Genomic DNA, 144179 nt, shown 5'->3' with positions numbered 1-144179 from the left:
TTTTTTTTTTTAATAAGAAAAAATGGTGTGTGTGGTTTGAAGAGGTTGTGGGATCAGGCACTCAGCAGCAATGAATTTTTTCTCCCTTCCAAGAGTGGAGTCCTACAGCCTCACCGAGCAGAGCAGGATCTGCTGTTCTAAGTGCACCATGGCCCCAATGTAGCACAGTGGCACTGAGTTCCTTGGGATGCACAGCTTGCCCTCCTGCTCAGTACCAGGCCTCCTGGGACACAGGCTGGGCAACCCATCTCCTGCCCAAACCAGGCCTTCCAGGGCACAGGCTGGACCACCCGCTGACCGCCTGGCACCCGGCCTTCCTGGGCGCGGGCTGGGCCACCCGCCCCACTCCCAGCACCGGGTCTTCTGGGATGCAGGCTGGGCCACCCACCACCCACCCGGACCGGGCCTTCCTGGGCTCAGGGTGGGCCAACCGCCGCCCGCCTAGAACGGGCCTTCCTGGGCGTGGGCTGGGCCGCCCGACGCCCCACACATCATGTGTTTTAAAGAGATTCCACCTTCCCCCATCCCATCCCCTCTGATTGGTCACCGAAATTGCTCCTCCATAGGGCCCATTCTTCAACCAGATTTCCTATTACCCATTTCTTCCTAGTTTTTGCATATTAGGGAAAGCATCTGATTTTTTATTTTCTGTGATATTTCCCTGTGTATGCCACATTGCAAGTTCTGATCCCACTCTTGAAGGCCCTGGCACTGGCCTGTACACCCACAGACTTTGATCCTGGCCTTGCTGGCTCCAGCACTGGCCTTGCTTCACGGCAGGCTCCGACCCCTGCCTCTTTGGCCCCGGCACCGGCCTCTCACCTTGGCAGACCCCAATCTTGACCTCTGAGGCCCCAGCACAGGCCTTGCCTCACAGCAGGCCCTGATCCCAGCCTTGCTGGCCCCGGCACTGACCTCACCCCTCGGCAGGCTCCGACCCCGGCCTCACTGGCCCTGGCACCAGCCTCACCCCTCAGCAGGCCCTGATCCTGGCATCACTGGCCCCAGCACCGGCCTCACCCCTCGCCAGGCTCCAATCCTGGCCTCGGAGCCCCAAGCACTGACCTTGCCTCATGGCAGGCTTTGATCCCAGCCCCGCTGCCCCCGACACTGGCCTCACCCCTTGGCAGGCTCCAAACCCGGCCTTGGAGGCCCCAGCACCAGCCTTGCCTCATGGCAGGCTCTGATCCTGGCCTTGCTGGCCCCGGCACCTGCCTAGCTTACTGGCAGGCTCCTTTCCTGGTCTCAGAAGGCCCGACACCGACCTTGCTGTGCATTAGGCTCTGGTCTCTGTCACTATGAGCAGGTCTTCTACAGATCTTTCTTTCTTTCTTTCTTTCTTTCTTTCTTGCTTTCTTGCTTTCTTGCTTTCTTGCTTTCTTGCTTTCTTGCTTTCTTCTTTCTTTCTTTCTTTTGGTGGTACTGGGATTCCTGGAATCCCTTCTACCTCCGTGCTATACTCCTGGAAACCTATTTTTTTATATTTTTATTTTGAAACAGGGTCTCATAAGCCAGTGAGGCTGGCCTCGAACCTGCATGATCCTCCTGTCTCTGCCTCCCTAGTGCGGGAATTACAGGTGTGCGCCACCACTCCCAGCATTCTTTGATTTTTTTTTTTTAATATGAGAGAGCAGTACGTGTCTTTTGCGAAAGCCGGGACCCCAAATACCTAGTTGCAATGAATTTTGTCTTCTCTACAAAGGCAGAGGTCCACAGCTTCACTTCGGAGAGCAGGCTCTGCTGCTCCACATGCACCCTGGCCTCCCGCTCTTTGTAGAGGAGCGCGGTGGCCATGAGGGCTGATGACTCCCAAAACATGCAGCGTGGCAGCACATCCTGGCTATGTGGGGCTCCCTCTGAAACCCCCCAAACCGTTTTACCACTTAACATGTTGTCCAGAATTCCCGAGCATGTGTGGTAGGAACAGTCTACTTTTGGGGAAACTACCTGAAAAGTTCAAGGTGGACTGGACTGGATCTGTCTGCCCTCCAAATTCTGTTCACCATCACTGCCTCTGCCTCTGCTACCACTGCCATCTCAGTTCTCTCCTGAACACTTTTCCCACACAGTTTGTTTTCCGGAATTCCTGAGCATGTGGAACAGTAGCAGTAAACCTTTGAGGACATTTCTTTAAAATTATGATGTGGATTGGATTGATTCTCTGCCTCTACCAAATACTGACCACCACTGCTGCTGCCATAGTTCTCTTCCAAGCACCTTATTCACACAGCATGTTGTCCCAAATTCCTGAGCATGTGCGGTGGTAGCATCTACCTTTGGGGTGATTTCTTCAAAAGATCAAGGTGGATTGAATCAGATTTCTGCCTCTTCTGAATACTGGCTGCTGCCATTGCCACTGCCTCCACCATCTCAATTCTCTCCCAAACACTTATCCCACACAGCATGTTGTCCAGAATTCCTGAGCATGTGTGGTGGTAGCATTAGATCTCTGCCTTTCCCAAATACTAGCCTCCACAGTGCTGCTGCCACCGCCACCATGGCCGCTGCCACCGCCTTCCTCCTGGTTCTCTGCTGAGCTCCTTCCTTACATGATGGCCAGAATTCTAAAGCATGTGTGGCAGGAGCAATCCCCCTTTGTGGGGATTTCTTTCCAAAAGTTCCAGGTGAATTGGATAGGATTTATCTGCATCTCCTGAATCCTGGCTGCCGCCACCGCCATCTTTGCCCCTCTCCAATATATATATTTTTTAAAATAATAGAAGATAGTATGTGTGTTTTGAAGAGGTTGTGGGATCGAGCACTCAGCAGCAATGAATTGTATCTCCCCTACAAGAGCAGAGGCCCACAGCCTCACCCTGTAGAGCAGGATGTGCTGTTCTGAGCACAAGAACCCCAGCGTAGCACAGAGGAGTGTGGCGTCCAGGTGCGCTGAATTCCCTGGGACACGTGGTTCGGCTTCCCACGTGGCGCTTCTGGCCTCCCTCCAACACGCCCGGATCGTTTTTCTTACAAGGTATGTTGATAAGAGTCCCCAGCATGCATGGCTGAAGCGGTCTTTTCTCTAATCTCTTCTGGGATGTTCTTCCAAAAATCACTTTTCTTGCATGGCGTGCACCTTCTTGTCATCTTGCTTCTAATTCCACCGATTTCCACTCTCTCTCTCCTGTATTCTAGATAGGAAGTCACAGCTGGAAATCTCTCCTTAAGTTGTCCCAATCTGATATCAAACCAAAATCTGGTGTCCAGGGCTTCTCCGAGGAATGCATGTCCTTTCCGGCGGCCGCTGTCTTGCCCTCGTGAATGAATTTCTTTGATCTAAAATTCTATAGAAAAGAAAAAAGCAGTGCCTTGTTGGGATATGACCTATCTTCACTGCTACCATATTGAACATATAACGATACGATTGAATTTGTGTTTCCTATCTTGGATGGGCAGACATTTCCACTTGTGGAAGGTAACCAGAGCAGAGCTACTACCTTAGAAATGTTGGTTTGGGGAATGAAGATGTAAACAGAATCACACTCTCCTGAAATGAGTCTTTTCCCCAGTGTCCTTCCCACAGTAGGCATTTGCCTGTGTTTTCTACCAAGATGAGCACACAGAGAATAAAATGGCATACCATCCGGAGGACCTAGGAGGATGGAGGCTGGTTGAGAAACAGACCTTCTGCACCAGGGAATGAAGCATCTTGTGTCACTACCAATTAATTAGTGATGAGTTTGTCGTGTTGCCTGTTGCCCAGGATGATTAATCTGAGCCTGAATCCAACTCAACCATTAAGGAAAGTTCATAGCGAGATAAGCTGTAAGTGACAATGTTACCCTTTAGAAGAAGGGGAGCTGACAGAATGAAATGCAACCCCCTCCCTCCCCCTTGCCACCAGCTCCCAGGCTGCCACAGTAAAATCCCTGAGTTCCTGCTGTGATAAAGAGCTGGGAAGGCATGCATTAGATTCACGCAATCAAGAGGTCTCAGAACTTAGAGAGGGCTGGAGGATCTACTTCTCCAACTTGTTCATTATGCAGATGAAGGGTTGAGGCTCATAAAGGCCACTTCATTTGCTCATGGGTACACAGCAAAAAATTTTGGCTGGGCCAAAATTAGAGGTCCATCTTTTAATACTTATTGTGATCTCTTCCTTACTGCATCAAAGGGTTCTGATCTCATACCGGCTGTCTTCTCCCATAGATGGAGTCCTGAACACACTCTGAGATTAGAGACCTGGAGAACTAAGTCTAGCCTCAAGAATTAACTAGGTTTGTGAACTGCCGCAGGCTGGCAGCTGACTAGAGTGCCCCGGTTATGCACCCTAGTTATTTCTGTGTTACTTCTCACTCTTCACTTTCCTTACATGATAGTCTCAGAGAAGGGTTCCAAAAGATAGAAGTTGAATACTGCAAGATATTTTGAAACTTAGACTCCCAAGTTCCCACAATATCATTTATACCAATGTCTATTTATCAGAACAAGTTCCTGGGCCAGTCCAGACTTAAGGTGTTTGGAAGTGGACTGATCATAGAAGTGGTAAAATTGCATGACCAAAGGCCCAAGGGGATAGAACTTTGCAAACTGCCTCCTCCATCTCTAGTTGTCCAGAAATGCAACGCCCTCAGAGGAACAGCATACTAGCCCCATGAACTCCAACACACCATATGATTGGTTTTATCTTTAGCTTTCTTATAAAGTGCTTTCAATTTTGTTTGTAATATGAACCGATCTTATGAGAGAAGCTAAGAATGTGCTTATAGTTTCCTGATTATTTTATTTAGACTATGGATCTAGCCCTCACTTGTACTAAATCAAGCAGCAGATTTTCTTAGTGTTGTTCATCTTTTCAATTATTTCTCAATTCTCCACTCTACACCCATATCTTTCTTTTCCTAGTAGCCTCCTTCATGGTGACCAAGCCTGAATCCCAGCAATAATCCCCTCCCCTGTATTTAAAACTTGTCCTTTTGATTCCTACCAGATAGCATCAGCCTCTCAAATAAGAGGGACTAATAAAAATAATCTTAATTTTAAGACAAGAACAGAGCATGGATGAAGGAAGCTGTCTTGTACAAAGAGATTGCTAAGTGACCTTTTTAAAAACACATTAAAAATTTTCATTGGTGTATTATATTCATACATCATATTGGGTTAAAAAAAACTTGTGTGGACATACATGTACACATCACCCATTTAGCCCCTACCCAGTTCCTACCCTATTCCCTCCCCGTCCCTCCCTCCCTTGCTTGGCTTAGTGGTTGACTTCGATATGTTTAAAGTACATTTTGTGTTTTAGAGAATTACCTTCTTCCCCCCTCCCATCTCATTTAGGTTGTCTTGTTTGCTCCTCTATAGGATTTCCTTTTTCATCTAGAAGGAGGAACTCTAGATTAAAACACATTTTTTAAAAAGTTGGTAAGGAGAAAAAGTTCTAGACTATCCAATTGAATAGAAGCCCTTTTCCTTTTCACTCCCAGAACCCATCTTTTGAAAGTAAAAAATTATATATATACTTGCTTTCGTTAGCAGAAAAGCCAGTATTGATCTCTGCCCCAGAGAGAAGGATTGCTGCTCCCCATCAAATGGAGATCTGTTTTCAAGAAAAAGACAGAACCAAGAATACCCAGAATTTTCCATCTCCAAACTGCCGTTTCTCTTGTCAAGTCATGACTACTGTGTTTACTAAAAAAAAATCAGAGTCAAACAGATTCTAAATAGCCTCTGCATATTTTCTTGATTGGAACGAGTGACTGGCTGTGATAGAAAAATTCAGAACGAGGTTTTTCAAGCAATGGTTCTGTGATCGTTTTGAAATAATTTATTTATTTATCTGACACACATATACACCCACACTCACAACCACACAGAGGTCTGGATTCTCCTATTCATTATCTCTGTCAAATGATTTGGAGCCCTGGCTTAGAATGCTGCACTGACAGGCATCGCTGTGCCTCCAAAGAAGAGTTTTCTGTTTATGCAAAGTACTGATCACTTAAAGTCTTACATTAAAACCAAATCCATCTCTCAGAGATTTCTACCTCTGCGTCCCAATTGCAATCCCTTGATCCCCAGAGAGTCAGTAAGAATCGACTTCCATACAAAAGTCCTTCAAATATTTAGTGACAGTCATCACTCTCCTGTGATTCATCTCTTATTTAATCAAAATCTGACTCCATGGGAGAAAAACAATGGCACTGAGTTCCTCTTTTTGTCGTTATTTGCCACCGTAAGTGGGCACCTATGCAAGCATACACATGAAAGTACACACATACACGCACACACACACACACACACACACACACACACACACACTTTTCATGAGAACAAATGAGAAGACCGTTGTGTTGGCATTGTTTAGAATTCCTTGTTCCTCACCTCCTGCAGCTAACCGACCACCAAGTCACGTCTAAAGTCATGTTTACTGTACTACCTCCAAAGCTCTTAAATAATGCAGCAGCAAAGTTGTGCAACAGTCAGGAGCCTGGACTCATAGTGGAGACTTCCTGGGTTTGAAACTATTACTTACGAGCTGACCTGCTTTGGGCAAGTGGCTTTGCCTGAAATCATCATCTGTGATAGGAAGAAAATAATAGAACTAAATTTATAAGAAGGTCAAGGATGAGAATGAGCCTCTTTTGAAGGATGGAGGCTCCTGCTCTGTGGCTGTCTAATCAAGGACTCGAAACTTGGACATTTCCAACAACATCCTAATAAACACTCCTATCTCTGCCTCCATTTTTCCATTCAACCTATTCTCCCAACATGTAGCCATAATGAACACTTAACACAAAAATGCCAGTGATCTCGGATGTATATAAGAGCAGGAATCAGGTAAGAGCATGATCACAAGAATCATGAGAGAGTAACTCAGGGGAGCTGATAAAGTCCATGAAAGGCCTTGGGTTTCATCAGGCTGTGTACTGGTATTTTGTCCGAGATCCTCTGCAGAGCTGGGCTTCCATGCTGAGAGCTGGCTTACCTAACTCTTCAACATTTGAATATTTGACCCCATCATGTGAGTGAGAGAACAGCCCAGTTCTAACTGAGCTTCTGCTCATATCTAAAACAGATGGCACAATTACCGTACCCTGGAAAAACTTGCAACATCCTATTTGATTACTAGATGATGCTATAAGGTTTTATTGGACAGTTTATTACTAGATTTTATGGTATAAAAATTCACCTCACCACACAGTGGCCTAAAACAACATCTACATATTATCTCATATAGCTAGGGGTTCACTGACCTGTGTTGATTTCCGAAGATCTCTGCTTGGTTTGTTAATATTTCTGCAGGTCAGCTGGAGACGTATTTTATGCTGGATGGGTCATCTTAGCTTGGGAAGGTCATCTTGGCTAGGATAGCCTTCTTTAAATATTGTTATTCTTCCTCCTGGGACACCCGTCTGGCCTAATATTTCCCTTCTCAAGGCTCAGCAGGAACATGTGAAGCCTCCAACTCAACATCATCAATCCTGCTTAATTCAGTTGATCAGACCAAGCCACATGGTCAAATCAGGGGAAGCAAATAAAGTTCCAGTCATAGGCTCCCCAGAGCCAGCAGATTAGTAGCTGTGGGGACACTGAGCTATTACTCTCATGGATTTACAAAAGTTCCATATTGGCAAATATTGTGCATCTACATTCAAGAATGGGGATCTCAACCTCATGTAGAGAGGTCAGGCAGCTAATATACTGAGTGAACTGAGTAGAGGGGAGCATATATAGAGAAGTCCTGCTCTATTGGGAGAGACAGGGGTTGCCACTGTGGGTGTAGGGCTGGGGTTTACAGCCCACATAGTACAGTGATGCTTTTAACACGCAGGTGTGGCGGGCACTCTTGATGTTAATGCATTCAGCTCTTACAACACACACTGGATATTATCACAGATTATAAAACTGAAGTAGAAAAAGGTTCAATACCTTGCCTCCAATCCTGAGATTCTAAACCAGGGTTTCAGAGTTCATGCTTTTAGCTGTGACACTAATACCATATACATACATATATACATACATATGTGTGGGATATATATTTATAATTATATATATATATATATATATATGTTTTTAAAAAGTCAGAAAAATTAGCTAGGCATGATGGTTCATGGCTTGCTTTGGAAGACAGAGACAGAAAGATCACAGGTTCAAGAACAGCTTTGAAACTTAGTGAGCCACTCCGCAACTCAGAAAGACCCTATTTCAATAATAAAAAAAAATTAAAAATGCTGGGAGTGTAACTTGGAGATAGAATTCCCCTGGGTTTAATTTCCAGTAACAACAAAAAAATGTCCAACATGAAGACTTTTACATGGAATCATTAAAGTTTTATATTTCAACAACTAATTTGAATAAAAGCAATCACTACACTAGCCAATGAAAAAATAAACACATCTCTGGGCTTCATTTGACTGAAGATGTCTAGTTTAAGGCCATTATCTAACCTAGAAGGAAATTGATCTGAACTGGAGAATTTCATCAGTCTGAACTCAGAGAAGTTGTCTGGCCAATCCAGGACTCCTGCCCTTCTGGAAAACTACTGAACTGCACCAAAGCTTCTAAAGTCAACCCTCAAAACCCTGCTGGTGCCCTCACAAAACCTTGGCCAACACTCTTGCCCTGGCAGTGGTCCAGGGTATCAGGTAGGCACTGCCTGACATTAACCGGTCCTTGAAGGACATTAGAAATGAAAATGGGGCATGGGCTGAGACTGGCCTCGGTGTGCATAGCAGTCTCGGAGCCACGCATGAGACTTTCAACCTTGGATGGTTCCCCTTCCTGCAAAGGGCTGAGCAGGTGAGCCATGTCTCAGGGGCCAAGCAGGCGTGCTTTAACTTTGCTGAACAGACTTTGGGAGGTCAGAGGAAAGGGAAGGTCAGAGGAGGAAGGCAAGAGGATGTACATGTTGGTGATAAAAGTACTGCACAGAAAGAGGTGCAATACATACAAGAGGCCAAGAGGGTCCGAAAGCTCAGAGAAAGGAGCTTTCAGGATGGTTCAGGGAGGATATTTATTTATTTTTTCTTGTTCTTCTAGCGCTTCACTTAAAATGACCCCAGTCAATTTAAGTATCTCCTGAGCCTGTTTCAAAGTCAGGGTATGTCAGAGACGAGGAAGAATGTTTTTCCCCCACACCTTCGTTGCAAATCTGCAGTGCCCCGTAATCCCCAGTCCTTCTGAGAGTCTCCACTGTCACACTTGTGCCGCAGAATCCAGCCTGCTATTGTTGGACTCTGAGTAGTGATTACAGACAAAGCTTTTATTTCATTGAAAGCCTCATTTCCCTCCATTATCCATCTATCTCTTCCTCTGTGAATGTGAAAGAAAAGACTTAACGATTTTTTTTCTTTCTCTGCAAAATTCCCCACCCTCCATCTTTTTTATTTTTATTTTTTTCACACAGACGCTGGGATTTCTAAAGGTGGGGAAATAAGTGATTATATTCTCGAGTTATTTTATTTTACTTTTTAGCATTTTATGTAACAAATCCTGGCAATATTTACCCATTTGTATAATCTAGGGGGTTGTTATCTGCTGAACCTGCTGTTTGGGGAAAATGCTATAATACAAGAAGCAGACCCCACCCCAATGTGTCCCAGAACCCGGGGAATAATGGTGGGCAACACTGGCTGTGGAAAGGCCACATTCTGCCGGTAGGAGACCCAGTGATTTTTATTCATGGCAATGAGGTACATGAGGAGGATTGCAAAAAAAAAAAAAAATCCTTTATGTGCATGACAATAGTATTTTCTTATTAAAAGCACAATACACGTTCCTAGCAGAAACAGCTCAGAAAATACAAAAGAAATAGAGAGAATGACATCTGTATTTCTTTTTCTGCTGGTGTTAACCTTAACAGTTTGATGCCGAGTCTCCCTTGCACCCATTCAGAATTATACTGTAAATAAATATTAACATCCAGATTTATGTTTCCCTCTAATGGCATCCCCACAGTATTAAAGACTTGCAGGGTCTGCAGGATGTTCTAACACGTAGATGTTCAATCATGCTTTAATCCATTCCCTACGGTTAGGCATTTAGGCTGTTTCCAACTCTCCACACGTGTGAGGGCTAACTTGATACGTGTTCTCCTCACCATTCTTTCTAATGTATAGTGTGAGGGCTAACTTGATACGTGTTCTCCTCACCATTCTTTCTAATGTATACTATCACCTTCCTATTTCTATGAGTTCAATTGTCAAGCCATGAAAAAAAAAGATATTTTCTAAGGCTTTTAGTCATTTTATTAGCCACATATTATTTTTCCTTATTGTTGTGGTACTAGGTTTGAACACAGAGACATTCTACCTCTGAGCTACACCATCAGCCCTATTTAAAAAAACAAAACAAAACAGGATTGCACTAAGTTACAGAAAGCCTCGCTAAGTTGCTGAGGCTGAGGCTGGCCAGGAACCTGAGGTCCTCCTGTCTCAGCCTCTCAAGTCCTGGGATTACAGGTATTACCATTACAATTACCTGAAGCCACATAAATTTTTAGGAAATTGAAAAAGTTTACTTTTTGGAGCCTTTTAAGTTGACATAAACCCATAGTTTGTCCCTGGGAAAAATATAGAATAGATGAGGGAACAGGAAGGTGAAAAAGGTCTGAATGAAGTATAAAAGAGTCATGCATGTATTAAGGGAATGCGACAGATATAAAGTGCCTCGGGCAGAGAAACATTTGTCTTAGCAAAGAATAACCAGTAAGATGGATGAATTGAGTATTGGCTTGGAGCTTCCCAGCAGTCAGAGAAAGAAGGGTAACTTGAACTTCAAGTGTTCCCTCACTTGCTGTCTGTACTTTCAAGGAAATCCACTTAGGGCACCAATTCAACGCACTGGCTCTGCTCTGCTGCTCTCCATTTGAACACAGAAATGGCTTCCTTCCTTATAAACTCTCAGCAGGCTTCCTGGCTCTGACTCCATCCTTTGAATCTCAGAGTTTTGTTTTGTGTTTTGTTTTGTTTTTGGTACAGGAGATATTCTATCTCTGAGCTATGACCCCAGCCCTATTTTTTTTTTATTTTGAAACAGGGACCTTATAAGTGCCTGGGGGGTTTGCTAAGCTGCTAAGGCTGGCCTCAAACCTGTGATACTCTTGTTTCAGCCTCCCAAGTGCTGGGATTATAGAATGTGTGTCACCACACTGGGTGGTAACTTCGTCCTTCAGATAGCATAGGAGCTCAAGGGTGATGTAAACTCCAATGAAGACAACTAAACTGGAAGAGAATTGATCAAAGTCCATTAGGAATTACCCCCCCCTCTAGAAAGTGACGCTCTATTATAGATAATAAAATAACTCACAAATACTATGAGGATATGTCCCAGGCATGATGCTAAAGGCTTTATGTGGGTTATCTCATTTAAAACCAGTCATCAAGGGGGCCAGGTCATGATACTCATTTTTCAGAGGGCATCAGAATTTAGAGTGCATAAATAACTTCCCCTAGGACCACAGTGCCGCTGAGCAGGGGAGCTGGGATTTGAACTCACTTCCGTCCCATCCTAGGGCTTGAGCTCTCAATCTCTGTGCTGGGCCTCTCAGGTCACAGTGAGCACTATCAGAGCCATACTTTATCTGGCGAAATGCTGAGATTCAGCCCTTTGCGAGAGTTTTTCAGCCAACTAGGCCCTGGGAAAAGAGGGCCCGCAACTTCACTCTATCACATCAGGCTCCCACGCTGAGATCTGGACTCATTGTAACTTCTAGAGTGATCGGAAGTTTGTCAGAAGGCCCCGGGCAGCTTCCTTCCATGCACCACTGGGTTCTGGTCACAGGCAGAGGAGGGAGATCCTTGCATGGGGTCCCTGCCAGATTGTTCCCGGATCCACTGAGCCTAAAGAAACAGTGGTGTTGGCTCCCCTTGGAACTTTAAGAAGCAGGCAAGACTGTCATGGGAAAGGCCAGCAGGAGGATGCCCACAGCTACAGTCCTGCAACTGCCTGCCCAGCTGTGATGTTCCTCTTCCCTTATCTGAGCAGACCCTCCAATGGACCAACATCACTCTAACATTACCTTTGTGGCTAGAGGTCTAAACATTCATTGGTCAAAAAACCCGTCGGCATTAATTTCCTGGTCTATGCAACTCCTGCTCTGAGAGAGGATATAGCTATCGAGATTTAGCTACCCGCTCGCTCTTCACAACCCCATGAAGTGGGTGTGATTCTTCGCTGCCTTTTATAGGTAGAGATGCTGATGCCCAGAGATGTTATGTAATTTGCCTGAAGTCACACAGGTGGTGGGCAGGAGCATTTGGATTCAAATACAGGCAGGCTGACTCTAGACTTTGTACTCTTAATCATCCCATGGAAATAAAAACGCACAACCTAGGTTCAAATCCCAGCCTCTGTGGCATCCCTGCCAAGTGTACGGGGACTCGACCCTCACCTCAATTATCTCTGAATTATAGGTGTTAGCTGTACCCACTTGTAGTGGCGCTACTGTGATGACTTAATGTGATAGTGCATGGGAGGCTCCAGATAGAAGTATGGTTTTTCAAAGCGACCTCATCCTCCTGTTCTACCTCTGCTTCTACCCAATGCCCCCTATTCTAAAGCAGCTCAGTTGTTTTCCTCCTTCAGATATAAAATTACACCTTGATCCAAGCACAGGGAAGGATGCCAGGTGACCATGGACGAGGAAGAGCAGTCTGGAAACAGCAGCTTCTTGCTCACTTTTCTCCCCTGGTACTCCTGCCCTCCGAGATGTGCTGACTTCCCAGACCTGTTCCGCCCCCAGATTCCGTCTGAGTGGGATACTATGATGTAACAAGCCGCAGAGAGGAGCTAGCGCTTCTGGAACTGGATCCATTTTTGGAGCTTCCCTGCAAGTGTAACTGTGCTCCCCCCGCGCCCACCTCAAATCTAGTGCATCCAGGCAGGTCCTCCAGGAGAAAGATCAGACATCAGATGGGTGCAAGTCCCTGCCTCCTTCCTGCCCTGCTCTGCCATCTGGTCTACCCCACCAGCAGAAGCTGGAGTCAGATTCCCCAAGTCTCATTTGTTAATTGGGAACTGGAGCCCCTTTAGGACACAACTGGGCAATTGTCACGGAGCAGAGCTGCAGTGACAGAATTTAATTTGAGGAAGGAGTCAATTCAATTGAATCCTGAAAGTCTTTCTGATGTTCTCCCAGGGGAGTCTATTTGGAATCAATAAATGTGCCTGTGTCACTGTCTTCTGTCTCAGCTTTCTCTCCTGATGCCTCTCAGCCAGGAGGAATTGTTCAAAGGACCAGGTTTCATTTTGGGGAATGTGGGTTCTGTGCCAAATGCACAAAATGGGGCACTTCTCAGTCCCCATTAAGATTCATTCATATTCTCTCGCTCCCCTCCCTCCACCTCCTTCTTTCCCTCCCTCTTCCCTCCCTCCCTCCCTCCTCCCCTTTCTCCTTTCTCTCTCCCTCCCTCCCTCCCTCCCTCTCCATCTCTCCCTTCTTCCCTCTCTCCCTCCCTACTCTCTTCTCTCCTCTCCCCCCTCCCTCATCTCTCCCTCTCTTCTCTCTTCATCTCGCTTCTCCTCTTTCTTTCTCTCTCTTCCCACTGCCTCCTCCTTCCTTTCCTTCTCAACATTTACTCTCTGATTCCCCCCTCTTCTTTTCTTTTATCACCAATTCTTCCTTCTTTTCCTAAAAATAACGCCTACTAACACTTTCTTGGAAAATATACATTCTACATGCAGGAGTCTGCACAGGTAGTTATAAGCCAGAGCTCATTGTGGAAAGGCTCTATAAAATTTGTGCTGTCAACAATCTCAGAAGAGCCTAGATTGCTTTGAGGTTATGTCTGCTGAAACCAGACAGGCACAAAGGTCTCCAGGGGAAAGAAAGTCAGAAAGGGAGACCGGACACCCATTGGGACGACATATCCTATAGGCCAACACTTCTCAAAGAACCACTTGGGGACTCCTGCTAAAAGGCAGTATCAGATTCACGGTGTCCTCTATGGGGTAAACATTCTGCATTTCGAACAGACTCCCAGGTAACGTGGCTGCTGCTGGCCTGAACACCCCACTTTGGATATGGTAAAATGGTACATACCATTACACCCAAAATAAGTCAGGTGTCACTGTTATTGTACAAATTAATTTTTAGCACTGCGTGGGTGAAGGATTTAAACAACTCCTCCTTCTTTGTCTTCTTTGTGGTGCTGGGGATGGAATCCATGGTCTCATTCACATGAGATAAAATTGCTTGAGATAGGTTTGAAAAGGTATTTACGAGCCAAGCGTGGTGGTGCACACTTGTAATCCCAGCCTTTGGGAGGCTGAGACAGAAGGATCACAGTTTTCAGACGGCCTCAGCTACTTAGTGAGGCCCTTTGCAACTGAGTGAGACCCTGCTTCACAATAAAGAATAAAAAATAGGGCTTAGGGTATAGCTCGGAGGTGGTCTGTCCCTGGGTTTAATCCCCAGTACCGCCAAAAAAGGAGGGTATTTAATTTCCTAAAGGAGCTGATGGCATAGGTATTTGTGGGTGGCATGATCCTGTGATTTAAATGAGTGAATGAAGGGTGGGCACATTGCTACAGAAGGACCACGGGCTTTGGACGGAGGCCGAGACTGACTTCTGCCAGATCTACTCTCTTGGAACCTGTCATTCCTGGTTGTGAAATAGGACGAGTGGGTAATGCCATCCACCTTGCAGGGTTATCGTGAGGGCAAGAAAGGTAGTTTCTTTGCATCAGAAACATGCCTGAGGCTGGGGAGGGGGCTGAGATAAAGGTAATAAGGTGGCGATCTCACTATTGCAGAGAGGGTGGTAGGCCCAGAGCAAAGAGTACACACTGACTTTAAAGGATCCCGGGCAGACACAGAAGGTGTCTGGATGCAGGTGGCATTAATTCCTTCCTTCTCTGCTCAGTTCCTAGAGTCTTCTCTTAATCTAGCTGAGTCATGGTGTTAGTGGAGATCCTGGAAGGCCAGTAATCTGTCCATGTAATCATTCATTGGTGCCCTATAGAACTGAATTATACAGGCAGAAAAGTGACCTCTTTTATTTAAAGAAAAACATAAGAAGCCCAGATCTTGTGCGTGTATGCAGTTGTAGGAGCCTACATTAGAAAACTAGACAGAGGCCGGGCGTGGTGGTGCACGCTTGTAATTCCCGCGCTTGGGAGGCAGAGACAGGAGGATCGCGCAGGTTCAAAGCCAGCCTTGCTGGCTTAAGGGACCCTGTTTCCAAATAAAAATATCAAATAGGTCTGGGAGTATATCCCAAAGGTAGAAGGGTTCCATCCCCAGTACCACCAAAAAAAAAAGAAAAAAAAAAGAAAAAAAGAAAACTGCACAGAGCCCCCAAACCCCTCCTGAAATACCAAGTTCTTCCCAAAACAAAGCCCGATACAGATAGCCGTCCTGACTATGAAAGAAAAATAAGGCCAGCAGCTAATTGTTCAGGAGAAATGGCTAAAACTCCTCCACCTCAGATCTTTCCAGCAAGACCTGGGCTGTAACTAGTGAGTTACCACCCTCTCCACTCCACTCACAATAGAAAGGAAGATTGGCCTCCATGAAGCTACACCTGGAGCTTCCGGAAAGGAGACCCAACATGTGGCCTGTAAATGGCGGGTCTTCTTCCCCTTGGCATCTTGTATTGAGCTATACCATCTCCCGTGAGTGGTCCACTTCTCCTGAGGTCATTTGGCTTCCTACAGGTATCCCTCCCCCAGGGGACCCCAACCTAGTAAAATGGCAAGGGCTTCTCTGCCCAAGAGACCTAGATTTAAAGCAATCTCATTATTTTCTCCATCTGTCAAAAGAGAATAGGAGGCAGTTTCTCCAGAAATTAAATATAGAAATGTAGGAACAATTCCACTTCTAAGTATACACTCGGTAGAATTGAAAACCAAAGCTCCGACGGATATACACATGCATAATCACGATGGCGTATTCCCAGTAGCTGAAGGTGGTCACAGCCCACGTGGATGGACGAATGGGCACACCTATCTCACTGTGTTTTATCATTCACATGAAGGAGTATCACTCAAGTATTACTCAGCCAAGAATGGGAAAGTAATAATGATAATGATTTTTTTTGGTGGTACTGGGGTTCCTGGTAGCCCTTCTACCTCCGGGCTACACTCCCAGACCTATTATATATATATAATTTTTTTTTTAATTTGGAAACAGGGTCTCTTAGGCCAGCGAGACTGGCTCCGAACCAGCGCGATCCTCCTGTCTCCGCCTCCCAAGTGCGGGGATTACAAGCGGCGATAATGATTTTTTTAAAGAGGGATTCAAGAGGTTCATTAGACCATTACAGGATACAAAACAGTGAATGACAGTAACAACCATATTCTATTAGCCAAGCGCTACTTGCAGTATGAAAGTACCCTACATTGGCAAATATGTTCCTAATGGGCTGCCTGAAGGAAGGAAGGACCTCAAGTCAAGACCCTAACAAAAAGGGATCCCAGAGTGTGACTTAGAAAGTCCTACCCCATTACCATGGGGATGGGGGGTATAGGCGAGGGGCGAACCTCTGCAGGACAACTTGGATAGCCAAGCTAAGCAAGAGAGAAAGGGACATGCAAACGGTGTCTGGGGCCCCAGACAGGAGGCCAAGCCACAAGGACTTGACACCTGGGTGTTTACTACTTCTTCCTCCCACTGTTCTCCTTGAGGACCAGGTGGATGACAGCGCCACTGGCCATGTTGTAGTAAGACAGGAGTTAGAATCCTTGGTGAAGATGCCCTCATGCTGTAGTTTCTGTTTCCCTGCAGGCATGCCCATGGCTTTGTGGATCTTCACTTGATGACAGAGACCTGATCTGTGAGCAGAAGGGTGAAGTTCAGCACCTGCCCATTCAGCTTCCATTCCGATTCATCCAGCATGTTGGGTACCTGCACTTTGATGGACACTGGACCCTTGTTCCTGTCCAGGAACTCCTCCTCAGAGGCAAGGGGCTGAGGTTGTCCTCTGTCTTCAGTTTCTTGGAGGCAGGCTCATCCTCCATGGGAAGTGAGGGGTGTACAAGGGACATGAGGGCTGGAGCTGGGACAGGAGCCACAGGTGGGGCAGGCACAAAGGCTTTGGGCACTATCGTGATGGGTGGGCAGGGTGCGTGATAGGTGGTACCGAGGGAGGCAGGGATACCATGTTGATCCTGGGGGCATGATGATGGGCAACATGGGGGTGATTACTGAACCTGGAAACAGCCAGACCCCAGATGTCATTAGGGGCCGGGGCATGACAGGTACCACAGACACAAGAGTAGTATAGATGGGAGGCAGCATCACAGGTGGCCGTGGCTCTGAGCTAATGGGTGGGGCTGAGCTGGGGATGTTGGTGGCTGAAGACAGAGGTGGGGGCTGCTGGAGGATTTAGTTGAGCTTGCTGGGACCTATCTTCTTAGTATCATCTTCTGTCACCAGGACCTTGGTCTTGTGTATGGTCTCAATCTGCTCCAGGAGAGTGATATTGGCCTCTGGGCAGCCTGCTGGGTCCAGGACATACTGCCTGAGTGGCCATCCCAGGTCACCTTTTCCTCTGGCTTCTGGATCTCCTCCTTGCCAATTTTCTTATCGATGGCTGTTTCGTCTACACCGAAGATATCAGTATGGTGCTCAGCCAACTGCTTCAAGCTACATTGCAGATGATCCTCAAAAATAAAAAAAAATAAAGAGAAAGAAGCTAAAGATAAAATATTTCATTGCTTGATTTCATTTATTTGATAACTCTAGCAAAGGCAAACCCACAGAAGCAGAGTATATAGACTGGTGCTATCTAGAGTCTGGGAGGGAGAAGAAAATGGACCACCACTGCCTACTGGGTTTGGGATCTCCTTCTAAGATGCTCAAAGTGTTTTGAAACTGTGTGGAGATAGTGACCACTCAGCATTGTAAAGGTATGCAAAGCTACTGGTTTGTTCATTTTAAAAAGGTTAATTCTAGAGTCAAGCATGATAGTCGATGACTTTAATCCCAGTATGTGGGAGGCTGAGGCAGAAGGATTGCAGGTTCAAGGTCAGCCTCAGCAACATAACAAGGCTCTCTGCAACCTAGGGAGACCCTGTTTCAAAACAAAACAAAACAAAAATTTAAAGGGTTGACGTGTAGCTCAGGGGTGGATTGCCCCTGGGTTCAATCCCCAATACCAAGTCAAATGATTCAACTAGAGTCAAGTAATTCAATTTGACCATTATGAATATGGGACACTCAGCATGTGTTGTTTTAAGCCACAAAGTTTCAGGATAATTTGTCCCACAGCAGTAGATCATCAGCACATTAATGCCTTTGCCAGATTCTTGTTAGAGACAGGAGAAACCAAGAGGAACGAGGCACAGTCCCTACCCTCCAGGAGCTTGAGGGCTTGTAGGATGGAAGGACAATGGCTTCAAGTAAAAGCTAGATGTGTGTGTAAGGTACAGAGGTAGAGGAAAGGGGTCCTCATTAATGAAGAGTTCCAGGGTGTTGACTAATGAGTAGGTGTTCACTAAGAAGATGCTGCAAATAATATATTTTTGAACCTATAAATCAACTTGTAAGAGTGGCAAGAGATGGTGAACAAGACCAATTGGGATACAGAAGGTGGGATTATTACTGATGACTGATCCCCAGAAAGGAAGGAATGAAGACAGGGAGGAGTCAAAGGTGAGCTGGGATTTGTCTGTCTGGTTGGTTGAACAAATGGTTCAACTGTGCCACCAACTAATATGGAGATGGCAAGAAAGTGTTGCAAAGAGCCTTCGCAACTGATCTTGTGATGCTCCACACTTGGTGTGAGTGTGTGTGTGTGTGTGTGATATGTGTGTGCCCACATGTGCGTGTGTATTATAGGCAATCGAACCCAAGAATGTTCTACCTCTGGGCTACTCCCCCAGATCTATTTTATTTTATTTTTATTTTGAAACAGGGTCTCACTAAGTTGCTAAGGGCCTCACTAAATTGCTGAGGCTAACCTCAAGCCAGCAATCTTCCTGTTCCAACCTTCCAAACAAGAGGTACCACCACACTCAGCTTTTTAGCATTTTTTATTGCTATTTGATCACACAGACACAGTTTTGGTTACAGCTGTGCAACAAATTACCCAAAGACAGTGATTCCAAGTAACAAAGAAAGGTTGTTTCTGCCAATCAGGATTTTGAGGGTGGCTTCACAGCTCAGGGTGTCTTAATCAGTCAAGATGTTGGCTGGAACTAAAGTCATCTGAATACTTGGGCAGAACTAGAGAATCAGCTTCTGAGATAGCCCTTCCACATGGCTCGGACCTCCATGAGTTTCTCCAGAGAGATTTTCTACATGGTAGAAAACTTCTTCCAGAGAAAAGCAATCCAGGAGTCAGAGAGTGATTAAGGCCCTTCATAGGTGCTTATAACCTAGACATGTAGACCATACACTGTCACTTCTGCTCATTAGGATTGAGAAGTGTCAAATATTTCATAGGTGTATCTTAAAACTGATACACACATGCATGCATATGTGTGTACAAAGGCATGTAAAGACATGTGTATATAGATGTGTGTAAGCCAGTGCCCAGCTCATGGAAAATACTCAATAAGTATTCATGAATAAAATGATTATAGAGTATATAGAAGTTTTAATAATGCACATGATGTATTTTAACAAGCATATAAATGTCAATCACTAAGCCAAATATGAGAAAGAGGGAGGGGGAAGGAATGAGTGGGAATTGGGGAAAGACTTATTGGGTGATGTGTGCATGTATGCCTCTACCATCCTGTACCCCATTAAGATGTATAACTACAATGCACCAATAAAAATTTTTAAAAAAATATCCTAGTATACTTAATATGTTGCCAACATGGTTCTACAATATGAAGACATCTATATTCCGTAAACTTCACAGTGAGGCTGGCTTGAGTTTGAATCTTAGATTCATCTGTGAGGCTTGAACAAGTTGTTCATTGACTACAAAGCTCAGCTTCATCCACTTTAAAATGAGAATCAGAGCACCTGCATCCTGGCATTGCGATGAGAATTAAGTACCCTAACATAGGCACAGGCTTAGCACACTGCCTGGCGCGAGATACATTCCTTAAGATGTTCATCCTCACCCTTATGCATTCCTGAATGGAAAGCTCAACCACATGGTGGCCCTCTGTTCTATGATGCTGATTCTCTTCCTCCACTTGTCCTTGAGATTTCAGGATTCCGCCATCCAGGGATGAGCACAGTGTGAAAGCACAGACCTAGTAAAAGCACAGGGTGGCTGGCTATTTTGCATTTACTGCATAAAAATCCAGAAAGCCTAGAGCCTGATGCTAGCCCTCACGCAGACAGTAGACATGATTAATTGGTTGTCTATTCCAAGAATTAACACTTATTCCCATAGATACCTGATTACAATGACTAATTAGATAAAAGTTCCTCACAAGGCATGTTTGAATTACAGCCCTAATGTAATAAGCCTCTAAGTACTTATTAAATGTGCACATGGTTTTTTTTCATTCTTTTTCTTTACAAGAATCAATAAATTGCTTAGATGCCTTTAATATAGAGGAAATGAATGAAAAGAAGAGTTTTATCCTCTAGGAAAGTAATTTTTTAAAAAATTTAACCTTTAAAAAAGACTATCCCTTTCTTCTACCCAATGGGCTGAGATTTTCAGGAAAATTTCAATTGACTCACTTCCTTGATGAGGTGAGGACTGATGATCTTCATAGCTGGATTTCACTATAAGTAAAATGAATTCGCATCCAAGAAGCTCATGTGCTAACTCTGAGTCTATTCTGGGTGCCATATATCACAGAACGGGCAATTTGCTTGCTGGGATGGCCTCATTCCACCCCTAAAGCTCATGTTTTCTTCATTCTTTTATAACATTCATACTGTACCTGAAATGCTAAAGATCTCAGAAAATAATTATTTTGTGTCACAACATACATAAATGAACAATGAGAAAAAGGAACACAATGTTCTGGGTCTCCTTTGATCCCCCAAACTTCTGTATTCATCAAAGTAATCTTTATTCCAGCCCATCCTCTTGGAGCAAGAAGCTCATTCTAATGCTTATGTGCATAGCAATGCGGTATAAAGCACCATATAAATTTCAGGTGACACTGTTAGCTGAAGCAGAATGGCAAGACAGGAGACTGGCATCCACCCAAATGGGCCCTGGTCCTTCTCCATCCTTCGTAACCATGGCACCGAGGATCCTGAGGCCATGTTATCCCAGGTGGGCCTAAGTTTAGGCAGCAACACTGGTGGAGACACTATTGGTCATGTAATGCCCCCTGAATCTCTGGGAAATGGCCTAGGCCAAAGATATACTTAGTATTCCAATAACAATAAGCCCATCAAATTCCCTCCTGCCAATCCTGTCCCACTCCCAACATAAACTCTGGTTTAACCAGCATAAAATCATTCATTGAGTCCACACACAGTTCACACGCTCTAGTGGCTACTGTCGCCTTCGTGTGAGAAAGTTATGCCTCCACAGGGGTCATGACCCCTCTCCTGGGAACCCAAGGCCAAATCTAAAAGAAATCCTAAATTCTGTATTTCAAATGCCAAGTAGAGCAGGAATAATCTTTAAAGCTTTCTGCCCAACTGGTGGTATAGTATAATAATTGAGTGTAATGATTTGAGGTAGGCTTTTTAAAGTTGTTAGTTTCTACTTTGAAGTGTTTAAGACATAAAAAGTACAAAGAGCAATTTAGTGAAGACCCAGGTATTTATCACATAGCTTAGGAACTAAAGCACTATAAATTCAATCAAAGCCTTTTGTGCATCGCTCCCCTTTCATTCCACTCTCCCAGCCCACAAGATTATTATCTTTTCCTTAGACCATCATTCCTGGAAGTATGTTTGTTTAACAGGGGTAATATAACTCAATAAGGAGGGTATAAAGAAGTTATTTGTAGATTTACAGTTCCCTATAAACCAGCCTATCTTGAAGATATTTAGTAAAGGATTAGGAGGCTGGAATGTGTGGGTCTAAATTACCTATAGCATTACAAATAATACCATTGATTTTATACTTTAGCATTCATGTTTTGTACATGAGAGCTGTCTTAAAGATGGTTTTGGGGTTGTAAGTGGTGGGAGCCCATGTGGAACCCAAGGGTGAAAATGTAAAAAGGGATTGGGGCAAGATTAAGAAGGTATTTTTCTCTCCCATGCCTTTAGCTTGCCTCTCTATGTTTGGCTTGATTCTTTTTTGCTTGCATGTGGGCTTTCTCCAAAACAAAGGTATTCATAGGAATACCATATTTAGCATGCATATGTATGTATTTATGTGTGTGTTACATTATATGTGTACATGTGACATGTAGTTAAATTTGAATTTCAGATAAACAATAAAGTTTCTTCTCTTGTGTGTGTCCTATATATTTGAATATACTTACTCTAAAATATTCACTGTTTATCAGCCATTTAAATTTAAGTGGGAATCCTATGTTTTATCTGGCAATCCTAAAGAGCTACTATAAATACATGTTTCAAGCCCAGTCCCATGAAGAGCTTGGCTTTCTCTTCTTCTCAGTCCCCGGGAAGGAAAGGAAGGACTCTGCTAGCTTCCACCAGACACTCTGGTGAGTTTCAATCAGCTTGGGCTGGGCCACGTTGAAGCTGAGGTGACACAGCTGCTATAAGACAATCACTGTGGATTAGGACAGCAAGCACAGAAGGGAATTGTGAGTTGGGAAGACACAAGGTGTGCATTCCACAACACTGGTGCCTACTTGTCTTCACAGTGAGTGGAATGTGTCCTCTCCGCTCGGTTCTCCTCTTGTGTCTCTACAAGATGGTGGAATGTGGCAGGTGAGAAGAGAGGCTCCAGAGCCCCACATCCAGGTGTAATTCTTTCACTACTTATCAGAATGTGATTTTGTGCAAGTGACTTAATGCCAGTTCCCTCTTCTATAAAAATGAGATTGATGGTCGTAGTAACTTCTTCATAAGATTGCTGTGCAAATTAAGTGAGTTAATAGGTAAAGTGCTTAGAACCCCGTTTGTTGCATCTTCAAATTCTATGACTGTTCATCATTCTTCTCTAGGGATAGTTGTCGTCTCAGGGGCCTTCAGGAGAGGAGACGAACAAAACTACTCCAATGCCTTCACTCAATTTCTGAAACCAGGAAATAACCTTAGGCTTGTCTTTTGAGATCTCCTATCCCAGAATGATACTTATATTTCTGTTAAAGATCAGAGATAAATATTTTAGACATCACAAGTCCTTGGTCTTTGTCGAAATGACCCAACTCTTACGCCATAACCCCAAAGTAGTTTCAGGAAATTTATAGACCAATGAATGGGTGTGTCAGTGTTACAAATCAAACTGTATGACATGGTTTGAACATGAAATGTCTCCCAAAAGCTCATGAGTTGGAGGCTTGGTCCCAGGTACCAGTGTGCAGAGGTGGACCTTAGGGAGGTGACTGGATCACGAGGGCCTTGGCCTCACCAGTGGGTTAATTCATTGATGGATTCATAATTTAATGGTCTCAAAGAAGCAGTGGGAACTCAGAATGTGAAGCCTAGTAGGAGGGAGCACATCTTTGGGGACATATGTTGTCTCTTTCTTTTTTTCTCCTCCTCTTCTTCATCCCCCATCTTCTCCTGTTTTTCCTCCTTCTGTCCTCCTCCTCCTGCTGTCCTCCTCCTCCTCCTCCTCCTCCTCCTCCTCCTCCTCCTCCTCCTCCTCCTTCTTCTTCTTCTTCTTCTTCTTCTTCTTCTTCTTCTTCTTCTTCTTCTTCTTCTTCCGTTTCCTCCTCGTCCTCCTCCTTCTTCTTCTCCTTTTCCTTCTTTTCTCCTTTCTTTCTTCCTTCCTCCTCTCTACCATAATGTCCTGCTCCATCATAGCCCAGAAACAACAGATTCAAGTGATCATGAACTGAAACTTCTGAAACCATAAACAAAAATAATCCTTTCCTCCTTTATGTTAATTTTCTCAGGCAGTTTGTCACAGTGACAGAAAGCCGACTGGCACATATTCTGTATAAAATTAGTGCAGTAGGCTACGTTTGGCTATAGACCATTGTTGGTTGACCCTTCCTTCATCCTCTTCAGTGTTATTTTCCATGCCCTCCACTTTTTAAATGAAGATAATATAAACAAATTCTCTTACTCCATGTATCACCATGGATTTCATGATCATTCAGTTGTGACTACTTTAGAAATTTTACTAGAAATTAGTTTTGTGATATACCAAGGGCCTCAGACCTGCCACATTTCACTCATTAATTTGACAAATATTGATTAAGAATACATAATATAATAGGCCCCCTTGTGGATATCATTGGGAGTCTCTCCCACAAAGTCATTAGAGAATCAGATATAGACACAAGATATCAAATATATTCATTATAGTGTAATTTGTAATAGTAAATAATTTTAAATATGCTTATTAAAATCAAAGCTAAATATTTGTAGTAGTTTGGTAATTGTAATAGAATCACAATATGGAATATTACACAGACATTAACAAATTCCCATTCTTCATAATAATGTAAATTTTTATTAGTTTTCAAATTCTAGGATCTACTTACAGAGAAGCCATTAATATCTTAATGATAGACTTAGGAGAAAATATAAGCATTATTAAAACTGATTCAATAAACAACTATAGACACTGATAAGTGTCAGGGAGGCTAACAAGATGAGATCTTACAAAATGCTATAAAATAATGCAATTAATAGACAGATGAAAGTGAGGTTCAGGGATGCTATTTAAATTATAATAGTAACCAAGAAAGGCATTTTTAAAAATAAAGGCACAACTACTAGGAGGAGAGGCAGGAGGAGGGATGTCTGGAGGTGGTGGTGGAAATGAACTCAATTCCCATTCACCATAGGAGTTAATCAGCAGATAATTCCTGGAGTAGAGAAATCCAGGAGTCACCTATTATTTATCCCTATCGAGGCAGCAGCCAGAAAAACTTAAAATGTAAATGGTTAAAAGTGGTTCCTAAGGGAATCTGAATAGGTTGACGGTGGGTGGGTAGAAGGAGGCCAGGGCACTGTCGCACTTCATTATTGAAAAGGAAGCAGTGTTTATGAATAGTCTGTAATAACATGGGAAAATATTTCTAATTTAAGTGGGAAGGCTGGTAGCAAATTGTGTACACAGAGCATTCACAAGTATGTAAAAATGAAAAAGAAAACAAACATGAAGCGATGCATAGGAGAAGGCCTAGGAGGAAGCATGCCAAGTTATCTACAGCTCTCTGGGTGGCGGGAAACAGATCATTTTATTTTTGTCACAACTTTCTTTATTTCTGTATTTTCCCAATTTTCTATAGCAAACATGCACAGCTTTTACAATGCCAAAATCAACTGTACATTTAAAGACTTGACTGAGAGCCTTGTAACTCTCGGTGTTGGGTAGCTAGCAAGCATGAAGGTTTGTCTGGGGCTCAGAAACAAACGCTGGGGTTTTGCTTTGGCTCTGCTGAAAGTGGGCGGCACCCCTTGGGCGGGTCTCCAGGTTTCCCTTTGGCTGCAAAGAGAAGGCTGGGGCTGGAGGATCTCCAAGCCCCCTTCTCCTCTGGCATTTCAAGACTCATTCAAGGGTAATTCACTCTATGCTGAGGATAACTCCTTATGTTTTTCACTTAACTTTAACAGCTTTGTTGAGATATAGCTGATACAAACATGAAAGTTTACAATGTATGACTTTGGACATGTGCATACACCTGGGAATCATTATCAATGTAATGGACAGGCCCTCCAAGTATTCCTCCCTTTGTCCTTCCCCTCATCCCTCTCTTGATCCTTCCTTTCCTTCCTTCCTTTCCTTTGTAATTTTCTATAGCAAACATGCACAGTTTTTTTTCTTTTGGTGATGGTGATGGTGGCACTGGGGATTGAACCTAGAGGAATTAAACCTCTGAGCTATAGATACCCTTCACTCTTTTTATGTTTTTGTTTTGTTTTTAATTTTTATTGGTGCATTGTAATCATATATTTTAATGGGGTACAAGATGGTAGAGGCATACCTGCCCACATCTCTCATTTAGCACTTCCCCAATTCTCACCCCATTCCCTCCTTCTCATGTTTGGCTTAGTGATTGATTTTGATATGTTTATGAGTATATTCATGTACATTTAGGAGTTTTCCTCCTCCCCCTCCCATTTCCCTCAGTTAGGTCCCTTATTTGCTCATTTATCATTTCTCCTTTCTTGTCTAGAGTTCCTCCTATGACCCTTTTCTCTCCCTAGCTTCCCCATATTAGGAAGAACATATGATTTATTTTTTTTACTTTTTTTAACTGACTATCTCACTTAGCATAATGTTCTCCAGTTCCATCCATTTCCCCACAAATGGCCTAATCTTGCTTTTCAGTATGGCTGAGTAAAATTCCATTCTGTACATATCCCATAGTTTTGTAATCCATTCATCTGTTGGTAGATGTCTTGGATGGTTCCATAGTTTGGCAATTGTGAATTGGAAGGCTATGAAAATAGATATGCATGCATTAGTGTGGTAGTTTGGTTTCCACCCAGAATTGGTATTGCTGGATCATATGGTAGGTCCATTCCCATTCTTCTGAGAAACCTCCATACTGTTTTCCAAAGTGGTTGCACTAATTTGCAATCCCACCAACAATGTATTAGAGTTCCCACTCCTTGAATCCTCTCCAGCATTTGTTGCTGTTTGTGTTTTTAATGATTGTCATTCTAATTAGAGTTAGGTGAAATCTCAGGGCAGTTTTGATTTGCATCTTTCTGATTGCTAATGATGTTGAGGATTTTTTTCATACATTTATTGGCCATTTGAATTTCTTCTTTCACAAAATGTCTATTTAATTCACTTGCCCATTTTTTATTGGGTTATTTATTTTTTTTAGTGTTGAGTTTGAGTTCTCTGTATATTCTAGTTATTAGTCATCTATTTGAGAAATGGTTGACAAAAATTTTCTCTCATTTTGTCAGCTTTTTGTTGAGGTTCTCTATAGTTTCCTTTGCTATACAGAAGCTCTTAGTTTAATGCAATCCCACATATTGAGACAAAAAACCCCAGAAGAGCCAAAATAGTTCTCAGCAGCAAGAACTTGACTTCAAACTATATTACAAAGCCATAGTCATAAAAACAGCATGGTACGGGCACAAAAACAGACACATAGACCAATGGAACAGGATAGAAGACTCAGAAATAAATCTGCACACTTGCAGCCAATTGATTTTTGACAAAGGGGCAAAAAACACACATTGGAAAAAAAAATATAGCCTGTTCAACAAATGGTGTTGGCAAAACTGGTAAACCATATGCATAAAAATGAAAATAAACCCCACCTTCTCACTCGGCACAATATTCAATTCAATATGAATCAAAGACTTGGAAATCAGACCTAAGACTTGCAGCTCTTTGAAGAGCAACACTTCAACACATAGGTTCAGGTAAAAACTTTCTCAGTAAGACCCCAAAGGCAAAATAAATAGAAAGGAAGAACAACATGTGTGACTGTGTTATGATTTATTTTGGAATGGGGTCTCACTAAATTGCTTAGTCTTGCCAAATTCCTGAGGCTGTTTTTGAACCGACAATCCTCCTGTCTCAGTCTCCCAAGCACTGAAATTATAGTTGTGTACCACAGCACCCATACCCATGCATAGCTTTATTATGTCAAAATAAACAACTATATTTTCTTCTCTCCTTTCTTCCTTCCCTCCTTTTCCCCCTCCTTACCTGTTTCCTTCCTTCCTTCTTTCCTTCCTTCCTTCCTTCCTTCCTTCTTTCCTTCCTTTCTTCTTTCCTTCCTTCCTTTCTCCATTCCTTTTCTCTCTCTCTGCAAGAATATGGAATCTAAAATAATCAAACTCATAAAAGAAAGAAATTTAACAGTGGTTACTAGGGGCTAGAAGAGGGGGAAATGCACAGTTGTTCAGTGGGTGGAAAGTTCTAGTTTTACAAAGAAGGTCACAGGAACTGAAAGTGGTTTGACAGGAACTGAAAGTGGTTAGATGGCTTTCTTATGGAGGAAAGCAGCACATTAGGAATAAAGACATGTTGAACCAGATGGTTAGACATTATCACTTGCTGTCTTAATTGTCAAGCTATTTATCTTTTCCTTGGTCAACTATCTAGTATGAATAAATAGCTATAAAATTCCCAGATGGATTCTATGCCCACTAAGTAGTACCACTGTAGATCAGAGTAAATCAAACCTGGTCTGGTAGAAAGTGTCATTATAAGAGAGAGCTACAAAGGCCCAATTTTGTGGCCAAGCTGAGGAGGAGGGATGTCTTTTGGAAAGGGCTTCTCACGGGGCCGGCAGAGCCTGAGCACAGAGCATTGCTTATTCGCTACGGAGTCCTTAGTTGACACTGTCATCTGGATGGCTTGCTGGAAGGCTGGGAGCAAAGGTGGAGGGGTCAGTGACCTTGTATTGAAAATTGTGGAGAAGAGAAGAAACAAGATTGCAAATGTTCCCTGAAATCACAGAGAACCTGTCCAGAGTGATATATTGCAACCAAAATTTCATCATTTCTTCGTCTTAGGGGATTCTGTTAGTAGGTTTCTGTTGACCTCCTTCCCCAGGAAGGGAGCCCAGAGTGTGGCCTCTCTTTGTTCTTTACTGGGTCCAAGTGCTCATGAGCATCTTCGTGTCAGACTCATACCCAGGAGGGATCTACTTTGGACTCACATTTGCTGAACACTGAGGTTGTGGTAGGAGCTGGAGACAAAAAAAAATGGAAACAATAATTCCTAATACTTTAAGTTCATGTAATATTCCAGGCATTCTATATTGCTGACTATAACATTGAATCAATAAACTACTATTGTAGTGTATGCACCAGGAAGAGAAAAAACTATTCAGTAATTTATGAAACTAGGAGTCACATTCCAAGTTTAGGAATGGTTAAAAAAGGTGGGGAGACATGTACCTTAGAAATGACAGAATACAGCATTAGGTCATTTGGGTCTCTCGCCAGCCCCACAAAGCTGGCATTTATATACATCCCTTTCAAGAATGGAAAACTGGTTCCGAACATTACATGACTTGTTAAAAATGGTGTGGTGAGCAAGAGAAGGCCAAGATTTAAACCTAGGTAGCCTGAGACAAGCTTGCATACCTTCTGTAACCAGCACATCACCTGTTCTTCAGACCCTTGAGGCAGAAGGCCTGGTAGTACCTCCTTTCTCTTTCTCCTCCATTCTCAGAATGAGTTTCAGTCCTGTCTTCACATATTCCATCTTTCCTGCTTCATAGATTGATTCCTGAGCTCCAGAGGTCCATAAAACCCTAGAGGTCCAGAAACTCCTTCCTGGAGTTGCCTTCATCAGAATTATCTGATTGCAAATGGCAGAAACTGACAGCCTGCAGAAGCTGTAAGGTTGCTTTAGAAAAAAAGGGACAGCATTGAGAATGGACTGGACAGCAGGACCCAGGGTAAAAGATACAAGGGAGTCTTCAACATCTTCTAGAAGGGATCTGTATCAAGCTTTTCTGATTAGTTTTTCTAAATCGCTATTACAGAGTTCAAGCTCACATTGCAACAAAGACAACCCAGTTGGGTATGGCCACTGGTGGTCATCAATATCACACACAGTGGGGAGTTTAGGCAGAGTGAGATTCTAGGGTCCAACTGCCCCCTCTTGCAGCCTAGTTCTGCCTAATATCTGAATGGTCTTGGGCCACTTAACCTTTCTGTCATTTGGTTCCTTCATCTGCAAAAGGAAGACCACAAGAGTTTCAGTTTATGGGAATACTAGGAGTATGTTAAACCTGCATATGGCCAGTATTTAATGGATGGTAGCCAATGTCTGTCCCTTCTTATAACAAAGTCCAAAGTCTCTGGCTGTTACAGACTCTTCCTAATACATAGAAAAACTTTGTGAACCTTTTTTCCCTCAGAAGTACCCAGAGTCCATAAAATGCCACAGTGTCTAATGTTTGCTGTTCTTGAGCTCCTGGTGGGAAGTAAAAAGCCTTAAGTGTTTAAAATTTCTGAGTGCAATATTTAGTACCTGACATTGGCGTATACCTGGATAATTTCCAAAGCCATCCCACAAATATCCGATTTTATTTGATCCAGTATTGACATGCTCTGTACTCAGGGTTGTGGTACTGTCCATGATTTTGATTTATATGCAAGGAGGCAAGGCCTGTATTATTCATGAGATTATGACATAATAGGTCAGAGTTTAGCAGGGTCAACACTCTTTGACATTTTGCCAGCTCTTTGTGATGGGAGGTGTCCCGTGCATTGTGGGGTGTCCTCTGCTCCTAGATGTCAAGAGCAGATACCCCCCCCCCAGTTATGAAACTCAAAGTGCCTCCTGACATTTCCAAACGTCCCCAGTTGAGAATCGCTATGCCACATGAATATAAACGCCCTGAGAGCCTGGCTGTGTCTGTCTGATTCGTCTTCCAGTTTGCAGGGCTTAAATAGTACCTGGCACATACATGCACTTTATATTTGCAAAAATGACCCCCTAAAAATCCAAGATCGTGGTGATCTTCTGTTAGAAACAAATAATAAAAATCCCCCTAGAGCCCTCATCACTCCCTAAATCAAGTCCAAATTCCTCAGATGATGCTCAAAGCCCTTTGTGGTATGGTTCCAAGTGTACCTTTTCAGTCTGGTGCTCCTGTTTGGATTCAGGTGGTCCCCATGGACTCACCTCACCACATTTATTTCTGCATAACAAACTCAACTGCTGGCGAGAAAAGTCTCCAGCCAGCTGCATTCTCCCTGCCCTAGCAGACCCATCGGGAGACCTCTCCAACAAATATTTTAGTTGTCAAAGTGACACTCCAAATTAAACCCTCGATGAACGAGAGATGATAATGCTTTATCACACAAGAGTAAAGCCGACTCTCCTCCTTGCCTGATGCAGATTTGAAAAGGCACAGCTAAGGCTGTGGTTGGAAGGAGCCCAACTTCAAGTGAGCCTCCCTGTCTTTGTTTTTCCTCCCTTCCCTCTTGGGATGGTGGTGCTGCGGGCTACACAAGGTGCAATTTAATTATTTGTATCTACCCATGACATACAGCCCCGAGTTTGCAGAAGCCTCAACTATGGCTCCTTCTGGATCCTTCTGGGACCCATGGAAGGGTTTCCAGAAGCTCAATGCAGAGGTGTGTAGTGTTGCTAAAAAGACAGGGCCAAGGAAGAGAATGTGTAGCTTTTCCAGCAGAGATGGTTCTTGTTTAAACTGTGGTTTTACATTTGTTTTGATATTTGAATTTGAAGCAAGGCCAGGAAAAAGAAAAAAAATCTGCAATTATAATTGTTTCTTATCCTGTTCAGATGAAGCTTTAAAATAAAAGGTTAGAAAGCAGGCAGAGCTCCACAGGCTGGAGATGAAGAGACTCGAGTTCCAGTTCACGTCCTTTCTTTGTAGCTGGGTGACCTGGGGCAAGCTCTCTCACCTGTCTGAGCCTCGGTTTCCTTATTGGTAATAATTATAATCCTAATACTAATACCAAACTGCTTAGGGACTGCAGAGGCTGAGCACAGACACTGCCTGCCAAGTGCTCAGCACTGCACCCAGAGCCATGCATAAAGGGATGCTGCTGCTCTTGTGTTTGTTGAACCTCCTGTGCAGGTAGTGTGGCCTCTTCTGGAGAACGCCTCTCTGAAGATCAGGTCTCACCCTAGGGACCTGAAAAGCAATGTAGAGTCTGCAGTTGATGAATCTTATTAAAAAATCTTTATGAACTATCTTGGACCTCTTTGCAAAAACACTTTTGTGGGTGCATATCAGAGAGGTCCAATGTGACACAAACATACATGCACACAGCCCTCGGTGCACGCCCTCTGCATCCCACCCTGCACTGCCTCTTCACTCCCATCACACTGTAGGAAACTGAACAGAAATAGCTTCATACATTGACATAGTATTATTCGAACTATTTCCTTCCTCCATCCTCCATCTCCTCCTTTCTAACTCCCTCCCCTAACGTCCCTCCACCATCCCACAAGTCTCCTTCCACATGATTTAAAGTCTTTTATGCTTTCTATTTTCTCTCTAACTTCCACATATGAGAGAAAACATATGGCCCTCGACTTTCTGAGACTGGCTGATCTCATTTAGCATAATTTTCTCCAGTTCCATCAATTTTTCTGTAAATGATATAATTCTGTTCTTCTTTATGACTGAGTAGAGTTCCATTGTGTGTATATATCACATTTTCTTAGTTCATTCATCTGTTGACTGACACCTGGGTTGGTTATATAATTTGGCTATTGTGCTGCTATGAACATAGGTATACATGTGTCAGTACAGTATTCTAACTTTAATTCTTTTAGAAAAATACCAAGGAGTAGTATAGCTGAACCTAGGTGGTTCCATTCCTAGACTTTTGAGGGACCTCCATATTGGCTGTACTAATTTGCAATCCCACCAACACTGTGTAGGAGTTTTTCTCCCACATCCTGGCCAACATTTTTTTATTGTTTTTATTCTTGGGGATTTCCATTATAACTGGAGTTAAGTGGAATCTCAGTGTAGTTTTAATTTGCATTTTCTTAATTGCTAGATAATGGACTAGTATATAGAATACATAAAGAACTAAAAAAAACTTAAAAAATAAAAAATGGGCAAGTGAACTGAATAGAAAAATCTCAAAAGAATTATAATAAGCCAATAAGTATAAGTCAATGGGGGTATTTTTACTAAGAGTCTCTTGTCTTCATATCATAGGCCTGAAATTCCAGTAAGAGCATATAATTCTGGCTGCTTTTGTATTGTGCCCAGATTTCATCTGTCAAAGTACAGCAAACCTTGAGAAGGCAAAGCCATTACAAGTGTCCTAACTGCCTTTATCTAGCAAACTAGTTAAGTACTGAAAGGAAGAGTTCAGAGGAGAAAGACATTCTGATAGCAGGGGAGGAGGGAGATTCCATGATTCGATGAGTTGACGTGTTACATAATGTATGTTTCTTAAGTATTCAGATATGTCTGTTTGAGAATCTCCAAGTCTGCTTGTGCATAAATATGAGGGTAATATTTAGATGGTGTTTAAACAGTGTTAGAGTTGAGCTCTGTGAGACAAAACCAATAGTAATAATCACAATAACCTAATCTCTACCAATTAATATCTAATGTGACCCTTGAGTAAATACTTAACCTTTTGGAGTTCTCTAGCTATGAAATGGGGATAAATAATAAGAATTACCTCTCAGAGATTAGTGATAATTGAATAAGAATTTAAGGTGCCTGACACAATATCTGACACATAATAGATGCTTAGCAAATGCTCACTAAACATGATAGAACTGTGATTATATATCATTTATGTCTATATATTGTATGTCTTATAATTAAGCGTATGACAAATAATATCTTCTTTAATTCTCATAACAATATTGCCTGAGACATAACCTATTATTCTCATTGTTGAGATAAGGAAATGGCCTCAAAGAAGCCGAATGCCTTAACTGAGCTCAGTCAACCAGCTCAGCAAATCAGCCAGGGTTGAAGAACAGTAATAATGATCATATTGTAAGTTAATAGGAAAAGACAATTAAAAATGAGCACAGACTACACTTCAGATCTACAGCCTCTCCCCAGTACTGCTGAGGCCCCAGAGCCATAAAAGCCCCCAATCATCAGACGTCTGCATAATGATTTGCTATCCTTCCTTCTCTTAACAGCTAATTCAGCCAGCTGATTATGGCTATAGGCCCAGAGCCAGTTAAAAACCTTCTGACACCAAGGCTGTCGGTGGGGTAAGTGGAATGGCTTTTTTTTTTTTCCTATCTTTTTTTTTTTGCGTACAAAACTTGGACTTCAGCCTATGTTTGAAGTTTGGCAGAGGTGACAAGAAAGCCAGTAAAGGCCTATTTAGAATGTCAAAGGCTGGAATTTTAAAAATGCCAGAGATTTTAAAAATAGCAACAGTGCCTCTGCAGATGAGCTTCCCTTTACCCATATCCTCAGCCTCAGCCCATTCCAGGGATATGGTGGTTGCAAAATTGTTTGAGGCATGGTAGGGAAAACTGTAGACATGAATTACTGTTGAAATTGTCCTGGCTTATAATGCTTTCAAACTCCTATGTTGTTATGATTAGATATAAAATGTCCCTAAATAGCTCAAGCATTACTGTTCAGAGTTGATTTAATTAAGTCATTTGGGCTATAATCTCATAAGTAAATAAATTCATTGTAATGGATTTACTAGGTGGTAACCTAGGCAAGTGGGGTATAGCTGGAGAAAGTGGGTCTCTGGGGGTGTGGCCTTAGGGATTGTGCTTTTTTCTTTGAATCCTCTTGTTTGCTGACTCATGCTTCTGGCCTCCATGATGTGAGAAGCAGAGCCCTTGTGATTTCTTCTTCTTGTGCTCACTCTCTCTCTCTCTGCTTCCCGTTGCTATGTCCTGAGATCTGGTCTCCCGTGAACTGATCCTGAAATCTCCAAAAAACCATAAGCAAAAACCTTCCTTTCTCTAATTTGTGTGGTTAGGCTTTTAGGATTATAGCAGTGAGAGCGGTAACTGAGACATATGTCATGATCAGGAGAGATACCATACAGTTTGTAAAATCAGAGATGCTTCCACCATCTTTCATTCATGTTGTCCCAAGACCTGGACCACCTCTGTGAGAAGTGAGTGTGCAAGCAGAGGTTTTCTGATAGAGTTATCATGAGGTTTCAGCATCTTCTGCTATTTGCTTAAGACCCATGTTGTTTAGGTTTAAATACCAGCCCAGAAATCTTAGCAAAGTTATTTAATTTCTGTTTCATTTAACTTTTCTGAAATGGAGATATTAATGCTGATATTGATGTGGCAATTAAGAGCAGTTCTGTATAAAATACTTAAGATAGTGCCTGGCACAAAATAAGGGTTCAGTGAATGCTGATGCACCTAATTATTGATCTATTTATACCAAATGCCCTTTGGAAAATGAAATGTTGTGACTGGTTTCATGCCCATGAGTCAGACTGGCAATCAACTGTCACACAATCTGCACCCAGAGTTGAGCCAACAGATACACTCTGTCTCCCAGGTCTCCTAAATGCAGAACCCCCAGTGACTTATTGGGAGGCCGCAAGTTCAGCACTTAGTTCTGAGTCAGAATCAAACAGCCTCTGTTCTACTTGAATTTTACCACTTAGCATCTTCTTTGCTTCAGACTGAGTTCAGGAAGTAGGCTCTTGGGGTTTCTGTAGCTCAAAAGTTGGTAGAAAGCCATGCCCAGGGACACAGCCCAGTTTCCAGCATCCATTCTGCCACCTCTGACTGGCAAACTCAAAGCAAAAAGGGGGAAAAGCACAGGCTCTAGATACAAGCAGGCTGGTTCAAATCCTGTCTCTACAACTCCTTAACTGTGTGGTATTATTTAAGTAATTTTGCCTCTGAATATAAGGGGTATTTATTTATTTATTTAGGTACTGGGATTGAACCAAGGGGTTTCTCTGAGCTAATTTAGCTCTATCTATATCTATCTATATCTATTTGTATCTATCATCTATCTATCTATCATCTATCATCTATCTATCCTCTATCTATCTACCTACCTATTTGAAACAGGGTCTTGCTAAATTGATAAGGGTTTAAGTTTCTGAGGCAGTCTTAAACTTGAGATCCTCCTGTCTCAGCCTGTCAAGTACTGGGATTACAAGCATGTCCCACCACACCCATTTTTTTTAACCTGTAAAGGAGAATGGTATTTAACCATCTATGAGGGCTACATAATCAGCTATGGTTCTTTGGTTATGAGTAATTGCTTTTGGCTCTTCTTTGTTTAAACAAAAAGTAATCCACTAGAGAAATAAGAAGTCACTTCTAGGATGGTAGGGAGCAAAGTCCAAAGTATCCGAGCACTTCCAAGAGACCGTGGTAGCATGAACTTTGGTAGCTAGGGTTCTCCAGAAGAAAAAAAAAAAAGAATCAGGAGAAGATATATCTACATCATCTATAGCTGTCTATTACACTGTTTTATTGAAACTAAGAAGCCCCAGGTTTTATGGTCTGTAAGCTTGAGTCTCAGGAGATCTGGTGATGTGGTTCCCGTCTGAGTCCAAAGACATGAGAACCAGCAGCACCAATGCCATAAGTTCTAGTCCAAGTGCAGGAAGAGACAGACATCCAGCTCAAAAACTGTCAGACACAGCGAGAAAACTCTGCCTTATTCTGCTTTGTCTTTTATTTAGGCCTCCAGGGGATTAGACAAGCATCCTCCTTTATGGAAGGCAATCTGTTTTACTTAATCCACTCATGCAAATGTTAAATTTATCCAGAAATGCCCTCTTGATATAACAAGAATAATATTCAACTAAATACTTGTGTACTCTACAGCCCATGATATAAGCTGATACACAAAATTAACTATCACAGTGGCTGTACTTAGGTGTCAACACTGGAAAAATAAACCTCAGTGGTTTCCATTTCCCTTCCATAGCCTAACTCAAAAATCAAAAGTCCCAGGGAAGAATCTGATTGGCTGATGCTGGGTCATGAGCCTGGTCTATTATTGTAGGGTAGCAAGAAAAATAACCCCCATAGAGATACCCAGCACGTACTAAGCTTTCCATATGTCCATATCTATTGGTATTATTTTTGCCTCTGGCTCTTCTGTGCCGTATCATCAGTAACACAGTGAATCATCTCAGACTGTCTTTGCAAACCTGTTATACCAAAAACAACCCCCTCAACACCCACCAGACAAATTTTCTTCTTCCCAGGAACAATATATACAATTGAGGCATTAGGCATCATGGTGACAGTTATTTCAGTTCTTGTCACTGTGCTTACCAGTTTTTACAAGTCTTGCCTCCAGGAAACACCAGGCATGATCACTGTGAAGGTCATAGTCCTGGTGACTCTTCTTAATACACCCAGCCTGGGCCCTACCAGGCCCTCTTCCTGCCCACTTCACTGTAGAGGTTTAAGAAGTCCTAACCAGGAAGGAAAACAGCCTGATCCAGGTTCTGGCAGGATGGGGGTCTGGCGAGGGTCAAGCCCGAGTCTGTATCTTTTGGTTAGTAAATCAGCAAACTCATAAAATGGCAAAGCTTTTGACTTTCTTTGGGCCTCGAGCTTGTGCTTTGATGCTCTATCAACTAAATGACTTTATCATACTCATAAGAACTTCATGTTCAGGTATCTGTTTTGAACAAATAAAATAATTCAATTTCTGAACTGTATGTAGGAAGAGAGCAACTGTCCCTTCCCCTCCCTATGGTACCTCTGTTCATTCCCCCCACCCCCACCTCCAAACTGGGCTCAGAGCAGGTGCCCCTGACCATCACCCCTTCCAGCCCCGACACACTTTTGCAGAATCAGAGGCAGATTGGCATAGATTAGATATGGAAGACAAATGCCAGGTTGCTAGCACCAGCTTTCTAGGAGTGGACAGTTTCTCCCTTGACAATACCAGTGTGATTACAAGCGTATAGTTCACAGATCCCTCCCATTCACCAGAGGCTTTGAGCTTCCTGAAGACAGAAACTTTTCCCTAAGAGATAGGTAGCCTGCTACACTTGGCTGTGACCAAAAGATATGGGTAACATTTTATGTCAAGTCAGGTGTGGTGGCACACGCTGTAATCCCAGCATTCGGGAGGCTGAGACTAGAGGATCGCGGTTCGTGAACAGCCTCAGCTACTTAGTGAGGCCCTCTGCAACTCAGTGAGACCCGGTTTCAAAATAAAGAATAAAAAATAGGATTTCCTTTTTCATCTAGACTTCCTCCTATGACCCATTTCTCCTTAGCTTTCACATATTAGGGAAAGCATCTGATTTCTTATTTTTTGTGACTGACTAATCTCACTTAGCATAATGTCCTCCAGTTCAATGTACTTAAACATATCGAAGTCAACCACTAAGCCAAGCAAGGGAAGGAGAGATGGGGAGGGAATGGAGTGGGAATTGGGTAGGAGTTAAATAAGTGTACATGTATGTACACACAAGTTTTTTACTTCAATATGATGTATGAATATAATGCACCAAAAAAAAGAATAAAAAATAGGGCAGGGCTATAGCTCAGAAGTCGAATGCCCCTGGCTTCCATCCTCAGACCCTCAAAATAAAAAAAATTTGTGTCAAATATTGCATTGTTGACTGTAATCCCTCACCTTTGGTTCTAGTTTCACTTTTCATTGTCTTCCAAGAAAAGAGTAGAAAATAACTCTCCACTCTTCTTATTTGAGTTCAGCCATGTGACTCTCTTCAGCCAATAGACTGGCAAAAGTGAAGCTGTGCTAACTCCAAAGACACATCTTTCAAGGCCTTGGGTGCACCCCCTTGCTAACTTGCATATATTCCACACCAGGAAAGTGGGGTACCCAGGGAAGCAAGCTAGGCAAAAGAGCAGAGCCATGCCAGCTAGTCCTTAGCCCCACCCAAGGTGGCCCTATAGATCCTGCATGCCTAAATACATGCCTATTGGTGCATGCTATTGAGATGCTGGGAATGTTTGTTGCACCACAGAATTAAAAATATCTGTTTGGCTCAAACCTCCAGTCCCGCCACTTACTCTTTGTGGGTCTTGGCCAAGTTTCCTTAACTTTTTCATGAAAGGGTTGAGTAGGTGGGTCTTGAAGCTACTTTGAGCCCTGAAATCAAGTAATTCTCTAGACCCCAAAAATCCCTTTGATGGGTCATCCTCCAGTATGTTTGGGTTGAGCGTTTATTACATTGTATTGTGTTGTGTTATATTGTGTTGTATTTGTATTGATATATGACTTGCATCTGCCTCCCCCATGAACTGGGAGATCCTGGTGAATTTACATGTCTTATTTGTCTCTGTAGTACAAGTGACAATCTTTGTACTGGCACAGAATGAGTCCTCAGTTAATATTTGTCATAGAAATGATTGAATGGCTGAGGGGGCCATGAAGAGACACATTCAGATAAGCAGAAAGTTTGTCCATTTTCATCCCTCAGAGGCCAACAATACTTCCAGGTCCACTTAAGTATGTGCTTACTGTCCCTGGCCCAATGGGTAACTTGACCAGTAGGAATTTTTCATTTAATTAATGACATACTTCCTAAATACACATGATGTGTCAAAGTATCTTTATTTTTTCATTCATCTATTTGTATATCTAGCTGTCTTGTTAACTAAGTATGAAGAGGCAATACATGCTCAGTATGGCTCTCTGGGCAGGTGGAGGAGCCTGAGGGTCAGTTTGAGGACTCTTGAAGGTTAATAGAGGTTGGAAACTGTTAATAGCTGCAAATAGAATTGAACATCTGATACAAATATTAAACTTGTTCTTAATATGATTTTTTAAACATTTTAACTTTTCCCTCATCCCTGTCGGGGAAAAAAAAAAACTATTTTCCCAAACTCTTCTTCTTTCTCGTGTCTTTAAATACACCAAACATGATAATTTTACGAGCAAATCACATTATACATAATGCATTTTTATGTTTCAAATTGTACAAAGTAAGAAGGAATGCATATATATTTTCTATATTGCTAGTTCATCTGCCCTCCTGGATCACAGTGACTCTCTTCTCCTTTTGGTATCAACATTTTGGAAATTTTTTATATCTGTAATGCCAGTTTTCTCTCCCAGGATGACCTCTTCTGCTTTCCAACAAGATCTGGACTCTAATTCTAGCTCTACTATCTGTTTATCTATTTGCAGTATGACTTCTAGTGGATCACTTAATCTCTCTGGTCTTTGGTTTCCTATCTAGAAATGGAAACCATAATCCTCCTTACTGCATGTTCAGATACTTGCATGGAGTGTATTCAGGACCTGGCATAAGGCTCTGCACAGTAGATGGATGTCTAGGTCTGTCTCTGTCTCTCATTTCTGATACCTTTCAGAAAGTCCCACATCCTATGTTGGGCCTTGTGGAAGACACAGGAGTACATCTCTAAAAGGACCATCTGTCTTAGTTTTCACAAGACTTAGAAAGTTCCCAACGTGCAAGGCTTTTGGTGCTATAATCTGGAAAGACCCAAACAAACTGGAACAAGCTGTTAACCCAATGTCTTAACCTTTTGGAAGTCATGATGGACCCCCTTTCCATACCCGTAGAAGACTTGGTGGACTGATATAACTTCTTCATAGAAATCTCCATCTCTTGCTAGAAAAATATTAAAAGGGCAGGTGAAAAAAACACCGAGGAAGGAAAATAATAACCAGGGAATTACTCAAATGCTCTACCTGGCCAGGTGAATTCACAGTGTACCTAAGATCCACCTGTGTTCCTAAAGAGGCTTCAAATTCTATTAGAAAGAGTATTCCCCCAAAACTGAGACAAAGAAGTATCAAAGTATCAAGGAAGCTGCGGGGTGCAGATGGGATCTCTACTGTCCCCAGAGGCATCAGACTAGTTGAGTCTTCCCACAGAAGGCAAAAAAGAACAGGGGAATGAAGCACTCCAACAGGTATGCTTCCAGCCAGGAGCATCCTCAGAAGCCCCAGGAGGGAGGAGAAGTAGAGACACAATGAGGTAATCAGGCATCTACCTCTGAGTAGCCACGTGTTCCATCTTGGCTCCACTGGTGCCTCTCCTTTCAACTCTAGGGGCAGTAGTGCTGGACAGCCTAAGTGTTTGAACCATCAGCAACTCCTGAGAATTCCTGAGGTATGTGTGAACCACCAGCAACTCCCAGGAACACCTGAGGTATGCGCTGAGCTACCTCAGGAGCTTTTCTGACCTCTCCAAATTGATGCCTTTATTCTAGTCTGTTTTTGTCTTTTGAATATATCCAGCCCTTACACCTGCTTCTTCTCCCAGCAGGAGTTCCTCCATAGTGACCATCTTTAGAAGCCCGGTATCCAGACAGATGACCTTCCACTGGAGAAGGGGGTGGAGGAGCAGTGTTTTATGGTTTTAGTTCTTGCACGCCAGAAAGGACCGAGGTCATTAGTGCCCGTGTGTGACTGAAACATCCATCAAGATGTCAAACATCTTCTTTCTTTCACAGAGAAGACAGCCAGGGCTAGGGACGAAGGAGGACCATTTGAGTTGTGGATCTCTTTCATCTGCACCTGAAACCTCTTCCAGTTCTTTAAATAATATGGAAAAGAGAGAGTTGTTTTGGACCAGGTATGGTAAAAGCTTCTGCCCTGATGGAATCACTGATATCACTCTGCTTCTGCTCCAGGTGTGCACTGGATAGAAAGGTATACAGATTATAGATGCCTCCCTCCTGACATCCAAGAGGGAAAGGGGGAGGTTCCCAATCCTGCCTATATTTTTGTCAAATACCTCACGGCAAAAAGGTGGAAGAAATCTTTGGACATTGTCTAATGGTATCAGACATTCTGGAGCCAAGAGCCACTTCATGGTTTGGAAGAGACAAGTCCTTTAACTTCGACCAAGGAGATGAAAATCACCCACCAAAAGGTTTGAAAGAGAAAGTTCAACAGAGATGTTCTAAAACAATTAGGAACAGAAAAAATGTCAAATAAATGTCTGGTACATAAGCTACCTTGTTGGATCATCCAATCCTTAGCAGTAAAAAGGCCGTGGTGGTGTTGGGGGGAGTTATCCTGTGCCTCTGCTTACCAATACAGTTTATGGCTTTATACTTTTCTGTTAATTCTCCACACATTGCTTCAGTGGATAACAAAGACCTTTCGTCTCAGAGAAGTTCTTCTCACCCAGCGCCTGGTTGCTCTGCTGTAACTACCCATAATAATTTTTATATTTTAAGGCTTACAAAGTAAAGGGGAATGCATCTATTTTGGTTTTCCTGTATTTCTAGTTTATCTGCCCTGCTTTATGATGGTGAATTTCTTCTCAGAAATTCATTTTGGAAAACTTTTATACCTATAAAATAAAAATTTATATATATTTATAATACATAGCAAATGTTGCTATATTATAAACATTATATGTCCATAATAAAAATTTAGCCACAGAAGCTAAATGGATCAACATTTTCCTGTCTTCACTCACATCTTAATGCATTTGGTTTTCTCAGACCCGTTTACATACTCAGTTTGCTCAGAGAAACAGACTTGGTGATCTTAGGAATTTGAGACCAATGCCAACCCACATTTCACATGAAGAATAGAAATATAAACCAGTCACCAGTTAACACACTGCATTCTGTGTCCTCTTTCTTAGGGATTTTCATATTTCCTTAGGAATAGTGTCCCTCTTGGTACCTTTTGGCCCTGTGGTTTGAAGTCTGGGCCAATGCTGGTCACCAGCCAACCCTCAGGGACACATATGACTGAAGGTGAGAAGCAGCAGCTCTTGCTCCTTGTGAGGAATTTGAATCCTGCTAATGGAGGAGTCTTCCTCTCTCTGAACTTTGCTTTTCTCCTCAGTAAGATGGGCCAGTAGGAGTTTCTACCTCCTGGGTTTGCTGTGGAGGATACACTATCTGATAAGAGTCCAGTATTCACTCATTCATAGCAAATTAGACTAAACAAGGTCATGATTGTAAAGTGCCTAGCAGGGATCCTGGCACATTTATGCTCAACAAATGTTACCTGCTCACTTCTCCTGGAGCAGGGGCCTTTGCTTCTGTTTATGTGTCAGGAATCTGGGTATGCCAGAGGCCATGGGAATCACCCAAGTTGGGCCACTTGATCACAGCAATCGTAAGAACCTGATGTACCAGGAATTGAGATGGGTTTGTCTGGGGCTATCTGATGTGGACTGAGACCCAATTCAGGCTTTTCTCATGACCACTGCAGCCTGATTCAGGATTCTCCTGTGATGCTGTGTGACCCAGGGGATGGATGCCTCAGCCTACCCTGCTGAGCACACATGTTCTAAATCCAATCTATTGCAAAAATCCAAGCCGTTTTCACAAGCCCATGGAGTCATGAGAACACACACACACACACACACACACACACACACACACACACACACAAATTCTCCATCTCAAATTGACCCCATAGTGTTGCTATGGTAAGAAGCTGCCTCAATGTGTCAGTCCCAGTACCAGGTAGACAGTAGAAGCTGCCCACTACAGCACAGTTATTAACAGTGCTGGTATCATTGTAGCCTAAAGAACAAAACAGTCCTAACTTGGTTCCCCAGAGTTTCTTTCTGCCTTAGTGCATGGGTCATTAAAAGTGTTTGGGAAAGATCGAAAAAGACTCTGACAATCTAATTCCTTCAACTGCCCAGGAATGATGGTTCAAGGGATCCGATTTCCTTATGCAATAATGAATGAACTGTACCACATGCATATTTTCCTAGGAAGATGGAGCATCCGATGATCCCAGAGGGAAAGTGCTGAGAGGTAATAGTGGCAGTGGATGTATGAGCCTTCCTCATATTTTCACCTGCATCCTGACCATCATCATGACGTGGCCACCTTCTAGAATGATTGGGGGGCAAATCGTTGTAATAAGCATGGTAATGGAAGATGAGTTCTCACTCTCCACTCTGTATCCAAGCACGCTGCTAATCAATCGTGGTAACAATACCTACTGAATGTGAATTTAGAATGCTATCTCTAAAACTCAAGTTTTTATCACAGAAATCACAGTCACCCTTTGGTTTTAAAAATATTTGCTATCTCAGGAAAAGAAAGTAGAGCCTAACTGTTGGGTCTCCAGTGGGGCAAATATCAGGAAAATAACTAACCCACAAAATCTAATGACCATAGTATGAGTGTGTTGAGGGGGAGGGAGTATGCATGAAAGGTTAGTTGAAAAAATGGAAAGATAAGAAGAAAATAAATCCATAAGAATTCAGAGTATCGGTAAAGAGCTCAGGATAATGTCTTCAGGACAAAGATCAGGGATGATTCTTGACTAGGTAGGTAGCTCAGTGATGATACCCAGGAGGAACGATTCAGGTCAGGATACCTATATATACTGGATATCTATATGTATTGGGAAATACTGGGTGCCAAGGACTCGCCAAATCACTTCCAAGTACATTTTCTTATTCAGTCCTTACAAGTCAGTGTTGTATTGTTCCTGTTTTCTAGACAAAGACCTTGAGGTAACTCAGATGACATTCAGAAACTCAAGTGTGTCTCACCCAGGGCCATGGATGTGCACAACCCATGTTATTGTACCGTTCCCTCTGGCCTTTACACCATAGCTGAAGTTTCTATCTTGGCTCTTTAAGGACTTCCAGAATTCTTAGAGTTTGCTATCAATAAAATATAAAACAACAATTAAAATACCATAAAGCTTACCAGGTTATGTTAACTAAAATTTTTACTTGACACCAGGGACATTACTTGATACCAGGGACATTAGAGTGGAAAAGGACCAGAAAATAAGGAAAGGCATACCAAAGACAACTCTTGAAATGAGTGTCTGGAGCTGTTTGTAGCAATTATGTCTTGCAAAATTGAGAGTCAACACAGGCAGTAGTCAGTAGAAAGTGTCATTATTTTAATAAAGAATGTAATTAATGACACCACTGTCTATGACTAAAAGTGTCTCTTATGCCCAACACCCTCTTCCAGCTGGCCTGACTCCACCCACATCCCCTGCTCAGCCAGGCCACTCTTTCCTTGGGGGGCAATTCTGATTGTCTATAGCTCATACATTGTCTGGGGACTACCTTTGCAATGACCTGACACAAAAGAGGGTGGCAAATTAATTTGATGGTTCTTAGCAGAGCCAATCAGACACGGGCTATTATAGGGATGTATTCATAAAATATAAAGAGGACTAATTAGAATAGAGGGAGAGTTGAATACTGGAGTTGAGAGATGAGAGGTGCAGAGTCATCATCAGGGAAAACCCTGTGGAGAGGGAGAGAGAGAGAGCAAGCATGCGAAAGACAGATGGTTGTAGGTCATAGAGCTACCCTGAATCCTGGTTTCTTGGTTCCAGGTCTACCAGCGATATGACTTCTATACCTACTCTCTGCATCCTTTGAAAGGTGATTGTGGGCAATAAAGTAAAATACATACATTTTTTTTTATCTTTTGAGAATGAAAGGGATATACTGCTTCAGCAGATGCAAAATGGGATATTATCTCACAGAATCAAAGAGAAGTCATGTGACTCTCACTTCAGCTCTGTTCTCATCTGGTTTTGGATCAGCCCCACACCCTCTCTAACCCTCAGTCTCTTCCTCTGTCACATTGCCTGAATGGCCTATAAGGCTCTGGCGTCCCACGAGGTTCTCATGTTCTGTGCCTCTGGGAGTTGCTGAGACCAGTGAGGATGAGGTGGTGGAGTCCAGTAAGAACCATGGAGTACGGGCAGCCCCTTTTTTCTCAGGCTCTGATAAAGACTGTCTTGGTGCTTGTTCTCCATACCCCCTGGTGCCAAGAGAAGAAATAGAGACGTGCTATCAACCAAAGAAATAAAGATAAATATAGCCTTTGCTGGATTAATATCCTCAGGATTACTCATGTCTCTTTCAAAAATGAAGCAAAGATCATGTGCCGCCTGACAACCACCCATCTGGCCTGAGAAGAGCTGCCATATGGATAGTCCTCACTAATTATAGTTAAATACTAAGGGAGGGGCTCCGCAGTGCAGCCGTCTCAGATCAGAGTCCCCTGGTTTCCCCCTCTCTGAAAGCTAGTGAAAAGACCCTGTGGATATTCTGCTCAGACTTGACCAGGTGCACAGAGCTGTGCCATTTAATCTTGACACAATCAACTTTTGTCAACTTGAAAGTAAAGAAATAAGACTTGTCATTTTTATATTAAAAAGAGTTAACACTGGGGGCCTCTATGCCAAATAAGAACCAATCAAGATCAGGACCATGGAGGAGTCCAAGCAAACATTTATAATTTAATAAAGTCACATATTCGGTTCCTGTTACGGACCCGGTTCCTTTTTTTTTTTTTTTTTTGAACTGCACAGGGTCATATACAAAAGATATAAGGTAGAATTACTTAAATTACTATATGTTTTGCTGGTCCCAGGCAAAATCTTTCAGTGAAACATTTTGATTTGAGAAAATAATTTTATCTGTTGAAAGCATTTAGCAGTCTACAGCACTGCTTTCTTAAAATAGGTGGAGATAGCTTTCTCCCCAGCTCAAGAGATGAACAGGATAACCTGCTTAAAAGATAAGTGCATTGCCTACATTTGCCATTGGACATCATCAAGAGCCATCAATTTAGTTACAGGATACCTGTTAGGGGATTCTGTTTTGGGTGAGGGGAAGAGGGAATACTAATTTTTTGGATGAATATTCATTGATGCTTGCTTTCTGTCTGCCTTGTCTGTCCTTGGACCTGGCTCTCTAAGCACAGCTGGCTCCCTGACCCCACAAGCTCTGAAAATAAGAGTTTTCCTTTGGAGGCTCAGACCTCCCTGGCCTCAGAATCCAGGCAGACCGTGTACATGATTAAATGAAACAGGTGCAATAAAGCTCACATGGCTCTCTTAGTGTTGGTTAATTGACCCAATTTTCTTAAAGATGTGGCCACAATGAATTACTTCGTTCTAGAATAAAAGCAACAAAGAGGGCATGATGGTCAATAACAACTGATGCCTGGCCTTAGATGTAGGGAGACAGCAGGATGTGGGAGATAGCTCATTATCTAGAGAGCATATACCCTGTGTCAAGGAGACCTCTTCTGAACAGCAGACCCATGGTTACCGTTTACCAAGGAGGGTCTGGCGTTGCCAGGTTAGTAGGCTTTTCTAGAGAGACTCTCAGCAAGGATGTTTATGTGCAATATGATACAAAATTTTAATAAATATTGGAAGCTGTCAGAGCATTTTTTAAACAAAGCAGTACCTGGACTCTGGCTTGGCTACAATTTCAGGATGGGATCCAAGCATTCCCAGGGGTCATCTTGTTGACTTAGGGAGATGGCTTACCTAGAGTTAACAATGTGCACCAAACAAGAGCTGAGAGGTGGGAAGCATTTAAGTCCTGACAATGTCCCCTGAGTCCCTTGGATCCACCCGCACCCAAAGCTTTTGGTAGCCCTACATTTCCCAATTGCATAACCCTAATGACATTTTGCCGAAGTCAATTTGACTTATGGGTCTTTCACATGCAAAAGCAAAAAGAAAAGAATCCTAATCAATACAGGGACCTCAGGGTCATTCATGAATAGTTGATGACGGGGTCATTCAATAGAAACATGCCAAGCACCTGCTGATGTTTGAAATGACTGAAATAGAAAGTGTACTGGGGCCAAGCAAGTTGCACAAACAGAAAGAAGATGTGTCATGGGTAAGCTAGGATGCCTTCCTAAAAAGTTTGCTTCTTTACCCATAGTCAATAGCAAGCCAGCAAAGAGCTTGGGAGGCAGATAACATCTTCTCTGTCTTTAAATTTTCATTTTAAAATTTGACTTCTCTACTGCAAGTCCTGTCTTTTTCTGCTAGTTTCTAGGGCTATAGAGGGGCTTCCTCCTGAAGGGTGGGTGGAATGATTGGGCTCATGTTTGCTGGGTCTCGAATATCTGTGAACCGAGTACAGACTCATTTGACTGGTTCATAATCCCCAGGTGAAGCTATAGCAGGCAGATCCTCCCCCCGGCACATCGAATACTCAATACAATAAAGCAAAAGGCACGATGATAGTAGAACAAATGGCACAATATTTTCCTAAGCATGTTTGGATGAGATTTATGTTAGACTTGGTAACCTGGCAATTTAATAGGTGGGAGAACTTTCATCAAACTTCAGAACGTACATGTATAATTCATGGCAGAGGGAATTGCAGGAAAGAAATGTAACTAGGGATGGAGAGGGAGAGAGAGAGAGAGAGAGAGAGAGAGAGAGAGAGAGAGAGAGAGAGAGAGAGAGAGAAATGGCAGAGAGCAAAATAGTGTCACCTGTCACCCTGCCAAGCCTCCTCATGCAATTTATGGGGACTGTCAGCTACTAACAATCTAAATAACTCATTTCCATGCCAGATATAACTGAAGCAGAAAATGCTAGAGATCCATCCCTTGTTGTGACATTTTTTTGAAAATAGGACACAGTCTCATCTTTATGGGTGTCACAGAGTGGGAGCTGGCATGACTTAGGGTTAATAGGCACTTTTAACCATATTGGTATTTCACAGATTTTTCTTTTTTTTTTTTTTGGGGGGGGGGCAGGGGTGTAACAGTTCATTCAAAAGGGCTAAAATAAAGGAACCAGTAGACAAAAGGATGGGAGCAATTTTTCCATACTAATAACAAGGGCTTTGAGATGAGAGACCTTGACCTGAATCATTTGTAATCTGCATTTTCTTCAATAAATAATTTGTCTCTTTGACAAATTTGGTAAGGAGCCTCAATTTCTTTATCAGTAAAATGGGGACAAGAGCACCAACATCCTAGAGTTGTTCCACAAAGCAGACTTTCATTTTTGAACTGTATTCAGGAAATATTTAGTGAATGATAGTCACAGTGGACTTTTCCTCTTTTGTTTGTGTGGGTTTGCTTCAAGACAAGAGAGAAAGACAGAGACAGAAAGATCTGAACAGCAAGGTGTTTAGCAGTCAGGACTCCGAAGCAAACCAGCTGGATTTGAGTAACCTGCTTAAGATGCGTGCCTTCTCCAAGCCCCGATTACTTACCTGTACAGGGGAGATAATACTACTACTCAGCTCTCAGGTGGTTATCAGAGTTTAATGAATGCATATATATGACATTTTTGGAACAGCACTTGCCAAATAATGTACTATATGTCTTCGCCATGCAGAGTAATTGCATTATTATCAATTAAACATTGTTATGATTTCTGCTAGGAATGAAAATGATGATAATTACTCATACAGTCTAGAGTTGGGAGATTTAGGAAGAAAATAATAGAGAGTACATGCACCGTATAGTCATTCCCAGTTTAAAATGGGCTCTCCACAAAAGTATTTTCTTTATACCACTATGATGTATGAATACATTGCACCAATAAAAAATAAATTAAAAAAAATAAAATAAAATGGGCTCAACTCTCATTTTTATCTCTATAACATGGAGACAATACTTGGGGATAAGATGCCATTAGAAGGAGATCATTGTGTGTAGCCTGGGGCAGTGGTGACCTTTCGGTTTCCACGTCATGGAAAATGATAGCGCCATATGCCTGGGGTATAGAGTTCATCTTTTCTGAAAACGTCCCTAGGGGTGAGTCCTCGCAACCATGTCCTCAGGTAGCCTAGCTTCCCACTATATGTGAATGGACAGAGGGACACCTGATCAAGACTGTGCCAGTCTGATTCACTCTCTGAGCAGTGCAGAATCGGAAGCCTAGTTCTCCCAAACCAAACACCACAATTCAGCCAGAATGATCCTTTTGAAAGGCAAATCTATAAGCCAGTCACCTGCTCCTTGCTTCAATCACATCAGTGGCTCCCTCTTGCTCTCAGAATAAGGACCTGTCAAGTCTGGCCTTACCCACCGTGGCTCTACCAGACCCCATCTGCACTTTGGTGCTGTAGCTACCCTGGTTTTCCTGCCCTCTGCACTCAGCAGATGCCCCAGGGTAAACAGCCCTTGCTAAAGGGCCCTTGCAAACGTGGTTGCCTTTGCCTGGAATGCCATTCTCTCTGCTTCCATCCTCAAGTGTTTGCTATCATTTCAGGGGTTATTTTTTTTTTTATTTTCTCAGAACCCTTGACTAATCTTCCTGAATGGTCAAATTTGTCTGCTCTGGGTTTGAATTGCACATGTACTTTTGCATTCTAACATAAACCACAGTTGTAATTTTACATTTTGTTGTGATTACTTGATGAATGACCATATTTCCCAACAGATTGCAGGCTCTTCTAGGGAGGAACTACTACTACTTGTATTAGCTTTCGTATCCCCAGCACCTGACCATGTCTGACCCATCGCACATGCTCAGTAAATAGATGAGTAGGAGCCAGGAATGGGTTGGGCAATGAGACAAAATTCTGCAGACCACCTCTGCCCAGATCCTGGACCTGTCCTGGGACCCACCTTCCTGAAATTGCCTTTGCTTCACATTTTCTGTAGCTTCAGTGAAAGACCCTTAGCATCTTTACATTGAACTCCCATGTTTTATTTAATCGTGTATGAGTGGATTTCTATTATCTGCAACCCAGTAAAACCTTTCAGGCTGATATAAGAGGATGGAGATTGAGAAAATCCCGAGGGCTTTCCAACACGATGCAAAATGAGGACAAACAACCCCAGGAATGACAACGGCCCCAGCACTAAGGAACATCAACGATGTTTATAGTTTATCCCCCCTGTTATTTATATCCTGGCTCAGCATTCTATGCAGCCTAGCCAGGAAGTACCACTTCAGTTATTTCTAGTCCTGGTAGGACTTATCTTCAGTTCTTATACTGTAAAGCCTTCCCTAACCTTCTGTCTTCATTTCTCCATTTTCAACACTCTTTCCTCCCACAAACCCTATTTGAGTTAATTAGTCACCTAGTCAAATGCAAATCTCTCCTTATAGGAGACGATACATGGAAAGCATCATGTAAGGATCCTATCTATACATAGCAGAGACATCTTGATTTTTCTTAAAACTTTTAAAGTACCCGGTCTCTGCCTGTCTGCTCTGGATGTGCTGTTCTCCTTTCAGTCCTTTCCAGAGAGTGAACCAGACCAATATCCACTTAATGTTCTAAGCTAAAAACGAGGGCACAGTTTTGCTTTTCCTTCTCCATCTCTTCCTCCTCCTTCTCCCTTTCCTCTTTCTCCTTCTCTCCTCCTCTCACCCTCCTCGTGTTCCTCCTTTTCCTTCTTCTTCCTCTGCTTCTTCCTCCCTCCCTTTCTTCTCCCTCTTCCTCCTCTTCCTCTTCTTCCTCTTGTTCTGGAGGTTGAACCCAGGGACATTCTACGTCCAAGCTATATCATCTGCCCTTTTAATTTTGTTTTGTTTTGAAACAGGATCTCGCTAGTTTGCTGAGAGTCTCTGTAAATTACTAAGGTTAGCCTCGACCCCGCAATCCTTCTCTTTAGCCTCCCAAGTACTGATATCATAGGCATGTGCCACCATGCCTGGCTGCTTACTCTCTCCTTATGCTCTCACAATCAAACCCACTGGGTTCATCCACCATCCCACCTGCTAAATATCTCCCAATCCCCTCTGCTTCCTCTTCTGCATTCACACTGTCACCATTCTAGCCTAGCTGCATTTCTTGTGCAGGCTTGCCCCTGCAGTAGTGCTCAGATTTCCAAACACAAATCTCACCTCCTCTGTAGCTCAACTACCACTTCAGAGTCACCCTTTCAAACTCACCGCCACGGAATGCTGCCTCCTCTGCCAATATCACAGATGACCACTTCCTATTCTGTGGCGGCAGAGTCCTGTTCTTCCGGCTTGAGGGCAATGGACTCCATTATGATGACTCTTTAACTTCAGTGTGACTTCCATATACTTTTATTGGTGCACTAAAATCATACATCATAATGAGCTATAGAACAATTGGAACATACATGTGCACAATCTCTTTATACCACTACATTCCCCCCCCTGATAGCCCTCTCATTTGTCTTTTCTTAGATTTCATGGTATGTCATTTGTAATCACCTGCTTCCAAATTCCCTTAACTCAATGCCTGTCTCGTTTGCTCTACCTACCATATTTTCCTAGCAAAACCTAGCCCTAGGCGCAGGAAACCATGTGCCTTCTCCATGCTACATGAGAAGAGCTAAAAAATCACCAGAAAAAAATAACCAGCACTCCAATGTCATAGCCTATGGTATTCTCCCACTGAACATGCTTTTATACTCTCTGAGGTCTATCCCCACCTCTGAAAGCTATTGTGAAGATTTAAAATGTTCAGAATGAGGACGGTATTGCCTGGCACCTGAGAAGCTCTTGATGGATTTGATTATTACTGATGTTGATCTTGTTACCAATAGCCTACCCTCCTTATTCCATCCTCAATGAAGGAAACACGTCCCATGACATTATGCCCATGTGTGAAATTCCCAATGTCAACCTCAGTGTCATGTATGGGCAAGGGGAGGGAGCAGGTAGGGAGTGGAGGAAGCTCACCAAGTGCTGTGTGCAGGTATGTCTCTATCACTCTGAACTATGTTATGATGTGAGACTACATGCACCAGTAGAAGTCTACATTTAAAAATAAAATAGAATATAAAAAGAGAGAAATTGGAAAACTTTCTAGGAGAACTCCTTAAACTTGTTGTCATCAAATCTCCAAATGTCCCAATATCTCTATCAATCTTCTCTGTTTTCCCTCTATACAAAGAATTCTCTTCCCAAGGTCAGTCCTTCAACCAATGATCTAGATCATTTATACTTTCACTTTCTTAAGATTTTTGTCATTAAGAATTTTCTCCCATTTCTTTTTTTTTCTCTCCTTGCACCATGAATAAAAATGCTATTCATCTTCTGAAATAGTTATGTGAACCACCAGGCCCCAGGCCCAAGGCTCAGGACAATCCCTGAAATCAAGACTTAATGCATGTTTGACAAAATAGCATGGGGTATTTAGCATAGGGAAATATTTAGTCTAGGAGAAGAATAAGCATCAATTGCTGCTTACAAGGAGCGTGGGGCACGGGGACCCCACAATTAACATCCTACTTGAATCCCATATTTGTGCCTTTAAAACTCTTTTCTTCACAACCACAATTCATTATCCCCAAAGCAGTTTTGTTCTGGTGTTTTCCATGTCCCAAAGTGTGAGGACGATCCTGATAGAAAGGCTGGCTGAGCTAATTACATTAGGCATCATGGTCTTTAACCGGATCAATAGGAAGCAGCATCAGTAAACACCTGGGGAATCTTTTGCTGCGTTGGCTGGGCCTTCCGAGGAGCCCCGGCATCAATACTGATCCATAGGAAGCGTTCAGAAAAACACAGTGGATTAACAACGAGAAAGGATAACCGGGGTGAAATTAATCACTGTTGTCATAGCACAAAAACAAACATCTGCTCTGAAGAACAATGAGCAGCAATGAAGACCAGGCCTGCCGTTCCCTGCCGTAGCCCGAGGATCCCTCTCAGTCTCACAGTGCATGACATCCTAATGACAGGCGAATGACATTGTCATCATCAGTGTATGCCAGTATTCAAAGGGAAACCCTGTGTTATTTCACTTATAATGATATCACCCGAGAACCTCGCTGAGCGTGAATCACAGAACACGAAGGAGAGCTTTGCTCATTCACCGACTCTGTGGAGGAGCAAGGTGGGGAATGCTGTGTTCAGAGTCCTAGCCAGTACGTCAGTTTTGGGTCATCATTTAATCCTTGATCTTATAAGAATCAGCCTTCAAAGGATGTGTGTGCATGTGTATGTGTGCGCATGCACGTGTCTGTGTGCATGTGCGTGTATCTGTGTGTAAAAAGAAAGAGGGGTAGAGGTAGGACATAAATTACCATGTACCACAATTTGCTCATTTATAGCTTCTCCTTTGTCTAGAGTTCCTCTTGTGATCAACAAATAAGGCGACCTAACTGAGGGGGATGGCAAGGGGGAGAGGGAAATTGCCTAATATATCTGACGTACATTCACAAACATATCAGAGTCAATCACTAAGCCAAACATGAGAAGTAGGGGGAAAGGGAATGGGGAGGGAACAGGGGAAGGGCTAAACGAGTGATGTGTGCGTGTGTGATGCTACCATCTTGTACCCCATTAAGATGGATGACTACAATGCACCAATAGAAAAATAAAATAGCCGAGCATGGTGGTGCACGCTTGTAATGCCTGCGCTTGAGAGGCGGAGACAGGAGGATGGCGTAGGTTCGAAGCCAGCAGCGCTGACTTAAGAGACCCTGTTTCCAAATAAAAAAGTACAAAAATAGGTCTGGGAGTATAGCCCAGAAGTAGAAGGGTTTCCAGGAGCCCCAGTAACACAAAAAAAAGAAAGAAAGAGAGAAAGAAAGGAAGAAAGAAAGAAAGAAAGGAAGGAAGGAAGGAAGGAAGGAAGGAAGAAAGAAAGAAAGAAAGAAAGAAAGAAAGAAAGAAAGAAAGAAAGAAAGAAAGAAAGAGAAAATAAACCCGGGCATAGTGGTGCATGCTTGTAATCCCAGCATTTGGGAAGCTGAGACAGGAGGACCACAGTGAGGTCCTTTGCAACTTAGTGAAACCTTGTCTCAAAATAAAGAATAAAAACATAGGGCTAGCCCGGCGTGGTGGCGCACGCTTGTAATCCCAGCATTTGGCAGGCTGAGACCTGGAGGATCGCGGTTCGGGTACAGCCTCAGCTACTTAGTGAGGCCCTCCGCAACTCAGTGGGACCCGGTTTCAAAATAAAGAATAAAAAAAAATAGGGCAGGGGGTGTAGCTCGGAGGTCAAATGCCCCTGGGTTCCATCTCCAGACCCGCAAAACAAAACAAAACAAAACAACAACAACAAAAAAAAACACCCATAGGGCTGAGGGTGTAGCTGGGAGATAGAATGTCCCAGGGTTCCATCTCCAGTACCACAAAATAAATAAATAAATAACAAAAAATGAAAAAAAAAGAGATTACTGTGTATTACAAATGGTTCCAAGTTCTGAACATTTATTTCCCCCTTTATTCCTTCTTTGGCACTTGCCTGATTTTCCTTCCCTAAGCCCCTTTCTTACTTCTGGGGGTTCTCTAGATTCATTGCGAATTTCACTCTGATTTTCTAATGATTAGATCCTTGCGATATGTTTGCCCATGGTGCATCTGCTTCCCAACAGAATAATTCAGTAATGATGTTGACAACTGTAGAAACAGAAGAAATGGTAATAGGTACAGAAATCATAACTTAAAGGGTTTGTGTTATTTGTTGGGCATCAACAATGATAGATACTATTATTATTTCCATTTTAGAGATGAAGAAACTGAAGTCACAGAGAGGTGAAGTTACATGCTCCAAATGGCCAGGGCATAAAAAGACAGCCCAATATCAGATACCTAAGACATAACTCCACATCCACTGCTTCTGACCATGTACTAGAGTAAGGAACTTGAAGATGACATTCAACCTCTTGTCTTCCTGATAAGGAAAGACTTGAGATATTTTTATCCATTCTAAAGATGTAGAAACTGTGTTCCCCAGAGACTATAATATCCCCACTGCATGTAGAAACTAGTAAGAATGTCAGGGGCCAAGCCTAGAGAAATATCAGAGCTTTTAAATGAGTGTCTCTGCTGTGGGTCACCCAGTGACTGGCTTGGGTTCATTTCAAGGCACAGAAAAGGAGGGAAACAATTTAAATCAGTATGGTGACATCAGATCTTCCTATGGTGAACATCCCCATACCTTCACATAGCACATGATGGTCAAGCTCTTGGGAAAAACCGGCTTTACTGAGAATAGGCCAGACTTGGTATACAGTTTATCCTATGTCCTTGAAGGTGTCCAAGTCTGCACCAGGATAGCCTGAACACATCTCTTCTGTCAAGTGTAGCATTTTCTGACAAATTCTTTGGAATAGGAGTCTCTTGGTTAATATTCTCACCATTGGACTTTAAAATAACTGGCCACACCACTGAGATAAAGGAAGATTTGTTTTCTCACAGTTTGTGGAGATTCTAGGGTTCAGCCCATAATCAGGCAGGGTCTGCAGAGCTGAAGGCATGGTATCAGTCAGCAGAGAGAGAGCGAGAGAGAGCGAGAGAGAGAGAGCGAGCGAGAGCGAGAGAGAGCGAGAGAGCGAGAGAGAGCGAGAGAGAGTGAGAGAGAGAGAGAGAGCGAGAGAGAGAGCGAGAGAGAGCGAGAGAGAGCGAGAGAGAGAGCGAGAGAGAGCGAGAGAGAGCGAGAGAGAGAGAGAGCGAGAGAGAGCGAGAGAGAGCGAGAGAGAGAGCGAGAGAGAGCGAGAGAGAGCGAGCGAGAGAGAGAGCGAGCGAGAGAGAGAGCAAGAGAGAGAGCGAGCGAGAGAGAGTGAGAGAGAGCGAGAGAGCGAGAGAGAGCGAGAGAGAGCGAGAGAGAGCGAGAGAGAGCGAGAGAGAAAGAGAGCGAGAGAGAGCGAGAGAGAGAGAGAGAGCGAGAGAGAGCGAGAGAGAGCGAGAGAGAGAGCGAGAGAGAGCGAGAGAGAGAGCGAGAGAGAGCGAGAGAGAGAGAGAGAGCGAGAGCGAGAGAGAGAGAGAGCGAGAGAGAGCTAGAGAGAGCTAGAGAGAGCGAGAGAGCGAGAGAGAGCGAGAGAGAGAGCGAGAGAGAGCGAGAGAGAGAGCGAGAGAGCGAGAGAGAGCGAGAGAGAGAGCGAGAGAGAGAGAGAGCGAGAGCGAGAGAGAGAGAGCGAGCGAGAGAGAGCGAGAGAGAGCGAGCGAGCGAGAGAGCGAGAGAGAGAGAGAGCGAGCGAGAGAGAGAGGGGGGGAGCGCTCACATGCTGGAGGCTGGAATAAAAAATGATCAAAGAAGAAAGGGATTCAAAGGCAAAAACATAAGATCACACCCCAGAGACCCACCTTCTCTAGACGCATCCACCTGCCTAGACTGCTCAGCAAATCTACTATAGTGTATTATCCACTGATGAGATGGCAGGCCCATAACCTGATTACATCTACCAACTCTAAACACGAATGCATGGGCTCTTCCAGGAACATTTTATATCTAATTGTAACAAGGACTATGAAGGTTGGTACCAATCCTTGTTTGTTTTAACAAAAACCTCGAGAACAAAGAGTTGCGAACATCACGCTCTCTCACTCGCGGTGTATCCTCATTCTTAGACAGTGGTAGGAACCTCTTTTATTATTTTCCTCTACCAGGTATATACACACGAGTGCACTGATCATTTATCCTTCAAGTCATCTTCCATATTTAATGCATAGTTAAAATATACTTGTACCCTTAAAAAATATGGTGTTGTTCGGGTTTGCAAGTTTTTTAATTTGCATAAATAATATTGCACAATAAATCACATCCTTTCTTCCCTTGCCTGGGGCTTTTGAGATTTATGCCCATTGTTCTGTGTAATACAGTGCACAGATCTCTGGTTTTCTGGCTATCTCCAATTCTCTGCTTTCATTTAATGACTTAAAAACAGTTGAAGAAAAATATTGTATTGTGATTACTTTCCTGTTAGTTCTTTTTCTAGTAGAGTGACAACAAAATAATAATAGCTGAGATGCATTTTTGATTTCTGGTTCCTCCATCTGCTTGAACCTGGCGGTATCTTCCTTGGACTTCTGCAGCTGATAGGAGGCGGAGCCAACGCTCTATCTCACCTTTCCTCCCATCTGTCTATAACCAAATTTCAATTGCAACAGGAAGCCCACTATGCAAGGTCAGTACCAGTATGAACTCACAGAAGATATGAGGAAGCATGAGGAGATTTTGTGCATAAATGTCTCCTTTTCCAGGCAATAGTGAAGAGGTGATGGCTGTTTAGAGAGGCTGTAAAAGGAAATATGAGAAGTCCTTGAAAATGAATATTGTAATCCATGCCTGGTATCCTGGTACTTAGGAGACCGGGACAAGAGAATCACATATTTGTGGCCAGCTTCAGCAACTTAGTGAGACTCTTAGCAACTTAGCAAGAACTTGTTTCAAAATAAAACAAATAAACATAGGTCTTGGGGTTTAGCTTAGAAGTAGATAGCCCCTGAGTTAAAAACAATGATACACACACTCCAGGCGTGGTGGCGCACGCTTGTAATCCCCACCCTTGGGAGGCTGAGACAGGAGGATCACACAGGTTCGAAGCTAGCCTCAGCTACTTAGTGAGGCTCTTAGCAACTTAGCGAGACCCTGTTTCCAAATAAAATATAAAAAATAGGTCTGGGAGTACAGCCTGAAGGTAGAAAGCCTCTGGGTTCCACCCCTAGTACCACCAAGAAAATGATACACACACACACACACACACACACACACACACACACACACCATATCCAGACAAATAAAAGTGGAATTGATTCAGCTAAAATCTTGGAGTACATACTATCAGCAAATGGTATAATTTATTTCTTGGGTGCCACTGATTGACATAAAAACATCAGGTCTTTTATAGAATGATATCCCAAGTACAACTCTTGTGTGTTTCAAGAGCTTACTGTACAAAGAGATAACACGATGACCATTGGCTCATGAGAGCTGCCATAGAGCCATCAGTTTAGACTTTACTATTGCCTGACACTCAGTGAATCTCAGTATTAGTGCACGGTGAACTAAAAAGGCAGGGGTCTCACAGAGGCAGCTCTGAGTTATTCAGAAAACAGACACTTGCCTAGATGAGATTGGTTGAAGTCATAGGGATAGACTCTATGGACATGAATGGATTTTGCTGGTTAAACACCAGCTCTTTAGGGCTAGGTCCCAGGGTCCTAAGAACTGTAGAACAGACAGAGAGACAGATGAGGGGTGTGGGTCCTGATGCACATAGTCACAGCTAGTTTCCAGTGCACTGACTGTCCAAGTATTTCTGCTGCAACAATGCTGCAACAAGTGCCCTTTGGTTAACATGATTAGACTTTCAGTTCTAAGTTGTGCATCTTTCTACATTTCCTCATTTTTAAAGCACAATACAGCTTACAATTGACATGGACATTTATGTGTGTGTGTTATTTTCCTAGAAAGGAACTATTAAATCAGTTATATGTCTTGCAAACATAAAATCTTAGAATCATGAAGACGTGACAACAAATCTCTTGGAGGAATGGTTGCTTTTGTTTAGAGAAACAGAAAAAGAGGTCTTCTCTCTATCTGATCTGGAAGAGAGGAATTAAGTCATATAGAATAACAGACCTGGGTCCTTAGAAGATATGAAGAAGTTAGGTCCATTATATGTATGTGTGTCTGTGTGTGGGGGGTCCTGGAGATTGAACCCAGGAAGATTCTCCAAGTCACACCCTCCTCCAGCTCCTTTTTACTTTCGGTTTTGAAATAGGGTCTCACCAGGAGTATCTTGTGGAGTATCTTGTGGAGTATCTTGCTAAGTCACTGAGGCAATCCTGAAATCTATGATCTTCCTGACTCAGCTTCCCAAGTTTGTGTCTGTTGACATTTTAATCAAAAAAAGCTTCCTTTTTACTTTCGGTTTTGAAATAGGGTCTCACCAGGAGTATCTTGTGGAGTATCTTGTGGAGTATCTTGCTAAGTCACTGAGGCAATCCTGAAATCTATGATCTTCCTGACTCAGCTTCCCAAGTACTGGAATTATAGGTGTGCAATACCATGCCTGGCAATTTTATTAATTTTACTAGGGATCTCTGGAAAAAAAACTCTATGAGGGTTAATTTTAGGAGTCAGCCTGACTGGCTAGAGGGGTGCCCCAATAGTTAGTTAAGCAATATTTCTATGTGCATGTGAGAGTATTTGGAAGATGATGGCATTTTTTTATATTTTATTTTTTATTGGTGTATTATAATCATACATTTTGATGAAGTTCAAGGTGATCGAGGCATGCATGCACCCATTGAGCCCTCACTCAGAGTCTGCCCAACCACTTCCCCTCCTCTCCTTCCGGCGCTTAGCACAACAATTGACTTTGACAAGTTTGTGTCTGTTGACATTTTAATCAATGGGCTGAGAGGAGAAGCTCTGCCCTTGGAATGGGTGCATCTATCCAGTCAGTTGAGGGCCCAGATAAAACAGAAAGACAGGGAAAGGACACATTTGTCCTCTGTCTTTCTGGACCGGGGACAGCCTTCTTCTCCTGCCCTTGGCCATCAGGCTTCACATCCTTCAGCCTCAGACTCCAGGATTTACACTGCTGCACCCTTGCGTTCTCAAGCCATCAGCTTCAGACTGAGAGTTACACCATTTCCTTCACTGGTTCTGAAGCCTACTGACGTGGGCTGAGCCATCTTGGTTTACCCTGGTTCTCTGGCTTGCAGACAGCCTACCAGGAGACCCCTTGACCCCCATGACTCGATGAACTAATTCCCTGGAATCTCTCTGTATCTCTCTCTCTCTCTCTCTCTCTCTCTCTCTCTCTCTCTCTCTCTCTCTCTCTCTCCTCTCTCCTCTCTCCTCTCTCCTCTCCTTCCTCTTTCTCTCTCTTTGTCTCTTCTCTCTCTTCTCTTTCTCTCTCTCCTCTTTGGTCCTCTCTGAAGACCCTTGGCCAGTAGAGTTTCCACACTGATAAATGCATGCTTGCGTCCTAGGGCTGAACTTGATTTCTGTCTAGCCTCAGGGCTCAAGTTCTGAGAGCCATGACTAGAATCTTCATGCCTGTGTCTCTGTATCCTAAGCACGGGCACACATATGTAGAAGTGAGTTCTTTCTAGATGTGCCTCCCAGCCCCAGAAGCACACCACCCCCTGAGATACTCCTAAATGGCACTAATTTATGCAGAGAGAAAGAACAAGGCCAGGGGTGAGCACTGGCGTGTTAATTCCTAGACCCATTGGATAGGTGGCTTTCAAATGTTGCTCCTGATTGCACAGCAACCCTCTTTATCCTTCAAAAGTGCCTTTGGCAGAGTCAAAGCAAGGAAGACTTAATCTTATGCAAAACCCAGCTGTTCTGGGGGAACATGAGGTCCTTCAATATCTCCTGCATTAGTACTTCCTGCACCTACAGAAGACTGGCAGGCCTTTCCAAGATCAATAGCTCTACTACTGACTGAGCACGGAGGTGCACGAACTCTGCCAAGTTCTTTATATATTGCATTTTATATGAATTTTCTCAATTTTCTTATACAGATGAGAATTGGGAATCAGAGACCTTTCCCAAGCTCACACAGGAAAAAGTGGCAGAGCCAGGACTGCAACCCAGATCTAAGTCACAGGGAAGCCCAGTCCCTGACACTTACCCGCACTGCCTGCCAACAGCTACTCATTCTTCTCTCTCCTAAAGGAGAAGGCTACCCAGAAAGTAGACAAAAAGGCCTCTGAGATGGCATTAGCTGCTCCTGGCAAGCACATTTGTCTGTGTTGCTTGATTTCCTGCCCGCTTTCAGAGCCCAGAGACTGGGGAAGAAGAGGCAAGGGCGGGGACAACACACTGTGATGAGTGGAAGTCCCATCCGACGAGCACGTCAGCCCCAGGTCCTGATGCCCATCCACCCCTGCCCTCCTCTGTCTAGGTTGTGTGATTTAGGAGGGGAAGTCTACACTCATCCAAGCTGCTGTGTAGACTCACAAGTTCCTCGTCTCCAGGAAAAACCACCTCTCCCCTTCCTTCACTTGGGGAAAAAAAATCATTGGGCTGGGATCATTATGAATCATCCTTTGATCTGTCTCTATCTCTGCAAAGCATAAATAACATCCACTGGTGAGATCTGATTGCTCTGATATTCAGGTTTATATTTTGAATAACACCAGGCTTGGTTGCTAACACCGGTAAATAATTTACTCTAGTCTAAGATATGAGCTCCAGGCAAGAGGCATGAGATCAAACATGGGGGACGGCAGCAGGGCTGCAAACACACTGCTCTTCTGTGAAGAGTTTTTCCAAACTCACTGCTGGAAGAAAGGTGTGTGTGTGTGTGTGTGTGTGTGTGTGTGTGTGTGTGTGTGTAGGAGGTGAGGGAGCAGAAACAACAAGTGGTGCCTCTACCCAGGTCCTCTGGATACGGCCCAAAGAAAATGCCTTTGCTGACATCAAAGGAGGTTGGCGAGATGGGTATTGACCAGGAGCATAAGGAGGAAATTCAGTAGCCTTTGGATTAGCACACCTGAAAAGCTCCCCTTTGGTCATGCCTAAGCTGAGTTGCTATGATTAGGGGTGTGTGTGTGTGTGTGTGTGTGTGTGTGTGTGTGTGTGTGTTAATGGGGATTGAACTAAGAGGAGTTCTAACTCTGAACTACACCCCCAGCCTTATTTTATTTTTATTTAGAAAGAGGCTCGTACCAAGTCATAGAGGCTGGCCTTGAACCTGCAATCCTCCTGTCTCAGCCTCTGGAGTGCTGGGATTACAAGTGTGTACCATCACACCTGGTCTGATGACTTCTTATACCTCCTTAAAGACGAATCCCAAGCCCTAGGGGTGAGGAGGGTAGTAGGAGGAGGGAGTGCCTGGTCTGATTTCTTTTATGCCATGTATCTAGGTCAAAAATAGAGAAATGGAATTTCTTATGATAATGGAGTCTGTTGGATGCGTTTCTGTGACACTCAATGAAAAAGGCAGGATCTGAGATGCAGCTGCTGTCTGATCGCAATTAAGTTCAAGTCAACAGCAACATTGCTGGAGTGAGCAAAAGACTGGAAATAAACGCATTAGGATATTATCCGTGGTTGCTGCTGGGAGATGATCGGAGAGCCCTATGCCATGCTTCCTGGTTATTATATAACTATGATGCTGTAAAGAGGGGGAGGCTGCTGTGTGTTCCTAAAGATTGTTCCAGAGAGTCATGATATCCCCCTGTGGGGAACGCAGACTCCTTTGAAGAGGGAGAATCTTCCTCTTGCCCGCAAATCTTTGTTAGGTAGGAAGGGCATCAACTGGCCTTGTGGGTAGGAGGCACTAGAAACTGAACCCAGCAGAGCTCTACCAGGCAACATCCCCAACCCTTTTTATTTTTTATTTTGAGACAAGGTCTTGCTAAGTTGCCCAGACTGGCCTGGAATTTGCAATTCTCCTGCCTCAGCCTCTGGAGTTTCTGGGATTATAGGCATGCAGCAGCTGGTACATTTCAGCATAATTCATTGTTTTTGCCCTTTTACTTTTTTTTTTTTTGGTACTGAGGATTAAATCCAGGGGCATTCCACCTCCACTCTAAATCCCAAGACTTTCTGTATTTCTGTTTTGGAACAGAGTCTCATTGGGTTGCTGAAAATCTTGCTACATTGCTGAGGCTGTCCTCCAACCTGTGATCCTCCTGCCTCAGCCTCCAGAGTATTTGGGATTATAGGCATGCATCACTGACTAGCACCTGGTAATTTCAGCATAATCCTTCCTTCCTTCCTTCCTTCCTTCCTTCCTTCCTTCCTTCCTTCCCTCCCTCCCTCCCTCCCTGCCTCCTCCTCCTTCTTTTCTTCCTCTCTCTCTCTCTCTATCTCTATCTCTATCTCTCTCTCCCTGTTAAACCCAGGAGCATTCTAAGTCCAAGATATATTTCAAGCCCTTTTTTATCTTTTTATGATTTTTTTAACAAGGTCTCCCTGGGTTGATGAGAGTCTCGCTACACTGCTGAGGCTGTTCTCCAACCTGTGATCCTCTCGTCTCGACCTCCTAAGTACCAGGATTATAGTCATTCACTACCATGGCAGGAATTTTGGCATAAGTCTTAGTGCTCCAGCTAGCCAGTGTCAGGCACCAGGGGTAGATACAATGGGAACTCCCTCTCCACCTTATGCCTGACGTGCATCAGACTGTTGAGGGTTGTGAGCTCCCGATATCAACAGGAGCTGAGATGCCACTCTCCTTGCTGTTTTCTGCATAGCTATAAGAAGATGCACGTAATGTGGTTGACACGCCTAGAAGACAGGGCATTTTCAGGAGCAAAGGGAGTTAGGAGGACCTGTCAGAATGGGGAAACCAGAAAAAACACCTCAATACACTACACAATACTGAGCTAAGCAGATTACAGATGGAATTTTTGGAATTCCTCCTCAGAGGCCCGAAGCCTGAAACTTTAATAGCTCTGTATTCCTGGAGGTAAAAAATTTTTTGATTGGACTGAGAAATGCAATTCCCATCCATTGGACTTCAGCCGGAGAAGAAGATCCAATTTCAGATTCTCCGAGGTTCTCCTTTTCCATTTTGTTGTGTGAACCCATCTACTCTCTCTTTAGAAAAGTGTATTTTTAGGTTCTGTTCTCCAGAACAATAGGTCAGCAAAATTTCAGTAATTAGTACTGGGGAGAACCAGCCCATTAACAACACTTCCCTCTTCATTTTAATAGGATTCTATGCTGAAGGCGGCAACATGGAGGGTAAAAAGGCTTCCAGTTTGGGATTTTTTTTTTTTTTGGTACTAGGGAGAGAACCGAGGAGCATTCTACCTCTGAGCTACACCCTACCCTTTTTTGAAACCATGGTCTTGCTTGGTTGCTAATGGTCTCACTAAGTTGCTGAGGTTGGCCCCAAGCCCATGATCCTTCTGTCTTAACTCTCCAAGTACTGGAATTACAACCTGCACCACCATACCTGCTTTAAATTTTATTTAATATGAGTTTAAACCCCCAGGTTAACCATCTGTCTTACACATCTCTGAGCCCCCAAGTCCTCACGTGTTAAGTGATACTTGAAATATTTTCACATTTAGAAATTTCGTAAGATCTGAGGTTCAATAGTCACTTATTCTATTCTACTTATTTATTTAGTGGTACTGGGTATTGAATCCAGGGGCATTTTTTTTTTTTTTTTGGTGGTACTGGGGTTCTTGGAAACCCTTCTACCTCCAGGCTACACTCCCAGACCTATTTTATATTTTTTATTTGGAAACAGGGTCTCTTAAGCCAGCGAGGCTGGCTTTGAACCAGCGTAATCCTCCTGTCTCTGTCTCCCAAGCACAGGCATTACAAGTGTGCGCCACCATGCCTAGCAATCCAGGGGCATTTTTGTATCTCTGAGCTATACCCCCAGTGATCCCTTAATTTTAATTTGAAACAGTCTCAATAAATTGTTGAGGGCCTCAACAAGTTGCTGAGGCTGGTCTCAGACCTGCAATCCTCCCATCTCAACCTCCCCAAATCTGGGATTACATGCATGTGACAACTTTTTTTTTTTTTTGCAGGTCTGGGGATGGAACCCAGGGGCATTCGACCTCTGAGCTACACCCCCTGGCCTACTTTTTATTTTTTATTTTGAAACCAGGTCTTACTGAGCTGCAAATGGCCTCACTAAGTAGCTGAGGCCATCTGTGAACCACGATCCTCCCGTCTCAGCCTCCTGAATGCTGGGATTACAAGTGTGTGCCATCATGCCCGTTTATGCGCCAACTCTTGAGGTGGTTACTTGTCCTATTCTGGCAGACGTTGTTGGTACCTGATGTCTCTGTCCCCATGGGAATCAGGGTCATCATGCATGGGTTACCAACTTGCTGAGTTTGGTGACCCAGAACACCTCCATGCAAAAAGTTACACAAAGTGGATTTATCATGAAAGGGAAGAAGAGGCCACAGAAGCCTAGGATTATAATGAGCCTCCAGGCTCAGTGGATGGAGCCTCTCTGTACACACCCTACTTGCACAGCGGCTGAGAGACACTGGAAAGCAGCCCTGGGTCTTATACTTCGAGAGAACTAGTCACTGGGTTGAAGCACTTAAGGATGCTCTGTTTGGGGAGGAACAGAACTCAGGCTGCACCTGCCTGTTTTTAATCTCAGAGTGACACATTTCCACGACGTTCTGTAGTTATCCCTGATAACTGAAAGCAAGGCAGGGCCCCAGCGAGGGCACCCTGAGAACCACCCTGAAGCCTCAACACACTGTAGAGCGCAAGGGGGCCCAACCACAGCGGCCCACCTCCAGTGCCCTCTGTGTCCCTCCACCTTTCCGTCTCAGGGCTCTTACTGAAATGGCGGCAGCTCACTCCTGTCACATGCATGAGGTGTTCAGAAGTGCAGAAGCGTTCACACCAACACATATTGGTAGGACAGCCTTGGACCAATGGGAGCTGAGAGTCAATGGGTGAGCGCCCCAGCCTCCCAGCCTGCAGAGGGAGCCCTGGCAGGTGCACTCTACAGGGATCTTCAGAGGGGCTCCAGCAAGATTCTCTGTGTTTTCTCACAGTAGTAGCGGGGTCCACAGATGCTTCCCTTATCTGCTGTGATACTGCCCCTTCTCACTCACCGTACTCACTCACATCCATTTGAGGAATTCCCATCTCTGAAATAAACTACCTACACCCAAATCCTCATCTCAGGTTCTGTCTGGGGGAGATCTAAACTGACATCGCATCTATGTTAAACCATCTTTTTTTTTCTTTTTCTTTTCGATCTGGGCATGGTGCTGCACACCTGTAATCCCAGTACTTGGGAGGCTGAGACAGGATGATCACAGGCTTGAGACCAGCCTCAACAACTTAGTGGGACTCTTAGCAGCCTAGCAAGACTCTAATAAATAAAAACAGGAGGGTCTTTGGGGGGATAGCTCAGAGGTAGAATTCCCTTGTTTCAATCCCCATTACCACATACAAAAAAATTAAGAAGAATTCTTTTTTTGTGGGGGGTGTTACTGAGAATGGAACCCAGGGGCATTCTGCCTCTGAGCTACAACCCCAGCCCTATTTTTATTCTTTATTATGAGTCAGGATCTCACTGAATTGCAAAGGGCCTCACTAAGTAGCTAACACTGTCCTCGAACCACAACCCTCTTGTCTCAGCCTCCCGAATACTAGGATTATATGCATGTACCACCATGCCTGGCAAGAAGAATCCTCTTTCTAATACTCTTTCTCCTCAAGATCTGATACTCTTTTCTAATACATGTTTATGCTCATAGGAGACTCATTTGGAAATCATCTGCAACTCTGTCCATCTTTCTCTTCCTTTCATTCTTAGGGAGATAGGGCTCCTGCCCCCTCTCTCAGAACCAACACATTTTTATTTTGCCTTGAAGAGAAAAATAGTTTCAATGGAGGGTACCCCCATTCCATTAGATGCTTACACCAGAAGCCCAGGGGCTTCCTCTTCTTATTCCCTAACCCATCGCAAAACCATAAATATGTCTTACTTGTAACTGCTTCTCTATATTTGAATCTTCACTGGACATTTAATCTCAACGAAACATCTCATAAGCCTGATGTGCTTTATCTCCTTTACATTCCTGTAGGAGTTGTACTATTTTTATTCCCATTTACAGATGGCACAATTAAGGCACAGAGAGGCTGAAGACCTTGCCCAGGCTTGCTTAGGTGAGTACATGGTGACCTGGAATGGGTGGCTGGTTCCTGATTTCAGGGCTTGTGTTCTTACCTACCCGGCTGTTTAATCTGCACACTTCTAAGGCACTTCATGCTAACCTACCCAGCACATTTTCTAAGGCATCTCATCCTGGTACCATCCCACCCCATCATCTCAAAGGTCTTCCCTCTGCCTTTATCAACACTTTGGTCCCTTGTGTTTCATTCAGTACGCTCACACAAAGGATTTATTGGATGGATGAGCCTTTGTAAAGCTAATTATTCCCTATGCATATTATCATTTGCATTAACACATAATTGTTCACGATGACTCATAATTACTAAATAGAGAAAAATATTTATGGGCTTTGGAAGTCAGGAAGTCTGAAGTTGTGATATGTTGAGTGACTTAACATTTTCACCCTCAGTTTCCTTGCCTGCAAAGTATGGATTAAAAGTAGCTCCTTTCTGGGTGTGTTGCTGCATGCCTGACATCTCAGTACTTGGGAGGCTAAGACAGGAGGATCATAAATTTGAAGCCAGCCTCAGCAATTTAGGGAGACCCTCAGAAACTGGGTGAGACCTTGTTTTAAAATAATAAATAAATAAATAAATAAATAAATAAGCTGTGGGTGTAGCTCAGAGTTTAAATGCCACTGGATTGAATCTTCTGTACCAAAATAAAAGTCGCTCCTACCCCAGGGGTTTGTGAGAGAAGTGAAGGAGATAACTCAACACCTCACACGTGCACATCACCCTTCAGTGTTGCTGCCATATAAGGGAATGTCTCTTATTCTGTACCCCTAGCAACACAGTCTAATAGCAAGAGTAGTCGTATTATTGCCATTAGTAGCTGCGATAATAGTCACAGAAGTTATGGCAGTAAATTTGTACGTCAAGTGGGTCTCCCAACCATGCACGAGGCATGATAGATTAACACGAGCCTCATTTCCACAGGCAGGGGGAGTTCAAAGCCTTCCCAAGAGCTCCTTGAATTTGTAATGTCATCCATCCTCCCTCCTTTCACACTTGGCACTTCTAGTCTCCTCCACATAGAAGCCAGAGCAAGCATAAAGGAACTATATCAGATCATTCCACTTTTCCACTCAGAACCCATCAGTCGTTCCCCATTCTACACTCCACCCCACGCAGGGTGAAATCCAGATTTCTTACTGTGCAAGACTCCACATGATGGGGCCCTTGCCCTCTGCCAACCTCAGGCTCCTCCAACTCTGGGGACCACCCTGCTCCAGATGTGCCAGGACCTTTCTGTCTTCAACTGTGCCAGATATACTCCACCTCGGGGCCTTTGCACCTGTTCATTTTGCCCAGAGATCTTGAGCCCAGAGATTCCAGCACTCACCCCCTCATTTTATTCAGGTCTTAGCTCAGACATCGCCTTCTCTCCAGGGTATTCTTTGACCACTGACCACAGAGCATCATCACTAGCCCATAGTTCACCCCACTTCATTTTCCCTCTTAGAACTCAGCTCCCCAGGGGTACTCAGGGTCTCCCTCATAGACATACAAGCTCAGGTAAAGACTCTCGATTTTATTCACCACAATGACCCCAGGGATGGGACAGTATCCTTCTGGGCATGCTCAGTGAGCAGTTCTTGACTGGAGACATTCTAATCATCTCACAGGAAGCGTCACTGATGATCTGCACACCCTGGCTCCAGCCCTCCCTGTGCTGTCCAAGACTTAGAATCCAGCCTCTTCACACTAACAAAAACATTTGGCTAAGGTGTTTGTGAGCTGATGAATGTAATTGGGGATTACAGAGAATGTAGCACAGAGGTGGCCCAATCAGCCAGCCATGGTGGCCTACACCTGTAATCCTAGCACTTGTGAGGCTGAGGAGGGAGGATCGCAGGTGACACCCAGCTCTAAAAACAAAATGGCGGTGGGTATAGTTCAGAGGTAGAATGTCCTTGGGTTCAATCAATCCCCAGGACCAAAAAAGAAAAAAAAATGAAAAGAAAACATGACCCAATCAAAGTAATACAAAAAACTCAAAAAGAGATTCTAGTTATTGAAATTCTCTGATCATCCTGGGGCTAGAAATATTTCACAGACCGCTTCATAATATCTGGTATATTAGCCTCACCCCATCTTGCTGGTGGAGGGTTCTTGTCTTTTACTCCTTATTTTCCACACGTTATTTCCATTTCCCCCAATGGCCTTATTACACACACACACACACACACACACACACACACACACTTTTATCGGTGCACTGTAGTCTCACATCATGACGTAACTCAGGGTGAGAAGGGCACACATGCACACAGCACTTGGTGGGCTTCCCCGCAGCCCCCCTTGTTTCCCTTCCCTATACATGACATTGAGATTCTTACATATTGGTATTCTTACATATGTATGACATTGGTATTTTTACATATGTATACAATGTTAATAGAAATGTTGCCTTCATTAATTTCCCTTCCCTCCCCATCTAGACCCCCTCCATTGCTCCACTGGAGTTTCTCCTTCATTGCCCTTTTCTCTCCCATTCTAAAAGCAAAAACACCCGCCTTTCACCTTCCCTACCTACACACAAAGCCACATAGCTTTCTTTCATTACCTTGATTTTCTTTCCAAAGTCCGGACATTGACATTTCTTCCATTCCCAAGTGACTTCTCCAGGGACTTCTCTCCACAACAAAATAGTCCCCATGCATCCAAGAACTTCCGATGCCAACTAATAATATAATTAAAGTTTCCACATCTGCTGCACTTGTGTTCGTATTAGATTGCTATTCCTTTGGGAAGACGAGTTATGTTTCGTTGAACTCAGAAAACATTCAGAAAATACTCAGCCATGTGATTAATACCCGGGAGACTCTGGGCACACAGAGATGAAAAGATGTGAGGTTGGCTCTCCAGTAGAGCATGGTCTGTGAAGATAAGCAGGCGTGGAAAACAACTGTTTCAATGCCCAGTAAGTCCAAAGCTGAGCTGTGTGTAGGGCCAGCAGTATGCAGAGGTGCGGTTGTTATTTGGAATAATGCAGTCCATATTTCCCTCTTTGAACTACAGTTTCCTTGAGGAAGGGCTAAGTCTCCATTGCCATTTCATTCCGAGTTCTTAGCACAATGAGAGGCGCCAAGATGAACCCCACGAACATTTGTTGAATGAAAGAATGAACGATTGAGTGAATTAAAAAATGGTGGAGGCAAGGATTGAAAGGCTGGGAAAGACAAGCAGGGGGAACTGGACATCTGAACTGGGCTTTCAAGGATGAAGCAGAGAGATGGGGAAGGGGATTTGGGGCACACAAAGGACCAAGTTCTAAGATGAGAAGATGCAGAACAGCTTCGGATTTGGAGCACTGTAAGAGGACGGTAGAACTGGGACCCAAAGCAGGCCTGTGGGATCATGGGAGAAAGGGCTCCCAAGGCCACAAACCCTAGCCTTTTTTGTTCTGTGCGTGTCTATTGTAGATAGCTTCAGAATAAGTGTGCATCACATTGGAGGTTTTTAACTTTTGAGTGCATGGTTCTTTAGCATGCATGAAAGATACTCATACTCTCAAGCGTCACAAGATTTCCATTCAGGATATCTAGTAAAGAAGTATTTATAAGTATTATATACCAGAAACATCAGTATATCCTGGGAACTTGGAAGGACACAATCTCAGACCCTCACATTATCTTCTGGATCAGAAAATCTAGGACTCTAGCCAAGCAATCTATATGTTCATGAGTCTTCCACATGATTTCAGATGTACATTCGAGTTTGAAGACCCTTGGCCCTAGGCGAGGGCTTAGGAAACTTCTGAAAACCAAGATGGCTCCCCCTCTCTTTGATGATCGACTCAGTCTAAGAATGTCTCTCTAAACACATCCTTATCATTATTGCGTTGGATTAGCACCACACTGAAAAGTTTACTCTCCTTTTGGGGACCAGCTTGGGCTTCTTCTGTATTATCCAAGACCACTAGGTCCTCGATGAAATATGAAATAGACCAAAATCAAGGAGAGGGAGTGATCATCCCTGAGGTTCACACAGCCCAAGGAGGAAAGAAAAGCAATTGTCTGTCTCTGTGCCATAGATGTTGAATAATAAAAAGACAAGAGGCGTCCTGAGAAAATGAAGAGAAGCAAATTTAGAACCAGCAGCAAGAGATATTTCCTCATTCAGTATTCACTCATCTTGCAGAATTTGGGTGGTTTATGTCTTTCAATGAATATGCAAGATGGTTCTTTTCACCCAAATATAATTAACACCATTCAGTATTTTTATTCAATAGACAATAATATCATATAGACAATATTAAACAGACAATACCCAATTATAATGAACACCAGGGAATATTTTTATTCAATAGACAATTTAATGATAAGAGGCTTCTGAATGATTGTTTCCTATTTCATTTATTCTTGGATCAAACTCTGGAAGGGGCTTGCTTTTCTATGTCTAATGTATTTCGCTCTTTGAATGGTTTCCCTAGTCATTAATCATTTCTGAATAATGCAAATGACAGTTATAATAAAAAATCTTTGGTTAATTTCCTTGGTTGGAGCATGTTTATTTGGAAATGTTGCTGCTAGCATCAGGGTCAAGGGTTCAAACCTTACGTGGGTAGGAAGATTGAGAAAATGAGGATCTAGGGACAAGGAACCAGGGAGGTGGTAATAATGCACAGGCTTTTGTTTCCACAGAGGAGAGCCTAGGGGAGCAGAGTCCATAGACACTGGGATCTTGGGACACCACAGCTCTGATCCAAAAAGAATGAAAATTGGGATGAAATTACAACAATAATGATAACAATAGCTAATAACTATTCTGTATGGGCCTTATGCTGATGTGGAACTAAATGTCTTATACATACACACTTGATTAACCTTCAAAGCAAATAGAGGAAGGTTCTAGCATCATTTCTTGGAAACTAAGCTTGGAAAGGCATTCCTCCTAAGGGACTGAATCAGGCTTCAAGTCCAGGGAAGCTTGCTTCAGGCTTGTCCTCTGTCTCTGACAGGGAGGACCTGAGATGTAAGAAAAGTGTTGATCTAACTGTGTTGTGCATTCATTGACACAAACTGTGTGGCAGGCACGTAATATTCCTTATCCAGCTCAGCCCTCCTATAGAGAGTGGACTTCTTATGTCTGTATTTAATGGATTGCAGAAATATTTGGAGCAGCATGTTGCAACTATTAGAAGTGGGAATGGATGTCAGGAACAACTCCTAGGCTTAAACTCATGGTTGAGCTATAGATTTGAGCCTCTGAAGAAAACTGAAGAGTGAAATTATCCCAAAGGCTGGAAGGTTACCCCCAAGGAAACTCTCATAGGAAAGGGAAGTTCTACTGAAGCCTTCTAGATTGTCTTGAATTGAAATGCACAAAACTTCAGCGTTGGTGATATTATCAGGTAGAGTCATACAAGCCATTTTGCCTCTCAGTGGAAACAGGAAATCATGGATCTTCCAAGGTCTATGCCAAAACATGTGTACATTAGCTGGGTGTGGTGGCTCATGCTTGTAATCCCAGCATTTGGGAGGCTGAGACTGAGGGATTGCAGTTCAAGGACAGCCTCAGCTACTTAATGAGGCCCTTTGCAACTCAGTGAGACCCTCTTTCAAAATAAAGAATAAAAAAATAGGCCTAGGGGCATAGCTCGGAGGTAGAATGCCCCTGGGTTCCATCCCCAGTACTGAAAAAAATGTATACAAACTGCCAGCATCCTTGTATCAGCTGAAAAAATAACAGGTACTTGATTTAAGTGGTTCATGTCAATTAAAAAGATCCTGTGGATTACTTCAGGACCAGTGTTTTAATGTAACTGAGTCTGCTGTCCACTCACTTTCTTGGAGTGATGGAAATAAAGATAGAATCATCCGGTGAAAATAGAAGACCTTTCTAAAGAGAATATAAGTGTATTTTCCTATATATTGTAAATTTTTAGCAAATACATTTCAAGCCTTGTGCATTGCCAGAAGATCTTGTTAAAACACAAAATCTGATTCAGTAGACCTGGGGGCACTGCGATTTTACATTGGTGGTGACAAGCTCCCCAGTAATACTGGTGCTGGTCTCTGGACCACAATTTTAGTCACAAAGATTTGGGTTGTAAAAATTTGAGCTAATATGCTATATAATTCTTCTCCTTTCCTCAAGATCTTAAGACTCAAAAACCATTTATCAAACCAGTAAAAGGAGTTCCAATTCACAAAATTTAAACTCAAAGAATTAAACCAACTACCAGGATGAACATCTACATAAAATGTGCAGCCCTTTTATGTAGATGACCCCTTGGCGGCAATAAATTTTCCAACTACCGTGTGTTGAGTGCTTATTGAAGGCAAGGCGCCATGCAGGGTTTACTCAGTGGTACACAGTCATGCTGGGGTTTAAATTTAGAAAAAATGTGGATACATAAGACAGAGGAAGGGAAAGAGGCCACCCTTGGGTGCCATTTGTTAAGTTCTTACTCTGCGCCAAGCACTTTGCAGTGTTCCTCCAGTTTGATCCTCACAGAGAAATATTATTGTAGTCTCCATTTTCCAGGACAGGAAGCCAAGGTCCAGCGAAGTCCAGCCAATTGCTCAAACTCCTGCTGTTCTTAAGTGGGAACTGAGAAGTTGAACCAGGAGTCTATGAACACATCACCTATGATCTATTGAATTTTGCATCATTTGGAATGAAAATTCCTCTCTATCCTAAAACAAGGTGAATGGCAAATGAATGGGCAAGAAATTAAAGCTATATTTCCCTATAATCTGCCTTTACTTACCCTGGGCATCTCATAGCCACAAGGGGTACTCCTTAGTTCCTATTCAAAACTTTAGTGCTGATTTATAGTTCAGAAAAGCCTCCTCCAGGCTTTGGACAATGGAGGAGAAACTCCAGTGGAGTGAGCGAGGTGCCTTCCAGGGAACAAAGGGAGAGGGAGAATTAACAAAGAGAACTCTTCCCCTGAAGTTGTGTACATCTGTGAGAATGCCAATGCAATCTCAATTGGGGAAGTGTTGGGGGGGATCCAGAGGAAAGCCCACCAAGTGCTTTGTACATAAATGTACCTACCATATGAACTGCATTATGATGTCAAACTATAAGACTATAATGCACCAATGAGAGAAAAAAAAAAGAAAGAAAGTCCTCCTACATAAAACTCCCTGGCTGGCAGTTCCCTTGTGCTTCAAGTTATTCATTGAACCAGGTCAGTCAGCCTGCCCTCCAGCTGGGCTGAGAGCACCTTCAGGGGCATTGTTTATCTGGGTCAGGGGCACTAGCAGGTGGAATCATAGGGATGCTCTGTAAGGCTAGAGGCATCTTCTGAGACAGTAAGGTGGGTAAGGTGGGATTTTTAAGAAAGTTTGGTGCATAGATCCATTCTCATTCATATTCTCTCTCTTCCCTCTCCTCCCTCCTCCTCCTCCTCCTCCTCCTCCTCCTCCTCCTCCTCCTCCTCCTCTTCTTCTTCTTCTTCTTCTTCTTCTTCTTCTTCTTCTTCTTCTTCTTCTTCTCCTCCTCCTCCTCCTCCTCCTCCTCCTCCTCCTCCTCCTCCTCCTCCTCCTCCTCTTCTTCTTCTTCTTCTTCTTCTTCTTCTTCTTCTTCTTCTTCTTCTCCTCCTCCTCCTCCTCCTCCTCCTCCTCCTCCTCCTCCTCCTCCTCCTCCTCCTTCTTCTTCTTGCCTCTCTGTCCTCTTCTCTCCTCTCCTCCCCTTTCCACTTTCCTTCCCTCCCATCCACACCTCTCTCTCTCTCTCTCTCTCTCTCTCTCTCTCTCTCTCTCTCTCTCTCTCTCTCTTCTCTCCTCTTCTCTTCTCTTCTCCTTTCTTTTCTCTCTCCTGAAGACTTAACCCAGGGACAGTATACCTCCCAAGATACACATCAGTCCTTTTTGTTTCTGGGACAAGGCCTCACTAGGTTGTAGAGAATCTTTCTACATTGCTGAGGCTGCCCTGGAACCTGCAATCCTCCAGTCTCAGCCTCCTAAGTATTCAGAGTAAAGGAGTATGCCACCATGACAGGCATAGATTTTCTCTGATCCAAGAAGGTGCCATGGAACAATCACATGTGTTTCTGAAATAAAACATGCACCACTCCATCAAGAAATATGCTCACTGAGAGGGACAAGACATTTAGCTATCAGGAGAAAAGCCAATGGGCACTCAAAACTCAATCATTGTGTAGGTTAAAAGCTTCATGATAAGAGGGGATGGTTGTAGAAATAAGAAGGTTGAACATACAGTGTGGGTTTGTTTTTCTTTCAAGAGGAGACCTTTGAAAGACACATGGAACTGGTGGAAAATTGGCAGGCTGGTTTAATCAGAAGCGAATTCTCTTGTCAATTCTTATCTCGCAGGGTAGAGAAACATTCAGTTAACTAATAAATACCTAAAGTGCATTTGGCCAGAGGAATGTCATCCACAAGAAGCTGGATACAAAAACAAAACAAAACAAAACAGAAAAACCACTGGGGGCTGGGAAGACAATATTAGAACTTTAATAATGTTTACTTTTACTTAGAAATTAAAAAGAAAATTAAGCTTCATGAGTGCTGAACCCATGATTGACAGGAAGCAAGTGTATTATAATGTAGAAATGAATTTGCATATATGTAGATGTATCATCAAACAATTTTCTGGTAGGGACAAGACTCCCTTAGTTGGTAAGATCATTTATATGTGTGTTTGGAAATATGTTAGACATCATGTTGTTAGAAAGAAAATGTATTAGAATGGATCAAAAGAAAGATATTTTTAGAATGGAACATTAGAAAGCTGTTAAAATGAATAAACTGGAGAAAGATAAATCTCAAACAAATGCCAAATAGGAAACAGGAAGCTTTGCACAATTAATGTTCAGTGTGATTCTATTCACATATAGCTGAGAAGCCTACAAGACAGTATTCTATGTTGCTTATTGACCATCAGCATAAAACATCATAGACAGAGGAATGCTGGAGGACTTTAGAGCAGTGGTCAATGCCTGGGAGAGCACTAGGGCCACAAGACAAGGGAAGACCATGGACCAAGGCGTGAAGGAAACATCAGCATTTGTTCAGTTTGGAAGGAGCAGGGTGGCTTCTAGATGCTTACTGAATGAATCAACAACCTTCTGCATATTCAAAGTATTTAATAATAATCAAATGAAAGGCGCTACATTTGTGGATTAGATGAATTATAGTATAGTTAGAGTAGTTAAGAATGTGCCACAGAGTTAGATTATAGCATGGGAGTTTCAGAAAGTTTACTTTCTTGGGATTCCAACCTGAAAACAAGCTGTTCTATTGGAGGAGTAAGTGGCAAAATCTTCTTCCATTCTGTTGGCTCTCGGTTGAAGTTCTGGACAGTTTCCTTTGCTGTAAAGAAGCTCTTCAGTTTTATGCACTCTCTTGTATTGATTTGCCTTTTAGTTTATTGTGTCTTTGAGGTCTTGTTGAGAAAGTGTTTAGCTGTGCCTATGTGTTGCAGTGTTGGACCTATGCCCTCTTCAAGGAGCCTCAAGGTCTCTGGTCTAATTCCCAAGTCTTTGATCCATCTTGAATTGACTCTTGTGCAGGGTGAGAAAGTGGGATTTATTTCCATTTTTCCACTTATGGCTAACCAGTTTTGCCAACACCATTTGTTGAACAGGCTATCTTTTTTCCAGTGTATGTTTTTGTCCTCTTTGTCAAAAAAAATTGCATTTATTTGGAAATAAATCAATAAAGATTTATTTCTGAGTCTTCTATTTTTCTCCATTGGTCTATGCATCTGTTTTTCTTCCAGTACCATGCTGTTTTTATCACTATGGCTTTGTAGTATAAAGTCAGGTATCGTAATTCCTCCTGCATGGTTTTTGTTGCTGAGAACTACTTTGGCTATTCTGGGGTTTTTTGTTGTTCCAAGTGAGTTTAACCGAGAGATGCAGAGGATGTACTGGGATATGATTGCTGTTGACACTGCCCAGTTATCTGGTTAGGTGGCAATCTGGTTAGGTGGCAATCTCCTCATGTTAATTTCATCTTAATGAACAGAAACACATGCAAATGAACATCAAATCACAGGACCAATGCGACATGTGATCCTGCAATCCTTGTATTGGAGTATTCAGGGTGAATTCTAGAAGAAAATGAAAGGACAGAAACTGAGTTCCTCAGGAAGTTCTCTCATTTCCAGCTGCAGATTAGCAACACCTTGGCTGCTGAAGGATGCCTCTAGCCTCCGAAGACCAAGGGAATCTACATATCTGAGGCTGGAGACTGGACTTCAGCATCTAATTTACGGTTCACCAACTGACTTCAGTGGGCATCCTAGAGTAAGAACTGTGGGCTGTAAGATATGCTCCAGGTCTCCTGTCTGTTTTTACTCCTGGCTGGGTAACAGCCTAAGCAGCCTTCCTTTTCAAATACACCTTGTCTCTATTGGCGGCCTTCTCTGCATCCATGTAAACCTCAGTGGGGCATGGAAAGTGGCATCGATGGCCCTTCAAGGGATCATATGATATGGTGGCCCCATTTTTCAAAATTAGGAAGCAAAAGTCCTAAACTGAGAAATGTTTTGGCCCAAAGACACACAGATAATTAGTAGGAGATCTTGGTTTCAAACAGTAGCTTTCTGACATCATCTTGCAAACAAAATTAAAGAAAGGTCTATTAATGTGGGCTTATTTTTCTCAGCTGATACTGTGACCCTGGACTAGCTAGAGAAGGCGTTGCTGAGTGTACCTTCTTTGGAGCACAAACCAATTTATAATTATTATAACTGCATGGAAAATAACAGCTTCTCAACATGTGAAGGGCCATAAAGGCATCTTGTTGCATTAACTAGTTTGAATGTCCCCACTATGATCCTGTTTTTAACATAAATTTATTTTACTTTCGAGGGAATATTTGGCTAGCAATGAAAAGCTCTAAACTACCCTCTGTTTGAATTTGCATGCATTAAAATTATTGGAAGCTGGATTAATAAGGCACTGAAGGACTCTAGTCTGCAAGAGAGGCTGGAAATGGGGAGAGCTCGATAATGAAATAGAATAATAACAAGAGCAAAACCCTGATTAGCACTTGCTGGGCACTCTTTGTAATGCTCTAAGTGATGGGGTTTCTGGATTTAGTGAACAAAACTACAGGACACCTGGGTAAAGTTTAATTTCAGATAAATAATCTTTTTTAGAATAAGTGTATTTCTGTATTTTTTAATATATTTTATTGGTGCATTGTAATCATACATCACATTGAAATACAAGACTTGAGAAGATATACAAGCACACATCATCCAATTAGCCCTCATCCAGTCCCCATCCCATTCCCTCCCCCTTCCTCGATCCCATGCTTGATTGGTGATTATCTCTGACACATTTGTTTACGTACCTCCTGAGTTTTAAAGAGTTTCCATCCTCCCCCATCCCATCCCCTCTGATTGGTCACCTTAATTGCTTCGCTTAGGGCCCTTTCTATAACTCAACCTCCTCCTGTTACTCCTTTCCGCTTAGTTTTTGCTAATTAGGGGAAGCATCTGTTTTTTATTTTCTGTGATATTTCTCTGTGCATGCCGCATTGCAAGTTCTGATCCCACTCTTGACGGCCTTGGTAGTGGCCTGGACACCCGGAGGATTCTAGTTCTGACCTCACTGGCTCCAGCACCGACCATGCCTTATGGGAGGCCCCAATTCTGGCCTCGCTGGCCCCCGCAACAGCCTAACCCCTTGGCTAGCTCCAATCCCGCCCTAGGAGGCCCCAGCACCAGCCTTGCCTCAAGGCAGGCTCCGATCCCAGCCTCACTAGCCCTAGCACTGGCCTAAGCCCTCAGCAGGCTCCTATCTCGGCCTCGGAGGCCCCAGCATCAGCCTTGCCTCACAGCAGGCTCCAATCCCAGCCTCGGAGGCCCCAGCACCTGCCTTGCCTCACGGCAGGCACCAATCCCAGCCTCGCTGGCACCGGCACCAGCCTAACCCCTCGACAGGCTTTGATCCCGGCCTTGCTGGCCCCAGCACCGGCCTTGCCGCATGGCAGGCTTCGATCCTGGCCTCGCAGGCCTCAGTAGTGGCCTTGTCTCACAACAGGCTCCAATCCCGGCCTCACTGGCCCCAGCACCGACCTAACCCCTCGGCAGGCTCTGATCCCAGCCTCGGAGGTCCCAGCAATGGCCTTGTCTCACAGCAGGCTCCGATCCCAGCCTTGGAGGCCTCAGTAGTGGCTTTGCCTCACAGCAGGCTCTGATTCTGGCCTTGCTGGCCCAGGCACCAGCCTAACCCCTCAGTAGGCTCCTATCCTGGCCTTGGAGGCCCCAGCACCAGCCCTGCCTCACAGCAGTCTCCAACCCCGGCTTTGCTGTCCCCGTCACTGGCCTCACCCCTCAGCAGGCTCTGATCCGAGCACCCTCTTCACCCAGCAGTTTTTCCCACATTCCCAAGGGTGCGTGGTGGTAGCATTCTGCCTCTGGGTTTATTTCTTCAAAAGTTCCAGGTGTATTGCATCAGATCTCTGCCTCCCCTGAGTACTGGCCACTGCCATTGCCACTGCCTCCACCATTTCAAATCTTTCCCAAGCTCTTTTCCACTCTGCATGTTGTCCAGTGTTCCTAAGCATGCACAATGGTAGCATTCGACGTTTGGGGTAATTTCTCCAGAAGATAAGATTGGTAGGATCAGATTTCCGCCTCTCTCAAATACAAGTCTTCACCGCCATTGCAGCGACCACTTCCAACACCACCTTCCTCCTAGGTCTCTGCTAAACTCTCTCCTTACAGGTAGGTGATGTCCAGGATTCTTAAGGATGTAGAGAAGAAGCAGACCTCCTTCACGGGGAATTTTTCCAAAAGTTCCAGTTCAGATGGATACGTTTTTGTCTGCATCTCCAGTATCCTGGCAGCCGCCACTGCCATCTTGACCTCTCTCCAATATTTTTCTTTTCTTTTTTCTTTTTCTTTTTCTTTTTTTAAATAAGAGAAGACAGTATGTGTGGTTTGAAGAGGTTGTGGGATCAGGCACTCGGTAGCACTGCGGCCGGGCCCCGGTTCTTCCAGGAAGTCCAGTGTGCCCCGCATGACCCTGGCCCAGCTGTATTTTTCTTAATTGGGTCCATCAACTCTACTAAGTAAATTAACACCATTTAATCCATACCACCCCACAAGATAGGTTCATTGTGATAATAGCTTCTATTGTTAGGGTAGAATCACAGATAGGTTCTATTATCATTCCCAGGATACAGATGAGAAAATAGAGACAGCAAGTGCCAGGTGATATGTTCTGATTGACAAGGGTACTATGTGACAACATTGGGACTTGAACCAAGGAAGTCTGATGCCAGAGCCTATGCATTTAACTATGATGAACTACTCTGTCTTAAGAGACAAGGTGCAAATCACCCAGCAACTGTTCAGTCATCAAACATATATTCAGTGTCTACTAGGGTCAAACATTAGAGGGAAAAACTGAAAGCCGAAACAGATTTAGATGACTCATTTTTCCCTTTGGGCCTCTGCTTCTTTGTGTATACAATGAAAAGATGGGCCAGATCATTGGTTCTCTAATTGTTGGGTGACTGGGGGACTAACTAACATCCAGAGGCAGCTCCTAGCCTCAGTGGACTGTGAAGCAGTAGGTTTAGATGTAGATCCTTGGTGTTCATTAAAGCTGAGGAGCCTGCAGCTTGGGACCCTCCTGTGACATCATCTCTGTGTTCCATGCTTGTCAATCTTGGCTGCACTTTAGAATCCTTTGGGGAGCCCATGGTTTACTTGGTGTGGGATGGAGCCTGCCAAGTGATCCCACCATGGGAGCCAAGGCTAAGAACCAGCACTACAGAACCTCAGGGCTTCAGTTTGATTTGAAGATAAGTGGACACATATGGTTGAAATGCCCCCAGTGAGGCTAAGGAAAAAGGGGAGTGAGGCCGGGCATGGTGACATACGCCTGTAATTCCAGTACTTGGGAGGCTGAGACAGGATGATCTCAGGTTCAAGGTTAGCCTAGCAACTTATGGAGGCTCTCGGAAAATTAGCAAGGCCCTGTTTCCAAATAAAAATAGGAGCATACCTTGAAGGTAGAATGCTCCTGGGTTCAATCCCCAACACCATACACAAAAAAGGAAGCAAGATGATCAATATTTCTTCATAATAAAGGACCTACCCCTTACAACACCTGAATATTTATTGTTTGTATGAGCTCATTTACCATACACACACTGAGAACCTACTGTGAGGAGGTTCTTGGGGAGATAAATGGAACAAAGACCCCATAGATACATGCCCAGGAAGCAAGATGGCACCTTGTCTCCATCCTCGCTGGCTCGGATGCTTCGGTGCCTCCACTCTGCCCAACTCCCCTTTCAGACAATCAGGACCAGAATTGCAATTTTACTTCTTAAATCCCCCCGTAGCTACAGCAGCTGTGTAGGCAGCACTGTGCTCTAATTTTTCTTGCATGCCTCTTTTCTTTCTTGTAAAGCTTGTTTGTTTCTATATTCCAGGTCCTCCAAAGCTCATCCAGGCATCTAGAACTCAATTATCTTACTGTAGTTGCAATGTAAATACCTGCCTGGGGCTTAGTGCTTGCACTTGCTGAGGAGTTTGCTCTTGGGGTGGAGAGCTGGGCACATCCTGGCACTACCTACCTTTCATGGACCCCTGGGATTCTGCATCCTCCATCAGCCTTTGGAAGTCTCCCAGAGTTGGGGTACTGTAAACTAAGGACGACGTTGAAGCTTTAGAGTTGTTCATGCCCAACATCTTTCATTATTTTAACAAATATCGGTGAAGTGCTAGGCACTGGGCTAGATGATGTGGAGACAAGGCTGATCGGGACAGATAATGTCCCTGTCTCCATGGGTCTTGTATTCACTTCAAGTCTAGATGACATAGCTTCATCCTAGTAAATATGGTGCAGGCACAGAACCTTAGGTCTCATTGCTGTTAAAATGGTTATCTCCCCACTCACTCATTCATACACTCACTTTTAAGCCTTGGCAATACAACTTGAGATCACTTTAAATAACCTTCTCCCTCTAGAAGCATCTTGGGGGGACATTAGGTGAGAGCCCTTAGCTTGAAGAGGTGACAATTTCCTCTAGCCTGGGGAGAGAACTATAAACAAAGGATATAGTAGACCATCTCCCATGACTATAACAAAATAACAGGCTGGGTGACTTTATGAATAAAAGCAGTTTAGTTAGCTCACAGTTCCGGAGGTTCAAGAATAGGGCATCAGCATTGGTTTGGCTCCAGTGAGAACCTCATGGCAGATATCTCACAGTGGCAGAAGCCACCACATGAATTGGGGAGGGGCTCTTTTATAACATCTCATTCTCATGAAAACTAGCTCAGGGTCACACAAGAACTGCTTTAATCTCTTCTGAGGCCATACCGCCATTGACCTGAGGACACCATTAACTAAATTCTACCTAATGGTCTTATCCCTCTTAACATCATTACCTTGGGGGAACAAGCTTCTGCCAATTGAGGCCTGGTGAAGCATACTCCAACCATAAGAAGGTGCAACCCATCCTAAGGCAAAAGGGACTCTGATACAGCCACTTAGATGTCTGCCCTGACACACAGGTGCAAGAAGCACCATTGTGGTGGCAGGGAATGAGCCATGCTGCTGAGATCTGCAAACTTTGAGATCACAGACTTGGGACCCTTGAACAAGCTCTTGTCGGCCATGTGCACCAGTTCTTAGAATTCAGTGCATATCACCTAGGATGGTACCGTGAACGATGTTAATAGAGCACATATTGTATGTCAGACTACATGAATAACCTCACTGTGTCTTCACAAAGAAGCTGCAAGCTTGCACAGAAAGGGACAAAACCCAAGATTCATCTACAAAGTCTCATCTCCTGAGCAGTCCTTCCTTCCTTCCTTTCTTCCTTCCTTCCTTCCTTCCTTCCTTCCTTCCTTCCTTCCTTCCTTCCTTCCACCTACTCTCCCTCCCTCCCTCCCTCCCTTCCTTCCTCCTTCTCCTCTTTCCTCCTTCCCCCCTTCTTTCCCTCCCTCCCTTCCTCCTTCCCTTCAATTGGGGATTGAATCCAGAGGCCTTCTACCTCTGAGATATACCTCCAGCCTTATTTTATATTTCATTTTGAAACAGAGTCTTGCTAGGTTGATGAGAGTATTGCTCAGTTGGGAAGGCTGGACTTGAACCTGTGATCTTTCTGCCTCTGTCTCCCAAGTACTGGAATTACAGACGTGTACCACCACACCCTGCTCAGAGATGTGTTTCTTTACTTTTTTTCCTAAGGAGCTTTAATGAAAAAATTTTTTCTGAGTTGTCTTCCCCACATGAAAATTTAATTTCAGATATACTATTTATATATCATATGTATCTATTAAGGAAGGAAATATATATTAATATATATATATAGTGTATATACATAAACATGCACACACTTGATGTGCTTTATACATTTAAAACAATAAGTTATTTTATCCCCAGAACAAACTCTCTCCCCATGGGGGCCATAGCATTCCCATTGGGAATGCATGCTCCAATCACCAGGCTTCACCACCCTTCTACATTTTATGTTTCCTCATGTGCAAAACACTCTATCTTTTGGGCTGTACCAGATATGCCAGAAACTAGATCAGGATATCCACTCTCAACATTTATAATACAATGGGTGCTATGGATCCCCCCAAGAGATATGTTGACATCCTACTTGCCACCCAGAATTTCAGAATGTGGCCTTCACTTGGAGACAGAATCTTTGCAGAGGTAATAAGTCAACATAAGGTCATTAAGTTGTGACCCTAATGCACTATGACTGGCGTCCACGTAAAAAGAAAATTTTGACACAGAGAGAGACACACACAAAGGAAGAATGTTATGTGGAAACTGGTGGTCTACTGCCACAAGCCCAGGAACTCCCAGAAGCCTGGAGCCGCTCCTTCCCTGACATCTTCTGAGGGAATTCAGTCCTACAGACACTGGGAACTTGGGCCTTCATCCTCCAAACTCAGACAGTGAACTTCTGTCACTCACACCACCCAGTTGTGGGTAGTTTGTTAGTGAAACCTTAGCAAACTGATACAGTAGAAGTAGACAACACCCACAAAACAGAGTCAGAAGCATTCCAACCATGAGATACACGCATAAGTGCCAAGGGGTCCATTATTAGCTGTGAGGCTTCCTGGAGATGGTAATGTTTGAGTTGGGTCTTGAAAGCTGAGTGGGACTTTACAATGATGTTTTTTCCCCCTTAAACAAGTAATATAACAGCTAGATAGCCTATTTCAAAAAAAAAAATAGGGGCTGGGGTGCGGATTGGAGGTAGAATGCCCATGGGTTCAATCCCAAGTACCCAAACCAAAACAAGTCTATTAAACTCTCCCCAGTGCAGGCTGCCTCCTCCCAGAGGGGAGTGACCTGAAAGTCTCACTTATTGTTTCATTCCCCACTAATCATTAGGCTCAATGTCCTTGATGTCCCTGGTCCCTTCTGCAGACTGGCAGCAGTCATGGGGCCTCCAATGGACCAGCTCTCTGTGGGTGCAGAGGATCAGCAGAAGGAGCGCCCTCTACAGCCAGAAATGTGCACTGGTGGTGCAGAGGGCTCTTAGGCCCTCAGGACAGGAAGGGGGGGACTAATGGTGACATTTAATTTCCCCTTTTAATGTGTCCTCCCACGTGGGGACCAAGTGGAAGAGCTTCCTTCTGATCACTGACTACACAGGGAAAGCTGGCCAAATGTTCAACCCAAGAGGGAGTTTTTATAAAGAGCTCTCAAAAATAGAGCAATTATTAAACCAAAAGAAACTCTCAACAAAGCACCTTCTACCAACCACATTATTGTACTTTCTTTGTTACAGGGAGGCAAGTTTTGATGTTCCCTGGGAAGGGATGTATCGGCCTTGATAAGCCTTATCAAAGCTTAATTTATAAATTTTGTCTGCTCCTCACAAGAGGGAAACATTTCCTGGCAAAGCTTCTCATGAGAGTAAGGGATATAGTATAAAACAGTTGAGTGATACAGACATACATGTGGGGGAAATGTCCTTTTCCACTCCCAGTGCTAAGAACATTATTTCCCAGGGCTGATATCTGGACACAGCTCTACGCAAGTATGAATTTATTCATCACTTCCTTTGAATAATATTTGTCAAATGCTTGTTATATGCCAGGCACAGTTCTAGACATTAGACAAATGACCAGAGCCTCTGCCTTCACGCAACTTATATTTCAGATAGAGAGTTAATAACAAACCCATGGCTATGGCCAAGTAGTGATAAGGGAGGATAAAGTAGCCAGGTACAATGGCAATGCCTATAATCCTAGTTCTTGGGCAGCTGAGACAGGAAGATTGAGGGTTGAAGGCCAGCCTCAGACACTGTTTAAAAATTAAAAAAAAATACAATAGGGCAAAGGGTATAGCTCAGAGGTAAAGTTCTGGAGGTTCAATTCCCCAGTACCACAGAGAGAGAGAGAGAGAGAGAGAGAGAGAGAGAGAGAGAGAGAGAGAGAGAGAGAGAGAGAGAGAGAAGGCGGGAGAGAGGAAAAAAAAGGTGGAGCAAGGTCATAGTAAAGGACAAAGAGGAGGACCTTATGTAGGAAGAGGTCAAGGAAGGCTCCTCTAAGGAGGTGACACTGGAACAGAAGTCTGAATGAATTGAGGGGCAAGGCTCAGTGCCCCCATAGTCTAAAGGTCTCAGACAGGGAAAGCAGAAAGGGAAAAGATCCCAGGACAGGAAGGTACAGGAAGCCAGTGTGGGTCGATGGGACAGTGTCCAAGGTTCGTGAAGCCAAGCAGAGGAAGGATGAAGGATGGTCCAGGACCTGTCCATGTATTCCCTGCACTGGGAAGCTAGTGGCCCGTGTTAGACACTAGCACTGACATTGATTTTGTTGCTGTTCTCTATGAAATGCCATTGTGCTGTGTCTTGTCTGCATGTTTTGGTGATTTTATCTGAGCATTTGGGTTTCATCTGGATCTTTCTGGACCATCGCATGGCTTTTCAGAGGATGCTGTATCATCATTCATCTAGTGAGTGGCACTGTGGAAGGCTGGGGCTCTAGGTGGACAGGTTAGCATGAGTGATACCCGGAAGTCTCATAGCATCATTTAGGAGCAGCTGCCTCCAACGAATCTTGGCTCCAGGATGCTGCAGTTGGAGGTTTCTTGGACCACCTGACCACTTGCCCCTTTCTTTTTCTTTGCTATATCTGACATTTTTATAAACTTTTATTGGCGCATTATAGTCATACATCTTACCAGAGCACTCTTTCCCAGGTCAGGGGGTGAGAAATGGTCCATCTGCAACCAGGGTAGCTTCACAGGAGCACAGAAGGCCCTGGTTAAAAATCAGGGTCCAATTCTTCTCCTGTTACTTGGTAAAGCCATTCTTTGGGGATTCTAACATTGGACAAATGTTGAATCCTTTTGCTGCAGCCATCTTGGGGGAGAATTTTACTCAATCACAGCTGCATATTCTTTTTTATATGTGTGTGACATTCTACCTCTGAGCTGTACCCCCCAACCCTATTTTATTTTTCCTTTTGAAAAGATCTCACTAAGTTGCAGAGGGCCTGGCTAAGTTGTTGAGCTGGCTGCAAACCTAAGATCCTCTTGTCTCCCTGGTGCTAGTATTACAGGCATGCACCACCACCTCCAGTTTGCATATATTTTTAAATGGACTTTTATTGGTGCATTGTGCATTGTAACCATACATCACACTGAGGTTTAGTGTAATAGAAACATACATGCACATAGCGTTCAGTGCATTTTCCACTGGATTCCACCCCAATCCCTGTTCATAATATTGCAACTAGTATTGATAACCTCACTAGTATACAGAGAATTGTTTGAACTGGTTTCTCCATCAGGTCTTTTCACTCTTATCTCCATCTCCTTCCCCAAGACCCCCTCCACTAATCTATAGGTCTCTCTCTTCAGTTATTTGAAATCTCTTTTGTTCCCCAGTTTCTTCCTAGCTTCCACATAAGAGAGAAAACATATGGCCCTTTACTTTCAGAGACTAACTAAATGCCCTTTTTTTTTTTTGCAGTACTGGAGCTGGAACCCAGGAGCACTCTACCTCTGAGCTACACACTCCAACCCTATTTTTTATTCTTTATTTTGAAACAGGTTCTCACTGAGTTACAAAGAGCCTAACTAAGTAGTAGCTGAGGCTGTCCTTGAACTGCAATCCTCCTGTCTCAGCCTCCCAAATGCTGGGATTACAAGTGTGCACCACCATGCCAGGCTAATGCCTATATTTTATATTTATAGTCAATTGGCTAAAAACAGGATAAAAGAGGAAAGTACCTACCAAATCTTCTATCAGATTAGCCTATCTTGTTAGGGTATTTTACAATGTCTTTTGGTTGGGGTTCTCATAACAATAAAATTACTTCTTCCAGCTGACTAGGGAAGGGGCAGCATAGTGCCCTGGTCAAGAACCCGGGTTTTGAATCCAGGCCATGTTGTTTACTGGTTCTATGGCCTTTGGGCAAATTACTTAAGGGTTCAAGCCTGTTTTTCTATCTCTAAGATGGAAAAAATCATAGTGACTATCCTATAGCAGGCCTTGATTTTTATATGGTGCAAAGGACTGAACCCAACATGGGGGCCTCAATCGTGCTAAGCCACTGAGGTCTATTCCTGGCCCCTCACAGTAGTGCTTTAAGGATGCAGAGAGATACTGTATGCAAAATAGTGTGACAGAGAGCCTTGCCCACTTCAGGCTTTCAGTGGAGGTTCACGGTGACCTCGATGACCATTATAACTCCATGCTAAGCATGCCATTTTTATTTACACCTCCCAGCCACCTAGGTGAAATGCACCATCCCACTCTAGGAGGCCCAGAGGAAGGCAACATCTTACTCAAGGTCACACAGCTTATAAATAGCAAGCTGGAGTTTCAGGCCCAGATGTTTTTCTATCATGCCCAGCTGCTCAGAAAAATATAAAAGTTGCTTTTCTCAATTTGCTGGGTTATTAGTATGCTTGTCTGACTCTAAGCAAAGTAATTTCTTTTTTGCCCAGAAACAAGAAGCAGTTCATATCCTAATTGATAAGAACTATTCCCAAGCCTGAAAGAGCAATATAACATCCACTGCTTCTCCATAATATATAGATCCTTTATGCACATGTGCAGGGATAGTCTGGGATGAAGTCTGCCCTATCTGTAGACTAATAGCAACAAAGAATCAGCTGGTGTTCCTGCCAGAATTTTGTCTCTGTACAGAGTGAGCCTTTACCTGCTGCCTGTGTGGCACTGAGCTTACCTTCTGTATCTATGAGCCTTGGTTCCCTTATGGGATTGATGAAAGTATCAGCCTATAATGCTGCTGTGTGAATGAAAGCGGGTGCTGCCCAGGAAGTGGTCAGCACACGGGCAAAGATATAAGAAGCGCTCGTTATAAGCACAGATGTTGGGTTCCCTGGAAGCAGACACTGGGATGGTGTGTAGGAGGTTAGATGCTCCATAGGCATCAACACCTGGACAAGGCGAAATGTTTGGTAACAGTCACCAAACAGGCGCAGTAGGTCCTGCTTTGGTGAAGATTCAAGATAGTGCATGTCCATGTCTACCACCACAGTCATCATCAATATTACTGCCATTGTCTTCATCATAGTACGTGAAATGCCATGATTGTATCGACAAATTATCCACAAAGGAAATGGGGAAATGTCCTCATGTTGCTATTACCACCCGGCAAACACCATCCAAGGAGCCCCAGGCCCCTCCCATGTCTGGAGCGCATTTCCGGAGTGGAATTGTGAGCAGGGGAATGCTCACTTCCCAGGGTCCAGCCCTGTGGCCCAGCAGGCCTGCTGCGATGGGAGGTAGATCAGGGACAGAGGTCCAGCAGCAGAGGAAGGGGACCATCCTGACAAGAGCAGCCTCCTCCTGCTCTGCTCTGCAAGTTACCCTGTATGACATGGCTCTGCTGATGCTGGTGCAGCCCATGGGCCATGATTTTAAAGTATGATCTGCTGGTGCCAGAACAAGCTGCCTGGGACTCAGTATCATGACCTTTGGCATCTTGAAAATCTTCAGTCAACCTCTTTCCCTGACACACTTATATAGAGCCATACTCCCAGGTATGCATAACATAGACACAAACACACTCACTCTGGACACACTCACTAACTCACACTTACACACGCACCCCATTTGTACACAGGTGATCACAGCCCAGCTCATCAATTATTTATCACTGATGCTAAAGACTGGGGGCCGAGCAGTCAGCAAAGTCGAGCTGGCCCTCATCGAGCATACGTTTTTGGCAGAGTGGTAGGAGGTCAAAAGTGATGAATCAGTAAAATATGTTGGGTGGTGATAAGTACAAAGGAGAGAAAATTAAAAAGAAAGGACACGAGAATGATGGGAGTTGTATTTCAAGTTAAACTCTAGATAGCATTTATTAAATTCTTTCTATGTGCCAGGCACTGTGCTAAGTCTTTTCATATGATAGCACTATGACATGCACACACACAGATATGTGTTTGTGCCTCTGTATGCATACCTGGGAGTGTTGGCTCTACCTGTGTGTGTCAGGGGGAGACGTTGAGCCAAGATGTTCCAGATGACAAATGTGATACCGAGTCCCAGGCGGCTTGCTGTTCTGGTGATATAGTGATAACATGTATTATATGACATTATTATATAGTATAACATATGATGTAATATATAACAGTACCTTCTTCCGGGCCACATAGGAGGTCAGTGGTAAAGATGTAAACTAAGTCAGCCTAGACTAGACTAGCAGCAGAACCTGGGCTCTGAATGAATACACATTACACCATATTGGTACAGAGATATCCTCATTAACAAATGAAAATTCCCAGCTTCATCCAGATTATACAGGTACACAGGTACACAAATGTACACAAGCACACAAATAGACACAAATGAATAGGGACACATGCAATACCTATACAAAGGTGCCCACACACATAGAAACCTGCGTGCACAACCGTCTCTGGGCAGGGAAAAGGAAACGCTACTGCCGCACCTGTATGCCCTCCCGCCATCTCCCCACCCTCCCATCCCTGTGGTGTGGCAGGATGCAGGCTGCAGCCCAGGCTCATCTGCACCTGGCAAACTCCTGACAATCGCCTTCCTCCCCAGACAGCACAGCCAGCCCCGGCCCATTCTCATGACTGACAGCACAATGGTGACAGCCACCTCGACAGAGGGACAGGAAGAGGGGGCAGGAAGGGGACAGTCGAGCCTCAAGGTAGGCAGATGTCATTTTTAAAGGGGGTATGGCCCCCTTTAAAAGAAGCAGAGCCGGCCTCTGCTTTTGGAAACATCTCCAGCAGTGGAGGACTCTGCTGGTGAGGGACACATCCCTGTGAACATTTTATCTTCCCCAATGCACGTGCCAAAGGTTCTCCAGTTTCTCGATTTCTCACACTCTCAAATCTTCCCAAGCAGAGCACACTTTGTTCACAACTTACCGATGGTTATTTTTAAGAAATCTTTACTGGCGCGTTATAATTATATATAATAGCGGGTTTGTTGCTATATTTTCGTACTTTCCGCATAACATCATTTGGTCAGTTTCACTCCCCACTGCCTCCCCTCTCCCAGTAATTATTGACACTAGAGTTCAAAGAGGCTTTCCGTTTGCTGAGTCTACCACACCCACTTCACAGGTGGCCAAACTGAGGCACAGAGAGGGGAAGTGCTTGTATCCAAGGTGACCAGAATCAACAGTAGAGCGCAAAATTAGGCCGAGTTTCAAGATTCTTAGTCTGAGTTTTCTAAATAGAATTATGTCCTGAAGAGAATAGTTTCCAAATGAACTATGATGGGACACAGTGACTGGCAGGTAGGGCAAGAACAACCCCACACTTCTTATTTCCCATTTCCTGCTGGTTATTAACTTTAACATGTGATTAGCATGTGATACCTACCTCACCTACATTGTCTCATCCATTCTGAATTTAAACTCTAAGAAGTAGAAAAATCAGGTCCTATTTTTACACCCTTTATACAGATGAACAGACTGAGGTCTGCGGAGGTTGCAGAGCTGTCTGGTATGTATGCTCATATGTATGGCATCAGATTTTTTTTTTTTTTTTTGACATGAAGATGGAAACCAGGGGCCAGGGGCCTTCTACCACTGAGCTACACCCCAGCCCTACTTTTAATCCTGAAACAGGGTAGCACTAAGTTGTGAAGAGCCTTGCTACATTGCTGAGACTGTTTACAAACCCGTGATCCTCTCATCTCAGCCTCCCAACTACTAGGATTACGAGTGTACACCATCACACCTGACTCAGCACCAGAATTTTAACTCAGATTTTTTTTCTAAATCCAAACTTTGTGTGTCTGTCCACTGAATACAACGCCTTCTCCATAGATTAATGGATGGAACACGAGATTCAGAATCAGACCTTGCTTATCATGTACTATGTGCTGAAACTACAGTCTTGGGAAGGTTGCTCCAAACCTGAGCCTTGGTTCCTTTTTACATAAAATGGGGGTACTGCCACATTTCTACTTTTAAGACACACTGTCTTCATAGTGAAAATGTTTCTCAGATTGCAACGTAATGTGCATTTGATTAACACCCCAAATGTTGAGTCTACCAGCTGAGTATGGGGTGCATACCTATAATCTTAGCCATTCCAGAGGATGAGGCAGGAGGATTGCAAATTTGAGGCCATCCTGGGAAACTTAGTGATAAAATACAATATTTTTAAAAGGCTGGGAATATAGCTCAGTGGTAGGGCTCCCCTGAGTTCAATTCCCAGTATCACAAAATAAAGAAAATATTGATTCTCCCCATCCCCAATGTTTAAATTAAAGGCGTGTCTGAGAATAAAGAAGATACAGCAACAATACCTCACCTAAGACAACCAATTAATTTTACATTTTCACTGGGTTTGACTCTTGCCTGGCTCTGGGGAGACTTGATTCTTTAATGCATTCCTTGATTTATCAAGTAAAGCACTGAGTGTATGCTACGAGGCAAGCATCGTACCAGGCAGGGGTTATGACAGGGAATAAGACAAATTGAATGAATGCCTTCGTAAAGCCTTCGGTTCAATAGAAGCAATGTTTTTTTAAAATGCTGATTAGAGTAAAGCTTCTAGACTTGGATTTAATGTCCATCAGAGGTGACCAGGAGAAATGGCGTAATAACAAAATCCCTCAAAACTGCTGCTTCAAAAAGCAGTGAAAACACTCATAAAATTTGTCAAAATCAACTTTTTCAGAATGCTTGAAATTAACCAAATGCTCCCCCCCCCAAAAAAAAAAAACACTCTACGGAGCTTTTATTCAAGGAAAAGTTAAATATCGTTAAGAATAGACAGACCCACCGCATTTATACTTGCCCTGTTCCCACACCCCTCCTCAGTTCCGCTGGTAGCCTTGGAAACCAAAATCCTGCAAACATGGTGAAAACCAGATTCCTAGCAGTCATTGGAAGGGGGCAGAATGAGTTTGGAGCTCTTCAGAATCATGAATTTCAGATAATTGTCATTATTGACCTGACAGTTCCCTGGAAACATTGGCTCACAAAGCTTGTATTTATTTGAACTGATTTAGCGCTTTCTCTATGTGGACACTCTTTTCTCTTGAGGCATTTTTCAAAAACAATAAGGGGAAACTGGGTGTGATGGCACAAGCCTGTGATCCCAGTACTTGGGAGACTGAGACTGGAGGATTGCAGGTTTGAGGCCAGCCTCAGTTGCTTAGTAAATGCCCTCAGCAACTTAGTAATACCCTATTTCAAAGTTAAAAATAAAATAGGGCTGGAGATGCAGTTCAGAGAGAATGCTCCTGGGTTCTATCCCCTGTACAACACACAGCAAAAATAACAACAATAATAATAACAGGAAGTTGTTGAAGATGGCAGCTACCTAGGACAGCAATACAATTTTTGTTAAAAAAGAAACCCAAAAGGGAAAAGTGAAGGATGGAACATAAATGGTTTTGAAATTTTCTAATATACTACTGAAAATCTAAAAGACTATACCCATTCATAAGACTATGCACATGTCCAGGGATATGCACATACTCAAGTAAAAAACTGTAAAGGCTCTAAGCGTTCACTCCTAGTTGACCTCAAGGCTCTGCAGAGCAAGAAGTGAAGGCTAAGGCAGAGATGTAAATAAATAAATAAATTATGCTGGGCGTGGTGGTGCACGCTTGTCATCCCCACGCTTGGGAGGCAGAGACAGGAGGATCGTGCAGGTTTGAAGCCAGCCGCGCTGGCTTAAGAGACCCTGTTTCCAAATAAAAATATAAAAAGTAGGTCTGGGAGTGTAGCCCGGAGGTAGAAGGGCTTCCAGGAACCCCAGTACCACCAAATAAATAACTAATTAATTAAAAACCCCGATGACTTACATACCCCAAATCAAGAATGTAACTAAACACATTTCTACTGATCTTACAGAAATAAAAAAAATTATAAGGGAACATTATCAGCAACTGTAAGTCAACAAATCAGAAAACCTAGATGAAATGGGCAAGTTCTTAGAAACACATAAATTGTATACACTGACTTAAGAAAGGGTTTAATTAATAATTTTTTAAAGTTTCCACAAAAAAAGTCCCAGTCCCGGATGGTTTTACTGGTGAATTCTACCAAATATTTACATAAAAAACAACAGCAATCTATCACAAAGTACCTCAAAAGAGGAGAAAGGGGACACTTACTTTCCAACTCATTCCATTAGGCCAATATTATCCTGATATCAAAATCAGATAAAAACATGACAGAAGACTACAGACCAATACCCTTTGTGTATACAGATGCAAACACTTAAACAAAACACTAGGAAACCATGAGAAACACTTAAGAAAGGTTCTAATTCTGTGACCAAATGGGATTTTTCTCAGGAATACAGGTTGGCTGAATATATGAAAATCAATCAATGAAATATGCCGAATGTATATGCTTAAAGGCAAAGACTACATGATTATTTCCATACATGTGGAAGCCAAACATCTGAACAAAAACGAACATCCTTCATGATAAAAATGATTGATAAAGCAGGAATAGAAGGGAACATTTGCAACTTGGTAAAAGTCACCTATGAAAAAGCCACAGTTAACATCATGCTTACAGGTGAGAGGCTGAGCGCTTCTCTCCTAAGCTCAAAATGAAGGCGAGGAGACCCACTCCTGTTATTTCTACTCAGCACTGTCCTGGAGGTTTTAGCTGGGACAATGAGGCAAGAGGAGTCAAATAAGATCCAGATTGGAAGGAAAGAAAAATAACTGGCATGTTTGCAGATTGAAATTATCTTAAATACAGAATATTCTAAGTAAATAATAATTTCATTTGCAGTGCTGGAGATTAAACCCAGAGGCATTCTACCCCTGAGCTAGACCTCCAGCACTATTTTATATTTTATTTGGAAACAGGGTCTTGCTAAGTTGCTGAGAGCCTCCTTAAATTGCTATGGCTGGCCTCAAATATGTGATTTTCCTGTCTCAATTTCCCAAGTACTGAGTTTAAAGACATGTGCCACCATGCTTGGCCAATAATAATATTTTAAAACTATTAAAGCTAATAAATTTTTCCAGGAAGGTGACAAGATACAGAATTAATATGCAAAAATCCATTCTATTCTTTTATATTGAATGATTAAAAATGAAACTAAGAAAATACTTAAATTCACAATAGCATCAAAAATAAAAAGTATTGGGGAAAGTTAAGAAAAGTATAAGACTTGTATACTGAAAACTGCATTATTGAAAGCAAAACCAGAAAATTTACATAAATAGAATGGTATAATGATAGATATCCTATATTCATGAATAAGAAGACTCAATATTGCTGAAATGACAATGCTATTTAAAATGATCTAAAGATTCAGTTCAATGCCTATCAAAATCCTATATCCTGTCTTTGGTGCTGAGGATTAAATCCAGGAGTATTCTGCTTTCTGAGCTACACTGCAGCCCAATTTTATTTTTAACTTGGCAACAGGATCTCTACGTTGCCGAGGGCTTCACTCAGTTGCTGAGGCTGGTTTCGAACCTGCGATCTTCCTGTCTCAGCCTCCCAAGTACTGGGATTATAGGCTTATGCCACCAAGCCATCTTGGATACCTAGATCCCATCTTTGCAGCAGTTGCCAAGCTTATTCTAGAAGTCATATGGAGAAGCAAGAGACCATAGACAATCAAAACAATCTACATTTTCTGATTTTAAAAGATACTGCAATCAAATAAAGTACCCAGGCTGATGGACAATTATTATATTGCCCAGAACAAAGCAGGTGCTAGAGGAAGACCATACGATGACTCTTAAATTTCTCTCACAATGACACACATTACTGGCTCACACTTCGCTGGCAGGTCCTATGCCCGAGACTAATATCAATATTCTTAAGGGAGAGGAAGTGAATACATTATGCAATAATATAATAAACTCAGGTGATATTTCAGATGGAATGATGGTGTAAATAACTTAGGGTCTAAGTTACTACAAGGGCCTATGCTGGAACCATTGCTTTGCTTTCTCTCCCAGCAAACCAAAGAGGTGTTCATTTAGAACAAATGTGATATTTGAAGTAGAAATGAGAAACTGACATTTGGCTACATAATTAAAGAGAGCTGGTGGGTCATTGGCTACGGGGAAGCTCAATCCTGAAACTTGGTTGCATCTAATACTTAGCCTGCTTCATAAAAGGGGACAGCCCATCACTGTCTTCTGTAGGAACCTGGGCAGCAGCACTTGTGTGCTGCACTGCCTGCGTCTAGGCTGTCCATACTGGAAGAAGAGAACTTCATTCCCTGGCCATCCAAGGGACGTTCAGCTCTTGGGGGCTAACCCTGTCCACCCCTGGGATGCTGCCTTCCCCTCTTTTTGTTTTGTTTTGTTTTTTTAAAGATGGAGGTGGCATGAAAGTTTTTTTTCAATTTTCTCTTCCTTTGGATGCCTGTCTTCTTAATACGAAGACCTCCTTATTTACTGTAAAAGGGATACGCTTTCAACCCCAGCCCTAGAAACAGAAATGCGGTTTGTAAGCAGCCTAAGAAAAAGCAATCATCTGCTCACTTGCAGGCACAGTCCTGCTTCCACTTCTCAGGCTCTGTAAATTCTCTGGGGCTCTGTGGGGGGGGGGGGGGGACAGCCATGGCTTATAGGATGAGGACTGTAATATAGGGAGGCGCTGGGTGAGTTGGGGTTCCAAACCTGGCCCTTGAGATGCAGGCTTCTGAGAAGCATGTGGGCACAGAAGTGCGCTGACATTATTTTCATGCTTTCTGAAGGCTCTGCCGGAGAATCGAGAATCGGAGAATCGGTAGGCTCCAGAAGGGGCGGTGGGGGGAGGTGTTAAGACGAAGCCTCTATCTGAAAGGGCGCATCTCCTGAGCCTGCAGCAAGAAGAGACCATTTCTAGGAACTTCAGAGATACACAGGCACATCCAAGATGTTCCGCCACACTCGTGGTTAGTGGGATGCTATTTTTAAAAACGAGATCAAATTATTTACCTATCAAGTTGCCAAAAAATGCAAATGTTTGCTGAAACCCAGTGTGGGTGACAGTGTGATGAGTGAGGACTATGGCACTCTCGGTGATGGTACCTGAGCCAGCAGCAGCTTCTTTGAAGAACGATTTGGAAACACACGTCAAAGTGAGGGCAAGGAGCTTCCTCTTTGGCCCTGAAATCGAGCCTCTGTGCGCATAGTTTAGACGCGTTCATCTCTGTGCGAAGGCACATTGAGACTCACTCCCCACCTGCCCGCTGCCTTGTTTGCAACAGCCCTGCTCTGTAAACGATCCACATGGTTATCATCGATGGCAGACTAAATATGGCAGATCTGTGTAACAGGATAACCCGAAGATGTTTAAAACACAGAAAAATAGCTGGTATGGAAAGACGCTCAACATGCGTTGCTAAGCATTAAGTGCATGTAGAAAATGATTCTTTTAACTGAGGGTTCCTAGACTTTTGCAAGTCTGGGGATGGAAACCAGGGGCATTAAACCTCTGAGCTACACCTCCTGCCCTATTTTTTATTCATTATTTTGGAACAGGGCCTCACTAAGTAGCTGAGGCTGTCCACGAACCGCGATCCTCCAGTCTCAACCTCCCGAATGCTGGGATTACAGGCGTGCGCCACTAAGCCCAGCTCATTCATTCATATTTGGAAACAAAGTCCCACTAAGTTTCTGAGGTTAGTCTCACTAAACTGGTGAGGCTGGTTTCAAACCTGTGATCCTCCCATCTAAGCCTCCAAGGTACTGGGATTACAGGTGTGCACCACCATGCCCAATTTAAGCTCATTTTTTTAATCCCAGAATTTGACATCCTGTTTTCAATATTTATCCTTTCTTCTCTTATGATCTTTAGAGTCACATATCTAATACCTCCTTTGAAATCTCCACTTAGATGTCTAACAGGCAGAAGAGCTAGATTCTCTTCATCTCCTTCTAATTCACATGTTTACAACAACACACATACACACACCCATGTTTATACAAATACTCAGAAACACACACACAATTTTCATACAAATTTCTGGTGACTTCTAACTACGAATACTTTTTCTGAGTGAGACATATATGGGGTGTCCATCATGGTAGTCAAAGGATTTTTTTCCTTGGAATCAGACAAATCTAAATACTACTGAGCCTGCAAAACTGCATGAGTTAATTCCTGATAATAATTTTATATTTATGCATATATGTATAGACATGTATGTCTAGATATAGATATAGTCCTACCTATAAATACACACACACACACACACACACACACACACACACACACGGGTGTGTTTTTCCAGAGAACACTGATATATATATTTTCTAACATTTCTTAATTGGATTTCAGCAGGGTTCTCTGATTCTGTGACCTCCTACGCAAGTCAAAGAATTAAATACCAGTTGAAAACTCTGTTACCTGGACTGCCAGGCTATGCTGAGCAGAAAGAAAAACCAGGATACCTGATCCTTTGATACTCATGGGTATTGATTCTTATCTCTTTTTATATACTAATAAATAAGAATGCATGTATTGTTCTCTGGGTATAAATATATTTTCCAGGTCTGATTGAAAAGAGAAACTCTTCTCAGTGTATAACTCAGTGATACTTGCTCTTGGAAATATCCTTTCTGTACAAAAAGTAATAATAATTCCCATGGCGAAAACTGGAGACTTTTGACACGTGTCCCTTTCCTGGCTCTGCAATGTGTGCAGAGCTGGAATAGATGATGCTTCAAGTCTAATATAGCTTAGGGAAAGAACTCAAACTGGTCAGGTCAAGGCAGGAATTTAATGACCCATTTACCTGAACAATTCAGGGACTAGTTCAACATTGGATATTCAAATAACATACATCAGGAGGGCTTGGTTTCTGCTCTGGTCCAGATGATGTTCGACCCCCAAAGGTTCATGTGTTGGAAGCTCAGTTCCCAGTAATGTTGAAAGATGGTGGGCCCTTTAAGGGGTGGGACTTAATGGGAGTTGGTTAAGTCATTGGAGGCTATACTCTCAAAAAGGATTAAGGTAGTTCTTGGGAGACACTGTGTTAGTTTTCCATGAGAGAGATTGTCATAAAAGAAATAAGCCTGGCTCCTCCCTGAGTTCTTTCTCACCCCGTGGTGACTCCCACTTATGTACACTCTTGCTATGATGTCACCTGTTATATACACAGTCAAGAAAAACAAGCCCAGCAAAGTGGTACGCACCTGCAATCCCAGCACTTGGGAGGCTGAGACAGGAAGATCACAGATTTGAAACCAGCCTCAGAAACTTAGCAAATTTCTCAGCAACCTAGTGAGACTCTGTTTCAAAATTTAAAATAAAAAGGGCTGAAGGCATAACTCACAAGTAGAAGAGTGCTGAGTTTAACTCCCCAATCTCTCCTCCTCTCTCTCTCTCTCTCTCTCTCTCTCTCTCTCTCTCTCTCTCTCTCTCACACACACACACACACACACACACACACACACACACACTAAAATAAAAGAGGACCTCATCAGAGCCTTTCAATGCTGTTTGGACAATCAGTTTCCAAAATCATGAGCTAAAACAACCTCTTTTCTTTATAAATTACCCAGCCTCCAATATTTTGCTATAGAAAATGGACTAATGCTGTCTTTCCCCATGTCTTGGCTGCTTTTGTGTGCATTTTTTTCCCTCATTCTGAGTGACCTACTAGCATCAGTAGCATGCCTCTACTGAACAGCCTGAGCAAAGTCTCTGGACTTTGCTTTAACCCTGCAGGAGCCAGGTACATATCTCTGAGACAACCACTGCATCCAGGAAGACACAGGACTTGGCTCGCTCTTCACGTGCGATCCCCGAGCGTGAGGTCAACTCCTCTGAACCACATGGAGAAACTATAAGACGGGCTCTGTGACCTATACAGTAGTCATTGTAACAGGAAATGCACTTTATACATTTATTTTACTTTCCTTATTTTCTCCTTTTCCAGACTCTGAGCAACACCAGGACGTGGACTCTCTAATCTGAGATCAGGGTCTGCCAGGATGTCTAAAGCATATGGCACTCAATAACCATTTGGTATTGAATATGCACAGATGTTTGATAACAATGCAATTTATCACAGGGAGAATATCATGTGCATTCTAATTACCTAGTGGTCTGGGGTCCTTTCCATAGCTCAAAAATATTTATCAGGTAGCTGTGGTGGTGCAAGGCTGTAGTCCTAGTACTTGGGAGGCAGAGACAGGAGGATTGCAGATTTGAGACCAGCCTCAGTAACTTAGTAAGACCTTGCTTCAAAATAACAAATAAAAAGGGCTAGGGATGTAAATTGGGTGTAGGATGCCCCTGGGTCAAATGAACTAGTAGTTAGTAACTCTGAGAGTATAAAATTATATCCTATCAGAATTTGTGCTATCAGCAAAGTACACATTAAGTGGCTACTTAATGCTTGTAAGATAAGCAAGTGATTGACTAAATGAGCTGTAATTTGGGCCACTGGAGAGATACAACTACCTCCGTGCTCAATCCCGGGGCAGGTGCAGAGAGCTTGAGCCTCCAGGGACCGAGGGCACGCCCAGTCCACCTCCCACCCTCAGCTAGACAGCTGCTCCCCGTCTATTTCCTGGAGGATGTCCAGAGCCTGGGGCCATAACAAGAAGATAGTGGATTTGAAAATAAAGAAGAGGCGAGAATGAGACAACTGAGGAGTTCACTCCAAGTTCACGTCTATCTTCTTTTGGAAGGAAGTGGGAAAGGAGAACAAAGTTTTCGTGAATAATGCTGCTTATTAAAATTATTAAAACGCTCGCTCTCCCCGGTGGTGATTAAGATGGATGCAGCATCAGACCGACTTTCGGAGGGAGTGGGAGTACAGCTGACAATTTTCCCATCAGAGTTCCTCATGAAGAGGGAGCAACTCCCAGGTCCCCCTGCCCCCTCCTCCTGCGCCTGCCTGCCTTCCCCGCAGAGCTTCTGGCTGATGGGGGCACTGGGGGAGGAATTCATCACGGGCTGACAAGTGGCAAATGACATTAGCTCCCAACTGCATGCAAGGGTTTGAACACAGCGGGGATGACGCGCGTCCCCTCGCGCTGTCACCAGCCCCTGTGCCTCATGATAGAGCCCGAGCCTGGGGGGCACTTGAGACTTTGAACCATCCCATTCGGTGGTGGGCATCTGTCACCGCATGCAGAGGTCCCAAGTCCACTTCCTAGTCTATTACCAAATGCCTTTCTTTGCCTTTGGAGAACCCTTGCCTCAATTTGTGCAATTCTGGGGGTGAGAGGAACCGATTTTGTGAAGTTCTTAAAATATCTGCTTGCTCAATTGATATTGGCTGTTATTAGAGCTAATATTACCTTATGGTATTACAATCCAAGAAACACCTTTGAAACAGGATAGTATAAATAAAGGCATATGCAGAGTGCATGAAGGAGCTCCTTTAAATCAAAACATGGTTACCAATCTTCTGAAAGAACTAAAGAAGCATATGAGTTAGGGGAAAAATACCAAGATCACTTTGGAGAAAAATGAAGCAAAAGTCAGAGATATAAGTACACAGAGACACATGCATCTGTTTAGCTTGGTATGAGAGATCCAAGAGTCCCCCAAAAAATGAAACAAAAATCACAAAGAAAGGAAAATTATCAAAGAAAAAGTATAAAATATTTGCCAGTTGTAAAAAACATTCAGATTAAAAGATATTCTTCCTACACCAGTGCCAAGAATAAAAAAAAAAGTCAAACTAAGACATATCATCATGATGTTTTAAAATAAGGGGAATAAATTAAATGCTAAAAAAGAGAAAAACAAGCCAGGTGTGGTAGCATAGGCCTGTAATCTCAGTACTTGGGAGGCTGTGACAGGAGGATCATAAGTTCGAGGCCAACCTCAGCAACTTAGGCCCTCAGTGACTTAGTGAGATCAAAATAAAAAATAAAATAGGACTGGGGGTACATCTCAGAGGTAGAATGCTCCTGGGTTCAATTCCTAGTACCATAAATAATTAATTAATTAAATGAGAAAAAGAAGATAATGAGATAATGTACATGGCAATCAGCATGATACTGAACTTCTCGACAGTGACACTCAGGACTAGAAGATACTAGAGCAGAGATTTCAAAATCTTGACTCCTAATGGTTTCTAGGTTACAATCCAATCCTTGTTCAAACAACATATCAAGTATGAGGGCAAGCCTAGATTTATTTTCTTTCAAATTTGCAAGTCCTTGAAAAGCTGCTGGACAACATGTTCCACTAAAATGAAGATCATGCCAAAAGACGGACAAGAAAGGTCCCTAAGGAAGGGAGACTAGAGAAGAGTCTCCCTTATCAGAGGGGTGGAGACCTGATAAAGTACCAATATCTAAATTATACAAAGAGCTTAGAAAACTTAACACCAAAAACTAACCCAATCAAAAACAGGCAACTGAATTGAACAGATACTTCTCAAAAGAAGAAATACAAGTGGCCAATAAATGTATTAAAAATGTCCAACATTTTTAGCAATCAGGGAAATGCAAATCAAAACCACACTGACATTCCATCTAACTCCAGTTAGAATGGCAATCATCAAGAACACAGTAATAAATGCTGGTGGGGATGTGGAGAAATGGAAACTCAGACTGTAAACTAGTACAGCCACTATGGAAATCAGGGTGAATGTTTCTCACAAGATTAGAAATGGAACGACCATATGACCCAGCGATGGCACTCTTGGGCATCTTTCCAGAGAATTGAAATCAGAATATTATATTGATACTTGCATATCCATGTATCCATGTTCACAGCACAATTCACAACAGCCAAATGATAAGACCATACTAGGTATCTATCAACAGATGAATGGATCACAAGCCTAGGATACATACACACAAGGGAATTTTACTCAGCCATAAAAACGGAACAAAATCTTGTCATTTGCAGCAAAGTAAGTTGAACCTGAGAATATTATTCTGAGTGAAATTAACCAGTCCCCCCAAAAGCAAATAGATGTATATGGAAGTTAGAGGGAAATTTGTAAATAAGGATGACATCAGGTGGAGCAGAATCGTCAATGTAGTGATTGAGGGGCGTTAGTGAGGGAGGAGGGGACACAAAGCTGTAAAGAATTTAACAGTTGAAATAGTGCTACATAGGTATATAAAATTACCAATCCCCATCTCAATAACATGGTGGGGGAGAGGGCAGGAGGGAGGCGGGACTCAGAGGGAAGTGCTCCAAGAGTTATATACACTCTATATCCCAATGTGATGTATAATTAAAGTTCACGAAAGAAAGAAAAAAGAAAACAGGGTTTCTCTAAGTTGCTGAGGCTGGCCTCAAACCCATGATCCTCCTGTCTCAGTTTCCCAAGTACTGGGATTACAGGTGAGCGACACCGTGCTTGGCTACCGCTGATCTTTTTACCTTTTCCAGAATGCACTGTTGGAATCATACAGAATGGAGCTTTGGAAGTCTAGCATCTTTCACTTAACCAGGTGCATTTAAGGACCATGTTTTCATGCCTCCTCCTCTTCCTCTTTCTCTACCTCCTCCTCCTTCTTTTTCTCCTCCTCCTCATCCCCCTCCTCCACCTCCTCCTCCTTTTCCTTTTCTCCTCCTTCTCCTTCTCCTTCTCCTTCTCTTTCTCTTTCTCTTTCTCTTTCTCTTTCTCTATCTTTCTTTTGGTGGTGCTAGGGATAGAACTTAGAGGCATTCTACCTCTGAGGTACACACCCAGCCCTACTTTACATTTTTTTTATTTTGAAACAGGGTCTCACTAAGTTGTGGAAGGCCTTGTTAAGTTGCTGAGGCTAGCGGCAAACCTGAGATTCTCCCGTCTCACCCTCCCAAATTCTGGGATTATAAGTGTGCACTACCACAGCTGGCTTCATATTCTTTTTGTAATAAATAATAACCTACTGTTTGTGATAAAGGTAGAAATCATTACTTGAGTATATCCATATCAAAACATACTGTTGTACGCCTTAAATAGAGAACAATAAAAAGGAAGAATTCCACTCTCTGTAAGTACCACATGGATCTATTAACCTACTGAAGGGCAAACACCCTCTATTGAGTTAAATTCAGTCTCTTCTCTTCAAGCTGAGTGAATAGAACATAAATGGACAAGTGGCCACATCCCCGACCTTGTGGACATCCTGGGTTCTCTGATGACCTAGGCTCCTACGAGCACACTATAAGAGACAGCTCTATGTCTTCACAGTCACAACACCCTAGTGTGAAGAGATTAAGGAAACAACAAATTTGCTGTGGATGCTGTGAGGGTCCCAAACCAATGGGGTTCAACCCTCGCCACACAATAAAATCACCTGAGAGCTTTCAAAAGCATCTCAGTGCTCAGACTGTACCCCAGATCAGATATCTTAGTGCAGTATCTCCAGCAGTTGTAATCACTGATGAGATCCATGCACCCCAGTATGTTGACTCACTTCTTTAGGATTGGTGCTTTTGGAAGACCTCATCTTAGAAATGTACCCCACTCTATGTCCTAATCTCCGGTTACTTCTAGGGACAATTGGGTTAAAGGGATCTCTGGCCTAGTATGGTGATGAGTATCAGTAATCCTAGTACTTGGGAGGCTGAGACAGGAAGGTCCCAGGTTCAAGGACAGCCTCAGCAAAAAAGTGAAACTCTCAGCAACCTAGAGAGACCCTGTTTCAAAACAAAACAAAAGGGTTGGGGGTAAAGCTCTGAAGGAGAATGCTTCTGGGTTCAACCCCAAATACCACAAAAAATAAATAAAGAGGTCTCTGAAGACCCCAAGTGCAAATAATAAAACTTGAAAAATATCAGAATGGTTTGCTTTGGTTTGCTAAAGCATAAAGCAAACAGAACTTCAGTGCTTAATCTATTTTTCTTTTATTTTCCTAGACTGAGCCTAGGACTAATGAAATTTTTTCTCTACCTCTCTCTTTTCATAAGATACCAGGTGAGCCAGAAGCAAACGCTCATTTTCCACGGCCAGAGCATCACAGTATCATAGCATCCTCCGAGCTGCATCTGGGCTCAACTTCATCCACTCCAAGTCTCTGGTCTAAATTAGGTCTCAGACACGGAATCGTTTTGCCCAGGTCAGAGAGCCAATACGAAGTGTGTTTCCTGGATCTCTCTCGCCTGTGGCTGACTTACCGTTGCTGCTGTTTCCATCTGGGTCTGTCTTGCTGGCTCTCTGCCTCTGGGTGACTGGCTCTCTTTTCCCTCCGTGTCTATCTTTTATCTCTCCACTTTTCTTTCTTTCTGCCCTTCTCTATGATTTATCTTCTTTTTCCATGACCTTTGAAACACCTGCTATACAAAGCCAAGTTGAAGAACACAGCCTCAGCTTGAAATCCCCTCTGTGTCTGGGTCTTCAATTCCCCCACCTGTAAGTGTGCTCAGGAGAGTGCCTGGCAGGTAACATGCATGCTATAATCATCCAAAACAATTATGTTTCATATTTGCGTGGCTGCTTTCTCCAAGGAGTTTCTGGGTACAGAAAATTATGGGACACAGCAGATTAGCACTTTGAGGGATGAGAGAAAGAGATAAGGAACAAGGATGTGCTCTTGGCTATACAGTTTCTTCTGTATGCCTCTTGCAAGTGCAACTTGAAATATCTAAGAAGGTTACAAGGTAAACACATTGGCATAACTCCATCCTGCAAAACATATGCTCTACCCTAACCAGGAAGGTCTGTCATGGAAGTCTGAAGGAAAGAATTTTTATGAAGGGAAAAGACAACATGAAGGATAAGATGGAGTGAGGGAGAAATAGGGAAAGATTTAAGAAAGGCTAAAGGGTCGAGAGAAATGACAGTAAAAGGAAGGGAAAAGAAAAACATTTTTTTTTCAGAGTTACATTTTATTATCTCTTTTTGGAGAGGGAACTGGGGTTGGAACCCGGGGGCATTCTACCTCCTAGCTAAATCCCCAGCCCTATTTTTTATTCTATATTTTGAAACAGGGTCTCACTGAGTTGCAAAGGGCCTCACTAAGGAGCTGACTTTGTCTGCGAACCATGATGCTCTGATCTCAGCCTCCGGAATGCTGGGATTACAAGCATGCGCCACCATGCCCGGCTCACATTTTATTATCTTAATTGCTGAATTAAAATGTGGTATTGATCTAACATTTTATTATTTTTTACTTTTTTATCACTTTTTGGTGGTACTGGGGGTAGAATCCAAAGGCTTTCTACCCCCGAGCTATACTCCCAGACCTATTTTACACTTTATTTGGAAACAGGGTCTCACTAAGTTGCTGAGAGCCTCACAAAGTAGCTGAGGCTGGTTTCGAACCTGTGCAATCCTTCTGTTTCAGCCTCCCAAGTGCTGGGATTACAAGTGTGTGCCACCAGGCCTGGCTATTTCTTATTTCTTAAAACAATTTTTATTGGTGCACTATAATCAGTGACTCTATCATGTAAAATGACAATGCATGGACCAATTTTTAATTCCCTGAAACTAATATACCAGTGTGTTCTGTTGACTAAAGTGAGATCAGCCTGCATTTGGGGAAAATGAAAAAGATACTCGGGCCCATCTATTGCTCTTTGTAATAAAATGACCCCAAGTGCAAGTGACGCTCTGTTCATTTGAGACTGGGTAGAATGCACTGTACTACTCCAAGCCTCAGTTCCCAGCTGTTGTAAGCAAAAGTGAAGCTCCATACAGCAAAGATCTGGCTCCTTAGCAACTGAAAGAAGTTAGGCTAAAGAAAGTAGCACAGCGCACATGGTGTTGCAGAGTTAAAGTGAAGGGACCTTGAAGCATTTCATTTGCAAATAACCATCACCAGCATCACCACCAACAACAACCAAAGCAACTTCCAACAAATCAGTGCCATCCCATCTGCAATCAGCACGCATCATTACAGCCACGCAGATGGCTGGGCTCGGGGAGGGTTCCAAACCAGTGGTTTTCAACCCCAGCTGCGTGCTGTAGTCACCTGAGAGCTTTCCAAAGCATCTCAGCACCTAGGCTGCACCCCAGACCGACTAAATAGTGGGGTGCAGGCATCATTACTTAGAAAGCTCTCCAAGTGATTGTAATGTGGCCACAGTCTGAACTTGGATAATCCCTTAAATCGAGCTACAGCAATTTTTAGCTCTGAAAACTGACAGCTCAAGAAATGACTGCACCTGGTGGGTAATTAAGGTAACGACCCTGGGGCCGCCCTAGGACTCTACAAAGTCCATCTGTTTTCGATGACATGGCTTAATCGAATAATATCCTTCAAAAGCAACGACCTCATTCTCTGCCATGTGGCTTGCCCCAAGTGTTCCGATGGTCTTGGGGTTTGCTGGTGTGTGTTCATAGGCATCTGCTGCTGCTGACGGCGGGGAGGAGGAGTGGCAGGGTCCTGGGTAAGGTGTGTGCAGAGCAGCTTCTCCACCTGCTGGCTTCCTGGGGCTGAAGTGTTTTTGCTAACACATGACCCTGTGCTGCACTCACTCCACATACACCTGTTATGGGCTGTATCCCCCTCCGATTGATGTGTCAAAGTCCAAAGTCCCCAGAACCTCAGAATGTGACCATATCTGGAAGCAGGGGCAATGCAGATGTCATTATTAATGCTGAGTTATACTGGATAAGGGTGAGCCCCAAATCCAAGATGACTGGTGTCTCATTAAAAGGATAACTTGGACACAGAGATGTGCACACAGGTAGAATGGCAAGTGAAGAGAAAAGCAGGGATTAGGGTGATGTCAGAAGTCAAGGAAATCCAAAGATTGTCAGAAAAACACCAGAAGTCAGGAGAGAGGTGAGGGACAGATTCTTCCTTGGAGCCCTCAGGAAGAACGTAACGTTCCAGCCTTAGTAGGTGTGGACATCCAGTTTCCAGGACTGTGAAGCAATACATTTATATTTTTAAGCTTCCCATCATGTGGCACCTTATGACAGAAGTTCTAGAAAACCAATACCACACTCCTGCTAGGGGAAACCAGTTCTTCCCCCAGATAGGAATAAATGAGTTATGAGTCAGGCAGGCATGATGGTTCATGCCTGTAATCCAAGTATTTGGAAGGCTGAGACAAGAAGTTCCCAAGTGTGAGGCCAGCCTAAGCAACTTAGGAAGACTCTCAGAAACCTAGTGAAACCCTGTTTCAAAAACCAGCATAGGTAAATAGGTAGGTAGGTAGGTAGATAGGGAGATAATAGATGGGGTGGGATGTAGATAGAAGGTAGACTACCCCCAGGTTTAATCCCCAGTACCACACAAGAAAGAAAGAAAGAAAGAAAGAAAGAAAGAAAGAAAGAAAGAAAGAAAGAAAGAAAGAAAGAAAGAAAGAAATGATTTTCAGGCTTGGGTTGGGGCTGGGTCCTGAAGCAATTGCTGCCCCAATCTAAAACCTGATGGCAAACCAAACACACAAATGGCTGCTCCTGCTGCCCTCTCCTGCTCACTATCACAGGGCTTAAATATCCTGGAACGGGCCCTCTATGGGCCTGTAACCTGTGACGGTCCACAGGACCCTACTCCTGCTTTAATTCTCTACAGTTGTCATCTTAAAATGTGTAATAATTCCTGACAAGGGCCAGACATTTTTGTTTAGTACTGGGCTCCAGGATTGTGTCACAGGTCCTACCCCTGCACCCAATTTACCCTCCTCCACCTAGATCCATCTACTCCCTCAAGAGGGGCTACTTGTGCGCCTGGTCTGCTGATGTCACCCCCTTCTTGCTTCCAGTGACTGGGTGGACTTTTCCTTTCCTGTGATATTGCTTCTGGGGTTTGTAGGAATATGGGGCTAGAAGGGATGGCAGAGGATACGGTTGACCCTCGGAACTGAATATTCAATTTTGAATAGGACTTGATGGCATAATAGGCTGTCATTCTTATTGCAGACCATGGCAATGTATCTGGGATGGAGAAGCATTTTAGGAAAGATTTGTGAGTCTTGGCATATGAAGTTCAGCTCTGGGATTCAGGTGACCCTCTGTGACAGAGATCCATGAAGGACACCACCCACCTAGGACATGTGAAGAAGATGGCTGGCTACGGCTAGGTCTAACCGATCTGAAAGCTCCCCTTAAAACCCTGGCAGAGTTTCCTATTTATCCTTAGGTTGCTATGGAGGACTGGAGTCTTGTTTTCAGTTCTTTGCTCTCTGTATTGGAAATCAGACACCCATGCCCTGCCAGGGGCATCTACGGAGAGCCTACTGTGGACAGAGTGACCTCTCCAGCCCTGTTGATGTTGGTCTAGCCACGCGACTGCTGTGGCCAGTGGGACCTCAATGGTACTGTCAGTGCTCTAGCTCCCAGCTGGGGCTCTGAGAAACCTTATGCATTTCTATCTGTCTGCTTGTATGTCTTCCATCTGGCCTGAGGGGGGAAAAAAAAACAGGTAGGAGAAGGAGGAGAAGACCCAGGGCTTGGCCTGGATTCAAACCCAGTGGATTTCAGTCAAGCCCAGGAGAGTCACAGTCTCTCCACGGACCCACAAGAATACCTAGACGTTTGTTTAGAGAGGCCAATGAGTCTGGGATCTTTGTCATGCAGAATGATGGCGACACACTCTGAGAGACGCAGACATACTGTCATTTCCTTCTGTGGGCTTGTGCATCTTCGCCTGGCCTGGCCCCTCCTTATTTATTCAGCTTTATTTCCCATTCCTATCATTTTCTGTCTCCCTTCCACATGCAGTTCTTTCACTCCTCAAGTGCCCTTTCTTGCCTTTGAGCTGCACATGCACTCTCTTCTTGCAGGCCCCTCCCCATGACCCCTTTCTGTGGCCATCTTTGCCTCATTTTTTAGCTCTCAGTCAGAGCTCCATTTCCACCCATACATCTTCCTTAAAGCTCACCTAGGAAACACTGATGGCCTCTGCTGTGCACTTCCCTGGCATGGAGTGCCTCCCTGCCACCACACTATGACAGTACTGTGTCATAACGAGTGTGGTTGGGAAATATCTGGGAATGTTTACTCATATTTCATTTTTACTGCTGCAGAAGGATCAGAGAGGTTTTGCCTTCCATACTTACTCCCCCACCTCCATGCACAAGAATCCCAAGGAGGCCATAGGGCTCTTCTCTTCCTCTGCCTCTGTGTCATGTTAAAACAAAAGCAGAATCTATTTGTGCTGTAGCTAATAAAATCCTAAGCCATTATCATCCAGAGGGGGAATGATGAAAGAGGAGTATGAGGCTGAGGTGCAGCAGTGAGAGTTCTCTCAAAAGCGAGGAGGGGTAGTGGTAGGTGAGTGTCCCATGAATAACATGGGCCCATCCTCACTACCAAAATTTGGAGATCTGATGTACCTAAGGGGGGCTGGCCCCAACCTCTGGGCTCCCAGTCATCCTGAATGTCTGTTTTTCAGATGTCATGGACACAACAGCTCCAGAAAACTTGAGGACATGCTCAGGCTTAGACAATAGGGTACTCAACCTGGGTAGACCCACAGGTGGGAAGTAATTAGGTCTTTATTTTCTATCACTGTGTGGTTAAATTAGTGCAAATTTAGTGGCTTAAACCAACATAAATCTATTCTCCTATGGTTTCTCTGAGTCAGGAGTCTGGGCACAGAAAACTGCGTTCTCTGCTCAAGAATCTGCAAGACTGGAATTGAAGGCCTTTGCAGCAAAGTCCTACATGAACAGCATAAACTCACCAGGTGTAGTGGCACATACCTGTAATCCCAGTCCTTGAGAAGTTCAGACAGGAGGATTGTAGCTTCAAAGATAGCTTCAGAAATTTAGCCAGACCCTAAGAAACTTAGCAAAACTCTATTTCTAAATATAAAAATAAAGCGGTCTGGGTATATAGCTCTAAGGCAGAATGTTCCTGTGTTCAATACCCAGTATCAAAAGAAAAAAATAGAAAAGAAAAAAAAAACAAAAGAAAAAGAAAGTCCTCAGCAGCTAAGAGAGCAAACCCTAGCCATGTCCGAGACTAAGATACCTGCCAACCAAATGTCCTGGGACCTGAGAATGTGGCACTACTTAGAGAAAACAAATGTCTTTGTTCTTGCATTCTTGTATTTACTTTTTTTAAAAAAAAAACTGAGTATTTAACCCAGGAGCATTCTATATCTGAACTATACCGCTACCCTATTTTATTTTTTATTTAGAAAGAGGGTCTTGCTAAGTTGCTAAGGGTCTCTCTAAATTGCTGAGGCTGACCTTGAACTCACAATCCTCCTGTCTCAGCCTCCCAAGAACCAAGATAACAGGCATGCATGCATCCCCACACCTAGTTATATCTAGGTCTTACATTCATATCTACTACACTTTAATTCTGTCTTTTCTGGTAGAGTACAAGCTTTTGGATGAGCTGAAATGTTTCTGTCTTGCTTACTTTCCTATCTCCAGAGCCTCACACAGTGCCTGGAGCAGGACAGAGAAGATTCAATAAATATTTGTCAAATGAGCAACTGACTTTTAGGCACTCAGTAAACATGTACTGAACTAAATTGAACCAATTCCCGTAAATGGCATATGATCTGAGGTAGGGTAGGCATTGCTATGGCTGTTTTAAGAAGGAAAATCCAGGTTTGGAAGTTCAGGTAATGTACTCAAGGGCACGTTGCTAGTAACAGCAACACTAGAACTTTTTTTCATCGTGTTCAGAAAAAGAAAAAAAAATTCTATTTAAAACATGACCCAAAATGTAACATTATGACATGATCTAAATCATATGATTCACATAGTTTTCATCTTCTAGAGTCAAGGGGTGAGGAGGCAAAGTGACACAAAATAGAAGCCCACATAATATGGGATTTTGTGTCGAGGTTCCAGTTACTTAAAATCTCATAGAATCTCACACTCTGCAATTCTTGGACTTTTTTAAATGCACGACTCCACTGTTATGGTTGGAATCTGAAGATGCTCATGTGTTAGACACCGTAGCAGTGTTCACAGGTGAAATAATTGAATCATGGGGCTCTAACATCATCAGTGGACCAACCCATCTGATGGGTTAGCAATTTGAATGGTTTTACTGGGTGCTAACTGTAGGCAGGTAAAGCATGGCTAGAAGAGCTGGAAACCTGGCTGTGGGGACTACATCTCTCCCTGGCTACTTCTTTCCTGCCTCCCTCTGTCTCCTTCTCGCCTGCCAGGAGCTGAGCAGCTCTCTTCTGCCATGCCCCTGCTGCCATGATGTTTCTGCCTTGGAGCCAGCTAACCATGGACTGATCCTCTGAAACCATGAGCCAAAATAAATCCTTCCTCCTCCAAGTTGTTCCTGTTGGATATTTGGATCACCATGACAAAAATCTAACTAACACACTTCTTAGAAGCACAAACTAAAACAATCCAGGAGCTCAGAGCGTAACCCGGTTTCCTGCAGACAGATTCAACTCAAATGTTCTTTCAGGTTTTCTGTTGCCTAAATAGAGTGGCTGTTCAGTGAGCAGAAACCTAGGAAGTGGGTTCTGTTTCTTATACATCATGCAGTTATGCCATGCATTCTTGCCTCAGGGTGCTTGGCTGAGAGCTTTCCCACTTTCCCATGGCTCCATCTTTCTGTTATTTTGCTCTTGATGTAAATGCCAGTCCTCAACCGATCTTTGCTGATACCCTGTCTGCGGTTATTCCCTCTCTATTATTCTGTATCCCTGATTACCACTAATAACATTTATTATGCATCTTTCTGACATGATAACAAAATAAATGAGGTAATTAGTTTATGGAGAGAAAAGGACATTTTTTTGGATCATGGTTTTGAAAATTCCAGTCCATGATCCAGTGACTCCACTATGAGGGACCATCATAGAGGTCATCATAGAGGGACCACATAGCAGAGAAAACTGAATGCTCCCCTTTTGAGCCAAGAAGCAAAGAAAGATCCAGAGGGGCTGAGGTCCCACAATGTCCTTCAGGAGGATGTTCCCAGTGACCCCACACCTCCCACGAGGTCCCCACTCCTGAAGGTCCACGGCACTTTCCTATAATGCCACCTTGGGGACCAAACCTTAAACAACTGAGCCTTTGAGAGACAGTCAACATCCCAGTGATATGTTCCCATTAAATTCATAATTTGCTGTTATGTGGTAATTTGATTATTTTTTTGTCCATTACCCACTCAATTTTATAATTTACAAGGCATAAAATCACATAGAATCACCACTGAAGCAACCAACATTCAAACTGACAATCTGCCTGAAAAACTATGTCCTTTCCAGGGCACCAGAGTGGCAAGGCTTCACATTCTCTACAAAAACCCTGCTGCACACTGAGTGTAAAATTTTGGGTCTCCCAAAAATTGTATTTTGAAGCCCTAATCCTCTAGATGACTATATTTGGAGACAGGAATTTTCAAGAGGTGTTAAAAAGGAAACAAAGTCATAGAGTAGGGTGCTGATCTGATTGTACTGGTGCCTTCAGAAGAAAGGGAAGGGGCAGCTGGCTGTGGTGGTGCCTGCCTGAAATCCTGGTACTTAGGCTGACACAGGAGGATTTCAGATTAGAGGCCAGCCTCAGAAACTTAGTGAGACTTTGTTCCAAAATAAAAAATAAAATAGGGCTGTGGCTATAGCTCAGAAGTAGAACACCTCTGGGTTCAATTCCCAATACTATAAAAAAGAAAAGAAAAGAAAAGAAAGAAGAAAAGAAAGGGCTTTCTCTCCTCTGTGTAAGGGCTCAGTGAGAAGGGCCTCTCCACCAGCCAAGAAGTGGGCTCTCACTAGCAGCCAAATCGGCAGTACCTTGATCTTGGAATCCCCAGCCTTTGTGTATCAGTCAGGGTTCTCTAGAGAAGCAGAACCAGTAGGCTAGATAGATCAATAAGTAGATGGATCGATACACTGGTTGATATTGACTGGATAAGAGGAGACTTATTACGGGAATTGTCTCGTGCCATTATGCAGGCTGGGCCATCTCGTGGTGCCCCACCTGTGGGCTGGAGAGGCAACAAAGCACCTGGGGTGAGTCAGTCTGAGCCTGGAGACCAGAGAAGCCAACAGCACGTGTCCCGGGCCTGGTACTGGGAAGGCTGTTGACATGGGTCCTGGAGTCTGAAGGCCCAAGAGCTCGAGGTTCTGATGTCAAAGGGTAGAGGAGATGGATGTCCCAGCTCCAGAAGAGGCTACCTTTTAGATGTATCCAGGCTCTCAATGGGTCATAGGATGCCCACTGCACTGGCAAGAGAGATCTTAACTCAGCCCACTGATCTGAATGCTAATCAGTCCAAAAGCACCCACAGACACAACAGAAAGGATGTTTTGCCAGGTCTCTGGGGACCCCTTTATTCAGCGATGTTGACACATAAAAGTATTGTACTGCAGAGCTATTAGAAAATAGATTTCAGTTGTTTAATTCGTCTAGTCTGTGGTATTTCACTAGAGCATACCAAGAAGATGAACACAGATCATGAGACAGAGAGATCTACCAATTTTCTTGATTTGATCTCACAAAACGTACGTGTGTGTGAGAGTGTGTGTGTGTGTGTGTGTGTGTGTGTGTGTGTGTGTGTGTAGTGCTGGGGATTGAATCTAGGGACATTCTATCTCTGAGCTGTACCCCAGCTCCATTTATTTATTTATTTATTCATTTATTTATTTATTTACTTATTTACTTATTTATTGTCTCACAAAGTTGTTGAGTCTATCCTCAAACCTGCGACCTCCTGACTCAGCTTCCCACGTACTGGGATTACAGGTGTGCAACCACACCCACCTTCAAATCTTACCTTTTGATATATACTTTTTCTCAGTTATTTAGTATATGATCAGAAATAAACAGGAAATAAATTTGAGCTGGTTTATAGAGCCCATTTTAATTTTTTAACTTTTTTTGCATTGGGAATTGAACCCAGGGGAATTCTACCTGTGAGCTACACCTCCATTTATTTATTTATTTATTTATTTATTTATTTATTTATTATTATTGACTATTTATTCATTTATTTAGAAACAGGGGTTCACTAAGTTGTATAGGATCTCACTAAATTGCTGAAGCTGGCCTCAGTCCTACAATCCTCCTTTCTCAGCCTCACAAGTACTGGGACCACAGGTATAGGCCAACAACACACCCAACAGGACTTAATATTTGTATAGTTTTTATTTCTGATTACAGTCATAAATTGAAAGCTTATAGGTGCATATTTGATGAACGGCACATCTTTGTGGTATGGATGGATGGATGGATGGATGAGGGAGCTGATGACTCCATAGCAACAAACATGAAAAACCTTCCCCTGCATAACAAACTGCAAGTACCAGTCATGCTAATCCCATGTGGCATGATCTCCAGGATCACTATAGGGTTCAATGCTTTCCAAACATGGTGCTGGAAATGGAGAATGTAATTCACAAGCAGCGCTTAGTCACAACATTAGATAGTGCAGCTAAGAGTCATTATGCACAGGCTTCCACAAGGAAACAGGCATGTCATTAGCACTGAATCATCTGAGTAGTTTGTAAAAGGATCTGGGGACAGATTGAGCCCTCCCCAGTTCAGAGTCTAAAATGGCACTCTTGCAAAGATGGGTCAAGAACTCATGGACCCAATTTTGTCAATGAGGGTTGGGTCCCAACCAGCTGGGTATTATTGGACAAGTCACTTATCTCTATGGGCCTAGAGTTCCTTCCTTGGGAAGGAAGAGATATGAACCCGGGGGTCCCTTTGACTTTTCTTTGGCCCCATCAAACGAGAGTTAGATGCTTCTTCTCTGAAAACATAAGATACGGCAAGAGCAAATATTTCAACCAAGCGGCACACCTTGTAAATGATGGAGCTGTGATTTAAATCCAGGTTTTCCTTACCCTAGACCAATGTACTTTTCCCTGTCATTTTATTTATACCATGTCCACCCCTTGACGTCTCCTCATCACTCAACAGTAACAATGATTATCCAGACGTCTGTGCCGGGCACCATAATGGGCATGGCAATATAATAGACACCTTCTAAGCTTTCACAGAGATTACAGTTTAGTTGAGAAAACAATTAATCAGCATGCAAAGAAATAAAAAATGGAAACAGTGAGAATGTAATAACTGCGGGGGTTTTCAGTATTTTATTTTTTTAATTTTCATGATATTTTATTGTAAAACTAAAAAATTTTTAACTGTTTTAGTATAAAGTTAAACCAGTCAGTTAAACTGAACTGCTACTTTAATAATTTTAAAGGGTAAATTATAGAATTTGTGCTTTTTTATTTTTTAACTTTGTTTTTTATTAGTGCATTGTATTTATACATCATAATGGGGTAAAAAACTTGTATAAGCATAAATGCACACATCACCCAGCCAGCCCCCACCCAGTCCCCACCTCATTCCCTCCCCATCCCTCCCTCCCATGCTTGGTTTAGTGGTTGACTTCGATATGAATAAGTACATCATGCACTTTAAAGAGTTTCCCTCTCCCCACCTCCCATCCCCACAGTTAGGTGGCCTTATTTGTTCCTCTATAGGATCTCCTTTTTCACCTGGAGTTTCTCCTATGACCCCTTTCACCCTAGTTTCCACATATAGGGAAAACATCCGATTCCTTACTTTTTGCTACTGATTAATCTCGCTTAGCATAATGTCCTCAAGATCCATCCATTTCCCTGAAAATACCACAATTGTATTTTTTTTTAATGGCTGAGTAAAATTCCATTGTGTACATATCCCACAGCTCTTTGGTGCACATTGTTAATTCTAGGTCATGATGTATGATTTTCTTTATGTGTTTTTGAATGCGTGTTGCTAGTATTTTGTTTAGCAATTTTGCATCCAAATTCATCAAAGATATAGGCCTGAAGTTCTTCTTCCTTGAACTGTCTCTGTTTGGTTTTGGTATTAATGTGATGTTGGCTTCATAGAACGTATTTGGGAGAGTTCCGTGGTTTTTTTTTTTTTTTCCTTCTATTTCATGAAATAGATTGAGGAGTATTGGGGTTAGCTCTTCTATAAAGGTTTAATAGAATTCACTTGGGAAACCATCTGGTCCTGGGCTTTTCTTTGATGGTAGACTCTATTGCTGTTTCAATCTCTTTGATTATTATTGGTTGGTTTAAGTGTTCTATATCTCCTTGACTCAGTTTAGGAAGGTTGTATTGATCTGGAAAGTTGTCAATTTCCTCCAGATTTTATGACTGAGTAAAATTCCATTGTGTACATATCCCACAGTTCTGTAATTGTTTCTAGGGCTGATTCTCAAATATTCATGTTGCATCGAGTGACCAGCATAAGCCAATGGTCACAAACCTTTGGTCAGAAATGACCATGTGTCGTCAGGTGCACTGGTGCACATCTCTAAGTCCCAGCTACTTGGAAGGATGAGGCAATAGTGTCTCTTGAACCCAGGAGTTTGTGACTGGGAAATATAGCAAGGCAAAGAAGGAAGGAAAGAAGAAGGAAGGAAGGAAGGAAGGAAGGAAGGAAGGAAGGAAGGAAGGAAGGAAGGGAGGGAGGAAGATGACCTAATCCTGGACATTAAGACAAGAGATGATTTTCTGGTGAGCTGTTAAAGTATGTTTTTTATCTAAGAGGTACATCCTTAAAAAGTGGTCTCTTTGTCCCTCTGAAGAGCCATGGACATGATGCTTGGACCTGAGGTCCCAATCATAGATCACCTATTGGTTGTCCTGAGGCAGGAAGACGGCCTGCCCTTCAGCTTTCATGGTAGATGGTGTTTATCTTGAATTACCAAGTCACTAAGAAGATTCACAACAAGCTAAGAGTCAGTCTCCATGTAGAAACTATGAGGATGAATACAGGGTATACAAGGTAGGAAAATCCTGATAATTTTAGTTGAATCCAAACTAGTTCCTAAATAGCACAAACTTGAAAAAATAGTTTTATAACAACTGTCTAATAAATATTTATCCCATCTGTTCAGGCTGTCCATATAGGATCTATGTTATACTCTGTCTTCCGATGGCACTGCTTTGGTCTAGAGGGAGATTAGAACTCCTGAGTTTTTCCTAGTATATTTGATACAAAAATTTAATATTATTATTGATGACTTGGGACAATCTCTTTCAGCTTCACAAAATGTCTCATTGGCAATGTCATGCAAAGTTTTAGGGCTGCCATCAAGTTCATAACAAACACTAATGAGCTTGTTTCACATGAGGTCCCTGCTTTAAAAGGCCTCCCCCAACCAGCTTTGCACACCATACACTGTCTTAATCCGTTCTCTGTTCTATACCTCAACAGCACAAGATGGGTAATTTACACAGAAGAGTTTATTCCTTAATGTTCTAGAGACCGCGAATTCCAAAGTCAAAGGCCATCTCTGGTGAGGGCCTCCTTGCTGGTGAGGGGCTCTGCAGAGTGCCAAGGGGTTCAGGTGTCACACAGTGACACAAAACAAGCTAGCCAGTCTGAGCACATTTCTGTAAGAGAGCCATTACCCTGAGAACCCATTAACCCAAGAATGGGTCAATCCATTCATGACCCTCAGGATACACTTATCTTTTAAAGGCTCTACCTGGCCACACCTCTTAATACCACATAGTAGGGATTAAATTTCACCAGGAGCTGTGGTGGGAACATTCAAAACCAAACATGTTTTAAACTTTCTCTCTCATCTCTTACCACCACCACCACCACCACCACCACCACCACCACCACCACCACCACTACCACCATCACCATCATTATGATCTCTTCCTCTTCCTCCTCCTCCTCCTTTTCCTCTTCCTCCTACTTCTCCTTTTCCTCATCCCTCTTCTTCCTCATCTTCCCCTCCCTCTTTCCTCTTCCTTCCTTCCTTCCTTCCTTCCTTCCTTCCTTCCTTCCCTTCCCTTCCCTTCCCTTCCCTTCCCTTCCCTTCCCTTCCTTCTCTTCTTCTCTCTTCTTCTTCTTCTTCTTCTTCTTCTTCTTCTTCTTCTTCTTCTTCTTCTTCTTCTTCTTCTTCTTCTTCTTCTTCTTCTTCTTCTTCTTCTTCTTCTATTTTAGGTCCATATCCAAAGGAAATGTAGGTGTTGGATATGCTCCATTTCTTCTTTTCCCACGGCAATGCCACCTCCGACCCTGCTGTTTTGTATGAGTCAGCACAGTTGCGGCAGAAGTATTCTTGGAAGCCGTCCCGACACCCAGGCAGCTTGAAGTGACTTAACTGTACATGGAAATGATTGAGAGCCCCATAAACATAACCCACTAAACCCCTCCTCCTGTACCATCTTGGCTGCATCTCAGAACATGCCCAGGCTCTGCAACAAAGGAGAAGTTCAAGTGGAAAGAATTAGCAGCCTTCGAGAAACCACTGCAGTTAAAATGATTTACTCTTGTGAATTTTTCAAAGACTATGTGGCCCTATGCTAGGGCTTTAGAAAGTGGCCCTAAAGCTTAAGCCTTGTGACTTATGCTTTTCTGATGACAGGCATGTTGTAAGAACTTAATTAACACAAAATATACATAAAGTGCTTAGCACAATACCTGGCACCTGTGCTTTGAAATACGATTTCAATTATTATGTGTATAGTAGTGTTAATACTTAAAATGACGATACCTCCCACAATCCTTCCTTTTTGTCCTGAACAGGTTGTCATTACTATAAGCAAGGGACTGAAACAAGCCTTTGACCTCAAGTTTTTAACTTATTTCTTAACCTGTAGGTGGACGCAGCTTTTAAGTGGATTTTTGAGCATAAAATCTGTCCATATAGGTCTTTGGTTTTCAGAAACTAAATGTTTCCATGCCTAAGAATGGCTAATAGTTCTGTTATCCCTGTGACCAGAAAATCAAAATGACAGCTTTTTAATCGATAGTTTTATTACCATGTTTTAAATGTACAGTCTTCTTTGCCCTAAAATTGGCATGCTATATTTAGACCTCATCACCAGAGAGATCTGCCCAATGAGGCAGCAGCGCTTTTCCTAAGTGACACGTCATCTATTTATTTCGGCAGCTAAGCACCTTCTGGGACAACAAACAGACACCTTTGGAAACAATGTTGGAATTTTGGGTGCATTCCCCAATATGGGTTGTCTAAAATTAAAGAGCGCTAATTAACTAGAACACAGAATTAGAACCTACAGTTCAGAAAATATGCAAGAAAAAAAGAGAAAGTGTTTGTCAGAAACTTTAGCACTGGGGAGCTGAGCTGGCTGCTTCAAGGATGCTGAATTGATTATAAGAATTATATAATGTCATTAAATCTCAATAAACAAAGCCTGTCAGGTTGCGCCTGAATGGGATCGTTTGTTTGCTCAAAGACTTGGTGTTTAAATTCTTTTTCACTGATAAAAAAATTATGAATAGATCTATTGAAAAAGATACTATCTGTGGGAAGAGAAACTGAAATTGATCATGGCTTCATTTATTTTTAACTCACAGATTATTGCTTTGCCTGTCAAAGACACTTTAATTCAAAGAAACTATTTGTCCTTAGTGTCCTTGAATCTAAAATCTGAATGAGTTGTTTAGAGTGTTAAAAAATAAATATAAACCTCTCAGGAGAAGCTGGTAGACTTCTCCTGAGCAGACCCATGAACCATGTTGATGGACAAGTATAAAGAATAAGGTTTCAGCCAGGCATGGTGGGAAAAACCTATAATCCCAGTACTGAGAGGGCTGAGACAAGAAGATCTCAGGTTCAAGGACAGCCTCAGCAATGTAGCAAGACTATGTTTAAAATTTTTTTTTAAAGGCTGGGAGCATAACTTGGAAGTAGAATGCTCCAAAGTTCAATCCCCAATGCCATATGCACAACAAAGAGAGAGTAAGGTTTCAGTGTCCAGCGATGTGATTGTCATCCCTGATCCATCACTAATTCACCTGAGGATCTTAGTTGAGTCTCCTAAGATGCTAAAGCTAATAATAGTCCCTGCCTCCTTGATTGAGAGCACTGGAGAACACTTTGAAAGCCGGAAGAGATGGCATAGAAGAAAAAGTGGGGGTGACAAGTAGCATGGTGAGTGGACCCCAACTGAATGTAAATCAGGGTTAGATTCTGCCACAATCCAGGCATGTGGTTTTTGGCAGAGCCCTTCGCTTCTCCACTTCAGAACTAGCTGTAGGAGAGCTCACATGAAACACCGTGTGGGAATGAGTTCATCTGGGCATATCAGCAGCCCAGAATCAATATGACTTAAGCAGAAAGGAGAGGAGCCCAAAGCAAGAGGTCCAGGCCACAGTGGCCTCTCTGCTCCATCGGGTCATTCAGGATCCAGGATTCCCTTTTCCTTGCTCTGTGGTTTTTACGCTGCTGTTCTTACTGGTGTTGGCAAAGATGGTTTGACGGTGCATCCACATGCCAAGCAGCAGGATGAATGGAGATGAGGCGAACAAGGGCCTGCTTGAAAAATAAAACCAGTAAGTTGCGCATGGCCCTTCTGCTTGGATTCACTGGTTGAAACTGAGATAGGCTGTAACTCTAAACATCAACACAAAACTGGACCACGGAACCTTACTCTGAGAGACGACAAGCCTGGCTGAATCGCAGGGATTCCTGGCCATAAAAAAAGGAAAAAGTCACACAGAGGACCCAGAAGTTAGTGCCACAACAGCCAAACACCTGGGCCCATGTGCGTAGTTAATAGATTATACCTGTTAACATCTAGGATGGGATCATCAGGTGTAAAAACATTTTGAAAGGGGTTCTCAGCTAATTTTCCCTGCCAAAGTCTAACCTGGTATCTGTCCCATATTCTCTTCCATTCTAAGTAGTTTCAGACTGAGCACACGCAGGGCCTATTCTGTGTGATGAGTGCAGAAAGGGGCATGAGACCACATGGAATCGGTTCTGGGTTCTTGGTCGCAATTCTCTTCTCCTCTGCTCAATGAGAAGTGACATCCAGAGGGGGAAAACTTTTGGAACTGTCACAGTTACTGAAATATTTGACCTGGAAATATTTCTCCTTCCTCTCTGATTTCTTCAAAGAACCTGTTCCATGTTTATCATTAAGAGATTTATAATTAACCCTGTTTTTATCAGGCACTCACTATTGCTTGCAATAGTCTAGAGCTATTCTGGCTCTTCAGTGTACAATATACCAGAGGAATTTTGCTCTTGAGATGATGAAAGCGAAGATGTCAGTCTGGGGTGAAAAAAGCATGACTTCTTGGGACATTCTGCATTTTAGCACCAAAAGTTCCAGGGCTTGGGATGCCCCTCTGTCCTGGGAAACAGAGATATTGGCCACCTAAGGTGTTTCTACAGAGGATGTCAGAGGACTTTTGGGAATGACACCAGGTAGGAGCAGCTGGGGGAATAAACAACCGAGATGCCTGGGACATCAGAGGTAGAAGAGGTCTCGAACATATGGCTGGAACCATAATTTATGGTTAAGATTGCTGTATATTAGAAAGAGAAATGGATTTACTCAAGGTTATGACATTGTGTGTGTGTGGGGGGGGTGGAGACTGAACCCAGAGGCATTCTGCCACCAAGCTATACCTCCAGCCCTTTTCTTTGGAGAAAAAAAAAAACCAGACCTTTTTCTCTAGGTCTCTGAGAGTCACACTAAATTTCTGAGGCTGGTCTTGCACCTGTGATCTTCCTGTCTCATCCTTCCTAGTACTGGGCTTACAGGCATGCGCCACTATGCCCAGCTGGTTATGGCATTTCTCCGTGTAGAGGTGGGTAGAGTGATTTGCAGAGGCCTACGGAGGCTGATCTCCAAATATACCTACACCATAGGCTGCCTGCCCTGATGTGGCCTTCCCCTCCTGCCTAAAAGGAAAGCGCATATATTAACATTTTCTTTGAGTTAGTGAGTGATTGTGCGAGTGTATGTGCATGTGTGTGTTTACCAGGATGGATCCCAGAGGCATTCTACCACTGAGCTATACTCCGGGCCCTTTTTTAAAAATCTTATTTTATTTTATTTTTTTGTTGTTGTTTTGAAGCAAGTTCTTGCTGGGCTTCCGAGAGTCTCACTAGGTTTCTGAAAGTCTTGCTAAGTTGCTGAGGTTGGCCTCAAACCCACAACCCTGCTGTCTCAACCTCCCCAAAACTGGAACTATATATGTACACCACCAAGCCTGGACTGCTGACCTTTTTGTTGTGTTAAAACCATGTACTTCATGGGTATGGGGGTTGCCTAGCAATTGAGCTCAAAGGTGACTGCAGCCTCTCTTCTTTCGCTTCTTTTTCTGTTACAATTCTTATAAGTTTGAATTTTGTTGGATACAAATGAAAGAAACTTAACTCTTAGGGTCTCAGCAGGAAAAGGAAATATACTGGTTCATGTAGCTAGGTTAATAAGTAAATCAGCCTCAGGCACAGCCAGATGCAGAACCTAGAGACTTAGCCTCTGGGTTCTGACTCCTGCCCTCTCTGCTTCTCTCTGAACAAGCTTCATTCGTCAGTAGAGTTGCCCTCATGGTGGCAAAACTGCTGCTGGCAGATCCAGACTGCTCCCTTGCAACCAGTGGGAGGAGAGCTTCTCTGTTTAGTGACCCTCATAATTTTCCCAGATCTGAGTTACACCAGTGTGACTCAGTCTCACCCATCGTCATGCTCAGAACCCAGAACAAAATAATGAACGGCCGGACTTCAGTATTTACCTCTGGAGTAGGAGACTGAAGTCGAAGCCACCTGAGTTTCATGGACTGGGAACAGGGAAGGTTGGTTTCCCAGATAAAAGTAGAGATGTTGGTGACAGCAGAAGGGAATATGATTGCCCAGTGAACAAAAACAACGATGTTCATAAATCTCGATTCTTTCTTCCCTTGTTTCTTTCTTGTCTCTTCCTTCCTCTTCCCTGTACTTCCTTCCTCTTCTTTACTTCCCCTATGCTTGCCCTTTTCCTCTTCCTCTTCTTCTCCCTGAGATGCAAAGATCAACATATTATGGTCCTTGACTTCAAGAAGCTCTCAGATTCAAGAAGGAGAAATTAAATAATAAGCTCAAATAGAATGTGATATGCTTTGAGAATGTGTGCATACATAGATAAATAGAGAAATCAAGGAAGAATATGATATAATAGGGAAATCTATAAAATATACTCTGGGTAAATAGAAAACAGAGGGGTTAATTTCACCAGGATCAGGTGAGAACTTGGAAATTTTCACAGAGGAGATATTTATTCTTATTTTGAAGAATGAGGACTAGTTTGTGATATTTTCCAGATGCAATCATAGTTAGGGTATTTGATAGCCACTGCATACCAAGCTCTAATTTCCTCATAAAATTTGAAGATAATTCGATGATCAACAATCAGAAAATCTGGGAGACATAGCTCACAATAAATTTAATCTTGTGTAAGTTATCTGTCCTCTCTTGTCATACATGTTTATCATTTGTAAAACAAACAGCTTGGCTTATTTCTGGGGCTCTGAAATTAAAAAGTTTTCCTCTTGAAAAGGTGAGGATCTATGGGTCATATGGCCAGTAGAAGGGTCTTTATACTGAAATTCTAGTTAAATGTGTATTAATGCTTTAGAGAGTTATGCACATGTTTGTGCTGGGAAGCAGGTTTATTAAATGTCTGAACCAGCTAGTGGTAAAACCTCTCTAAACCAAATCGAGGTCATTTTATTCCTATGAAGTCATCCTGGGACTGCGGCAATGGCTGAAGTCAATTGCAGAGCCAACCAGGGATTTCTGTGACTACATTAATTTGTTTCCTGAATCCCACCACAGACAGATAGATAGATCATCTCAGTAAGTCGTCTTTGTCTTTTATTCATGAGTTAAATTTTTGCTTTCTCATGGCTGAGTTATCACACTTGTCCAACATTTGAAAGAGTCAGGTGTACTAAAATGTGTGCAGAGTTTAAAATTATCACCAGGTTCTGTTTTCACTTCTTAATTTAGTAAACAGGACACAAACACACCTTATATCACCTCTCTGTGATGTAATGATGTATTTCAAAGTCCCAATGCTAAAGCAGCATGACCCATTAAGCCCTGAATTTCCAACCATAGAAATTACTACCTCCACCTCCTGATTACAATTTTTTGTTGGTGTGCAAACCCAACAGATGAGTAACTTCTAGCATCCAGGGAGAAAATGGACTTAAAAACAGGATGGAGTAGGAGTTCACAAATGCCCACACAGCATTCCTGGAAGCAAGGGCTTTGGATCCCCAGGGACAGGATTAGCCTTACTTTAAACACAAGGAAACAGGCTTGGGGAAGTAAAATAACTCGCTGTGCTCTCTCGTATGTCTAGGAACTGGGTATCTAAATTTAAGAGTTTGAGACTCAATGTGGATTTTTACTTGCTGTTACATTCTTTGCATTGTTCTTTACCAGGCTGATTTTGAAAAGCAAAACCAATGCAACCACAAAGATGGCTAAGATGGAAAAGAGAGTGGCATGGAGAGGGTTCAACTGGAACTCTCATACCTAGCTGGTGGGCATGTAAAGTGGTACACTTGCTTTGAAAACTCATTCATCATTATCTACTAAAACCACATGTTAAAAGCCACACATCCCATTGTCAATAGCTGGAGTCCAGAAAGAGAAATGTCCCAGGATTCTTGTGGCATTGTTCCTAAACTGGTAACTGCTGAAGTTTTCATCACCAAAGAGAAAGGATAAATAAACAGGTATATTTCCACAGTGGGATATTATACATATAACAACATGGATGTATCATACAAAGATAATATAAATTATGAGAAACCAGATACAGAAGAATACATGCAGAAAGTTTACATAAAATTAAAAATAAGAAAAACTAATTTACAGTGTTGGAAGTCAGAAGAGGGAATGGGAATGTAGCTCAATGGTAGAGCATTTGACCAGCATGTGTGAGGTTTTGGTTCAATCCCTAGTATCACAAAAAAAAAAAAAATCAAAGAAATGAAAATGGAGGGAAGGAAAGAAGGAAGGAAAGAAGGACTCAAAGAAAAATTACAATGTTAACTAAAATGAAGAAAGCTCATTTATAAAAATTTAAGGTAAGTTGGGCATGGTGGCATAGACGTATAATCTCAAAACCTGGGAAGCTGAAACAGGAGGATCTCAGATTCAAGGCCTGCCTCAATAACTTAACAAGACCCTATTTTAAAATAAAAAATAATGCCGGGTGCGGTGGCACACACTTGTAATCCCAGCATTTGGGAGGCTGAGACTGGAGGATCCCGGTTCGCCGACAGCCTCAACTACTTACTGAGGCTTGTTGCAACTCAGTGAGACCCTGTTTCAAAATAAAGAATAAAAAATAGGGCTGGGGGTGTAGCTCAGAGGTAGAATGCCCCTGGGTTCCATCCGCAAACCCACAATAAATAAATAAATAAATAAATAAATAAATAAATAAATAAATAAAACGGGGCTGGTAACATAGCTTGGAGGATAAAGCCTCTGGATTCAACCTTTAGTAAAAAAGTAAAGAGGGAAGGAAGGAAGGATAGATCGGAGGGGAGAAATTAAGGCAGCCACAGAGAAAATCATGAAGGTTATAGCTTTATGTTTGCTGAAGACTCCTTTTGAAAAAAATTCTCAGCTCTTATGACTGCATAGTAACTGCAGGATATGTGGATTGATGTAGTCATTTTCAGGATGTTAACATCAGCATAGGATTCGTGACGATGTGTTGAAGGATATTTGGCACCCCAAGAAGAGAAGGGTGTGTGCTTCATGGTTTATGATATGTTTTGTCACTTGGGGAAATTCAGAGGTGGAGGCACTTGTAAAGAGAATGGAAGCCAACTTTCTCTTCTCGCCACTTGTATTATTTGGGAAGTTTTAAGTTAACATATAAAAGTAGATTTGTATTGAGTTTGTCCACTGTGTCGAGAGCCAATTGGATCCAGGCAGTAGTCATAGTTGGCAGCAAGGCCAGGGGCTAGTCGTCTGCTTGGTTGATTCACTTTGTCACTCATTAGCTATTGAGTTTCTGCTATAGTGTCTTTGCTTCTTTCTGCAGGTCTTTATTGTCAGTCTTACAACGTGCTGACCACTTCTGTATCCATCATTCCTAAACCAGAAGTTGCTGGATTAAATGGAACAATGGAGGGGGGTGTGCACATGCTGGGAAGACCTCACCCTCACAGGCTACCTCAGTAAATACCACCTGTGAAGTCAGCTGTGCATGAGCGGAAGGATGATGCATGGCCACCTCGGCTCAGAGACTAGCCCACGGCAGCTTTCTTGGTGGAGACATTGGGAAAGTTAACTTCAGTGAGCAGACCATGGAGGGCATGAGGGGCTGCCCTATCCACATGCTTATTATGACTTATATTCTAGTGGTAAAGTCAAATAGAGGATGCTTGAAGCTTCGGTGTGGAGAGCATGGTAGAACTTTGAAAATCCCTCTGAAACAATTTTGGTAAACTACAACTCGACATAATCCCCATCTTGCATTTCCTTTATTGTAGCCATACACTTCTTCTTTATGTCCTTCCTTCTTTCCTTCTTTTACTCTCTCATTGAACAGATACCTGCCATGTTTTGGAGCGGGGGCCCTAGCCTAAAAGAATCTAGGTGGTGTTCATTTCTGAGACCATGAATTGCCTAGACATGTCTGATTTGATAGTTTAAGTGGTTAACCTATTAGCCCTGTTAATAGGGTATATTAAGAGCATGACCTCTCAAAAAGGAAGTGGAAAGAGGTGGTCTATTTATTTATTGCTACGTATCCAATAGCCTGAAAGCTGGTGACATAAAGAAGTGGTCATTTTCATGTTTGTAATGCTGTGCCTCAGGATTATGGAAGCACTGCTTTTCCTTCCATCCATGTCCTTGTTCCGTGAGGTCTAGGTAATGAGCTGCGGAAGTGTTTACCACGTGGAATTTGCTAAGACTGAAACATTCTAGAGAACTGCTTAACTCACACGCCTGGTGTCTGGACTGACTTGATTGACACGTAGGGAGTGACTGGCATGGCTTACCCTCCATAGGACCACATGGACTTCCTCACAATATGGCCGCCTAATGGTATTCAATGCAGAGACTTTCTTGGGCCCATGGAAAGAACAGAAGCAACAAAAGCTCTGGTGATGTGGGCCAAGCTGGATTGCTCTGGAGCCCAGTGGCAAAGCAGCACCAAGGTGGGGTAATTTTTAATCTACTTTCTGCATGAATTTGCAGCCTCAGCATATGGCTTTAGCACCATTAGAGCTGCAAGTCACAATGTAACCTTGAACATGTAAGGAGAGAGAGAGTGCACTTGGTGTGATCATACTGAGATGCCCTCAGCCAGCTCAAGAGGCAGAATTAAAAACACAGGCTTCCAGAACAGGAGAGAAAGAACACATAGCATAGAGAAACACACAGCATGCCACACAGCGGCTGCAGCTAAGGGCCTGATTAACAAGCACAAGTGAGACAAGCCCTGGAGAATTCCCAGACAGAAACCAGGGACACTATAAAGGGGCCTGGAGGCTCTCTGTAAGCAGTTGAAACAAAGCTAGTGAGATGTAGATATTCAGGCTTATATAAGTTCATTTGTGCAAGTAAGTTGGGGAAGATGAGAATCACATCTTAGAACATTTTAGCGCAAGCTTTGTACTTAATGACCTCGGCCTCAGGGGGTTAGCCTCTAATTGGGGAAGTGAAATTAATATATATAAAATAATGGCAAAATACAACATAAGAACTGTCACCAGGGAGTCCTAAATAAATGGTTCATACATTAAGTTTTATAGGCATAACCTCCAAGAAGAAAGACATTCTGAGAGTCAGAATGAACAGAGGACCTCCTGGAAGTGGGGAATCGATCTGTGCTTTGGAAGTCAGTGCAATTTAATTAGGCAGAAAATGAAAAAAACCTCAAACTGGAAATATTTCTAATGACTTATGGCCCAAGATACAATTATTTTCTCTCAAACACTTAAGATTTTTAAGCCTTAGCCATTTTTAGTGCATAGGGCATGGAGCTCCGGGACTTACAGATTTATAGGAAGACCAACTGTGATTATAAAGGGAGATTGAAAAATCAAAAGTAAACAAAATATTGGGACGCTCTTTGCTTACATGTCTTCTTGGGCTCAAATGGAGAGAACCTAGAACAGAGGTTGGTTAGATAGTAAATACTTTTTGGCATTGTGAGTCATATCATCTTCATGAGGGTGACAGATAAGGCATAAGTGTAAGTGGCTATAACTGTGTTCCAATAAAACTTTATTCATAAAACTAGGTGGAAGCTGGATGGGCCCTGAGATCCATGGCTTCCTCCTCCTGTTCTGGATGTTCAATTTGATTCTATGAACATCAAGTGAAGTATACCCCAACTTCACCCTTGGAGATAAAGATAAAAGTTGTTCAGTCTGATATGGTGGTGCATGCATGTAATCCTAGTACCTGGGAGGGTGAGACAGGAAGATTGAAAATTTGAGGCCAGGCTCAGCAATTTAGTGAGACCATAAGCAACTTAGTGAGACCCTGTTTCAAAATCAAGGAGAGGGGGAATGGGTAGCTCAGAGGTAAAATGCCCTCGGGTTTAATCCCCAGGATCACACACACACACACACACACACACACACACACACACACAGTTGTTCACTCTGCAAGTATAAACTGTAGACCCATTGTGTGTGTGGTGCTGTGTGGGATATGAGGCTAACCAGAGACATATAACCCTCCCCTCACACAGAGCTTCCAGCCTTGGAGGAAAACATGGAGGTGGGGAGGGAAGCTGTCATGAGACCTAACCCAATTCTGGGAGATGGAGGAACCAGAAATGGCTTCCTCAAGGAAATGATGTTTAATCTGAGATGGGAAGAGCCTTTGTGCCTAGCACAGAAGGTCTGTGGAAGTAGGGAGGATACAGGCAGGAGAAGGGTTTCATGCAGAAGAAACATCAGTTTCAAAAGCACAGAGGTAAGAGAGTGTGTGTTATTGGAGAGACAGAAGAGCTCAGTATGGCTACAACAGAGGCAGGATAGGGTGAAAGATGGAAGTGGATATCCTACCAGGAACCCAAGAAATGTGCAAATGGTAGAGAAACCCTGGCCCTCGATACAGCTTCATTCCTTCTCCATGATATGTGTCAGGGCATTTCACAGTCAGCCATGTTTACGAACAGCTACGATTCTGCAGATAACCAACACTGCAAACTCTTCTCTTCCATATGACAGTTCTACTCATGAGAAAATGGTGTTGTCTACTCCAAGTCAATCAGGTCAAGTTTGCATCAGGAGAACCCACAATCCAGCTTCTGCTCTTCACAGAAAACATGCAAGGAAAAAGCCATTTCCACAGCATTTTTAACACTGATTAAACTTGCCTCAGTTTTCTACATTCTATGTTGTTCCAATATACTGTTCTTAGCTTTAATAAACTGAGATGCAAACTTTGTCCAGTAGAGCACAGGAAACACTCAGGTAAGTTTTTTATTTGTTTGTTTGTGGCATTGGGGATTGAACCCAGAGGCATTCAACCTCTAAGCTCCACTCCCAGCCCAATTTTATTTCTTATTTGGAAACAAGGGCTCATTAAGTTGTGGAGTGCCTTGTTAACGTGTTGAGGCTGGCCTTGAACCTGTGATCCTCCTGTCTCAGCCCCCCAAATACTGGGATTGCAAGTGTGCACCACCACACTTGGCTTCAGGTAAGTTTTAATTTCTCTTATTTTTGTTCTATGTACACGGACCCAACCTACCATTTGACACACAGTAGGTATCAATAGATATGAGTGCTCTTCCATTTCTCCCAGGCCATTCTGTTGTTCAATTTTTTCCTGAAATCTCTTAAAGCCCTTTGTGTGCTATATTTGTTTTTCACTTGCCAGATGCTTTGAGGGCATCTCCATAAATAAATCTCATCTTGGGGCAAATCCTTAGCAGTCTCACTGGAAGAAAGGTCTGATCAACAAAATAGAAGGGATAAGCTAAATGCCTGGTGACAAGCACAGGACATGTCCATGTGGTGATCTAAAGTCTGTGGTGCTTTTGACTTTCTGTGTCCTCTGATAAAAAAATAAAAAAGCGGGCTACACAGAGGCAGCTCTGAGTGCACACTCACAGCAACTGCACAGCCGGGACTGGTCGACTCCTCTTACCTCCAGCCACAGGAGCAAAGACCACTCCCAAGGACTCACCCAAAGATACAGACTCTGGTACCTTCTGAATGTCCCCTCAGGGCCAGCACAGAGGTGCAAGTAGGAATGGGGACACATGTGTGCTTCCAAGGCAACTGGGTAAAACAGTGAAACCTAAAGCCTGGTCCTGTCCCTTCCACTGTCTAGTGAGTGATCGCAAGGAGGTTATTTCACTCCTTCTGTGCCTCCGTTTCCTCAGCTGTTTGATGAGGGTCTTGCTCCTGGTGAGAGCAAATGTCCCATCCAGCTCTAAAACCAAAGGTTCCTTGAGCAGCTTTGGAGTGAGGAGAGACGAAGAAGACGACCCCCCAGGTTAGACATTACAAGATTTGGATCCTCTCCTAACTTTACCTCTACTCAGTCGCATGGGCATGGATCAGTGATTTAGTATCAGGCAGGCATGATGATGGAGATCGGCTATCCGAATACCTGGGAGACTGAGACAGAAGTGGTGCAGGTTGGAGGCCAGCCTCAGCAATTTAGTAAGGCCCTCAGCAGCTTAGCATTACCCTGTTTCAAAATTAAGAAATAAAATAGGATTGTAGCTATAGCTTGAAGGAACCCCCCAGTTCAATCCCCAGAATAACAACAAGGACAACAATAACAACAACAACAACAACAACAACAACAACAAGAATAATAATTCATAATAATTTAGTGTCTCTGGAAGTCGATTCCTTTACCTGTAATGAGAGTGGCGGGCTTAATTGGCTCTAATTTTTGAGTCAATGAGATAAAGATAAAGATGGAATGGCCCTGGGCATTTCTGAAGAGCAGCTAAGAGCTTGCTTAAGAAGAAATATGACTTTGATCTGCCAGGCAGTGTGGGAACTGTTATCTACTTATTTTGCACAAAGACCAATAGCCTCTGAGCATCTGATATCTGCCTTGTGTTTACCCACGAACTGCAAATGGTTCTTTTCATTTTTGTCCTATTACAAAAATGAGACAAGTTCAAAAGAAGAGAAAAGCAAAGAGAAAAAGTAACACTGATCATCTATCCCATTCCCCAAAGACAACAGTTAAATTGTGTTTTATAGTTCCCAGACTGGCTTTCAGTATCTCCAAGTCAACTGCAGCATTTACCCAAACCATCCCTAAGTTCTCAAGAAATATATTCTAAATAAATCACAACACTCCTGAATTTACTGACCTTATTATAACCAGTCCCTCTCACATACTATCCAGTGCTATCCCTTTCTTGTTAACCTTTGGCCACATCCTCATTGGCTTTCCATGCTTCTCTATCTCTTCTACTTTAACCTCTTGGATCCCAGGTGTGAAAGGTAGTTGTGGCAGAATACAGGATACAGGAAGAAAAGGGCCAGTGGAGGCACATACAAAAGCATAAAATAAATTATGTAAAATTGAGTACCCGATATCACTTCCCCCTGGCCCAAGTCAGATCGCAACTAAATTCTTTCTTTCCTAGTTCCCTTTCCTCATGGTCCCATTTGGGTCGCCAAAAATGATACAGGCTGCCTCCTCTTATTGGGTTTTTGTTCAGTGGATTTCAACAAATGAAGTACAAAAACTAATGAAGGGTAGAGAAAGATTAAAGTTCATTTTATTTTATTTATTTATTTATTTATTTATTTTGGTGGTACTGGGGTTCCTGGAAGCCCTTCTACCTCCGGGCTACACTCCCAGACCTATTTTTACATTTTTTATTTGGAAACAGGGTCTCCTAAGCCAGCGCCTGCGTCTGGCTTCGAACCTGCGCGATCTTCCTGTCTCTGCCTCCCAAGCGTGGGGATTACAAGCGTGCGCCACCACGCCCGGCTTAAAGTTCATTTTAAATAAATGGAAGAGAGAAAACAAAAATAGCTTCCCCCATACAAGGGGGTGGTTGGAGGATCCTCAGGAGAGAGTATCTGATAAAGTTCCTGGGAGGTGAGCTTTTTGTACTTCATTGAGGTTTTTTCATCTGTTCTTTATGATTAATCAGGATTGGGCCCTGGGAATCCAATGTCCTTTGCCCAATTTTAATCCTTAATTTGAATCATAATTTTACAGGCTGATGGACTGTAATCTTCTAGGGATCTAAGCTCCTGGCAACACTTGCCTGTCTCCCTACTTTGATAACTTTTGGAGTTTGTTTACACTATTTGTACTGAATTTGGCTTGGCAAAGGACTAAAGTTTTAATTTTCATGAATCTTTCTGTCATTGTTGTCCCAATATCTTATTAACCTTCCATATTCTTGCCACATTTACGGATGGTCTCTTTTAACCCTATCATTCCTCAGTCCTCTGCCCTGCCTCAATATCTCACCACCAGTCCCTTACAAGTGGCCTCTTACCTTTGACCAGGGCTCAGAAATTCTTTCTTTTCTATGTGGTACTGGGGGTTAAACTCAGAAGGCTTTTTGCCTCTGTGTTACACGCCAGCTCTTTTTGTTGTTGTTGTTGTTGTTGTTGTTTTGAAACAGAATCTCTCTAGGTTGCTAAGAATCTAAGCTTATGAGGCTAGTCTCAAACATGCCATCCTCCTGTCTCAGCCTCTCAACTATTGGGATTGCAGGCTCAGTTTCAGAAAACTTATTTAAAAGATCAAATAATAAATGTTAGATTTTGTAGGCCATAATGTGCCTTTTGCTGCTATTCAACTTTAATATTATAACACAAAAGTAGTCACAGTGATATGTAAATAAATGCATGTTGCTATGTCCCAACTAAAACTTATTACAAAAACAGGCATGAGCCAGGATCGGCCTTGAGTCCTTGCCTGGCTTCCTATGGGTTAGACCCTGGTGGCTATGAATTTATAAGACAACTCTCTTGGAACTAACTCTCTGCCTTCTCATTCCTCCAAGTTGAATTAAAGTCCTGTCCCAGGCCAGAAAAGGAAAGTAGGAACATTAGAACAGCCAAATAAACTTTCGATTCAAAAAGAACCACTCATTCCCATCAACATGAAAAACTGTAGCTTTCTACTGTTCTGAACCTTGTCATGCCAGATTTTATGTATCTGTGGGAAAACTAACATGATAGTTGTTGTTTGTTGCTTATTTCTTCTAGAAAACTTTTTTTTTTGGTATTAAGGATTGAACCCAGAGGCCATTCTACCTCTTAACAACACTCCCAGACCTTTTTAAATTTTGTTTGTTTGTTTGTTTTTAAGCAGGGTCTCTCTTTTTTATTTTTTGCAGGTCTGGGGATGGAACCCAGGGGCATTCAACCTCTGATCTACACCCTTGCCCTATTTTTTATTCTTTATTTTGAAACAGGGTCTCACTGAGTCTCACTAGGTTGTTGAGAGTCTCACTACATTGCTGAGGTTAGCCTCAAGCCTGCAATCCTCCTGTCTCAGCCTCCCAAGTACCAGGATTACCATGTCCAGCTTAGAGAAGAACTCATAAGCAGCCCTAAAATAAACTTTGGAATTATAGCTGTAACTGTTGCTTTACTGACCCTGTAGGTGTGGATGGAGTTCTCAGGGCCTGTCCAAGGCCAAGTTACTCTGCTTCCCTCTCCGTGAGCCATGCTGGAGGAAAAGTCCATTCTGAATGGGCAGGGAGCAGAGAACAAAAATGAGTTATCTCACCTTTCCCAAGCCAACATTAAAGCTTCCTGTGTTCTTTCTCTTTTTTTCTTCTTTATAATAGGAACTTCACAGTTCAATGAATTCTGTAAGAGTATTTGGCAGAAAATATAGTTTGAGCTGCAACTTGCTATAATAATAATAGTTACTATTTATTGGGCGCTTACTACACGGCCAGGCACTGAGCCAAGCGTTTCCTGCATGCTATCTCATTTAATTCTCACAACAGGTCTAGGAGATAGGCCCCATTCTATTTCCACTGTCTGTGTGGGAAAGTGTGGTGCCGAGAGGTTAATCAGCTCCTCTAGGTTCACAGAGCCAGAAAGTGGTGAAGTCAACTTTGATTGCCGGTCTCTCTGATTCCAGAATAAATCCTCCTGAAGGGAACAGCAAGGAGCCTCTGCATCATCCTCCCGGGACACGGGATCTGTGCACATCACCTCAGCCCCTGAGGTCATAGAAAGACATGGCCTTCCGCTTAAAGGGCATCATAGAGAGTCTTGACATTGTCTTAAGACCAGAGCCACTTAATAAAGCACTTCTATTGATTGTTTCTAGTAAATAAGTTCATGACAGGCTAGAGGGCTTAATTTCAGGCCAAACAATATGTTAGGAGAAAGCATGTGTCACATAGGCAACTTAATAAAGGTTCTGTGCTGGTGGGATTCTTCAGACCACATTGAAACATCACACCGCAATTGACTAGCTATCCACATATAAGTCAGAAAGGGCATCGCCCTTACTTTACTGTATGTTTTATGAATGACGCTATCAGCGACTAAGTACTTCCTATCTGCCAGGTCTCCCCACAAATCTATTCACAGTATCATATTCAATTATCATAACATCTATATGATGTGGTAGAGTCTAGGCTCTGTTGTTCTAGCAGGTAACCCCAAAATCTTGGAGGCTTAACATAACAAGTGTTCATTTCTTATTCACACTACATCTCTATGACAGTCAGCTGGGGACTTCTCTCTTCTGGGACCAGGATGGCAGAATGTTCTGGAACTTTCTAGAATGTTCTATCTGCAAGATATCTGTTTGGTATTTGAAACACTGTCAGTTGAGATTGCAGAAGGATAACAGCACTAGAGTATCTTCCTTCACCGATTCAATAATCAAGCCAAAATGTGTCCTATGTGGCTTTTATACAAACTTATCAGCCAAAGTCACAGTCTAACTAGAAAGAAACAAAATATTTGCTCAAAAGGCAAATGTTATTATCCTTCCTTTTCACAAATAAATAAAAAGAAGCTGAGGAGCTTATCCCAGGTTTTACAGCTAGATACAGTTGAGCCAAGAATTTAATTAGTTTCCAAATTTTAAGGATTTCAAATTGGAATCCATATCTCTGGATCCCCTTTTAAACAATCAGCTGGAAGATCTGGCCACACTGGATCCCCATTCCTGCCTGGATGTGGGATCCCAGATTAGGTCCTAGAACTAGGAAAATGATGTGTTAGGGAATGATTGGTGAAATTTAAGCTGCCTAATTTATGTAACAAAATTGTGCCAATGTGAATTTGCTGGGTTTGAAAATTAGAACATGGTTTTGCCTCATCTCCTTAGCTGTATCCTTTGCCATCCCTAAAATCTATCCTGTAAGTTTTTATATGCTGTGCAAGCCCTCTGCCACCAAGTTACATCTCTAACTCTCGGCAAGAGCCTGCTTGTGAGGAGCTGGATCTTCTCGCTGGGGCTGGATACTTAGGACTGAATTCACCTGCAGCGCCACAGCCATTGCGAGTTCTCGTCTCCTCCTTTCTTTTCTCTTTAGGCCCAGGTTGGCATGGCTCCCCATTGTGGCCTGTGACTGTGTTTCTATTTCCTGTTGTTTCCCTTAACTTTAAGTACCCTCTGCAAAACAGTCTTTTGTGAGTTTTTCCTCTTTTTTTGACAATATTATATTATTTTATTAATATGGAATATCTAGAATAGGTAAATTTATATAGTACAAAGGCCTGGGAAAAAGGGAGAAAGGGAATGACTGTTTAATGAGTACAGAGTCTCTATTTGAGGTGATAAAAAAGGTTGGAAATGATAATCATGACATCTATACAATATTGAGAATGTAATTTATGACATGGATTGTACATTTAATATTGATAAAAATAGTTAAAGTTCTGTTACATATATTTTACTATAAAACATAAGTTCAATCAGAAAATTTACACTGGGCTTATGTTATAAGAAATGCATATTTGCAGCCAGAAGTGATGGCGCACACAGTAATACCAACATTCCAGAGGCAGAGACCTGAGGATAGTGATTCACAGACAGCATCAGCTACTCAGTCTGGCCCTTTGCAACTCAGTGAGATCCTGTTTCATAAACTAAAACAAGACTACAAAATAGGGCTGGGGGTGTAGCTTGGAAATAGAATGCCCCTGTGATCCATCCCGAGGACTGCAGAAAAATAAATAAAATAATAATGGCCCTTTGCCACTCAGTGATACCCTGTTTCAAAAATAAAGAATAATAATTAGGGTTGTGTTGTAGCTCAGAGGTTCTATCCTCAGTACACCACCACCAACAACAAAAAGCTCACTATACTGCATGTGGGCTTATGTGAACATTGGGAGGGTATTTTTCAACTATGAAGCCAAAGATTTTGAAGAGAGCCATTTCCCTAATTAGTGACCTTAAAAAGAACGCAAATGTGCATTCTTATTTTTGTGAGTTTTTCAACAGTCGCATTTATTGCACAAGGTGGAGAATGGCTAGTTTCAGAATAATTGAGCTATGGCATTATTTAGTAACACTTGACAAGGACACTTTGTGTCATAAAATGTGCTAAACTGTCAATACACTTTTGTCACATCAGTGGAGCCGACATACTGGTGCAGACTAGAGCACATCTAGCACTGTATAAAGGCTTGCAGTCTTTATTATTTTGTTATTGATGCTGTTGTTATTATTTCATTGGATCTATTTCTTCAGACCTAGGCAGGAATCCCATTCACAGGCACTTAGGCAAACCTTCATCTCTCTGATTCAGAACCTTCGCTTTCATGTCTGAAGAGCGTGATGACAATGCTTTCCTACAATACTGCTGTAGGATTCTGAGAGACGTGTGGAGATCACACAGGCTGTTCCAGATGCGAATGCGAGGGATACCATCAAGGAGATGCGGTGGGGCCTGAAACAAGAAGGGCTTCGTGGAGGCCTTGGCTATACATTCTGGGATGTGTCCCCTCATCTTTCATTGGCCATTTGCTCATGCCGCTGCCACTACCTAGAAGAATCTTTCTACCACTGCCCGTTTCTACCAGTTCCTCAACAATCTACCTGGAAACACAGGCTCCATTGTGAAGCCTCGGTTGCCATCAGAAGCATTGATGGATCAGGTTCCACCCCATTCTCAGAAAACCCAGCCAGGCAAAACTAGCCAAGCCTCCTTCCCTTACATCCAACCTCCTGACACTGCATAGCTGACGTCCCCTACCAGGTGATGAGCAAACTGAGGCCCCAGGGAATTTTAATTTTTAATGAGTTCATAATAATTATACATTGAGCCTTGATAGTGTAGTAGCTCACTGATTATTACTTTTTGTTGTTGAATGAGTGAATCACTATGGCATAAATTATATCCTAATAAAGCACAAGACATTTTCCTAGACAACAGTAGCAAATTTAAGCATGAACAGATTCTCAGCACTTTAAGCATAAATAAGGTATTTTTGGGTACAATTCCATTGTGTGCAATTTTCATAATTCTGTAATCCATTCATGTGTTGATGGACATCTAGGTTAGTTCCATAATTTGGCTATTGTGAATTGTGATGTTATAAACATGGGTATGTATATATTACTGTATTTTTCTGCTTTCAACCTCTTTGAAAAGATAACCAGGAGTGGTGTAGCCAATAATATGCTGGATTCATTCCCAGTTTTCTAAGGAATCTCTACACTTATCTTAATAGCAGCTGAACTAATTTGCAATCCCACCAAAGTGTAAAAGAGTTCCTATCTCCCCATATCCTCACCAGCATTTGTTGTTATTTGACTTCTTAATGGTTGACGTTCTAATTGGGGTTAGATGGAATCTCAGTAAAGTTTTGATTTGAACATCCCTAATTGCTAAAAAATAACAAAATTTTGTCACTTTCAAAAAAATGAAAGAATCTGGAGAACATTATGTTAAGTGAAATTAGCCAATCACAGAAAGTGAAGGATCATATATTTTTCCTAATCTGTACAGAATAGGGAGTAATTGGAATACAAGACAGACTCTGGGTAATAGAGAAGAAACCTCAGTGGAGCCAGGGAGGAGGTCTAAGGAAAGGGAAGGAGAAAGACTGAGGTTCATTAATGGAAATACTTCCATCGATTATGTGTACATATGTAAATATACCAACGTCAGTCTCAGTACTCTGTATTGGGAAAGAGGTAAATGGAAAGTCGGGGGCTGCCAAGTGCTGTGTTTATGTACGTCATTGTCAACATGCCTTACATTATGGTGTGAGACTATAATGCACCCAAGCACATAAAAATACATAAATAAGGTAAAAATCTGAAGAGTTTTGAGTGACAACTTGTGGGTCATAATGAAATTACTAAAGTCTCACAGGGTATTTTGTTTATATTTGTTAAAAATTCTTGGTAAAGAATAAAGGTTAATTCTCTAAAACACACAATGTACTTAAACATATCGAAGTCAACCACTAAGCCAACCAAGGGAAGGAGGGACGGGGAGGGAATGGGGTGGGAATCGGGTAGGGGTTAAATCAGCGATGTGTACATGTATGTCCACACAAGTTTTTTACCCCAATATGATGTATGAATATAATGCACCAATAAAAAAATTAAAAAAGAATAAAGGTTCTCTTAAATAAATTACAAATAAAGGTGAGTGTTTTGTGCCCAATTTGCAAATTTAATATAATGGAATCAATCAAATTATGTTCTATGCATGTATGAACATATCATGGTGAATATCACTGTTATGTATAACTATAATACACCAATAAAAACTCAAACACCACAAAGTGTATAAAATTGACTTCTATTTAAAGGAGACTTATCCCATTTCAGATAAAGAAGGCAAGCCCCGGTATGTTTGTACCACTGATTGAGGACTTTTACTTTTTCATGTGTGATATGGGAAAATAATATTTACAACTTTATTCATTTTATGGCATAAACTATCCAGGTCATGTGCAACCAAGTAATGCTATAATTCAACTTTATAAAAATTAGGATCTCCTTTCCCGTATTACACAGAGCAAATACAACTGTTAAAAAGTTCTTGATGATTTCACATGATAAGGAGGGACTCACAAAAGACTGTTTTTATCAGAGGACACCCAAAGTTAAGGGAAACATTAGGAAACAGAACAACACTAATGTACAGGACACAGTGCAGAGCCATGACGAACTGGGTCTAAAGGGAAAAGGAGACAAGAGTTGACAGTGACTTTGGCACTGCAGGTGAATTCAACCCTTTGGAGTCAGGCCCAGGTGAAGATCAAGTGCCTTACAAAGGGGCTATCTTCCTAGGGTTAGAGACGTAGCTTGGTGGCAAACGGCTTGCCTAGCAGGGGAGAGGTTGTAGGTTTGAGGAAAGGAGGTAGCTAAGGAGGCAAGATGAAGCGAAAGAGCAGGATATATGACCTGAGTTGACTCTTTAAGGACAGAGAAGACATTCTGTATTAGTCAGCATTCTTACTGCTCTCATCCAAAGACTGACCAAGAAACTTAGAGGAAAATATATTTGCTCATAGTTCCCTTGGAAGTTCTGGGTTCTGTCCATGTAAGGCTGGGGATCATGGATCTCAGGACATGGCAACGGGAAGCAGAGAGAGGAAGAGAGCACCTGGGCTCCACTCTCTTATTATGGAGGCCAGAAACAAAGAGAGCAAGGAGAGGAGGAACCATATACAACCCCCAGGGCTGCAGCCCCAGGGACCCACCTTCTCCAGGTACACTCTACCATCTCAGGACACCACCAGATAACCCTGATAATTACAATGGAATTCACACTGCTGAGATCACAACTCTCATGTCTTAACTATATCAATCCTGAATATTAATAAACAAGCTCCTTAGGGGCCATTCTATACGTAACTACAACACATTCCAAGTAAAATACAGAGGGGAAGTTTAAGCACAGAGATGGAAGAGCCACAGGGTAAGTCAGATACTTAAGGCAGAGTGGGTAGAAAAACAGGGAGCTTGAGAGAAGGAGGAGAGAATGATATAGCAGAAGATGTGGTACAGAGCAGGCTGGCTGCAAACTCTGGGTTTTATTCTGCCAGCCAAAAGGAGTTGCAAACAGGGTATTATTTGAGAATAACTCATACCCACAAGTAGAAAAGTCATTGAAGGCACAAACCCACTCAGTAATGAGTCAAAGCTTCACCTTTCACAGAATGATAGCGTTTCTGGGGTTTCGGGGAATGCTCAGCACATCGTAGGCTTTTAATAAATATTTATTGCATATTGAATGATCTCCAGGAGAAGCGTGTGTGAGGTTTACAGTTTACCCCGAGGACAAAGCAGGAAGAACAACTTGAAATCTAAGGAAAAGGGAGCCTCGAAAAGAGTTTTCTAGATGGAATTTGTCACCAAGGACCCAGAATGCCGACGTGCTGGCAAAGAGTCAGGTGAAGAGGAAAGGCAGGAGGCTAGCTCAGGCTGTGTGGTCAAGATTTAGCCCATCTTGTGGGGAACGGGGCTGCCATATGGAATTGTTTTTATTTGGTGTGAGTAATTTTTATAGCAGGGCATCCTCCTAACCCTCCTAACCTAGCATAACGAAGCTGATTACTCACGCTTAGCATCATTAGGAAGACGACTGAGAGACAGACAGAGGGGAAAATTCAGTTATAAAACACTTGCGCTGAGTAACTCTTGGCTTGATTTCATTAGTGCGAGGCCTCCCAGAGGTGCCACCAGGAAGTTGGCACAGGCTGGATTGTCAAGTTCACCAAGAGCTCACAAACAATTCAGATTCCTGATCCCCAAATACGCAAACTCAAAGTAGAGAGAGAATTCTACTCGGAGGATCTCTACCCCTCAACAGAGGTATAACAGCGGATCCTGGTGGCTCTCTCCCTGGGAGCAGTCATTCTTTCCATTTGATGCCCCCAAAGAATTCTGACTCCTAGGGAAGAAACTGAGGAGATCTAAAAATGAGATAGAAGCTGTTCAAGGAAGACACGTGATTTTGCTAATAAAGAGTCTTGTATATTTGGACTGGGCAAATGATCTTCGAGCATCCTCAGGATCATAGTGAACGTTCCTTACAGGAGAGGGCATGTGAATATTAGAAATGTCACCAAGCAGCAAGGTGTGGTGGGGCCCATTTCTAATCCCAGCCACTCGGGAGGCTGAGGCAAATGGACTACATGCTCAAAGCAAAGCTTCACCTTTCACAGAATGATAGCATTTCTGGGGTTCGGGGGATGCTCAGCACGTTGTAGGCTTTTAATAAATATTTATTACACATTGAATGATTTCCAGAAGTGTCTATGAGGTTTACAGTTTATCCCAGCAAATCAATGAAACTCTGTCTCAAAAGTTAAAAGTAGAATAATGAATGAATGAATGGGATTTGGATGTATCTCAGTGGTACAGTGTCCCTGAGTTCCATCCCCAGTACTAATTAATAAAAGAAGAGAAGGAGGAAGCAGAGGCGGAGGAAGAAGAGAGATAGGAGGAGGAGGAGGAGGAGGAGGAGGAGGAGGAGGAGGAGGAGGAGGAAGAGGAGAACAACGAAAACCACTACCACCACCACCACCACCACCACACCCAGGGGGGGTTTTAACCACTGAGCTACACCCCAACCCTTTTTGTTTTATTTTGAGACAAGGTCTCACTAAATTCCTGAGGCTGGCCTTGAACTTGTAACCCTCCTTCCTCAGCCTCCAGAGTTGATGGGATCATAGGTGCTATAGGTGCCTATCACTGTACCCACCCGAGGTCACTGTATACCACATGAGGAGGGGAGAGAAGGAGAAACAGGTGGAGAAAAGAGAAGGACAAGAATAGCAAGGATGAGGGAGGAGAAGGAAGAAAACACAATATATCAGTAAGCATCTGGGTGTCATAGTATCTGAACTTTATTGCAACAGATCATATAAGAAATAGTCCAAAACTCAATTTAAGCCAGATGTAGAGAAATACAGAGGGGACCTAGATTCATAAGATACTACCATAACAACACTCCAGACATAAAGAGGCTTGCCACTGTGCTGGAGGCTGGAGGCCTGAGGTCAAGGTGCTGACTGCTGCTTCTCTCTGAGAGCTCTCGGGGCAGCTCTGTTCTCTGCTTCTCTCCCAGCTCCTGGAGTCTAGGGACAAGTTCTGGAATCCCTTAGCATCTGCTGAATTTCCACGTCATTGCCTTCATCTTCACACAGTGGTATTTTCCTGGGGCTTTCACATCATCTTTGAATGTCTGACTCTCTCTCAAAATTCCCCTTTCTAGAAGGGCGCCGGTCATGTTGGATTAGAAGGCTCCTACTCCCTTCACCTCTAAGTAGATCTGGAAAGACCCTATTTTTATTTACTTTTAAATTTAAATTGTGTGTGTGTGTGTGTGTGTGTGTGTGTGTGTGTGTGTTATTGGGGATTGAACTCAGGGGCATTCTACCTCCAACCTACACTCCCAGCTCTACTTTACTTTTATTTTGAAAAAAGGGTCTCATCAGGAAGATGAGAGATGAGAGTCTCATTATTTGCTGAGGCTGCCCTTGAACTAGGGATCATCCTGTCTCAGCCTCCCAAGTACTGGGATTTCAAGTATGTGCCACCACACAGGCAAAGACCGCTATTTAAATGAGATCACACTCCTTTTCCTTTCTCTTCTTTCTCTTTCTTTTCTCTTCTTCTTTCCTTTCCTTGCTTTCCTTTTTCTTTTCTTTCTGTTCTGAGGATTGGACCCGGGGGGTTCTACCACTGAGCTGAACCCAGCCCCTTGTTTTATTTTGAGACAAGGTCTCACTACATTGCCAAGGCTGGCCTTGAACCTGTGATCCTACTTCCACGGCCTCCAGAGTGGCTGGGATTAGAGGCATGCATCACTGGACCTCACCTGAGGTCACCTTCTGAGAAACTGGGTGTGAGCACTTCAGTAAATAAATTCTGGAGGGACACAACGCAAACCATGACAGGATTCATTTAAAAAACATTTTAGATTTATAATTAAAATGACTTCGTGACTAATTGAATCCGCTTGGCTATTTGCGAGTTAAGATAGTTTAGAAATTTTGGACACTGTGAGGTCTGGCTGTGAGGCCTGACTGGAGGAGGTCGGAAACAAAATACTTCTGGAAAGGCAGGAAAATGCTCCTCACCATCCCCCTGGCCGCTGCCTCCTGCCCCATAAATTACCTGTGCTGGCCTGCTGTTACACCACCAATCAAAGAAATACAAGACTGTCTTGCCCTCCCTCCAAATGCCCCATAAAAAACCCTAGTCTGTAAAGAAGGGGGCTCCTGACTTGTAGACCCTCTCCCCCGGTCAATCCACTCCCAGGTTTCATTCCAATTAAAGAGCCTGTTTTGGTCTGTAGAGCTGTATTTTTCATATATATATATATATGTGTGTGTGTGTGTGTGTGTGTGTGTGTGTAATTTTTTTTTACAGTACTCAGATGGAACCCAGGGGCATTCTGCTTCCAAGCTATACCCCCAGCCCTATCTTTTTATTCTTCATTTTGAAACCGGTTCTCATTGAGTTGCAAAGGGCCTCAGCATGTAGCTGAGGCTGTCCACAAACGCGATACTCCTGTCTCAGCCTCCCAATGATGGGATCACAAGCGTGCGCCAACATGCTTAGCTTTATCCATATATTTTCTAACAAACATGATAGAAACATTCACATACAGTGGGGGTACTGGCAGTTTATTAGAGGGTAAATTATAGTTTTAAGTCCCTGTAATGTGTTTTAATCCCCCCAAATTCATATGCTGACATCCTGACCCCCAGTATCTCAGCATATGAGTATATTTGAAGATAAGGTCTTTAAAGATATGACTAAGAGCTGGGCGTGATGGTGTATGTCTAAATGTCTGTCATTCCAGTACTTGAGAGGCTGAGATGGGAGGGTCTCAGGTTTAAGGCCAACCTCAAAGATTTAGCAAGACCCTCAGCAACTTAATGATACCCTGTTTTAAAATAAAAAATAAAATAGAGTTTGGGGTATAGCTAAGAGGAAGAATGCTCCTGGGCTCAGTCCCCAGTATAACACACACACACACACACTCGGTATTATTAAGGTTAGACGATGTCATGACTGTAGGTCCTAATCCAACATGAATGGTGTCCTTTAAGAGCTTTGAAACAGGCACCACGTACTGGAGAAAGAACATCAGAGGGAGTGGGTAGCTGTCTATAGCCAAGAAAAGAAGAATTACCCTATTGACACCTGAGGGGGGTGTCTGGGCTAGAATGTGAGAAAAAGACATCTCTGTTCTCTAAGCCACTCAGTCTGGGATATGCTCCTATTGTAGTCAAGCAAGCTCATTTAGTCCTTAGCCATGGAATAATGGTCTCCTGAGATGTCAGGCCACCCAGAAGAGGGGAAAAGAACTTTGAAAATGGGGAACACTGGGGCTTTCTGTCGCTGGATTCTTATCTACCCAGGGAATGTACTGCTGTCCAGCTATACTCCGATGCCTGACTCCAGCAGGCTTGTCGCTTATAGGAGGAGGCTTTTACAGGAAATTCAGGGGTGCTCTCCCTCCAAGGTACCCTCCCAACCCTTTTTTATTTTCTGTTTTGAAACACAGTCTTGCTAGGTTGCTGAGAATCTCACTACAGTACTGAGGCTGTCCTCAAACTTAGAATCCTCCTGCCTCTGCCTCCCAACTACTGGGATTACAGTTATATGCCAACATACCCAGGTTACCTGAATATTTTATGTTTATTTTTTTGAAACAGGTTTCACTAAGTTTCTGGGGGTCATGCTAAATTGTTGAGGCTGTCCTTCCAACTGTGACCCTCCTGTCTCAGCCTCCCAAGTAGTAGGATTACAGACATGTGCCACTGTGTCCGACTTACAGGGAACCCCACTTGAACACGTCCTGGCATCCCGAATACCACCATGTCCTTTGCCTCTGGAGACCTTACCATTTGGGTTTTAGATGTAACATCTGTTCAAAGAAGAAAATCCATGTCTTATTTTATCAGTCATCGAGAAGGAAGAGAAGTTGGATAGAAAATTAGACAGAAGGGTAAGAATGGACAGTTATAAAAGGACAGTTATAAAAGATGAAAATGAGGAGAGTGAGCCAGGCATGGTGGCACACACCTCTAATTCCAGTACCTGGGAGGCCGAGACAGGGCAGAAGGATCACAGGTTCCAGGACAGCCTCAGCAACCTAGCAAGACC

The sequence above is a fragment of the Muscardinus avellanarius genome, assembly GCF_963383645.1.
Source record: "Muscardinus avellanarius genome assembly, chromosome: 10".
Taxonomy (NCBI): Eukaryota; Metazoa; Chordata; class Mammalia; order Rodentia; family Gliridae; genus Muscardinus; species Muscardinus avellanarius.
Note: the sequence above shows the minus strand (reverse complement) of the source record.